Consider the following 140,633-nt stretch of genomic DNA (forward strand, 5'->3'; position numbering starts at 1 on the left):
AGTCTGCTGTCTGTCTGCTTTCAAGTCATTCCCCCACCTTGTCCTCTCTGGATCTCACTTTTTCCTTGTCCCATCTACTTTCCTTTAATTTCTTACCTCCCCTCTACTTAACTTCCCTCCCTTTATCCTTCTTCATTGTTTTCTTATTTGCCACCTCCTTTCTGTCCCTTGCCCCCCATCTCCTCCATGTTTCCCTTTGTCCACACCTCCTTTTCTCTTTACATCCCTTCTTCCCCTCCTCCCTTTGTCCCACTGTCCAGGTCAGGAGGTCCGTCAGACGTTTCCTGTGCAAGCTGCAGGTTCAGACCACACCTTGTGAAGGGGATTTCTGCAACTACTGTCAGTGACGCCCCGTAGAACCACGGAGACATGCACACTCCTGTCTGCAGCATGTATACATGGAGCTACTGTACATGGTGAAAATATATGGTTGTTTTTGGCAATAAGCTGTGTGCACTGTTGAACTTGCTGTCTACTGGATGAAAAGACACTTGTGGGAAACAGTTGAAAACGTCCAGCACAGAAAACGCAGTTGGTAGTTACACTATCAGTGCTCCATCTAAAGTAAGCAAAAACAAAAAAAAAAAGTTCAAGGTGTATTTTTACATATTCTGAATAAAACGGCAGTGTCTGAGAGCTGATAGCCGTCGACCTCCCTTATATAAGCCAAGCCCCTGTGTTTTTGTGCCCTGAAACAGCGCCCTGGGGTCACATCTCTGCTTCTGAGTATGAGAAAGCTGTCAAATCTTGCATTACTATTGGTCCCTGTAGAAATCAAGCACATGGCCGAGGTTAAAGACTCCGACCGCCTGATGTTTGTGGTAGAGCAAATTCAAATCACCAGTATTTCTAGTGTAGATTTCAAACAAATCATATGCATACTTCAACAAAATGACAAGCCCTTTGTGTTAACTTGTATAAAGCAGAAAATCCCTCACCTCATTATAGTCCAGCTTTGATCTTGGACCAATGTCCCGGTGGTACAGTACGTGAGTGCACGTGTGTGTGTGTGTGTGTGTGGGCACTGGCACAGTCCTCTAACGTTCCACAGGCGTAACGTGTCTTCAAACCGGCCTCTCATCTCCTTCTATTCAGGGTCATGAGTTAACGCGTGTGGATGCGGACGTGTGCCGGCAGCAATAACATACTTTGCTGTGCATCTCCGATATGACTCCTCTTAGCCTTCTTCCAGTCCAGGTCAGAGGCAGGAAGTTGAGCTGGGAGAAAAGGAGGAAGCAGAAGCAGCTCTCTCTGGCTGCAGGTAGCGACCCTGAGCCTTGACCTCCAACCTCAGCCTCCATCAGTCTGACAATACACACTCAGACAAAACACAGATGTGCAAACACGGTAGTGTTGCCTACAATTTGCCAATAACAAAAAAAAACTGCATCTGGCACCATGAAACCACAAATAGCTGCTCTTTCTTATGTTAGGAAGTGTTTAAAACTTTGAAACTTGCATCTAAGTTTTAATAAAGACATCAAAATCCAGCATTATAATTTATCTCTTTATTATTTGACAACAATAACAGCATGTTGCATTTGTTCACTCATTACATTTACATAAGTGGTCAGGAAAGAAATATGGATTCATTGACTTTGTTCACGCAATCATCCATCCTTCCTTCCTTTATCAAACTGTTTGACGGTGTTGGAGGTACAGTACAGCTGTTGGAGACACTGTCAGGACATGAGCTCTGTCCAAAATCAACTCTCAGACCTTAAAAGACACAGCAATGTGCCAAAACTAGCATCCTTAATGCTTGCGCCTGCACATGAGATTTAAACCCTTTTGAAGTATCACTGGTCACATGTTGTTGAGCTGGTTTTTGGACAGAGCCCATGGCTGTGGAGGGTGTCTGACTTTGTGGAGCCGCCTCACCAGCTCCAGAAGAATAACCTGCTGCCATGTTTGGAAGGCTCCAGTTTTCCCTCGATGGCCGGGTTGGGCTCTGGACGTGGTCTAGAGTGGTAGGGGTTCTCAGGGAGGGGCCGTGCGGTCGCCACTTTGGTCACCTATAACAGACAGGGAAGATGTGGGCATGGTAAATACAGTGAAAACACAGTGAAAAATGCTCAGTATTTGAAATTCAATGTTTTAAAAAGACAGATTCTTCTTCAATTCATCACACTTAACTTGAAACAAGAGTTATAACATGTCTATTAGATCAAACTCTGAACAGCCAGTCAGTCTGTTGCTGGAAATCTGGTAAGAAATGAGCATAAGAGTGGCTTTTTCTTGGATATCATGTACTATAAAAGGTTCATGCAGGTGGGTTCTCACACCTTTTCTTATAATGTCATGATTTACATCCTTTAAGGTCTCCTTGCAAGTCTTTCTCGATCACTCTCCCGTTACCGTCTTGCTGTTATCTTTCTCCAACACCAGAGATCTTCCCACCTGAAAAACTCACCCTCTTTCATCACGTCTCTTCCCAAATTTAGTTTCATTTTCCAAGAGTCTTTTCATTTGTTACATGGCTGAGAAACCGGAGAAACTCAGCCAAAACATGGACAGCCAACCTGCATATTTTTCATTTCAGCGATTCAGATTTCTGTTTTGTTTCCCTGCACGTGCACGGTTTGATTCCATGAACAATAGCTCTGCTTGGCAAGTGCAAAATGGCCAGAAAGTTGATTACAGCCATTCATAGCTTCCCAGGTTCGTGTCCTTGTCTTTTCAAAGACCACAGAAATAGATGCCCGAAGCATAGATCAGTCTTTGGTCTTACTGTGATTGCTGCCAATTAACACTTGCCAGTCAGTTATGCAAACCACCTTAAAAGATGGCAATTCAATGAAAAGTAAACCCTAAGCAGCAAAAAAGACATGATTTCTCTGCTCGGTGCTGTAGCTGAATGAGACCACTACGCAGATGCAATCAGAGGCTCTTCCACAGCCCATAATCGCCAAGAATAGAGCCATCAACCCAGCTGCTCACATTGTGAATGCGCAGTCAAGTCTCACCTTAGACAGGTCTCCCAGCTCAGGTCTCTGCCACCCCAGCTTGTCGAGGACGCAGCTGTCAAAGGTTTGCTGCTGCTTGCGGCAGTGACGCAGTTCTCCTAGGTTGGAATAATCCAGACAGGTCCAGTAGTCCGTGAAGGACTCGGCGCAGTTGCCCTTGATTTGCCTGCAAGAAATTGGTGTGGACATAGGCTTGAATCTGAGTTAAATATGCAACAGCAGGAATAAAACAGAATTTGCCTTGCATGAGCAATAACTCATCCCCAAAAATACTGAAGAGATATTTTAAAAGATATATCGATTCAGGGTGATGATAATTTGTTTGTTAAAGAGGACTGATTTAAACACAAACATATGCCATTGGTGGTGAGACCGATAAACAGTTCACATCCATCTTTGTTAGCTCAACCTGTCCAAATGCAGGATTTGACACCAAACCAATTCAGGTACTTTTATCAAGCTGTGATATATAGGACTAATCAGTCTCCACTGGTGAAATAATTCTGATTGCTTTGGGCAGGTTTCCCTCCTGGAGGTGGCTGGCAGTTGCCAGAAGCACCCAAGAATCAAACCAGGTCCCAAAGCAAATTACAGCTTTTCTCAAATCTTTCCTCATTATTATAATTACAGGCACTTCTCTTTCACAGCGACTCTCAGTTTATCTTTGGGGTTAGAGGGCCAGTTATTTGCTTTTGCCTTTGGATTAGAGGTCATGTGTTTTTTCTTTTTGTTTTGTTTTGTTTTTGAGAAACAGAAGCACAACTTGTTTGAGACACAAAAAGACTCTGAAGCACCATAGTCACTGCATGGGAATCAGGGTATAACCAAAGCTCTGTCTAAAACACAGACATAGTAGTTAAGAGTGAAAAACCCCAGACCACTTCCTCAAATAGCCCCCAGTGGCTGTTTTATAGACACAACAGGCTGTGTGGTTACTCTATAATATTAACATTCCTTTTTTCTACTGGTCATTTCATAAAGAAAGCAGCGTAAGCAGCGTAGTGAAAACGACAAAGATCAAACCCCTTGTTGATTTTTTCTTTGTGTTAAAGGTCACATCTTATTCTTGAGACAAAAAAAGGCAGAAAACCTGTTTGTTTTTAAGGAAATTATTGATGAATAATTAAATGGCTTTGCTGGAATAAAGACCGAGTTGTTTAAGTAATCCAGATGATGCAAAAGTACAAACAGCTGTGAGATTAGTACTGTGACAAAGTTCACTTACATAATGGAAAACATTTTTCAACCTTTTGGCAACAGTTTAGGAAAGTTGAACCGAAAGTTTGACCAAAAACCTGTTGTGACTATTTTTGCTTTCATGAAGTTGCCCCAGTGTTCAGGATTTTGCACTGGTGTTAATGTATATTTATTGATCCTTCTTGTTTAGCTTTCCTCTTGTATTCATATTTACAGCTAAAATTGTCTGCAAATAAATGTCATCCTTGGACACCTTCATATACACCGGAATATAAAAAGTAAAACATGTACCAAATATTTCCCACAATTTCTTAAATATTGGTCATAGTATATAGATAATAGAGATAGCTCCTGGACAACCTTCCCATCCAGCTACAAAACCTCACCACTCATTCAGTGTACTTAGTGGAAACAGATGGAATAAAGAGTTTATTAGCAGAGTAAGTCACAGAACAGGAAACCAGAAATCCCGGCTTTGAAATCTTCTTTCTGTGTAAACAGCTGTAACCTCTGCAAAATCAAGTGACCAACAGCAGTATTCACAACTTCAAAGCACCTATTCTGACCACATGTCCATTATGGAAGAAATGTTAAGACTCTGGACCACAAACCTCTTGACCACAGTTCCCATAGATTCTCACACTGTGAACTCAACTCTCCAGCTGAATGTGGAGTCTAGCTGACCACCAACACACTGACTGTACAGTTTCTGAGGTGATAGCAGAGTGGCAATCTTCTTTAAAAATATCCTAGCAAATCTCTCAAGTATCAAATACACTGCCATCTTACAGATTCTCCTTCAGGTATTCACATAGGTTACCCACATCTAATAGGTCAACAATTTTGTAATGAATCTATGGAAAAAACAAAACACACACATAGTGCATCTTATATCAGTAAGTATTTCCATGTATGAGTGTGTGTTACCTGAAGAAGTTGAGTGCACACTCGTTGACTTTCCTCCCTTCTTCTAGACATTTCCTGGGGTCCTTCTCCTCCCAACGACAGAGCATGAACTCCTTGTTGGGTTTGTCGCACTGGGAGCCATAATGGTGGGCAGCAGCCTTCAGCACCGCGGAGGACACATTCACCTGGCAGAGACGAGAAAAACAATGAACTTAGATATTCTAAAATATAAAGTCGTGTTTATACCCCTGTCAGACTTTGTAAAATATGATGTGATAACTAAAGTTACACAAATGACCTTCAATGTTATGTTGCACAGTGGATTTGGCTAAAACTGATGGCAAGATACATGCAGCATAACCAGAAAAGTAAATATTGGACAATAATTTGAATTCATCAGCCCAGAAAATGCACATGGGATACACTTGGAGTTTCCAGCACAACAATGATCTAAAACATAAGGCAGAGAGTCATCCCAGCAGTGGCTACAGCAGAAAAATGTCAAGGAGAGGTTGTCAGTCTTCATCCGTGAAATAACTGAACAATGGGGAAGGTGAGGTCTCTAACTTGGAGTTTATGCCCGCTCACACTCTAATGTTTATGGGACTTAGCGACCCTTTTCCAAGAAGACCTGGCCATTTTACCGCCAGAGAAATTACTTTATTAATATCTTAGACGGTAAATAAGATGTCACCTCCACACAAAGACAGCACACATACAACAAGGAAACATAAGACTCAGGCAGTACAAGATAAGTGCAAAACATCAACAACACAAAAACAATCCAAAACACTCAGCAGTCAACAACAATTTTCATTAAAACATTTTTTTTTAAATTCACTGCACCAGGTATAAAGGACCTTAAATCTTTCTGAGGAGCACCTCGGTATCACTAGTTGGGTACTAAATGAGTTCTTTATCTCACTAAAGAGTAAGACATTATGCAGTGGGTGGTCCTTATTTCCAGGATGCTCCTGAGTTTCTTTCCTACTCTCTTCTCCACCTCTAGTGAGTCAGGAGGCAAACCAGTGATGGATCTTGCCTTTTTTTGTTACTAAAGGGATATTCTACTATTCAGTTGTTCTGTGTTATTTAATATGACACTTGTTGCATTTTAAACCTGATTAATAGAGGAGAAGAAAGTATTTGAAGATTGTGTAGCCTATCAGTTTAACAAGTTTCCAGTCCAGAGAATATGTATAACATGTTTAAGTCAATTTACATGACCATTTTTATCTTGTTGAAAAACTTTTGTTTTGTATTGTAAGAGGCAAGTGTGAGGTCTTAGCTGTTATTACAATATTTTCAACTCCAGTGGTGCTACCAGGTGCATGAATTATGAAATTTATCACAGATCATCATCATGCTCAATTGTTATAATACTACATATCTCACAAATGTGATATATTACAAATGTATAAAGAGTTATTCTGTACTTAAAGTAAATTTTAATCACATACACTATATGTAAAATCCAAGATTTGTACAAAATTTGTCAGGCCCTGAACAACTGAAGATACAACAATATAATAGTGGTTATGGTATATGGTTAATGGTGAGGAACTGCGTCACTATTACAATGACATTTTTCAACAAACCAGTAGTATTACAACAATAAAGATGAACTACCTGCATGCATATCGTTCATTTGATGATTGGTTGCGTTTGGTATCTAAAAGATTCAAGCTGCTGCCAGCTACCACCTGACTTCCAAGGACAAGTTCACTGTGCCAAATAACACTGCTACTGACATACACCAGCCATTTGTTTGTTATGGGTCAACTACTGTGAAGTTACTGTGGTCACAGGGGTGAAATACGGACGTAATGCGCACTATCAAAAGAGAAATAGTAAAGCTGTAAATACAAAGTTTGACGATGGTCACCTGTCAGACGTCTCTCTGCATCGCCCTGGACACATATACTTATTCCTCTAATGCTACTTCATGTTGACATGGTGGCTATCACGAAGATGTCAGAATATTCACCAGCTCAAACTGTATTCAGAAATATTCACTACTGCATGTATTATACATTTGGACAGTCTCACTAACGCTGACTATTGTGAAGTCTGGTAACTCCAGCAGAAAAAGTTATTAGTTACTGACCAGATCCTGAAGCCTATGGCAGCTAGCGTTAGCAGCTAGTTAGTTAGCATCTTCTGTCTCTCTATGATCTTCATTCAAGCTCAACAATAACCGCTCCTCACCTCGTCCACCTTCAGCTCCTGCAGCGTCGGGGCTTCCACCGTTGTGGGCATGGCTGTACAACAAATCAAACTCGCAGAAAGTCAAACACCGCAAGTGAAAAACATTCAAGGTCCTCGTCGGGCTCCGGGACGAGCGACGAGGCGGTGGAGAAGGTCAGTCTGCTTTCCTCTGTTGCTTGCTGCTAGCCGGGAGGCGCGCTCTGATGACGTTTCAGGGAGCGCGACACAAGGCGGCCGCATGCGTAGTGGAAAAAATGGTTAAAACGAGAAGGTTTGATACATTTTGAGTTTAGTTTTGGCAAGTTTTACTTCGAAATTGTTTTTAAAAGACAGCGACAGCAGTCCACTTTTCTGTATCCCGGGCATTTTAACCAGGAACCTCAAAATGTTACCATCAATGCTGGACTGTTGAAGCGTTGCCATGGCAACGGCGTTCCCTATGTTGCTCATTTTTGCCAATACGACGGTATAGTAATGGAGTTTACTGGGAGTAGATACAAAGGAGGCACAAAAAATGGCAGGTAATATGAATATAAATGTTGCGTAACAATTGGAAAACAGCAGGGTTCACACACTGCCAAATTAGTCACTCAAGTGGTTCATAGTTACCTGAAAGTTGACCACCTCTGCTCTCTCTCAGGATGGAGGGAAAAGGAGAATATACCTTCCCCACAGAAACCAAGTATGAGGGAGAGATGAAAGACGGGATGTTCCATGGCAAAGGAGTGCTTCACTTTACAAATGGATGTAGATATGAGGCCACTTGGGAAAACGGCATAGCTAAACAGGTGAGGAGTTGTGAGCATGTGTGTATGTGTGTGTGTGTATCCCTGTATGTATGTCACACTATATGCATCCACTTGCAAGATTGTGTGTTTCACATTGGTTATAGTCAATATCACATCTGGTCCCTTTTAGCAATCACTCACCATTACTGTTGTACTTATTAGGTTTCTCTCCCCTTTTCCTGCATGAAGCTGTAGTCTCTCCTGGTCTGATGCAATCTTCCACGGGCTTTGCCACAACAGAGATCACTCCAATTATTATCATCAATGCAGTTGCGGTTCATCTGAAATGATAGCAGCTCTGAACCGTGACTAACCTTGGCCCAGACTTGCCTGCACCTGCATCCATGCCAGCCCAAGAAAACCTGCTTCCATTCAAAATAGCTAAACCATCCAATAAACTCAGAAATTTAAACTTTGGTAAATTATATTTGGTAGCTCATATCTCATTATGCAACTTGCACCTATTCCTTCAAATAATTCTACTCAGCCTGGGGGTTTTGGAGTCCACACAAGTATTTTTTCTTCTTTTTTTCATATTTTAGGATAGAAAAAACATACAGGTATTCCATGATTCAATAAAATACCACAACTACTGTGTTAAAGCTTTATCAAAAAGCACAGGAGATAAAAGGACTGCAACAAACAAAAAACAACCTGTCATGTTTAGTGCATATAGACCTTTTCTACCTCAGACATTTTAAAATGTCATAGCCTAAAACACAGGTGTAACTGATTACCTTAATCAAGGTCCATGATCTTGCTGCTGTGCATACTGATTCACTGACATGGCTTCAGTGGAGCTAAACCATCGTTATTGCCATTACTTACACCTGTACTTGTCCTGCCATGACAGGTCTGAATATCTACACAGGAAAAGGTTGTTAGATAAGACCAGGCTAAATCTATTACACTAGCTCATTCATTCATTTTCTATACCGCTTATCCTGCACTAGGGTCACAAGTGAGCTGGAGCCTATTACACTAGCTGAATTACAAATTCTCTTCTCTTCTCTTCTCTTCTCTTCTCTTCTCTTCTCTTCTCTTCTCTTCTCTTCTCTTCTCTTCTCTCCTCTTCAGTTGTATATTTGGTCTCTTACCAAATATGCACAATTAAAAAATCCACGTTATAAAATCAGATACATTTTTGGTGACTGCAAAGTATATTGTTGACACTAAATTTGAAAATGTTTTTGTTATGTGTCATAAACACAAAATTACCCAACATGTATGTTTATTTAAAAAGTCAGTTTTCATTGTCAAAACACACACACACACACACACACACACACACACACACACACACACACACACACACACACACACACACACACACACACACACACACACACACACATTGTGTCAGTTCACCCAACATACTAAAAGACATATTTTTCCACTTAACACTACTGGTACAATGCAGGCAGTTTTGGTTTCTTCTGCTGAGGTTTTCAGATATCCATCTCAAAGTTTTCGGCCTAAACCCAAAGACAAAGGAGGGAAATTTAGACTCTTTTGTGGTGCTTAATGTACTGAAAAGTGACATTTGAAAACCTCACCAGCAACTTATCTATCCAGAAAACATGTCTCGGGTACATAGGATAACCTCCAGACCTTGCTTTCAACAGTTTTCACTGGAAGTACTTTGTGCCAAAGAAACAATCCCAACAGAAAACTGTCAGCAGTAAGGTCTGCGAATTATCTCGAGTAACAGGGACATTGTTTCTGCTGTTGAGGTTTTCAGATATTTTTTTCATTGCTTTGAGGAAGACAAATGGAATTCTATTTGCTTCCATTGTACTGGGGTGGTTTCAAGATGCGGATGTTGCAAAATATTGGCTCATGACACTGAAACTATGCATGGCCAGACACCACTAGATGTAAGTAGGAATATTTTTTTCTTTTAGGTTCAAGTGTATGGAGGAATGATGTATTTTTCATTTTTCCTTTCTTACAAGGGATCTTATACCTTTGCTGATGGTCTGCAATACCAGGAACAAGACTGGGACTACTGCAATGGTTATGACAGACGTTTCTACAGTGAGAGGTGCAATGGACTCAGACCTGCAGGTTGGGATCAGTTTATTTGTTCTCATATTCACTCGTTCAGTGAAATAATAATTTATCCCACTTGGACAGAAACATCATCACATCTTTGATTTTCAAGAAAACACAGTTCGAGTAAGAGAAATAACTACCAAAACCAATTGTGAGGACTAAGGTTTGAACACAAAACCCAAAACAAACAAAAACTGAGACACTCCAGTTGATATTAGTAAACCATCATAAGAAAATAGTTCAGCGTGAAATATCTGCTCTTTCCATTCAGGAGAATCTCAGCTAACTGATCTGCATCCTCCACGTGTTATTCCTGATGGCTGTTATGATTGTGGAGATGGTTTCTATGACCCCAACATGAGAGTTGTCACATCCTACACAGGAAGATTCCTCAGGAATGCAGGTGAGATAAGGAATATCTTGTTATTATCACTGTTGTAACTTTGTGACACCAAATATGATTGGTATGCAGGAGATTTAGTGCACATGTAACCCCATACTTTTATTAATGCTAACAATTATCCCTCCAACCTAAACATAATGTGAACTATTATTATAATTGGGGTCACCTTAGCAATTATAATTTTAAGAAGAAAAAAAAAGGCATTACCTGACCAATACTACAATCTACATATGAAGCCGTCATTTTCATAACATCTCCATCATAATTAAATAAATACCTCTCTTTCTTACATTTCTTCAGTTCATGCACATTTTTCCATTAACCTGATGCCAGATTGGCTCAATCTCTGTGTGATGTACATTAATGTCCAGACATCTTGTGGTGCCAAAGTAAATCAGAACGATTAAAGTCAAGAGCAAAGACAAAATTACTTTTCAAATTAAGCACAGTTTTATATCCAATGAAACATCTTGTCTAGGCTAGATTGCAGTAGTTTAATATATATTGAAACATAATAAATCAGCACCACTTGTTTCTATAACTGGTCAAAACTAAGAATAACATTAATCCAGTAATAAAGTCACTGTTGATTTGGCCTACATTTTCCAATTTGCAATCTACAGTAGTACACACATGCGTCAGCCTGTTCACAAAAGGCATGAGATTAAACATACATAGTTAGTTATTTGCTATATATGCTCTTGCAGTTCCTTTGTGTAGAGGCCTAATGTGATTGGTTCAGTGGTTGGACTATAATTTTGTATTATTCAAGGGAGCAAATACCCACTGGCCTATAGTATACCTCAGGATAATCCCCTGTTAAAAGCCATGCACCCAGCTAAATTATTACTGAGGGAGTCATTGCCTCCTTGTCATACAAGATAGGTGCTCTGTATGTGCTTTTCAACAGCTCAACTTTTTTGAGAGAAGGCAATAGGCTTCACTGAAGCTACTTGTAAACATGGTGAAGTTCTTGAATTGAATTCGCTTCAGGCAAGATCCTCTGTCTATGCCCATTTTTCAATAACTGCAAGTCTGAAAGCGTATATTATGGCCATATGGGAAGGATTTGATAACGATGAACCTACGGAGTGATTTTAAATGGATTATCCCCTGATTCTCTGATGGAAGATTACTGCTACGAGCAATCTGATAAGCATGCCTCTATAGACTATTTTAGTCATTTCAAAAAGTTTTTTGTCGTTTTTCAAAAGTGGAAAATTCAAGACATGTTTTTCCATTGAATGAGTGCCCAGTTTTGGAAATCTTGACTTGAAGTGAACGCGGTTTGTCAGGTGTCCACAAAGCAATTCGCAATTTCTGATATCCTCTGCTCGTCATGTCTTCTTGTCATGCCTGTACATAATGTTGTGAATGATCAGGTTTTCATCATCAGCTTTTGAATCAGATTTTTTGTGTGTACCTGGGAGCGGGGATAATGCAGATCTACATGGCAGCAGCCTTGGAACAGTTTCTAAATGGCTTTTGGCTAAGAATGGGTTCAGTTTCATTGCTGTGTATCAGGGGTGTTTGACATTATTATTTCCAGTCATACTAACAATATGGTTAATGGACAGATTGCCATGAAAGTTTGTACAGGCATCAGAGGATGAATACTACTGCTTTTGGTTAACCCCTAACTTTTCAGGGCTGCCAGCATGGCTGCAGACTCACTTACTGTGGACATGTGCTGTGCAGTATCTTAACAAATTGCATCCAGGGTGTTTTTGCAAGGGGCTCTTGCTTGTAGTCGCATTTCTGGTATTCCTCAGTTGTTTAAGAAATAAGACAAGGTCCAACCTTAATGGCTGGATTTTCATCTTATGATCCCTGAATCTGTTTTATTTTGTGTGTGAATGGATTTGATGGTTTTTTACCTTACAAATGCCGACATGTGTCAAGACATGAGCCCTGGCAGAAGTCGAGGTATGACTCACAGGCTCCCTAAGGTAGAAATGTAATTTTGGGCAGAATATTTGTGTTCAGATGAGCTACTTGCAACATAATACAGATTAGTTCCACCAGCACACACAAATCTCATTTACATATGTGTAGAGACAGAAGGAAACAGAGGAAAGAGTCCACATCCTCACCAGATGTCATCAGCATGTGAGAGAAGACAAAAATATGTTTTGTGATTTTCCTTCCTTGATGCGGGTTGTTCATCATCATCATTATACTTCTGGTATTGATCAGTGGAATGATGGAGGGAGAGCGATAGGGAGGAAAAGAAGAAAAGAGGGGGATGACAGGGGAAGATTTTTGGGGGGAAGTTGAGATGAAAAAGAAGAGGAACCGAGCACTTTCCAACAATGCCCTGACTCTGTTTTGATTTAGATAAATATGGAGTCAAACAGGAACCATTTAATTGATGTGTGCCTTGTTTTTTCCACAGTGTTTATGTGTGTAGAGAAATGTCTGTGTAGCTTGTATATATATCTCATACACTGTGTGCTCTCCTTCTTGCCTTGGTATACAATTCTTGAGAAGAATGCTCCTGTATCCTGTATGAATTTATTTTTCAACCCTGGGAGGTGAAGGCACATTTGTCAGAGTGGGTGTGAAGAAAGAATTTATTGCCTCATGGCTTCCGCCCAGGATGAGGGCTGCAAGTATGATGGGACACAGGGAGGACCCACCCTCCCAGTGGGGACGTTTGCTGCTGCAAGGAAAGAGGAAGGAGCTCCACATGTAATGGTCACGACTGGTGGATGTAGGACAAGGGAGAAGTAAGCCAGTGAGGATGGTGGAGACAAAGCTTCATATCTAGGAAAGTTGCAAGTCAGATGCATATGGAACTGTTTTCAAATGCAGATGATTCAAGTTTCACCCTCTGGAACTAAATATCGTTGCTTGGAAATAACAGGCTAAACTCCACTCACTGGCCAAAGCTGACCTATTGCAAAGTCCTGCCCTCCTTAGTTACTGTTGCTAACTTGGACAAATAACTCTTCTTGGCAATGTGCCAAGCAACGAAACAATAGGATCTGTTGCTAATATTCCCCAAGAGGTATAGAGTATTTTTGGAATTGAACCGATTTCTTGTCATCAAGGAGCTGCTGATATGCCTTGCATGTACTGTATGAAGGGATTTGTTAAGAGAGCTGGAACACCATGTAGAAAATGGGAGGATATATGAAGGGGAGATGGAGAAAAGTGACAGTGTCAGTTTGAATTATGAAGTGGGAACCTCTGGTGTGCAAAAGGTTCAATAGTAAACTGTGACATAACTGGAACACAAACTCTCTCAACAGTAACCCAGAGTGTAGTGACTTTGTTTCTACATTATTTCCTTCAGCTCATTAGGCTAATAACTCATAATTTAAGTAGGGGCAGCTGTAGCTCAGCTGGTTGGACAGTTTGGTCACTGGTAACCTTGAGATAAACACTAAACCCCAAACTGCTCCCCTAGTACAGGTCACCTTGCATAAGAAATGATAATGGGAGGCCTGTTCAATGTACAATATCAGGCTTCTTGTAAGTGGTCCACTCAGCTAATAAAAAAAACATTTCCCCTTGACTCATTGGTTTAGGGAAATGATTTACATGGTTTTAGAAGAGCTGTTAAAGGGCGTTGTAAAGTGACTTTCCAAGCAAAAGGAGCAGCCTGTGGAGAGATGGCAAATCCTTAACTGACACATGAACCCACTCAGCTGACTTTGGTCATAGATTCCTGTCCTCTTGTTTAAAAGAAAATTGTTTTGAAAAGCTCTTCACTCCTAAATTGCCCATCAAATTGGTTTTCCGATTAAATTTGAGAAAAGAGAATGACATTCACTGACAGAATCGTGCTACAATGTCAATAGGTTTAACAACCCTTAAGATACAGTGTGAGTCACATCATCATTTGACAAAATTTCAGGGATTGATTTGGAGAATGGACTTCTCAGCAGTTATCAGTGGATTTCTGGATGTCTGTTGGAAGTCTTTGTCGGCCAAGAAGCACTGAGATAAGACTTTGGAAAAGCGGCTTTGATACAAAGTCACCACCTGAAATATACAGAAGATTAAAAAGAGAGAGGAATGTGTGAGTGAGTGTGTGTGTGTCTGTCTCTGCGATGGTACAATGAGTGATTACAAGTGGTGAAAGATGAACATTCAAGGCCCATCACAGACTTTGTTCCTTGATGATGTTACTTCACCATCATAGTAATGAGTCATTAACATGAAATACAGCAGTTACTCATCTCTTCAACCTCTCAGTTGGGATTTTAGATGAACTGGCAGACTAATCTATGATCCCAAGGGTTATTTGAATGTTTATGTTTTGTGGCTTACTAAATAGTCTAGCATTGTATAAACACATATTTAATAGGAAAAACGAAAACACATAATTATCATTTCTCCTTGGTGGCAGACAGCAGGTGTTTTCACCTCTGAATTAAGATAAAATTAAGGATGGTTTACAGGTGAGAAATTTGATTTAATTGTCTGTTGGTAATGGAGGGAAAGCTATTTAAAATAAGACAATTGAAATCTTGAGGATCTCTTATAGTATAAACACAAATAATTAATGTTTCATATCGTGTTACGCATTTGACAACACTGCTTGTTAAGCATCTAATGGAGTTTAGGGGTTTAGATTTGAGTCATTTTCAGATTTGAGTCATGATTTGATTTTGTTTTTCTGATTTTTTTTTTTTTATATTAACATTTTTATTGTGACATGGAAGCATTACGGCAAATGTTTCCACTTACTGCCACCTCACTCTGCCATAGTCCTTAAAAAAGAAACAACACAATGAAATGATTAAATGTTAAAGCTGAAACACAAACATTTAATCTGAGACACAAATCACATAATCAAACAACTAAATGCAAACAACTCAAAATGGATTTCCCCCAGACTTCAAGAGACACATAATTTAACTTCAGTTTTTAATTGCTGATGAAGATTGTTTCTTAAGTTTTGAGGTGCAATACAAAACATTTGCATTACTCTGCAAAACTGTAATCAAAGAACAATAAAGGGAAAGGATACATAGGCCACATCTGCACAATCAAATCTCCACCATTGGCTGATTGAGTCTGCTCTGTTATTACAAACAAACACACACACACACACACACACACGGTGAGTTATGTATATTCTTTTCTGGCAACAGGCAGCAGCACTCGGCAGCAGTGCAGGAGACTACAGCAGCTCCAGCAGGGGCCATGTGTTGCCATATTGTTTGTAGCACTTTCCTGTTTCTGGAATAACCGCTTCCCTTTGAAACTCCGCACAGAAAGAGCTCCACACTGAAAACATTCCAGTGCCAAGGAAAACACCTCTGGTGACCAAACCACGGCCCCTCCCTTTGTCCTCATCCAGCCGAGGTGTTTCACAGACAGATAAAAATCAGCCGAGGCCCATGGGGAGTGGAACAAATCCTCACGCTGCCTTTCCTGAAACTTTTTTTTTTTTCATACATTTGAGACTAAAATTCACCATATAACAAGATGGACAAGTCAATCCTGTGAGCTGTGACAGATGGATTAATTATTCGTAAAATCAGAATCTGGCCTTCAAAAGCAAGAAACCCCCCAAATTTGTGCTGTTTTCAGTGAGGTGATCAAGACACAAAACCGAGGGCTGCTCTGTTTGCAGTGAATTGGAGACAGATGACTTGTACTACATGTACGTCCGAGTGTTTGTTTGACTTTTACATTTAGGTAAGTTTGATTCACTGCACTGCCTCCAGTTGGAAACCACAAAATGTGTTTATATTAGCATATAATGACCATGCAGATTGCAACATGAGTATAAGTCCTTTAAGCTGAGCACCTTGTCACTACCAGTGGCTCAGGTCCAGTTTGTCTCTTGGTGACATCACAGTTGTACCTCTACTATTCACATGAACACTATACACTGTAGACCTCACCATCAAATCAGTAGATTGCAGGCATCTCTGATGCAAATCACTGTAGTACAAGAAAGCAGATTTGTGCTTTTGCTAATTAAGTCATGTGTTTCTCTCTTTGTGTGTATGTGTGCCTGTGTGTGAGTGTGTGTGTTAATTCACCACCATTAGGCTGGAAGGAAACACTTTTCCCTCAGAGTGTATTTTAAGGATTAAGATAAATAGACTTTAACAAGGTGCCATTATCGCTTCCCCACACTCTCTCTCCTTACATTGAACAGTCTATGCAGGTCGGTCCAGCCCAGATGAGTATCAACTCTTTTAATAAACAGTGCAGCAACTAATTTTAAAGTGATGATACAGGTAAAATCTTTTCCAAAAATCTGTCCCTGCCTGTCTCATTACTTAACCCAGAGAACCACAGACATAATGTGATTTTATTAATTTACTTGTGTAATATTTAGCATACAATTTACAAAAACTGGTAATTCCAAATCACAAAAAAGTGCTCCTGTCCTCAGATTGCAGGAAATTACCTAAATACACCAGCCACCTGTGCCCTCAAATAACTCAAGGTGCCAATTAAACATGACTTAAATCCTTAGATAAACGCTGCTATACAATCTCAAGAGGGCAGAATTACAGCAAATATGAAAATGCCCCCAATCTAATTATCGTTATGGCAGGTTGTGGTTCGTGTCTAAATGAGGTCAGTCGCATGGCAACATATAGGCCTCCATAATGACCTCTCTTCCACTGACACGTGCAACACAAAGACTGACGGGAATGTTTTCACGGCAGCTGCCCGCGTGTCCGATATGTTCAATTGACCTCCCGATCGGAGCAGGTAGAAAGAGAGTGAGACAGGCAGAGAAAGAGAGGAGGGCTGGTGTGTAGCTCAAGTGGCTGTTAGCGTCGACGCCCATTGCTGGCAATTACACACAATCAGTCCGGGAGCTCCAGACCTGCTCCTCTGTACAATGGAGCCCCGCGCGCAGTGGAACCTGGGGGTGAGGCCCGCGAGCCGCTCAAGTGCGTGCAGCTGCACGCGCTCCAGAGAAAGCTCACTTCCCCTGCAATTAGCTACTCATTTCAGTTTTAACAATGAAAAACTGGTTTATTATCAGCTCCTCTGGCAGTCGTTTCGGTTAAAAAAAAATTGGCGTCCATTTTTGGGGTTATTATTTATTGGTGTCTGAAGTGGCTCTGAGAAGTTATTTTCTCCTAATTGTCAGGGTTATCTTGATTTGACGAATTTACCCGAGACTTGAATGGCACTTCACGGCTGCAGCCTCGCGTGTAAAATGACCTACGGTTTAATTATGCCGGCTACTTGTTATTACAGATTTGATTTGAACGTTTAAAGTGAGTTGAACAGAGTGAATACTGAATGCAGATCCTTGCTGTGCTCTCTTTTCACTCCAGTGTCCAGTCTGTGGCCTCTTTCTGTTTCTTTCTTTAAACGCAGGTCAAACGTTTAGAAAAACAAGTGTGATCATTTGAACTCTGTTTCTAGTATCATTACCAACAAAACTTCTCAACAATTTCAAATTAAATCTTTCCACCAGATGACTCGGAACATGAGTGGATTGTGCGCACTTGTCGGAAAGCGTGGGATGAGCCTGCTGGCACTGATCCTGAAAAATCTACTGCAGTGAGACCTGAAGACACCAGCAATATTGAATAATACTTTTTTTCCTGAGCTCACATAATAACATTTTCTTTTTATTGATATTAAATCTATTGCAAACGTCTTGCCATGATCTTGTCTTTGATTTTGTGTGAGTGAAAATAAGTAATAGGTTCATTTTTATTATAGGTTGTTATTTATTTTCTTTTTCAGTGTGCGTGTTTGAGAGAAAGCAGGAGGATTTGAGAATTTTAGGAAAATGTGTGTATCCAGTTTTTCATCCAGTTTTATAGCTGTACCTCAGTTTGAAATGTGTATAATTGAGTTTATTCGTTTGAAGTAGAACCCATCCATGTCCACAAGCACATTAAAGCTTGTATACAACCGTTCTAAATTGTGTTTAGGTGAATTAAATATTGCTGCAGGGCAAAAGTCTAATAGAATTTGTCCATGAAAAAAGATCATGTTTTAACCTGATCAAAACAACCTGAATTGACTCTGATGGGATCGCAGCAAAAATAGTTATATACAACTCTAAATCAAAACATATTGGTTTGTATAACTAATACTTTTGATTTCTGCATGCATATTCAAAATCCTGACATTGTTCCCTCCTACAAAGATAATATTTAAAATAAAAATTATGAAAGGTATTAAATTATCTGAGTTTTTTAGGTGCATGAAGACACATGCTTGTTGCCCAATATGAAATCAAATTTCTAGGCTATTTGCCAATATGCAGGTTAAGATAAAAACACACAGGTCTGCAGGTGAGGATAAAAACCAAACGACTCTTTGATCAGCATGAACAGTTTTTAGTGGATGATCTGTTGTGTTATGATTAATTTTAAAGGGAGCAGGTCTTTGCACAAAGTGAATCATTCCTATCTTGCACACTGTAGCTTCATCACAAATACACACTACATACACAAATTACACACACTCAAACACACCAGGATGCACACAGTTATCCAGGAAGAAGGGCATTACATACACACATAAATACACATACACCCATAATCAAAGAACTAAACATGCGCCACACCATAATTACGATCACAGCATGTTAAAAAAAAACAAAAAACACAAACACATTGAAGATACATTTACTTTGAGACGTATTGGTTTTATTCATATTTTTGCCATTTAAAAAAATGCTTTTAATCATTGTACCCAACTTTCTGTGTTTTGTGCCATGTGTGTATGGTAAAGTTAAGATGAAATATTGTTTTTACAAATTCGTCTTCAGAAATGATTAAAAAAAAAAAAAACCCACAAAAATATCACATTCTATTTTATTGCAATTTAGTACACAAAACATTTATGATGCACAGTCTATCAAATAAACTTTTTTGTTTCATTTCATGTTTTTTTTTTTAACAAAACAAAAACATTTTCAGAGGAGGGGGAAAAGTGCTTTACAGGGATTTACCATCTCAATAAATACAAGGACATTGAGGTCTTGTTGAATCCTGTTCTTCACACATTGGCCATGGCACTAAAATACAGATGCACACTCTCTACCCCTGCCAATACACAAACATACGTACTCACACACACTCACACACACACATCTTACTATGTACAACCCAGTCTGTTTTATACTGTCCATTTTGTACCAATACTCAGTTTTCCTCTTTGTACAAAAGACTCATGTACACAGAGGCTGAACAAACAAGTTAAAATCATAAATTAGTGACAATGCACCTGTTGTATGACAATACGTAACTTAACGTGTCAGATTTTGTAGGAATGTGTTAGTGTGACTCCTCTCAGACTTCCCTCTGTTTCTGTGTCAGTTTGAAGAAATTTAACAAGACTGTGGCAACAAGCTGTTAGCCCCCCGCTTCTAATGTTACATCCATAATTTAACGTAAACCCAGACATTGTGCTTTGTGGATTTCCTTCATGTTGAGCAGTGAACATGCTACAATACAATGATGATCTTTTACAAATGGAAGATCCCAATGGAAATTCTTATAATTTACTCACTCAAATAGAAAAAAAAAATCCAAATCTTTGTTTAGTGATGAATTATGGGCTAGAATTTCACTGCTGTAAATGACTACTGTTGGTTTAATCATGGAAAAGATAAGGCACACAATATTTTCACCCTTTAACAAAAAAATCTAATTCTACACCCAGAATTTTTTTTTTTTAACCAAAAATGTAGCAGGGACATTTCTGTTGTCTTTCAGATGTCATAAAGTCACAATGCCATTCCTAAAGGAAATATTTCAACATACTTTGTTTACGTTTATGGTTACCTTTCCTTCATGGTTGATTAGAGAGAAAAGAGGGAGGAGTCTTACCTCTGCTGTGGTGTACTGTGTGAGCCTGGCCCATGGGCCACAGCGACAGCTTCTCTTTAAATGTCCCCCTTTTTGTTTATCTTCAGCTTTCTGACAGCACTCGAGAGGCTTCAGCCCTGCTTCCCTGATCAGTCTCATCCCTTTAAGACTCCCTCCACCTTCAGCTCAGAGGGTGGATGAGTAGAGTGGAGTGAGATGCTGTACACTTGAAGCAAAATGGGTCCTTTTGGTGGTGTAAAATATAGTCTGTGAGTTCCTGCTAATGATAATCGCTTTACGATCATTTTGCCAGACTGGATGCAGGTGAGATATTTATGTCCTCGGAGGGAAAAAAAAGAAAGAAAAAGAAACATGGCGTTCAGCTTTCTCCCATATTTTTTTCTGTTGTCCGAGTGGGCAGGGCTCCTGTACGATTAGTCTTTTTCTCCAGGCCGACTCCTGCTGATCTCCGGATCAGGTCGGTAGACATCACTGATGGGAGTTCAAGGGTTAGGGTCCGGAGTTTATGGGGTCATAAGGTTCATAGTGGAGTGCTAGCGGCTGAGGGGGAGCTGGGGCAGCGACATGGCCTGGTGGGGGAGGCTCTGAGAGGTCAGCACAGAGAAGGGGTGACCTGGGGAACACACAAGCAGCACAAAAAAAGATTAAAAAAATAAGCCTGTAATCTTAAAATAAATCCACCTATTCAGCACATAATAGAAAAGTGCGACTCACTGTCAATGTACCCGTGCAGGGCCACCATGCGCGCCCGCTCAGGACTGCCAAAGGGGGAGTAATGCAGCTCATCGGGCAGGGACGAGGGTATCCTGGACTGGGGGTGACCTTGTGGACCCCCACTGTGCTGGGGCGTGTGCTTTTTGTGTCTTGCTCTGCAGTTTTGAAACCACACCTATGAAGACGCAATGTAACCAGACATCATGTAGCTATATGTTTTAATAGAAAATCTTGATGTAGTTTGAGGGCATGTTTTTAATCATAAACAAAAATGACAAGCAAAACTCTGTAAATATATAAATATCATACGATATGTACATACCTGAAGATATTATTGTTGGAATATTGACAACTAACAAAACCTGACATTTTCTCACAGCTGAATTAAGTCGTTGGTCTTTGCATATGGCTGCATGAGTCTATTTCCATACATTCAGCTACATAGTATAACACACAGTGGCTTATGTGTGGGTATGTGAGCACTGACCTGTATAACTCTCCTGCTGAGGCCTGTCATATCGGCTAGTTTCTGTAACGTCTGGGCGTCTGGGTTGTTGTCCTGGGCAAACTGAGCCTGCATGATCTGCACATTGAGACAGAATAGTATAAAAATCAGATGCTGGTAAATGTGGCAAACAAGTTGCTACTTGTATCCGAAACAAGTCTCGTGTCTGACCTGTAGCTGTTCTGCAGTGAAGGACGTTCGTGCCCTTTTGGCCGGTTTGGGTTGACTGTCTTGCTCTGTGGGAACTGCTCCTTCTAACGTGATGCCATTACCTAAAAAAACACACGTGAACTTTAAATTAATTTTGAGCAGCAACAGACATCCTGGTTAACATATTTAAAACACAAGACACTGGATCATAAAGAGCCCTATTTTTTTTGGAATCAGGAATAAACAGACCAGCTATAATAGATACCAATAATATAAATAATATTTGAAGTTAATTCAAGAAATGAGACATTAAAGGCCTAAATAATATATGAATGTGCAAAATAAATTATTTGAAATATACTAAAATGCATAAATCCTGTTTCAGAAGGAGACATTTGAGCAAACATCTGGACAACCACTGAGAAGAATTGCAGTACATTTCTGCCAGAACCACTACCCACCACTCTCCGCCGCTCGTTTGAGGTTCTCCACCATGGTGTCGTAGTGAATCCTGCACAGGACCTTCTCCTCCACCAAGCCAAACTCCTCTCCCGTGGACAGCTGCCTCTTACACGAGTAACACGCAAAACATGCCAAGTGGTATGCGTTTCCCCTCGCGCGCCGCACCCAGTCACTGGCATATATCTGCCGCCCACAGCGGGCACACTTAGTACCAAACCTACTGTGAGAGAGAGAAAAAGACACAAGAGAGGCAACAGGGAGGAACAGAATGAGGAATTATTAGTTTGTGGACGTAGTAAAAGAAACGTTTCAGGGAGAGAAAAGTGCAGCATCTTTTTAATCTTATCTTAGGGCCATTTTCAGGCAGTACACTCACAGATTTAAACATGTGCAGACGTCCTTTTCTTTAAAAGAAAGCTATAGTTTTTAAACTTGACGTTTTGGCAGAACTCAAAGGGTTTAAGGAAGAAACCTTGGAGGAGGATGTGGCCTTCAGAAAAGACTCCTAACTGCGGCTGCAAGCTGAGCCTTGAATGCAAACAAACCAACACCTGCAATTTCCTGGCTGATGCATGAAGACCCTGACATGTACACATGCTCCCACACAAACACAGACAGACACACACGCACGCACACACGCCAGGGAACAAACCAACACACGTAAGCCGGGGTGGTTTTACACACAGTGGAAGATGAAGAAAGACTTGGATGACATCACTCTCGATTGCCTCGCTGTAACTGATAGCAACAGTGAGATCAGGCAGCATATAAACTAAAACCACCTGACCTACTGTTCTGGGTGGGTTGGGGGGTTGGGTGGGTGTAGTGGGTAGGGGGAGCATAGAGGGGGAGAAGATGAGAGATAAATGAACAGAAAAAAAGAGAGAGAGAAAGGCTAGGATATCAACTTGTTGGGTCAGCTGGAAACAAGATATTAATGTCTGAAATAAACATGCTCTGCTGGTTGGAAATATTTGAATAGCTGTAAATGTGACTGAGGACAGAATGAGACAAATACAAGGGTGAAAGAGCAGAAGGGCAGAGTGGAACTGAGGGCTGCCATGGATTTAATTACACTAACATTCACGTTGTGTCATTTTTCTTACTGTCCACTAAATCCATGAAAGGAACAAGCCCAGTAATGCACAGTACACCTCCCCCTATATGTTTTGACTTCTCTCTGCTCTCGTGGCACTCAGCCAAAAATCCTTTTTTTTTTAAAAACAAAACAAAACAAGCCATAAGTACTTTAATTTTTCTTAAAAAGGCTAAATAATTTCCTAAATCAGCAGTGGTTTCCATAGTCCTCAAACATGAAAAAACTCCACATTTGTTATGGACTATTTACAGCTGTGGATTAATACACACTTGGTGTTCCTGGGAAATATTTACATTAGCAGGACAGTGTATGCAGAATTGACTCCTAATAAACTACAGTGCCAATGTTCATCGTAATTAAACAACACATGCAACAGTGTGACTCACTAATGTCTATTGTCTCTATGTCAGAGAGGAATAAGCTATATCAGACTTTGGCTACATACTTTTTTATTTGGCTAGTGGCTACATACTATACTTTTTTATTTGGCTACATACTTTTTTTATTAAAGTTACTAATCACCCAACTAATCAATGTATCCATAAAACCTCCAAAACATCAAACAAATTTCCTGTTTTACATGAAAATCAAAAGTGAACAAAGTCCACTTCATCTAAAGAGCACATCATGAGTGTAATGAGTGTGTAACGTTTTCAGTTTGACGTGGTTACGGTCAGGCTAAGAGCCATTGTTGGGATCAGCAGCTGCCAATTCTGGTGAAAGAGGCAGGATTTGTAAGCAGTCTGAGAAAGTGCTGCCTCAGGGGTAAAACTGGGGGCAAGAAGCATAAACAAGCACATTGTGGCAAATTGTACAGCCAGAATTATATATATTTACATCTGGCTTTAGCTCAAATTGAAAACATTTTCATGAACAGGCACTGACCCAGAAATCAAGGCCTAATGGCTGACTCAATATGTCTGACAATTTTACTAATACACATAACAATTCCCTCTTAAAGCTGCAGAGAAAATAGAGATGAAAACAAACAACGCACACACAAACACACTCTCTCTCACACAAACACGAGCAATATATTCAGATGAGCAGCGGTTGAAAGCTATGGAGGAGGCAAAAGGACTGGTGAGGGCATGGATCAGGATGAGAGGGGGTAGACGAGGAGAGAGGGGGGTAAGTGGCCGAGGCAGAGAGTTGTAGTGCTGAGGGATGTAGCGGAGTAAAGAGCGTCGATGGCGGGGAGAGAGCAAGATGACGGGGGTGCAGGAGAGCACGACGGCTGCCAAGTGAGTGGGTTTGGCAGCGCATCAGTGCACTCAAATCCACTCGATCTGGAATGAAAGCATACTATAGCCCTGACATCTCACTAGCTCGTAGCCCTCCTCGTGTTTGTGGGCTTGTTGGCCAGAGGTTTCATTTTCATATGCGGGAGAGAATATTTTGTTGTTCATTATTAAACGCCAACTGTCTGAGGATCTGCCTTGCATCTTGTTTGATTCTGCATCTGTCTGTTTGCAGGGTTCAGTGAAATATCTTGAATTAGTGCAACAGTTTCCATTTAAAAAAAAACTGATTATCAAATTCAGTAAAACATTAAAGCAGAGGGACAAAAAAGTCTTTGTGGTGACCTTGAAATGAAATTGGCTGAAATGGCACTTACAGAGAGCTTAAGTTGTCACAATTTAACCAACAAAAAAAAAAGCTCCTATAACCCCGTTAAAGCCACTTCGGAGACAAATGGACTCCATGGCTTTCCTGCACTGTATAATGTATGTATCGTTTGAGATTGTTATGGAGAATTCTTCCTCCGTTTCTACAGTAAAGAGGGAAAATATTGTGGAACATTGCGGCTAATCTAGCATGACAGCTTGTCAGTTTTGTGCTCCGAGACACAACCCAGAAAAGCTGCAAATCATCCCTTGTTTTAACCCCCTCCACCTCCATCTTCCTCTCCTCGGCCCGGGCCCCTCCCTCCTCCTCCTACTATGTCTTTTTTTAAATCTCATTTTGTCTTAGTACCAAAAACCTGGTGTTTATTTTGTAGCGCTGTCAATCCTCACGACCCCAGTATCACTCACAAGAGGGAAAATCCTACACCACAAAACTCCCTTTTGCCCCCAGACCTCTCTCTCCTATTTGCTCCCCATCTTTCGTCTAATCTTTACCCTCTTTTTTTTTTTTTAACAGTAATTCACCTGCTGCTGAGAGAGGGGCTTGAGGAGGTACACGTTTTTTGGATTATTCCTGATGTGCTGTGAGAATACACTAATCTCTATTAGATTTGTCCTGAGAGAGTTCTTGTTCGACAGTGCGGTTTAAAGGCACAAGGTTCACGTTAGGCCTATAGTATGGAAATATAAGACGGGAATGTGATCTAAATACTTTACAGACAACTTCTTGTAGCAGATTTAACCTATTATCAGGCTTTAAAATATTAACCCTGACTGAAAGAGACCTTTACATTTCTATTCTCTGCTCCTTGAGCTGGTAAAAATCCACTGCAGTAACTGAGAATACAGGCAATTTCCATTCAAACAAATAATCTATTTAAATACTTTGCCTGAGCTTTTCATTGAAATGTGTAGCATTGTGTGTCAGATGTGTGATTATAACCGTAATCGATTCAGTTCTTGATAAAAACTTAGGCTCTCTCTGCACTCGTCTTTGTTGCTATGGAAACCTAATCAGCTAAGCAGTGGTAGGTTGATGAATAATTACTATTACGATGAACACACACACACTCGCACTCATAAAAAGGTGCACACGTGCACACATCTCACCCACAAGGTTCCCTACATACATGGACTCTGGTTACAGTGTCAGTATCCCATGGTGCCCCTGATTAGTGCAGCAATGCTACTTCCTGTGTGGCCTGCAGCTCACGGCCAAGGATGAGTTTTTCTACGCAGCCGTCTGGGGGGGGGGGGGGGGTCAGGGGAGGAGGCTGATAAAGACATGGTTTGCATGTGTGTGTGTGTGTGTATGAAAGCAAGCCCCTGAGGCCTGACATGGGTTTAAGAGGCACAGCATGGGCTCTGTCCTGTGCCCCCTATCCTGAAATACTCCAACCCCCCACCTCCCAAACACACACACATGCACGCACGCACACACACACACACACACACACACACATATGTATATGGAGGGAAACCCGCTCTGATTTCCTGCTATTACGCCCCATTAAAGCAGCTGTCAGTCCAAAGCCAGATGATAGGCTGACACAGATGAGGAAATATCTCCAGAGGTTTGAAACCAGCCCAGAGGATCTGGACTCGCGCTGGTGTTTAACTTAGTTTGAATCTGGCTCTAAAGCCAGATTACAGTTTATATTTACAGAAGTAACCATTGTACGGGCCTCGGCCCTGCAGCAAAGACTCACCGTTACTGCAACATTTTTTAAATCACTTCTCATTTTCCAGAGTGACTTCCAAGGAGGTCTAATCTAAACCTACAAATATTATTATGCAAATGAGGAGCTTTGTCCACAGATTGGTACCATACTGAGAAGGAGAGGCAATATTTGAATTGAAAAACTGTCTCTATTAGTATCCAGACTGTCAGATCAAATGTATCATCACTTCCTTTGTCGTAGTCATTTTACAAGGCAGTTACAGTTGTTCCACTGAAAGGATGATTAAAGTTTCAGTGTATGAAAATCAACTGAAGTTCATACCATTGATATAATTACTGAATACTGAACAATAAGCAGCTAAGTATGAAGCTATATTGAGAGAGCAGGAACAGCACTCTCTATATCCATTTACACCAGTGACTCCACAGATTTAAATGTCCCATTTAACTGGTGTTATGTTTTGTCCTCCATTATAATTCTGTTTAATAAAAAAACTAATTTACTAAGTAGCTGGGGCATCAAAATTGATGCAACAGATAAAATTACAAAAACACTCACAAGGAACAGGTAAGAAAGTCAGAGTTAAATTAGCTTTAGCTGAGGCTTTCTGTGGCTGGCCAGCTAGCTTTAGTTAGCTGGATTTGTTTTGATTCTGTTTTATAGCAAATATTACATGTAATTTAAAAAAAAAATCGTCATTAAAAAAAACCTCAGTAGAAAGTTTTGCATGAACCTATGAAATCTGTAGTTTGTCTTTCATACAGAGCATTAGTTTAGAATTTGATGGTGAAAGTGCAAATCCTTATACTGATGAGTCAACATGAGCAGACATACATAACGCTTCCATTTTCAGACACGCTTTTAAATCACAATTACTGTATTTCATGTAATTACAGTGTAACTTCCCTGATGAGAATATAATATGTGACCCACTGACAGCTACGGCCTAACCACTCATTACCATTTTTGGAGCCCTAATGCCCTGACATATTTAAAGTGCACTCTGCATGTTAAATAACGGCTCACAGTCCACAGAGCAGAGTGAGTGAGGGCGGAAGGAACTTTGAAATGGAGACGGGTCAGGTAAAATATTATCCTGATCTGGCAGAGCAAAAACAAAAATCTCTTTTTGTGAAGAAATGTACAAAATGATTGACAGCTGCTGGACATAAATAAATAAACACACTTCTCGGTGTATGTGTGTGTGTATATGCAGGTTTTAAAATCTCTAAATGGAGGCAATGTGTACATGATATTTTTGCTAATATGTAAATGCTCCATATTCATGTTTTCATATTTAGGTATGTGCAACCATGTTTGTGCACATATCTGTCATAGTGGGAGTTTTTAAAAAAAAACTTTGGATAGGAGTCACATTCAGATCAGAAACATGCTGACCAGGCACTCGGGGCGATCTAATTGCTGGTCTGGAGGCCTGAGGGTCTGGGGTGGGGGACAACTAATTGCTGGTGATTATAAACCTCAGAGCGACGGCTTGGTGTCAGGTTTCCATCAGAGAAACACCAACGCTTACTCACAGTTAGAAGCACGTACTATACATGCATGCACACACACACACACACACACACACACACACACACACACACAAATAAGCACAAACGGGCATGTGTCCATACAATATTCACACACCAGCTCCAGGCTACTGAACAAAATGTTTAAATGCCGTTGCTGGTGTGTGAACCCCATTTAACCTCAGATACCACACACACACACACACACACACATATATTTTCATATCTTCTATGGACTTCTGTGGATGCAGTATGCACGTAAATGGGTCAAAAAACTGGAAAAAATACTAAAGCTATAACTAAATCTTTTGCAGCATCCAAACACAAGCAAAGTACAAGTGATGGTACATTCATTCTTTTACATAGAGTAATGCAACACAATCTCTCTCTCTCTCTCTCTCTCTCTCTCTCTCTCTCTCTCTCTCTCTCTCTAATGTAACACACCCGGGTATTTCTAAGGAAGACAACAACAGAACATTGCATTCCTCCCTATTGTGTGTGTGTGTGTGTGTGTGTGTATGTGTGTGAGTGCATGTGTGGATCTCTGTCCCCCTTTCTGTCTATACAACATAATATACATTTAGCCCTAAATCTGATGGCCTTTGCAGCAGCCTGTATCATCATTGTTACTGAAAATATTTATAGCCTAGATAGATTTAACTAGAGTATGAAGATAAAATATATATTGTATTGTTATTACTTTGTTTGATTTTGTTTCTTTTGAGTCTCTAAAAATGAACATGGATGCAACATTTTGAGTATTATAGGCTACATTATATTATTGTGAGAGCCCTCTATTGTCAGTGTTAACATGACGTAGGTCCATACTAGCCTATCCATAAAAAAGAGCAGAGTAGGGAGAAGGCATGACTTTGTTCTTGCACTGAACAGTGTGTTTATGTAAATGGTTGGACGCTAAATTGAGACAGCCACACACTCAAACGGGCATTTCCGGTGATTTCCGTTTGTTTCACGTGCCCCTCTGGAGGTGATCAGACGAGCACTGCACGCTTCGTGGCACGTGCGAGTGTGTGACGAGATTGTGAGCGAGCGCACACCGCAGTTTCTTAAGCGCACAGACATTTAGGAAAACTGTGATCATGCAGCGGAGGACAAATAAATAAAAGCCCAGATCACGAACACGAACCCAAGTATTGAAATAACGCTGCTTCAAATCTGATGTAAGGATAGGATAAAACATTCTGTGTGTGTGTGTGTGTGTGTGTGTGTGTGTGTGTGTGTGTGTGTGTGTGTGTGTGTGTGTGTGTGTGTGTGTGTGTGTGTTTTGGCTATAGCCATAATAAAGCTGTGGATCTTTCAGCTTGTTCGCTGTAGGTAGAGGCTTTTATTTTGTTACAGACTTTCAGTTTTTTGAAAAGCTCTTTCAAGAACGCATGAGGCAACCCGCATCCATCTCAAAGGGTGTGTGTTCAGTGTGTGGGAGAGAGAGAGGGAGAGAGAGAGAGAGGGTGGTGTGGAGAGGTGAGAGAGCCCTGTGTGTTGGCAGAGTGGTTGAAAACACGGTCATAAACTTACCCTACCTGAAATAATCCATTTTACAGAAGATCTCTTTGTTTTTGATGTAGCAGCTGCTGTGCTGACGTAGCGACGTCCTGCACACCGAGCACTCCAGACAGCGCACGTGCCAGATCAGGTTGTTCACCTGCGGAGAGACACCGAGCGTGTCAGACACACACAGAGACACACACACACACACACACAGATGAGGACTCACGCCGGTGCTGCTGAGTGACGACTTCTTGTCACTGTGAATCTTTCATATTAAAGTGTTAAGCCAATAAAAAACGCTCTGACGCTCATATTATGACCTCATATTAAATTTCCAGGTGATTCACATTTTTTTTCTCTTTTTATTTGACCTAATCATATTTTTTTAATGTATTATTACAAACAACATATTTTATATATTTATATTTTTTTTATAACGGACGCCCTAGGAGTTAACAATCATTAAGAGCTTCCTCCAATTCAACGTATCATTAATAGCCTATTTAATTTATATTAGAGACTTTGTTGTCTCTCTTCTCATAATTAGCATCTATATCATTAACATCATATTTCTCTAATCTCTCAAAGATATCATTTATTTTGTTTCAGAAGTGATTACTGCGGTTAATTTATCTTAAATAATATATTGTGTTTCTATTGAAAGGCACGTAGCTATTGTTATAGCCTATTGATAAGCTCTTAAACAAAGCATTTCAATTAGGCCTTAACCAACGTTTTCTGGTACCGAGTAAAATAATATTCATTTCTAATATTTTAGCATAAATAATAAAAAATAATAATATCCAACAGTAAATAATTGTGAGCGATGTGTTGGAAAACAGGAGATTCGTGAAGAAATGGCTGACATCAGTGTGGGGTTGTACCCAATATATATTTTTATGAAAACTAAAATAAGGTTAATAATATAAAGCCATGAATAATTGGGTCGTCTTCAAGATCAGTTACACAGTTATAAAAGGTCTAGACAGCGTAAAACAAATTACGTAACACGCATTCTTTTAGTCTTAGAATATGATTTTGTTAAAAATGTAACTTTTGACCATTGTGCTGCTAAATGAGCTGCTGATGGATGCATGCTAATTCATATAATAATAATCATTTCAATTTTTCTACCAAAGCGGAATTCATTGTGACCTCAATGTTTGTTTGTTTTTCAGTTTTGTAAGAAGTGATCACCTGCATATATATATTTAGGACTAGACTAAATTTATTTACAACATTAACCGGCGTGATACATCCACGCAGAAAAATAGGGCTAATTAATTTACCAGTAAGGATAACAAAAATAATAGGTAAGTGTTACACACTAAACATTCCCATGTAGAATATGATGTAAGATTACATGTCGTCAATCGTTTATTTAGTTATTTACAGTTTGTAAAAAAACAAACAAAAAAAAAACAACAACTAATAATTCCTTAGTTGTATCTAAAAAGCTGTAAGGATATATGCAAATAATCCTAATAGATTATATCGAAATACGCCTTTAACCTTTAAAAAACTAATTATTTTCAGTGTTATTAGGGCTAATTTAATCTTAAAAATCATTTTCTATTTACGTAAGATGAATGTTTATTTTACCCACAATTATCTTAAATACTAGAATAAAAACGATCGTCTCGACCATTAACCTCCCTGTTCTCCTCCGTCCTGCAGGCTGAGGGTCTGAGGGTCTGATAATGGACTAATGATCCTCTCACTTCCTGACAAACACACCTTGGCCTATCTGCGCGCGAGCAGAGACTGATAAGCACGCGAGCGCACGCGACAAGACGGGGCAGATTGAAACTGAGGCAGAAACACTAAAAACCCAAACATCCCTGTTGTGTCTGCGGTCTCTGCTGAAGCCTCTCTGCCGCTTTACTGAGTTTCCCTTTTTTTTTTTTTTTTACAACGGCGACAACACCAGCTAAATTTAGACACTGGTTCTCTAAAGGCTCCAGTGTTTTGTTTTTATTCATCTGACAGCCATAAAATAATTATATAACATAAATCGTGGCTGGATTATAAAATATAGAATCTCTTTTTACACTGGCTGCGTTTTGTTGATATTATAGACACTGATATGTTTGGAGAAATTCTCTCCTCTTCAGTTTTGCAGTTTTATTTATTCTCACGGTCCAACAGTCAGATTTTAATGTAGTCCAGGTTTTTCTCTCCAGTCCTGTAAATGAGCGTAAAAGCACAACAGGCCCGTCCAAACCAAAACAGGAGCAGGATCGACCCGGTTCCCTCCCTATCGCCCTATAGCTCGCTCCTGCGCGTCTCACTGTCTGGTCAGATCAGCGCCAACGTTAAAAACACAGTCAACAAAACAGGCTACGCGGAGGAAAATCTTTCTGCCTGATCAGTCTCTCATCGGCCTCTCACCTTCAGCAGGTATCTGTCCAGGATCTCCAGACCGCAGCTGGCGCACATGTTCTTCCCGGTGGACGGCACCGAGCTGGTGGTGGAGGTGGGCGAGCACACGGAGGGGGTGGACGGGGTGCTGGGGGACGAGCGAGTGTCCTCCCGCTCCATGTTGGACCGCTGCGACTCTCCGTCCGAGTGAGACTGCAAGAGGGGGGGGGGGGGACACATCAGCAGTTAACACACACACACACCACACACACACTCAGAGAAACCAGAACCTCATCCACACACAGCACCAGTGTGCACATGTCGCCATTTTTCACCATTTTATTCACACTTGAAATGATATCTTAATAACTCCGTATCCATACGCGCCATGGATGCGCACCGGGGGGTCACACTGCTGGTTCCATGTTGCGCGTAAATAATCCATCAAATATTATAAAGCATAAATAAGCATTAAAAGCTTCTCACCATTGTCGTGTGTTTCGAGTCCACACTGCAGCGCGAGGCTCCCGGTGTGCTCTGATGCTCCGTAGAGATCACCTACAAGACAGCGGTCAGTGAACGGCAAGTCTTCATCACTGCTCCCGTCTCATCTAAATCCTCGGGAGACATTTGAAGACAGGCTCTCGAAGGCTACCCCTATATAAAGTAGTCCTGACAATAAAGCCCCGGCTAAAACTGTTAAATGGGGCCCCCGCAACAAAAGGCACATTTTAATGAAGCTATTTCAATTTGGATTGATTTTTCCCTGCCCTTAACCCATGCCTCTCAGAATAATAGTATTTTCCTCGCAATCCAGGACACGAGAGTGGAGGAGGAGGAGGAGGGGAGGGGGAGAGAGGGGGGAGAGAAAAAACTACCTGTAATTACAAATAGCTTGAAACGCAGTGGATAAGAGGGACGCGGAGTGTCAATTTCAACTGTCAATCAGAAAAAGGCAACGGGTCACCCAAAGAATTGCAAATTTGATTTTTAATGGCTGTAATTAAAATCTAATTCTTCTCGGGGCGAATTGGCAGCGCTCGAGAGGCTCGCGGACCGCAAATCACGCTATTCATAACAGAGAGGCGCGCGTGCCTCTTCACGGCGGCTGGCGCGTGCAGCTGATCCCAGTACACAAGCAAGTGATTCTTGTGACATCACGGGGAGGACAAAAACAAAACTCTCACACACACACACTCACTCCCCCCCACACACACATACACGTACACGTATACACACACAATCACGCTTTAAACTGCAGCAACAGCGAGCTGCGTTGAAAAGAAACAGGACAAACCAAATGTTACTGGATGGAAAAGACACATTGACGCGGCAGCCACTTATTGCATCGTTACAACACAAAATGCTAGAGGATATCACACACACAAGAAAAAGCCAATTCAGTCCTATAACTAAAACAGCAAAGGCCCAAACAGCGCGTAAACACGCTACGTTTCCATTTGGAAGTTTTTACGCACAGAGCTGCAGCAGCTTATGACAAGTGTTTCCAAAGTGTCAGTCAGTACCTGCTTCGTGGGAATTCCGTCGGACAGAATCTTATTTCCCTCTGAGAGAGGGGACAAAACTTCATTTTTCCAGTACATGAACCCCTCTCTGCGGTCTCACAGCAGCGTACAGTGTCTCCAAACTCGGTGCGTGGAATCAGGGGAAGCAGAGTCGGCGATGGGCGTCAGAACTTGTACCATCCGTACCATTCATGGATTCTGGTGCAGCCTGCAAAATGAAAAGCGTACGGGCTCTATGTTTTTTTTGTTGCTTTTTTCGTTTTTTTTTAAAACACACACTGCTCTGTGTGCGCGTGTGTGTGTGTGCGCGCGCGATGCGTCTGACTACTTCCACTCTCACACACAACACTAGAAAAAGTTTGGAAGCTCTGTAGAGACGAGGAGTCGCTCGCTGCTCCTCAGAGAGCCTTATTTAGAACAGAAAGATTTCTTCCTTTCCCCGTTCCTTTCGCCCCCCTCCTCCTCTCCCTCCTCCTCCTCCTCCTCCTCCTCCTCTTCTCTCTCTCCCTCCCTCTCCACTTTTGGGAAGGAGTCTGACTACAGGAAGTGAATCAAATTGAGGGGCTGGCAGCTTTTACTCCGAGGCTTCATAGGTGCAGCGGGAGGCTGCAGGAGGCTGCAAAAGGACGACGAGAGCGCAGCAGAAAGAGAAGCAGGAGCAGCGTGTCCGCGCGGAGCTGCAGTGAAAGTTTGCGCGGCTCTCGGGGGCCTGGCTTCTAAAAAGTTAAAGGAGGAGGGGGAGGGAGGGGGGGCGAGGGAAGAGTTTCATATGCGTGAGAAGGGTGGACATAGTTTGGACAGAAACTTAGCTCAGACTCTTGGCTGGTGTATGTTTGATATCTCAGGCATGTGCAGCGGCTGCCAGAAGGAGGAGGGGGGGGGGGCGATTGGAGTTTATTTGCTACTAGAAATATACAACTGGTGCTGAGTGTGGAAGCAATAATTAACATAGATACTCACGAACAAATAGACCTTCAGTTTCATTACCAAGAGTTAGATTTAGTGCAGCAGCTGGAAGAGAAAATAAAGATCATTGAAAATACAACAGAGAAACAATCATCTTAGATTTATACAAATTTAATTGGGTAAAATAAAATGAAATGAAATAAAATAAGTCAGTTTTCATGGTGTAATCATTTGCTATCTTATTTCAGTTCCATGTAGCCTATCATAATAATTTTGGTTCTATTTTGCAGAATTAAAAAGCTAATTGTTTTTCTTTCGTTTTTAGACTCAAGTCAAATATACTGAAATTCTGCAAACACATCATGTGTAGGCTACATCCGCATATTTACACCGTGCAAGGCAGAGCAACAACAATTATACAAAAATATAGCATATTGTTTTATTATATTATTCGATGTATAAATTCAAATTTCAAATTTTCGATGTATATCTTTTGACACCATTGTGAAATGTTTTTTTTAGTAATGTATGCAAACGGTTAGGCCTGGTGGAGCAAATGCAGATGAAACAGAAAGTCTCGGGGTCGTTTGACCAAAGGGAAGCCGGGTAATTACAGGATGTGTATGAGCCCACACACCGGTTTGGATCGATGTGTCAATCATTAGGGTTTTCCACCAGGATTCCCTGAAAATCTAGAGTTCAGAAAGCATCCTATCAAAAATAAAGCATGACCGACAAAAAACAATAAACGTCATTATTCTAGAGAAATGAGTAAAATATATTTTTTTTTAACGAATAGGCTTTTTATTAAAAAACAGATAAATACATACATGGAGGAGAGACCATTCTGCTGACATGAGGAATATTTGGGGGGTGATTTCACAACAACAAAGAAATAATAATTTAAAAAAGGGTGATGTCGAGAGGTAGGATTTGATTTCTTCAGTGCGATCGAAATTCTGCTTTTTCACCTGATCCAGCGATTCTACTAAACTCTGTCCCTGTTGTGACGTGGTCTGCACTAATATACGAGTTCAATATTCTCTGTAAACACTGGCTCTGCAGAGCTTTGGTTCTTCACGCCAACAAATTCACTCTTCACTTCTCCAAAATATTCTGCCTCTTTTATGCCTTGAAAATGTTGTTGTTGTTTTTTGATACAGCTTCACACAAGTCAGATCGTATTGAAGAGCACTGACAACACAGAAATCAAGAACAACTTTACATTTTAAAAATGTTTTTCCACATTGACCTCATATACAAAAAGCCCGACAGAATATCCAAATTATTCACAAAAAAATAATTAAAAAAATTCAATATTCAATATATTTTGGGGTTAAAAAGTAAAAAGTGGGATTATCAGTTTGTACAGGAAATATTGTGGTGTTTCTCTGTGGTTCTTTACGTCCTTTTTTTTTTTATCCCTGCATTATTGTTATTATCCTAATGAATCATCTGCCATTAATGAAATGCAGCTGTTTTACCTTTCCTAACAACCACTTCCATGTTGTTAACAACTTCTATGAAAGCATTGTATAAAATGTCATAAAACCACACATTGCAGATGAGATATTTAATTACTTTTAATTGAAAAATGAAAATAAAGACAGTGTGGCAAGATAAATAGCACACTCTGCGCACACCACACCAAAGTCAGTCAAAAGAATTTGACCACAGTCGTATAAAAATTGGATCCAGGGGAAAAAAGGAAGCAAACTTCTAGGAAAATAACAAGGAACTTCAAACAAAATCCTGAAGCTTACACTGAGTGTCGCTGAGTGGCTTGTGACTTATCTTTTCAACTCCATTCATACAAACCTGTTATAGATCTTTTTATTTCTCCCTCTTCATTGGCATCTTGAATAAAGACAAATACTGAAAACTAAAGGCCCACAAAAAAAAATTCTCTCTCTCTTTTAAATAGCATGATCTGAAAGTAAAAACACATGTCAAACACAATAAGAACCTCTGCATTTAGACTCTTTAAGAACATTTCTCTGCCCTTATGGCAACCGAACATCACATGACTCACCTCTGTGTGATTCACCTGCATTAAATATCTTGCAGAGGTGAGGGAGCAGACTGACGTGGGACACAACCTGCACAGGAGTTTGGTATGGGCCAGTTTTCAGACTAAACAATACAAAATGATACTGTAGCCCCCCAAAAAAATGACTACACCACTTTCAGTCCTTGTCCATACGTGGTTGATGTGATCAATCCCAAAAGTGTCTTGAAAAGTATCTTTGAATGACTTCAAAAAAATCTTTTACTCCCAGATAAAGTCTGTATAGAATCTAGTATAGAGTCTGTTTGTGTGTAGGTGGGGGCTGAGGTGTGGTAAATGGCAGAGGGGGGTTGTGGGGGATCTCCAGATTGAGCAGGAGGATGGGGTCATCTCCTAAACTTGCGGAAGGGCCTGCTCTGGTTATTGTGGTGTGATTTAGAGTAGGGCTCCCAGCGTTTCCTCTCTGGCGGTTTGTTGTAAACGTAGGCCGACGGACCCGAGTAGTTATCATCTGGATTCTCCTCCATCATCTGGAGCTTGGCCTCGATGGCGCGGATTTTTGCACTCGTACTAGAGGGGGGAAAAATACGGAGAGAGAGGAGATGTGAGGAGGGAAAAATACCAGTGTCTGTGCCGACGGTGAGAGAAGGACCGAGTGATGGACAGATCTCAGCTCGGGCTGAAGGGGAAAAGAAGAGGAGTTAGAAGTGCTCTTAGTATTAGTAGAGATAAATGAAGGGAAAAAAAGAAACGAGTACGAGCAAAAAAGATTACCCGTTGTGCTTCGTGAAAAACAGTGGAAAATCTGTATTTAAATAGTGGAACAGAAGTTGAAGGAGCGAGTGAGAGGAGGCTGCGAGGAAAATGACGGTGCAAGCTGAGAGGAAGAGCGGCGAACGAGGGAGCGAGTGAATGTGTGTGAGTGAGGGGAAAGGGAACATCTAGAGGTGGCATCAGGGAAAAGCAGGAAGCGAGTGTTTATATTTCCTCTCTTGTGCTGTGTGGAGCGAGTGATTTTCAAGTTTACACTAGAATCCAAGTGTGCAGTCTGTTCCTGCAGAAGAACCCCCGTCAGCCCCGCGGTTTGCTCCGCGCACTGGATTGTTACGGCCAGAGTTGACACTGGGAGCACAAGAGGCCCTTTACTGACTGAACAGTGCTCCCATTCGACTGATGCACTTACTGGTGTGCATATGCGAATGTTAGGGGGTTTGCAAAGTGTAGCCACAATAATGGAACGTGTGATCATTTTTTTGCTATGACAGAACTTCAACACTTCCACCCAGACGTCTCCAGGAACGAAGTGTTGGTCAAAGATGAACTCGGCTTGAACTGAGGTTTGTGGTGAAAGCGACAAACCCACAAGCTTCTCCTGTAATAATTCCAGGACCGAGCTTGAGTGGGGACGGAGAAAAGTGTGACAGGTTAATTAAGGTGTCAGGATGCTCAAGAGGAGCTTGTTTGTGCTTCAGTGCCCGTGGCTGGTCAGAGGATACAATAATTGCTCTCATGGGAATAAGGGTACAGGCTTTTAGGCAGTGTTCCCTGAAAGGCATTTATGGCTCATGAAAAATACAAACTTCAGAGGAAAAGTTCAAACCCCCATGAACTTTCTCACATTCGTGCACCTGGTAAAATTGCTGCGTAATCTGAATTTGAATGTTGAATTGTCAGTTTTATAAACTTACAATCATGAAGGTTTTGCGTGAGGGGCTTTCAGATGCTGTTTGACGATCAAACACAGCTTTATTTTCTTTAACGCCTCTGACCACATCTGTGAGCGTCAGTGGCACAGGCGGTAGAGCGGGTCGACCAATAGTCAGAGAGTTGGCGGTTCTAATCCCGCTCTGTCCCAGTCTCCTTGGGCAAGACACCTTACCCACCTTGCCTCATTTTAATGCGTATGACCACCACCGGTGTGAATGTTTATGAACGAATAATGGTTTCCTAAAAGTGCTTTGGGTGTTGGGAAAAAGCGCTATATAAATGTAAGCCATTATTATTATTATTATTATTACATCTGAGCAATCTTAGCTGACAGTTTTAAGTTCCCACTACAATGTGATGCTGTCATATTCAGATTTACTCACTGTGAAGATTGTTTTACAGTAGGTTTTGGGTGTAAAAGCTACAGGCTCAAATGTGGCTGTTTTAAGGTGGAGAGGAGGGAAAATACTGAAGGTGCAACACGTAGTTTAATGCTTCATTGGAGGTATGATGCTGTGTGTGTGTTTTGTACCAACCTGAGGTGATTGGCTGTTACGGGTCCTTCCTCTGCTGCACCGCTGCACGACGGCTCCAGGCTCGGAGGCATCGTCTTGTCGTTTCGGAAACCTTCAAACCTCTACAGGTGATACACATGGGCCAAAACCAAAAAATAAAAACAATGATCCACACAAAGAGTGGTGGACAGACAGATGACACAGAGAGAGACAGACAAAGGGGTAAAATAAGAGATACAACAGAGACAAGTGGATAGTAACAGGGTAAACAGAAGCAGAGAGCCACTGGGACATCGACCTCTGACTTATTCACATCTAGTATCTTGTATCCAGATATTATAGAACAAAAACATGGGCATCGCTTATATTTCTGAGCCAGGGCTTGTGTCTGTCGTAAATACACTGTCAAGAAGGTTCTGTGTGACATCTGTATTTAGTTGCAACTAAACACAGGTTTAGCGCCAAGTTTAAATAAGACCAATCGCAGCAGAGAAAGAAGCAGACAAAGTATACGAAAGCATCAAGAACATCAGGCCTCATAATAAATACTGACAGCAGCTCTCTGGAGAGCCAACTCCAGCTTCTTCCCACAAAGTTGAACATTATTAAACTGTAGCATTGATTTTGTTTGTGTCTGGTCAAACAGACAGAAACCAAACAGGGCCGTGCCTCCAGCTCACGTTCACACCCTAAGGCATGAGGGAGGATAAAAGTGGGAGCAGCTGAAGAGCAACAACCAGCGTCTGCACTCATTCTTTTCACAACCACCTTCCAAACATCTCCACCAGCCAACACTGAATTCTTGAAACCTGTGGAGAAAGAAAAAACAAAGACAAAAAACAAAAAAAACGGTCACATGATGGGTATGAGAGAGAGAGAGAAAGAGAGAGGGAGAGACCCCAGCGTCTGGTGCAGCAGCAGCCATTGGCAGGAGTGTGATGCTAAGAAACCATCTGACAGTGTTGCAGCTGGTGGACGTGACACTGAACCAAATGAAGTTGCATAGAGTTACGTACATATATGTACAGAAGCACACACACCATCTTGCATTGTGTACCAAGAAATAAATAACATGTATAGCCATTAGCCAAGAATAGGTTGAAAACAATGACCATTCCACCAGCCAGGACCCTTCCCTTCCACCTATTTCTACAGGCATGTAGCTGGAATGTAGAAAAATGACCCAACTGCTGCACTTCAGATTTTAAATAGCCTGCACTACAAAACTATACGTCTTTAACATGAAAGAGGGTTGTGGGCTAAATTATGAATACTGCCACAGGAATGTTTGGCTTAAAGCCCAATGTGACTAGCACTGCAAAAAAAAGATTGACTATTCTGCTCATTATTTATTCCAATGAATCAATTCATCTTTTGTTCTTTGGAGTGTCAGAAAATTGTGAGAATTTTCCCAAATCCAATTTTGGCTGATTTAGATTACTTGGTTTATCTGATCAAAAATGTACAATTACTATACTTATTTACTTTACTTTTGTAGTACTTCTACTTAAATCATAGTTTTTGTCTAATTATCTTAAAAAATGCTTAAACTATTAATGGATTAACAAAAATAATGAATGTTCTGTCAAATGACTAATCAAGCGATCAACTATTTACTTCATCTCTAATTGTGACATACACAATTGGTTAAACTCCGTAATGATAAATATAAAACAATACTGTAATGAGTTGAGACACAATTGTTAAAGTGTTGAAATGGTAGATTTGGAAATCTATGGATGTTTGTAAAAAGTTGGACCAAACACTTCAATATTTAAACGTTCATCAGTGCGATTTCCTCCCTTTCAAAGCGATGTAATAAAGTCAAGATGTACGCCTGGAAATCCGACAACCAGCTCCGCGCCAACTGTCTCTGACTCACTTATCCCGACATGTCACTTCTCTCTCACTGAGAGTCAGTGAGGACAGGCGCGCTGAGAATTAAAATATCACATTCAGCTGAACATGGGCTGGCCCCACTGGTGGAAAATTGTTCAGATCTTACTGGTATAATAATAATACAGATTACACTGTAAAAAAAAAAACTACTACATAGTATCTCCATCATCAGGAGCATCAGGACAGCAGCACATCCAGCTACAAGGCTCTGTTGTAATAGTAACCCTATTTCATTGGGTACCTTCTACAGGAAGAGGTTTTGGAAAATACAGCAAGTTGTTTAACTGTCAGTCTAAGCTTTACATCCTTTGATACTTAACAATGACACAATAGATTCTGATGCATCTCGCCCTTCATCTCTGTCCAAGAAACGACACCTGACTGATGCACTTCTGTCACATCAGCCTGTGCATGATGCTGTTGTGCCCCAGTAGACAGCAGCTCTTACAAGTGAGTCACTTTGCCTAAGACTGAGATGTTGATAGGCTGCTACAAATGTTATGCATACTTGCCTTATGTCACACACTTGGAAAGATGCATTTTTTAATAAAACATGCAAGATGCATCAAAAGAAAGCCTAGGAAAACTGAATTCATACTAGAAATGAGATGAGGTCATTGGCAAGTGTGAGGGAACAACATGAGGAAGGTGCTGACACTGAATTAACAAGTGAAAACTCATTTTTTGTATTTAAGCCACGGAGTGATGTAGAGAGACTGGTATTAATGGAACATTTGGGGATATAAACAGCTAAGATTGAAGTTTATAACAGCATCAGTAACCAGAGAAACTATTTTTGGTCGGGCTGATTGACTGAATCCAGCTCCAATGAATCTGCTAGCAGATTTATCCTACAACGTGTTGCCTGAGAGGCGGCAGCATTGACCTTGACCTCACTCTACTATGTGTTTGTGTGTATGTGTGTGTGTAGGGCGTGATTCGTCTCTATACAGGATATCCCTTCACCCATTGCCAGTAGGCTGTCCATTGTTAAGAGACAGGCATAAGCTGTGCTGGGATCCCACTGCCCTGCGTGTACTGACTACTGCAGTAGTAATGTGAAAATGAAAACCAACAGATGCTTTTCATAGTTTACCAGTGGGACCAGTGCCAGCACGGTTTATCTCAAGAATATTGATTATTTTTATCTACAAGTTTTATTCGAGTTTCTTCCAGTGACTACAGAGACTACTACTTGACTTTTCTTTTTAAATCTCTCAAAGTCAATTTCATTATTTTTCTTATGCACAGATATAATATATATATTTAGTTAGATAGCGGACACACCATACACTGCAGCTGCAATCAGTGTCATTAACACATTTCTATGTTCTTTAATCCACTGAACAATGAGGATTATTAAATACAATATAATTATTATTATATAATGGAACAGGCTTTTGATACTCACCCTCACCTGTGCATGCGCCCAGCGCACGACCAGCTTCTTGGACAGAGCTAGTTTCCCATTTAAACACTGGATTGCCCTTTCTGCCTCCTGCCGACATTCACAGAGAGGAAAAGACAAACAGATTTTTTTTTTTTACAGTTATGATTAAAATCAGGCTTGGTGATTACACTCCAGTCATTAAATCATTAGTCTTCACAACAGAGCGGTGGCAGAAACAATAATAGATGATGATGGACCTCACTCAGCCTGACGTGCATGCATGTGCGTCGTTTTATCTCATCAAATGAGCAAGTGGCTTTGATGCTAAATTACATTAATGAAGTACTTCTATCTGTGTGTGTGAGAGTCTAAGTGTGTGCGAGTGTGTAAGATAAACACACACTTCCTCTGTAAAGTCCTTTTGGGAGGGCTTCATATCCCACTGATGGACACTAGCTGTGAAACTAGATGTTTATCATGATCCCCAGGCTCACTCCAAAACAAATACTGCCCGCTGAACCTGTGCAGCTCAGCGGACTCCTTTGAAGTCCTATTTTTTTTTTTAAATATAGTTCACTTCAAAAAGACAAACAATCCAGTCCTGACTGCTGCATGACTTCTCATAAAGTTTGTAGGGCCAGTGTAGTACAGGAGGCAGTACTTCTTCTCAATGAAGCTACAGTACTTGATTTGATAGAATCAATGTCGTCATACAACAGTGCATGAATGCAAAATTTGTATTGGTCTTATATTAATAATAATATTCCCAACAATGCTTGACAGTTTGTAGAATTTGAATTTTTTTATTAAAATTACAATTATTGTTGACAAAAGTTAAACTTTTTTTATTTGTACTAAATGTGTTGTTTTGTATTTAAAAAGTGCGTCATCTTGCATGTACCTCTCTGGTGCAGAAGTTGACAAAGCAGTAGCCGCGCGGCTGTCCCTCTAAAGGCCCAGACTTATGGAACAGGAAGTCAAACTGTTTCACTTTGCCAAACTTCTCCAACAACTTCACCAGGTGATATCTGCAGAGGGAGAAGTCATGTGACAGAAAGCAAAAAGTAATCTAAGATTAGGACAGAAAACAGACAAATAATGAGACAAATGTAGGCTGAGCTTTTTAATATAATGTATAGCTCCATTATTATGATAAACAACATATACTCGGCCGCATAGATCTGTTCCACACTGTATTTGCTGCCCAACGGTCTGCGAATGTGTCAAGTGGGGCTAATGAGAATGACAGCCTTTTCTCCCTGACACCTTTTTAGCAGCAGGCCAGCTGGTGAGGCAGGCCAGTGATAGTAAATCTCTTATTGAGACAATGCTGAGGATACAGTAGCAGGACAATGAGGGAATAAAACAGAGGAAGCCTCAAATCCCCCCTGAGTGTCGAGCTCTGCACAAACAACCTCCACTGGCTGTGTGGACCTGCCTGGGACTGTTAGAGTGCAAATGAACATAGATATGTGGTCACCCAACAGATATGCAGTGTGTGTGTTCGTGTGAGTCTGTGTGTGCGTGCGCGTGTGTGTGTACGCGTAACTGACCGTTAGCTGCCATGGGAAAAAAAACATTTCTTGTGATGGTGTGAGTTGAGCAATGAGTTCAGATCAGAGTCGTGTGTGCAGACTATATTTGCTGTATTACTATGTTGCTGCTGGTTTATGTAAATAACCAGGTGCTGGTGGCATGTTTCCAACACATGTGGAGCAGCAGGTGCTTCACTCTCAAAGTTATTGTGCATGAAATGATAACAATATGCAATGTATGTATGTATAAATATTCAACTTTAACTGTGTGTGTGTGTGTGTGTGTGTGTGTGTGTGTGTGTGTGTAACCAGGACACTGAACCTGAAGCAGCTAAATCAGTGTTTTTCAACCTTGGGGTCGGGACCCCATGTGGAGTCGCCTGGAATTCAAATGGGGTCGCCTGAAATCTTGAGTAATTGATAAAAATTACTGATAAAAATATATTTTTTAACCAATTACTATTCTTTTTAAAATTATGATTAAAAACATCATACCCAATCTTAAACAACTGTATTCTATACTTTCACTTACTCGAATATAAATCAAGTTCAAATAAAATGCAGCATATACAAATATCTGATATTATATCCGACGCACACAGGAGGTTGGAGCCATGTATGGCATTCATGCAATTGTGTCTACTAGTTCTTTGGCATTTTCAGTTGTTTTGTTTTTTCTCACTACAGCCATTTTTTTTTTTTAAACTCGGTAACACTTTACTTGAATACGGGTTCATAAAATTGACATAACACTGTCATAACCATGACATAACACCTGTCATAAACATCACTGAATACTTATGACAGTTGTTGTTAAGTGTCATTCGGTAAGTTATGTCACTTTTGATGCAAAGTTGACATTGTTTGCGATGTACTTGTTATGAGAACTTGACATGATTAAAACATTTTGGCAATTAGGTCTGCTATGATAGGTTATGTCGTCTTTATGTCAAGTTGTCAGAACAAAAACATCTCAAACAATGTCAACTTTGCATCAAAAGTGACATAACTTACCGAATGACACTTAACGACAGCTGTCATAAGTATTCAATGATGTTTATGACAGGTGTTATGTCATGGTTATGACAGTATTATGTCCATCTTATGAACCCGTATTCAAGTAAAGTGTTACCAAAAACTCAATAAATAACTATTTGAAATAAAAATATCTCAGCTGGCGCACCTTGATTGACAAGTCTATGGCAACCTCGCGATCACATGACTGCACGTGATTGCGGGGTCGCCAGAAATTTGTGATGTCAAAATGGGGTCACGAGCCAAAAAAGGTTGGGAACCACTGAGCTAAATGTAATATTTTGGAATTTATTTATTTACACCTGTGCCTTTCCTGCAGTGAAATATCAAAATATCATGTTGAAAATTGAAACTGCACCAAAAAAACAAACAAAACAAACAAGCATTTTCCTGTGTTGTTGTTTGTGTGACTGTTCAGGCCCCAGAATGACGCCAGGTGTTTTGTATAACTGTCCAAGAGGAATTAATAATTGTGCCCTTATATTGTTCAGCTGATTGTTATTTAGAATCCTGTAGTGGTGTGTGTGTGTCTCGCCACAAAGTAAAGTGAATGACGTTAATGTGCAAGCGTGCACTCCTATGTGTGAATGGGACGCTGAGGGTGACGTGTGGGTTTAAGCTACAGGTTGTACTAATGTCTTCCACCCCTCTACGACTCCCTGGAGGATTTTAGGCCGAGGAGAATTTCTGCTTTTCCCAGACAACACCCTAAAGTCCCCTATGTGAAGGTGGTCTTTTCCTGCACTGAGCTGATTTCAAACAGGAAAGCTTGTGCTAAAATAAAGTTTACCATATTACTTATAGAAACTCTCTGCACTACTGTACTCAAATAATTTGCCTTTACATTTTGTGCACCCATGAACTTTCAAAAGGCATTCATCTAAGCCAAATACAACTAAGATGCTTTTTTAAAAGAATTAACCCTTTTAATACTATGATATATGCAAATAAATATATACATATATAAATGGAAGAGCGATTCGGTGCCAAACGCTCTAAGAACATTTTTGGACGCCGGTGGACTGGGCTACAATGGGCCGCTCCTCCTGGGGGCTGTAAAATCCACCGGAGGAAGAGGAGGAGAAGGGGGGGGGGGGGGTAAGGAAAGGGAGGGAAAGGTTGGGGAGAGGGAGGGTAAAGTTCAGAGAGGGGATGTTGACGGCAAGGTGAAAGGTGGAGGAAGGGGGGGGTGCAAAAGAAGAGAGGAGGTGAGAAGCCAGGTAGGAGAGATACATGAGCTAGGAAGCACAGAAGAGGAAGGAAGGAAAAGGGAGAAGGGCCAAAAGATTTGGTCCAGAAAAGTGCAGGTCAGAGGGGAAGAAGAGACAGAAGGAAGGGACGTGGTCGTGGGTGGGGGGTGCTCTAACTAACTGAACCTTTACATCTTCTATGTAAAGCAAAGCCTCCGCTCTGAGTCTGATGACGGTTACAAGTGCTTTCATAAAAAATTCTGACAACTTCCAGATACAACACAAGTTAAAATGTAGCAAGAGGGCCGGAGAGAGAGAGAACAAAGAGGAAGGAGGTGATGGATCACCACTAATGAGAAATTCCCTCTTTGAGCAGCCAAAGGCACAAAAGCATGAATAAGTGGTGAAAACTGGGGTTTCACCTGCTCTGTGAGAACAGGGATGTCTGTCTCAGCTGTGTGAGGAGATGGAGAGAAGAGTTACAAACTAGTGACTGATCTCTGGTCCTTTGACAGCTTTACATCAGTTGCTGAAGGGGATGAAAAGTCTTCTCAGGAGAGAGTTGCACAGAGAAAACAAAAGGAAGATGAAGGAACAAAGATTTTTTTCCAAAATCAAGGGCTTGGAATACATTTTCTCCAGGTCGAACCCAGCCTGTCATCTGGAACCAGGATGCTCCGTGGATGGAGATCTGATACTGCTAGTGACTGGCTGAAAACAAATGTAATGTACTGTAATGTGAGCTGCAATTCTCTCTTTGTTAAACAGGATATTATGAAAATGTGTATTGGATTTTTGTTAAATTAATGATCAGTATCAAAGTGAAGTCTGACCAGAGAACAGCAAAAATGAAAATGAAAGTGCTGCCTCTTTATCGCATCACATCCTAATTGATCTAATGCTTCACCAATTGCTTGACCAACCTCCTTTGCTAACACTGCCTTATACTACTGCTACCACCACTATGTTATTCCAAATAACTGCATATATAAAAGCAATATCAATATTTCTCTTAGGAAAAAACTCACTGTTGACACACGTAAAAATCCATCAGTCATATTAATCAACTCTTCATACTAATTTGTTTTGCACAAAATCTATCTTGCACAATAAACAATATTTACTATTCACTTAATATATTTATTTTGAAAGCAGTGTGTGTTGTGCAACGTATTTGCGTCATGTATTCATAATGTCCTCCTTGACTTTAAGGTCCACATTCCTCCGTTGCACTGAGCTTTGGTTTGGTGTACCGGGACAAACAGAGGGAGTACTGCGTATGCTATCCAGGAGCTAATTAATCTTCCCAATCAGCATCAGGGGCCACGGGCATTTCTCTTGTTTTCCCTCCATACTGTGCAGCAGCGGCCTATTTAAGGAGAGGTAGAGCAGAGCTGGGAAAGGGGAAGGAAACGCCTGTCTAGACTCCCACCTTAGCTCCAGTCCATACATTCTCCAGCAGCCCCCACAGGCACACAAACACACCCCTCACCCCGAAAAAAAAACTACCTCCTCCACCTCACATTGTGCATAACGGTGCCCTCCACTCTGTGTGCGAGTTTGACACACAAATGTAACAACTGGAGGACGTTTGCTTGTATATACGATGTCGTGTCTAGCGAGAGTCACTAATGATCAACACAGACACCTCAGTGTGTTGAAGCCTGCACCTCTACCAGCTGCCACCCAAACATCAACTGTGTACTTAAACATGCTTACATACACACACACACTCTCAGACACACACACAATCAGCCCCAGACTGACACAGAGAGAGTAAACAGGGCAGGTGAGTGAGGAATGATGGCTGCTCCTTAGCACAGCAGGTCTCCACGCCTCGCTGCCTCTCTTTCACACACCCAGCCCTGTCTGCTCAGTCTCAGTCTCAACACACACACACACACACTATGCATACAGTTAATCAATCATATGTGCACACACAATGTGTTGCCTCTCCAGGGCAGGTTAAAAAGCACTGCTTCAGGTTCATGCCATGGACGGCCTACCAGTCTCTTCAGATCGAACACTTGTAGCTGCTAAAATCAAACACTAACTTTGTTGTTCATTCAGCTGCCTGGATGTTTAATTTGTATAATAATTAAAATATAGCAATATTTACAGTTATTTATGCATTACTTATTTATTCTCCTTATAACCATGTTCCCCTGCTAGGCCCATGCATGGGACCTGTATGTATCCACTGTTTGCACTTTTTCAGTGAATTGATTGATTGTGATGATCTAAATAACTAAATAATAAATTAACTAAATAACAGTGGATTTACTTACTCTGTGATTTTGGGATCAATGTTGCCTATCCACAAGCGATTTCCATCATGAGCCACACTCTCTGAAATGATGGAGGCATTCTCCACCGAATCTGCTGCTGCAGACGACATGAGTACTCTGTTGGACACAGAAATATGTGTTTATAGAGAGAAAGCATATGTTTGTATTTATGTCAGTGTGTAACTGTAACTATTAGGATTGATAAGAGCATGATGGAAGTAACACTGCAATAAGCAGAAAAAAAAGAAACAATAAGAAAGGGAAAGTGTAAGCAGGCAACTCATGAAGCTAGGAAGGTGAAATACTGACTTAAAGAGGATTTAGCTCTATAGATCATATAGTCAAACATACAAACAATGGTAGATTTATAAATCAGGTGAAAGTGAATAGTGCTGGCATCAGTGGTGAGACAAAATCATGGAACCTGTTTACACACACAAAAAAGTGAGACTATTTCTACCCTGTTCTAACTCAACACAATACATTTTAAAGGTTTAAGACGTGGTACCATCAATGGGCTTCTCTCCACCATTACAGTTATTTACAGTGGGCGCGTTGTTTGTAATGTTTAACATAAATGTCAAAGAGCACATGTGTTTCATGCATGTTTAAATCAATATTGGGGCTGTCAAAAAGAGGTTTAGACGTTAAACGAGTATGGGCGGAAGTGGGAAAGTTATTGTTACTAACAGCTTCATGAGAAGCAATTCATTTCTGCAAAGATAAAAAATAAAAACAAGTTATTCTCAACAAGTTATCTGATTGACTGGCCACCAGCTAATGTTAGCTTAGCCAAACGTAAGCTACTAAACCGACCACTGTCCGCTCCTTGTTGTTGTTAGCTGGCTGAGACGGACCCGGGTGTGTGCGGTGACACTAATCTCAATCTTCCAGGGAGTGAAATGTTTAGTTGTGATCATCTAAAACGATCCACTAAACAGTTAACAGACCGTTTTAGATTAACAGTGCTAGCAGCGAGCTAGCTTAGACGCTGTTAGCTTTACCTGCTCGTTCTTCAAACTTTACTACAGCGACTGACTTCTTCGACTCAATCTACTACTGATCCCACTTTCGGGATGATTCTGCCGCGTCAAAACGTAGTACTAGTCATTTCGATAATGTTTCTCCTTTACGTTTTCCTCATGTAAAAAACGAGCCAGTTTAGCTTTAGCACGAATGATGAACAGTCGCAGTCTGACAACAAAGGCGCGGACTGATGACGTAGTTTGTTTAGCCGTATGTAACGTCTAGAGGGGGCGCTCGGTTTATGGTTTGGATTTTCCCGGTCCCGTTGTGTCTCCACGGTGGCCGGGTCTCTCCCTTCACACAGGAACCCCGCCCCCTCGGTGTAAGCCCCTGTATGATTCAAACACCAACCCGGACGAAACCAAACGCCGTCGCGTAACGATGACAGCAGATACGTCAAATGTGGCTTTACCCTGATGTCTCTGCAGCTAACACGCCTTTTTAAAGACTTTAAACCTTAAAGTAAGTGCACCTTTGTGATTATTTACAGTTTAATGACAGAAATGAACGGAATTACTATGTTTAGCGGCCACGTGTAAGTGATTTATGTCCGTTTTTGCCCACGACATGTGCTCACCGACCTTCACACTCACATTAGCTAACTAACTTACTTACATAAAATGTAAGGACCAGCTAGTTAACTAGAGTCATGTCTGTCAACCTTGCCACTTACAGGATATTATCTGTCTGTTTCCATGGATATGTCTAACTCTTACGCTTTGAATCAGCCTGGTGCCACATAAGGGACAGAAGAACATAAAAAAGACCAATAATGATAAACCAAACACTTTCCCTAATGGATATAGCCTGTCTCTACATATCTGTTTACTGAGCTATATCCTACAGTCTATGGCTATATCGCATGTGATATTTTCCAATTAACATCCCTCAGTGGCTATATCATGATACCAACATTAAACTGAGGTGTCGTTATCAGTTTTCACTGAGGTGTTTTTTTTTTTTTTTTTTTTTTTGTAAAAGTCAGAACCATTTCATCCTTATTGGTCACTCAAACCAGTTTCCTATTACTCAAATAGAGCACTGTTTTTATAGTGGCAGAAAATATTAGTCTTTGAGCAAGAAGATGTCAGATGTTAGTGCAAGCCTCCCAAGGATTTTTTTTAGTAGCACTGTCATGATTGTATGTAAACTGGCCACTATATTGAGCACAGAGGCCTAAAATGCAATCAGAAGGTGTCACCTTGCACCCTAGGAAGCATTTCTTACATCTCATAGTTTAAACAATTAATTGATTAATTAATTAATTAAAAAGACAGAGGTTGAGACACTGTTAGATATTTGTAATGATCAATAATTGCTGCCCCAGGAGTGAACAGTTCATTTGATGAGGCAGAGCATTGTCCGATACGCTGCTGCATTATATTCTGCTCCAGCTGTGAAGTGTACAGAGGAGAAATCATGCGGGCTCACCAGCTGGCTTCTTCCACTGGAAGAAGCAGAGGTGTGTCTGCAGCTGCTGCTGTGTGTGAAATCTACAGGATATGAGGCTACAGTATCCCACTGAACACCTGTGCTTCACTTTTTCTGCTTGACTTCCCCTCTAAAGAGATCTGTCACTGTCCCACATCTCGGCATATCTGCTCAGCCGTAGTGCACTGTATCATATCAGCATGACAGGAAACCTGCCAGCCGTGGATGCCTGTTAGTGTTATGGGTTTGTGTTGTAGGTGGTGGTCCGCGCCGCGGACTCGCCTAAATATTGCCATTGGAATATGTTCAGATGTCGGTGAATTATCTTGAACTAACATCAGGGACTGGAGCTGCTGTTGAGGACACCCAGATCAGTTTAGTACTGTTTACAATCCACACATGACGCATGATGGGTTTTTTGAGGCTAATTCTGAACCTTGTAATATAAAGTGATGCAATACTACATAGATTTTCTTTATTTTTTAGTTAGGTTTCATAGGGAGAGTTTGAACCTATGATTGAGATGAGAATTATTTACAAAGCAATAAAACTAGTCATATTGCGTCAATTGAACATGAAAACATTGATAACTTGAACTGCAGAAAAAAAACAAAATGGTCAGATCCAAAAAAAAAAAAGTTTTGCTATTTTTTGGGCTGCGTGTTGAAAATGACTCATAATCTTCATCATTTCCCTGGAAGAGAAAGTGTGTCAGAAATATGATGCATTCAGGAAAACTCCTCTCATGTGTGACCAAATAGTTTTTACTGCAGCAGTATGGTTTGTTTCCCCTCACAGCTTTGAGTTTACAGTTACAAATACACACCAGACAATGGGAGATGTCAGTCAGGCTGCAGTGCACCGCGAGCTGTTCACAGCCACTGACTGTGAAAGACCGGCTTTAGTGTGTGTTTGTGTCTGTGGGCTTCGATATCTCAGAGTTTGCCTGTGCATGTGTGTGTCGCTGAGGTTCAGTGACACAGTTCACACCCGAGAGCCAGTTTTCGAGGTGGGAGGTGGTTGGTCCATAGAAAAAGATGTGGCTGGTCTCATGGTGTTGTGTGTGTGTGTTTTTGAATGGGAGGTTCCCCTGCAGGAATGCCCAAACAACTGAGTGTGGACTTAGTTTTTATCCCACAGATTTGTCTGTGTGTAAGAGGAAGATGAAGAGAAAAAAGCATGGTGACTTTAATGCAGCTGCATGCAGTGTAGCCTGTGGAGTTGAGTGCAGAAAGTTCAACATTGGATATATACCGTCAGCAATCATCTGTGCTCTGTATCGTCAAATTCTGCAGTTTTGTGAAAAATCCTAATTTTTTTCATTCATCCATCTGTTCTTTTTTGTTCTAAAATGCCAAGCGTTTCTCAATTGCTATTTTTGTTCATCTAATATAGGCTAATATCTAACATTTTTAAGTGTTGGAGTTCTTCACCATTTATAGGCTAAATGATTGATTGATTCATTAAGAAAGTTACAGGTTTTTTCATGGCAGACATGTTGGATTATTATAGCAGTACACGCACCACACCATCTGCAAAGATATTGTGATAAATTACTGGAAAATTACACTAATAATAGGACATTTGATAAATTCCATAAATAGCATTAATGGATTTTTATTCACATTCACAAATGCAAGAAATACTCAATTTAATCTGTAGGTCATCTTTGAGTAATTGTATGTTTTATGTGGTCAAAAAAATCGATCATACATCCCTTAAGTGAGAAGTTACTCCTTATTGATTCTGATCAGAAAGCAGTGTTGTAAAGTATTATCCTCAGATAGTTGTGAAGGGAAAAGAGATTATTTCTGTGTACAAGATGTAGGCCTACCTCCTACTGGCTGATGTGAGTTATTGCCTCATTTGGCTTCATAAACGGTACAGCTGATTTGCAGTGATCTGTGAATAACCTGTGTTTCTATGACATTTTTAAGTACTTTAAGTCACGCCAACTTCAGTAGCACTGTGCGTCTGTTTTTCCTCTAACAACATCTTTATTGTGTGTTCTCACTTAGTTATGGCTCTGAATCATCTGAGCCTGCTGCGACCTCTGCTGTGTCGGTCCCTGGTGCGACAGGTCCGCTCTCCCCTCGTGGCCTCATCCAGAGTCAGTGCACCAGCCCTGTGTCCCAGCGCCACCCATTACCCCGCTGCGTGCACCAGGCTCTATGCCACCAAGAAGGCCAAAGGTCAGCGCTGTGATTACAAACACTGCAGTTCACATTTGATCTAAATCTGGATGTGGGTTACTTGATTGGACATAATTTGTCTTACATATGAGTCTCCGTTGCTCAATCCTTCTTTCCCTCTCTTCATCTTCCAAGCTAAGGCAAAAGGCCAGTCGGCGAAGGTGAATATCAATTCAGCTCTGGTGGAGGACATCATCAGTCTGGATGAAGTGAAGGAGGACATGACGGCTATTTTCAATGCGCTCAAAGATGACTTCACACGCAACCTCAGCATCCGAACCTCAGCAGGTATTCTGCTTAACCTTCCCTCCTACGTTTTCTCTCTTCTCTCTTTTGCTTCTAGACTCTGAAGTACTCAACTGAGCTGTTACCAAAATGGCAAAACCTGCACAAACACATTGACTAACACACGTAAAATTGAAATCGCCTTATAGAAGTTAACTGAAATAGCTGTGCTTTGTAGTCCTTTCCTGTGACACTAAGTGAAAATAACTGGCAGAACAATAAAAGCGGTGACTCTACTTAAATATATACGTAGGTTCATATAAATGTAAAGCCCTCACCTTGTTGCTCGGCTAATCAGTCCCTATTGTTAATACATTGTTAAAGAAGAAAAACATCCAAGAGCAATAAACAGATCCAGTAGGTGCCTGAGGTTATGTCCTCACTGATATGTTTTCATTTTTAAAAGCAATCTCCGTCCAGACAACATTTTTGGCTCTGTGTCAGAAACAATATCCTACCATAGTAACACACCTGTATACACATATAACATGACAATTCATATAGACTGCTGGTGTAAACAGGAAGCAGATTGTCCTCTCTACCGTTAGAAAAGACCATAAACGCAAAAGAGCAAAGGCACTCATTGCATTCAAGTACAGATTTGAACATTGTAAAGACAATAAGATTGGAAATGCTATTAATTTATTATCCATGTTGTATTTACCCTGTTGTAGACCTAATCAGAACAGACCGTGTGTCCGTGTTACAGTTTTCTAAATCTCCCTCTTCCTGCCCCTTCCAGTGTAACCCTGGAGTCTTTTAATTAAAACTGTATCAGTGTTTCCAAACGTTTCAGTTTAAGGATTAAGTGGATGCCAAATCTGAATGTAAACTGAATGAAAACTTTAACAAATTAATCTTGAATTAATTTGAATATCATACCACATTCAAGTGCATACTGTCGGTGCGATGGCACCTTCATCTTCGCCTCAGCCCACACAGCTCACTTGTGCCAGCCTTATAAATAAATCAGTCACAATCATTATTTTCTATATATTCTCCATCCTCATCTTAATAGGTATATACCTGCTCTCCTGGGTGTCTGCAATTCCAGTGTTTCCCAGTATTGTTTTTTTCTATTGCGTTCCTACAGACACCCCCCTTTACTTCTATCGTTACAGGCATTTATTGTATCCTTTGCCTAACATTTCATCATTGTATGAAAAATAAAATCAGACACCACAAGGTTTACATTCATGAATTATGCATTGACTCAATTTCCCGTGTAGTGAAGTGTAGCTTGGAAAGTGCAGTTGTATTTGACATGTGCATATGTGTACTACTGTACATGAGCCTTTGCTTATTAACACCACACCACATTTACCTGACAAATCGCCCCTGGGCTGAGAGCAAGGAGAGCCTCATATGACCTCACCTTGACCCCAGTTTGACCTCTGTTTCCCCAACTACATCCAGGTCATGACCCCTTGCCTCTGGGTTCTAACAAATGGGGGCCCGGCTCGGGGGTGTTAGAGGTGGGGTGTATAATAGAAGCTCCCGTGGGAGGAGGCAGCGGCTGGAGTCAGACTTCAAACCTGAAAGTGTCTTGAGTTTCTCCTGCTTTCCTTCCTCTGCTGAGGTTCGGACTCTCTCGCATCTGATTTTCTTGCTGTGCAGTTGTTTTTTTTCTTTTACACAACATGTGCATGCAGTCCAAAGGAGCACAAACGCTGAGTTTTATGATTAAACTCTCGCTGTCTTCGCTTGTAGTCGTGATCCAACTGCTTCCTTGTTATTTATCTGACCGGTTTTCATTTTATTCTCAGTCCACTATTCATCCTTCAACAGTTTTTTGCTCTGAGTCATTTTCTATCTTCAGCCCCTCCCTTTAACCTTCTCTTACTTACTCTCCTCTTGTTTTTTCCAATAATTCCCAGCTTTATATTTTGGCTTCTGCTCCTGATACTTTCAAACTCTGCCTCATACCTCTTCATTAAGGTTTTGTCATTGATCCGTACGGAAACTTTTGCCCTGTGAACACAAGTTCAAGAATTTTAAGAGTTCCCTGCTTTGCTCCTTCCGTATCTTCTCTGCCTCTCGCCATTCTTGCCCGTATCCCTCCATCCTGTCATCCTCCCTGTCTTCTCCCTCCATCTGCGTATCCCTCGCTGCTCTCCTCCACTCCGTCCATCCCCCTCTCTTCTGTCCAGCTGCACAGTAATCCAGGGAGGCAGCAGGACTTAGAGTTGACAGGAGAGATGAGATGGTGGAATGAAATGACGTCAGTTGTCTGAATGTGTGTGTGTGTGTGTGCTTCTGGTCCGAGTGTGTGTGTTTGTTTCATGAGCTTCTCATCTGGGTCTCATTAAGCTTATGAGTGTGTGTGTGTGTGAGTGAGTATGGGGGTATGACTGTATGCACTGTTGTGCGTTGCCATGAATGCATACTGTACGTGTGCATGTGCTTGTTTGCGTGTGGCATGAAGCAGAAAGTCACAGATAGATGCAGAGAGAGAGGATCAGTGTTGTGACCGCCATATTGTTCTTGGTCACATATGGGTAATCTGGCCTGAAAACTAGCAGTTCAAGTGGCTTGAGACTTTGAGCAGCAACAACAGCACAGGAAAAAAAAGTTTTTAAATACGTCTAAACTGCACCTACAGATCTCCACAGTTGCGATAAGAGCTTTTGGAGCCTCTTATTCATCACGTTATTTATAGCTCTGGCAGAAAAGACCGGAAAATCAGCGGTCAAGTTAAGTGGAAGAATAACAGCAGCATAGCACCCCAGTGTGGATAAGACGTCCAACCTCAGGATGCAAACAAGCTGAACCTCACACCGTTTACATGCCGGTGTTGAGGAGCTAGTTAGCGTGCTAAATCCCTAAAATAAAACACCTTAGTGTCATCACAAAGCACCGAGCCGCTGCAAAGACTGTCTCCCCTCAGTTCTGATATACTGCAACTGTCACAAAGCCTTACGGGTTCATCACAGCACGTTAAGGTCGTGTTCACACTTAATCCGGTTGGCACAGTTTAACCGGTACCGGACATGCTCGCTCATTCATCCAGTTGAGCACGGTGTCATTCGAGCTGCAGTGCGAACAGACCAAACAGCTGCACGGAGAGCACCTGATACGAATGGTCTATATTTTATAGTAAACCTTGGCAGGTTCCCGTGTGTGTGTTTTTTGGGCATTTTGCCTGTAATCCAAGGTGGACAAGTAAGAAGTGACAGGAAATGAGGGGAGAGACGAGGGGGGAGCTGAGGAGGAATTGAACCAAGGATGTTTTAACAACAGTACAGGATCCATCCTTAGAAATATGTAGTTTAGAAATATTAATGTTTAAAAGTAGACAAATGTAATATTTGGATAAGTAACATTTGTTTCATATATCTGATCCGACGCTACAACCATCCTCTGGCAATCTCTCAACCCCCCGTTCCCCCTCCTCAACCTCCATCTTTGCAGTCAAAGAACCGACTGACTGTCCGTCTGCCCTCCTAAAGTGCTTACAGATGTGTAGGTGCTCATTGTCAAGGCACAGGTAACAAACATGGACAGGCAGAAGGTCACAGATATGGACATGAGCGGGCTGCATTTACACTGTAAGGTGGACAATTTGTACAGGAGGGATTAAACCCACACAAGGGAGGGGGAGGCAGAATATTTGGCAGGTAGATAGACAGTGTGTCAGTGAGTCAGCCGGGGTGGGGTCTTTATATAATGGGGATTCATTTCATCAGATCATAGCAGCCTTTTATTTTTCTATTTCTTCTCCCGCATCTAATCCCTGACCACTACATCTATGTTATTTTTAACCCCATATGATAAATTGATCATAGAGAGAAAATTACACCATTGGCCCACTCCCCCCCCCCCCCTTCTTGACACACGAGTGCACACCACCACCACCACCAGCACAACCCCCACTGGGTAAGCAGGGAGCGAGTGATGTAAGGCAGAGTTGGAGAAGAAGGAAACAACTGCGTCTGAGGTTAGCCAGATGGAGGAGGGGGAAACGGGCGGATGGGTGGAGTGAGGGAGGAAGAGAAGAGACGAAGCGAGTGATGGAGGGAGGGGGCTCATGCTCAAACTTACCTTTGCTTCTCCCGGTGTTGACAGCGCAGAGAGACAATAGATCATGGAAACTCTGAACAGTTTGACACTGGTCTTTTTTACGCACTCAGGGGATATATGCAGTTTGTGGCTCCTGCCGCACATTCATCTGTTTCTGTCAATTTATTTTTTTAATATATAAGTCAGCCTGAATGATTGACTGTACATTTTCCTGTATGTTATTATTTACACAATATTAAATAAATAATAATAATAAAACAAGCAAAATAATTTAAAAAAAACAATAAACATGTAGTGCAGGTGAGATTTTAAAAATCCCGAAAGGTTTATAAAGGGAATCTCACCTCAGTAGGTATGAAGAACAACGGTCCACAGCACACATAGAAACATAAAATCAAAATGTAAGATAATTTAAAAAATCATACATAGAGCACAACTAAACTTGTGAGCGAGAGCACAAGCGTACGTGTGTGCGATTGTTCCAAAGCAGACTTCTGTTGTGTTTACTTTGCATGGAAACCGTGTCATCAAATGAGAAAACCAAAAACCACATTTCCCAGTGCCTGAGTGATACTGAATCTTTATGGTCGAGAGTAAAACAAATTTGATAACAATATATTAATTTCATTTTTCACCACATAAACAGATACAATTAATGAGAATTTGGTTATGAAATACATCTGAATAAAGAAAGAAAGTATAAAGCAAAAAACCTTTTTTCAATGATGTTAGAAACTGGTAATAAAAAAGTAGAAGTTATTTGAAAAAAAATAAAAATAAACATATCTACAAAACTATATTATACTTGAATGTAGAAAAATAAAATAAATATAGATGCAGCCTATAAAATTCTATTGCTACCCTTTACAAATGCTGATATGTTCAATATTGGAGGGTAAAACTAAAATGTATACATGCACACTGTGCCTTTAATTGTCAATGTGGATAAATAAAGTAAATAAACAATTCCATTTATCTGTATTTGTTTAGGAGCTCTGGATCACATTGTGGTGACGACTCAAGATGGAAAGTTTCCTCTCAAGCAGCTGGGTCAGATCTCCATGAAATCACCTCAGCTCATTATGGTCAACATGAGCAGCTTCCCCGAGGTAAGACGATCACACACACACACATTCACACACACAAAGAGCCAACGAGCACAAAAACCTACAACGGTGCAGATTCTCTCTAACAGTATTTGTTTGCCCCATACAGACAAGAACACAGTAACTAAAAGCTTTATAAAAATAATCCAAAGCACAGACAGATAGACGGTCCTCACTGAAGGAAAAGTGAGCCAGACCAGAATCCCACATCAGTCTGTGGAAATGAAACCTGACCTGCCTCTCTCCCTCCCACTGTGTCTCAGATGCTAATTGATTGATGACTCGAGGAGCTCTTTGTTCTGGGGTGAAAGATAGCAACAAGAGCCTCAACTCTGTGTGCACGCACTGAGATGTGGTTATGCCTGTGTGTGAGTTGTCACAGAATAGGAAATGACCTCATTTTACCCCCAGGTTAGGAAGGAATAGATTATTTTTCTTTTTTTTTCACTCCTTCTTTCCCTCTTTTGCTTTGTAGATGATACAACGCTGTACTAATCAAAGTTCCAGAAACAAATTTTGCACATGGGGACGAAGCAATGTTTTTGTGACAAGACTTTCTGGTGGTCTGGAAAATCTAAACGTCCTTTTTAAGCAGTTAACACAACATTATGCAATCATGTATCGGCAGACTGTCAGGACCCGTGATTTGGTTCTCTTTAGGTACTCTCTAGGTGTTTTGTGTAAATGACAAAAAAGGAGTTGCAGTAGTATGTAAAATTAATATAAAACGCAGAGTTGATAGATATGTTCCACCCAGTAAACATACATTAGGTTTATATGCACAGTATGGTAAAAGGGTGGCAGATTCTGGCAAACGCAGGCTTAGTTAGTACATAGTAATGTTTACATTTTATTTTCCGTATGTATTTGCATGCTAACATATATAAATAATTACCAATAAGCATAATGCACAACTGAGGTTGATGGGGTTTGTTTGGTATCTGTTCATAAATTACAGTGTCGGACAAATTCATATTTTGTGGTAGCTGAAAAGTCGGGAGATTGCCAACGTTGCAAATCTCGTGGCTATCCATCCAATAGCTGTTGACATTTCAGCCAGAACCACACATTTAAAGCTCATAGTGGTGCTAGTGGGATTGTCAAGATCACTGGAATTCATATTTTGGAGACCATGAATTTTTTTTCTTGCCAAACCATCCTGTCGATGTTGACACGATGAATGTCTGAATAGAATTTAATGGCAGTCCGTCACGCAGTTAAAGGCATGTCTTGGTTGACCAATGGGCCGACAGTGCCATCCCCAGAGTCACATCATGAAAACTGACCAAAAATAGGCTCAATAAAGAGGAGGGAATAAAAAAAACACATTAAGATCTTATGGACAAGCAATCAGCCGCTCTATTTCACAACTCTGCAGTCATTTTTCAAGAATTCAAACATATTAACCAGTGTTTTCAAGCCTAAATGACACTGAAAGGCAGTTTGTTCATGTGGAGAACCACCTGCCCGTTACAATAAAGAAAACCGCTTCTGCAAATATCTTCCTCCACCCTCTGTTTCTCTACCAGTCACTGATATTGACACTGAGAGCTGTGGTTTCACCGCTTTGTTCCCTTTTGTACCAATATCACAAAACAAGTATTTATCAGCATCTCAAATCTGGAAACCAGCCTTCAACCTGAATCGGGCTGAATGGTCCACTGGTGAGTCTGTTTCCTTCCCCGAAGCTCCGACCACAGACCCCACACATGGCAACAGACACACTCATGTACACACACGCTACCTTGCCGTGCCCTACGTTGCCCAATGTCCCACGCAGGGGTGAGTCCTCAGTACCCAGACCTAATAGGCTTATAATGATGTCTATCCATTACCCAGCACTCCAGAGGCCCTACCATTGTTTTCCATTCATTCATTAGGGGCAGGCTGGGAAGACACAGTGGAACTAACAACGGCTTAAATCAGGAGGCAATTTGGTGCATGTGCGTGTATTCTAGGATATGTGTGTGTGTTTAAGTAACCCATCACTTTGTTCGTAAAGCAAAACTTTGTTTTCTTCAAAAATCCCTTTTTATACACGCACATACACACACGCACACACAAACTCTCACACACATTCCCCTGCACTCGCCTCTTTGCTTTGAACCAGGTCGTCAGCGTTTGATGTGAAACTTCAGTGTAATTTCTCTTCCTCTCCAACATATTAACCAGAACCTGCCCGGCCTTTCCAGAGAAATTCCGCTCGGTTTTCCGTAACCACCGGAGTGAACGTTTGAGAGGGGGAAACGGTGATGAATTTGATGCTGAGAACAATCAAACATAGGTATGGGCTGAATCTATCACCCCACACTCAAAGAGAGCGACCAGAGGCCTGCACTCCGGATGATTTTAAGAAACTTCATGAATTAATTTAATGCACACAAATAAATTCCTTTAATCTCTCTGCCATTTCTTTTCCCCTCGGCGGAAGAGGCCAGAGGGAGCTGTCGAGAAAGGGGAGTAGGGTAGAAAGGGGTTAAAAAAAAAAAAAACGAGGAGGAAATGATACACTCTTATCCTTGCATTGCTCATTTGCACACTTTGTAAAGCTCAGCTAAGGGAATTGTCATGTGGTTGCAGAATTGGTTTGAGGAGTGCGACTTTGTTTTCAGCGATTCAAAGGATTTGGCTTCCTCTCCCTTGTGTGTGTGTGTGTGTGTGTGTGCGTGTGTGTGCTGTTGAATTGCAGCTCCCTGGTTCTAATGTAGTGTTTGCTTGTGTAGTATATGATGGATAATGTCTTTATATTTCACATATGTGAAAGCTGTTTTGATATTTACCACCGAGTTTCATGCAGGCTTCTTTTTCTGCCTGCCTGCTCAGTCTCCCAAACAAATAGAAATACGCTTTTTAAATAAAATGACAAAAAGCTCAACGTTTACTAATGTTATCAAAGTGTTTTCTGACTGTAACAAAAACTCAATGTCTTTGTCCGAGCATTTACAGCACAGCTGCCTCTCCAGCCAGTGTCCACACTTGTTTCCTCACAAAACACACTATGCTCTTCTTTTCATTCCCCTCTGATTATCTCCATTCTTTATTAAGATGACAGATGGTGTTTTGGAAATATTGGCTTTATTCTTTTTTATAAGAATTTCATGAAGACTACAGCTGACAAGAATGCAATTTTGTGCAGATGTTTTCATCTCTTGTAATAGCTCAGACCAAATTGACAGAAGGCTGCAGTTATTCTTGATTAGAGCGACGCTGACATCGGCTCATATGCATACAGTGAGCTGCATATGATGCATATGAAGAACAGAATTGCAAAAGTAGGTTTGATACTGTAATTTTGATTCATTTTAATGAAGAGACACTTTGTTTGTCCACCAGAGAGCAGGTTGATATTTTAACTGTAAAATGTCCTTCTCTATATGTCCTCATCACAATTATTTAAAAATACAGCCACATACATACATATGGTATCCGTATCAAGATTGCTTAAGTTATGTGTTTATGTTAAAAATTAACTACCATCTATCAATCAATATCAGTATCTGTCCGAAAAATCCTGTTTTGGTTGATTCTTGCTCCAATTACAGTGGAACTCATGTGTAACTAATCATGGAAATCACTTTTGGTGATCGGTCCATTACTGTGACAAGACACAAAGATACACACAAAGATTTTTGTGCAGTGACACCACAAACAATGTTGGACATGTTGATTCCAGATTTGATGTTGTCTTTGGCCGGTACGAGTCTGATCGTGACCGAATCACCTTTTTTAGTAAAAACATCGGATTTGCAGACTTTGTAGTGTTTGATCAATCTGTGTCAACATCGGATCCACATAACACACCCCGGAGCACAGACGGAGTGTATGTGTTTGTGTGTGCATGTGTGAGTATCCATGTATCATACACAAGCACAAGCAGACTCTCCTGTGAGGTCACCAGGGGTCAGTGCCCTGCCCTGCAACCCCTCAGTCCTGTCCCACAGGGCTGAACGCTGACAGTGGCCCCAGGCACTTCCACACTGCATGGGCTTTCCCTGAGACACACACACACACACACACACACACACACACACACACACACACACACACCACACACACACACAGAGAGACTACATGCACAATATAACACCTTAATTACTGCCAGCTGGAGCTGGGCCACTACCTGCAGTTGTACAGCTTTTCAGTTCACTTCAGTGCTTATAGCGATGTACATATTCAAGCGTATGTGTCTGTCTCTGTCTGTGTGTGTGTGTGTGTGTGTGTGTGTGTGTGTGTGTGTGTCTCTGTCTGTCTGTATGTGTATGTGTGTGTGTGTGTGTGTGTGTGTGTGTGTGTGTGTCTGTGTCTCCAGGCTACAGCGGCTGCCACCCGTGCCCTAAGAGAGAGTAGCATGAACCTAAACCCAGAGGTGGACGGGACAATCATCAAGGTGCCCGTTCCCAAGTGAGTCACTCACTCACGCACGCACGCACGCACACACACACACACACATATTTTTCTTCTTTTTGATGTTTCTCTTTCACTTAAGTTTATCCTATATCATCCCTCTATTTTCAACTGCCTCTATTTGATGTTAAACACGTATTTTAGCTAACTAACTTGTTGTGAAACATGGATTATCAGTTGCAGATTTCTCAGTTGTTGAATTGACAAATATTAATTGCATTTTTTTTAATGTTTCCTAGTAAATATAATTAATGTTTTTCTTTTTTACTGTTATCAAAGCAAAACTGAAAATGACATGAATACATCTCCTAACCCGTGGCAGACGTTTCTCATTATTTGTTGAATTACATCAAATGATTGAGACAAAAGTCAATGAAATAATTACAAGTACATCATGTAAATTGTCACAGCTAATCCTCCACAGTAAGACTCACCAATGTTTTTGTATTTCACTCAATTAATAAAACATTTGGTCGCTAACACTGAACTGTAACTGACCGATTTATTGACTTTTGCTTGTAGAGGTATGGAGACCCTCAGTGTCTCTTCCCTTTTTACTTTCTCTATATAGTCAAACAACTTCACACAAAACAATCCATCACTCACTCACTAAACTACAATATGTTTTTTACATACACACATGTGCAAGTAAGTCAGCATGTATAAATGCTGCCCTGCATTTATGTGTATGTATGTTTTTGTGCACGCGCCTTGAGCAGCAGGTGTTAGTCTGGCAGAGGAGGGACACAAGAGTCAGACTGCTTTCCCCCTGCAATCAGTCTCGGCACGCTCTGAGCCTCCATTTGCATTTCCAAAGAGAAGGCGCTTCTTGATTGGCCCTGGAATCAGTAATTAGGCTGTATTGTTTGCGGTAAATAGACGCTGCACTTGGATTGTTTGCAAATAGTGCCCAAGGCAAAAAACAACGAAAAAAAAAAGCCAATTAAGGACAAAGAGTCAGAGTGAAATGGAAAGTATGTTTTTTTTTGAGTGATTAACAAATGCAAAGTTGTTGGGGATGACGGATGTTTCAGCTCTCGTCGAAGACCTCGGGAAGTGATTGTTGTTACATGGCTGCTACGAATCAAACTGAAATGATTAGACTTCATGCCTACGAGCACTTAGCGTACCCTTTTGTATAAGCGAGAACATTATTTCTTCATCAATTTCTTTTGCCACATTTATGTGTTTTGATATTTTCTGTACATACCGGCACACAGGGACATGAAAAGAGAATGGATGTGTGTGAATATGTGTGTGTATATACAATCTATTTGCTCGTCTCACAGCGATGGTTACCGTCTGTTTTCTCTGTCTTGCAGAATAACACGGGAACACAGAGAGAACTTGGCCAAAATGGCCAAACAGTTGAGCAACAAGGCTAAAGACTCTTTGAGGAGAACGCGATCAAACTCTGTCGCACAGGTCAAAAAGGCGAAGGAGGGACACTCCGAAGACACCATACGCCTCGTAGAGAAACAGGTGCGAGTGCCATTACACGGTGATTGTTGAGGCTGTTACAGGGAAGTTAGCAGGAAGGTGGCCAAGTGTGAGGGCTGAGTCACTAAACTGATGAGACTTAAGGAGGTGAATGACAATTAGAGCTGAGACAGTCGAAGCATCAGCACAAACCACCTAATGGTGCAGCTTTTCCTCAAGTGACATGATAGCTGGAGCAAAAAGTCAGGGTGCAATAATGAATTTATTATAATAATGAATTCATCATCAGTCCGGTCACATTCTGTCACATCGCAGCTACGTAATGTCGAGCTCTGCCAGACGGAGGTGAAAAAAAAAGGGCAACCACAAGGTGCATTCACGATGGTTTAATAATTTTTTCATCCTCGTCTTCACAGATTCAGCAGATGGCCGACAACATTGCTGCGGACATTGACAAACAGCTTGCAGCCAAGACCAAGGAGCTGTTAGGATGATGGTGACGGTAACAAAACAACAACACACAGACTATTATTTTTGATTTGAACCCTACAAATGGACACACACAAACAACAAGTCAGCAACACGTCAGCGGTAGGACCCTGACAATAGACAGCGACCGGATCAGACCGAGGAGGTAACTTTCGAAACCCGCAGACAAACAAGTCGTGGATCCTGTAGAACGTGTTTGGGTTCTCCCTGGCAGACACTGGGCTTCGGTTCCTGCCCACATCACTGGCAAAAGATCCTCTTTTTGCTGCTGGATGATATCAGTGTTTAAACCGTCAGCACATAAACAGAAATTGGCACGGAAACAACAACAACGACAGACTGCCAGTCACCTCCCTCCTCCCTTGTTACTCTTCCTGTCTTCAAACAAACTCCCACCGAGGGACGAATGGACTTTTAATGGGATTTGCGGGCCTCCTCCTAATCAAACCCTTTGCCACAAGGGCTGTCTGTTTATATAAAACAAGCGCACCCGTCTGAATGTAAACTGGCTGCGGGTTTGTCTTGGTGGCAAAGAGCGGGAGAGAAGGGGAGAGAGGGTTTGTTCCAGAGACGCAGGAGCCAACTGAACAGATATCATTAGCGTGTTGCCAAACATTTGTTTCACATTGATTCGAAGTCTGTTAAAAAATGCACTCGAGAAAAAAAAAAAGAAAGCTCTTTAATTTCTGCCCATGTCTAGGATTGATAATATGGCTACTCGCGTTTAAACACAATAAAGTCGGGAAAGTAACATTATTGATGGACTCCATTAAAGAAACACTGCTTTGTACCATGTGCGTCATCTTTCTCTCCCTTGTTTTCTTTTCTTTTTTCCCCACTTTTGGTTTGAAGTTGCTCCCTCCTCCATTAGTTAGAGTGATAATGGAGTTTTCCTGTGTACAGACCTCGAGGCCCTGGCGCTGGCACCACAATTGTCCATTAGGAAAAGAGGCTTTTAATGTTCTGCACTTGGCCCTTCTTTGTCTTTAAATAGCTGCGCTTTTAAAGCCACAGTCAGGAATTGTGGTGCGAGCAGTTGTTCAAACCAGATCAGTCACAAGAAACGTTAGAACGAGAACACACACACTCAGGCACACACACGCACGGCTCCGCTTTCATGTATCCTCTGTTTACACCCGCTACAGGCTCTCCGTACTATTATGTGGTTGATGTCATCATCTTTATCATGATTTGTTTTGCTTCCTCCGCTACTGGTCGCAGGCAGCCAACGTTTGCCCACACACTTTGTCTTATAGCCACCCAGTGATTTAATGATCACACTCCTAATTATATCTTTATCAGAAAACCTCCCGACTCCTTCGAAATAGAGAAATTGCACCGAGGAGTAGCGACGATGCAGATTTCATGGTGGTTTTTTGTCATCTTCCGTGCTACATGGTAGCAGTGCTAAATTGCACACTACAGATTGTGGCTTTATTACATTTGCCTTGGCCCTCTCTCGCTCCCTCAATGGCTTCGCTTTAATGGCCTAAACAGACCAGAGTCGTTGGATAAACAAGAGTTTAGCAGAAGAGTGGCTGGGTCGGGACAGGGGAGAGGCGGGGTGGAAATGGCAGGTTTTTGTGGTGATTCTAGGTCCATATGTCAGCAATTTGAGGGCATTGTGTACCTTGGCCTAAAACAGAGGCTTCATGATCGATGGAGGGGTGAAAATCTCCCAAGTCCCTGGCGCAGAACACAGACAAGCACAAGGAAATTGCTTTCAGCTGATAGCTTCATTTTGGTTGACATTTATCAAGTGAATTACCCGTTCCTTTCAAATGTTTACTACTACTAGCACCGCCTTTTGACGTACGTGTGTGTGCATGCGTGCATCAGTGTGTGCGCGTGTGTGACTACGTTTGTGTGCAAGTGAGAGAGCAATAAAGGTTTGTCTATGGAAGTTCTGGTGTGTCCTTTGGTGATTCCTCACAAAAATATACAAGTGTAAATTAGTTCAGTAAACGTTTGATTTGATAGTGCAGCCTTTCATCCGCTCCTGCTGCCTTTAGGGAAAGATTTAAAGTGCCGCTTTGAACTCACAACAAGCTGTTTTTAAAACTGCATTTTTTTTAATTTTTTTTTTTACTCCAAAGCATCAATGTCTGGTGCTTGCACAATAGATTTTCAAATGTACCGTTTAAATCAAAACAGTTTCTTTTTCTAATTAGCTATGAAGGTGGAGTTTTGAAACAGTGAATGTAATCATAAGTATGAAAATGTAATGTTTCAGTTGTGCAAGTAGAAAAGAGCCAGTGAAGTGCATGTGTAGTGGTCATTACACAAGTCGTCATTGGAGTCATTTGATTGGACTAGAGGCGTTCAGCAAATTTTACTACACCTAAAGCGGAGGGATATGTTTATGTGTTGATCTAACTGTTAATTAGCGTTACATTAATAGTTATTATGGTATCTATCTTAGGTTGTAACAACATCATACATATACAGAAATAGCATTTGAATAAAATGATGTGTGTAGGGTCATTTAGCTCCGTGGGTAGAGCAGAGGCTATTAGTCCCAGTTTGATTCCACCGGTGGCCCTTTGCTGCATGTCATTCCCCCTCTCTGTCCCCCCATTTCCTGTCTATCTACAACCCCCAAAAGATTATGTGTTATTTTTTATTGTGAGAGGAGGAAGAAAGGAAGGACAGAAGCCTGGATAGTTCAGGGCACACCTGAGCTAACGTGTAGACAAAGTAGCATCATGCTAGTGTGCAGCTTAGCAACATGTCTGTGTGTCGTGGTGGTAACAGCCCAGAGCCAGTCCGGACTGGTTGCAAACTATTTGCGTTGTTGTAAATAATAACCTGTTGTTATGGATGGTCGTCACTGTGCTGCTACATCACTGTGGTATTGTTTGAAATATCTAGCTAAAGTTGGCTAACATACCAGACCAAGTGAGGTGATGCAGCAAAACCGCTGAGTGTATTAAACTGACGAGTGCCATTCAGTGTTTATGGACTCAAGCTTTCATTTGTAATAGGAATTTTCTATTTCTCCTTTGGAAACTTACATAGTCTCGCTTTTGATACTTGAAGTGGGATTTGTTGTAGGCTAAGTGTGCTTGTTGCAGCGTGCTTACTGAATGTAATTGAATCCAAATATCCAATACAGCCGTGGAAAGAGCACAACTCACACTTGTACCACAGAAGAAAAATCTTGAGTGTTGTTCTCTATCTTCTTCTTCATTCTGCCTCATATTTCTACTTTTCATGTTGAGTTGTGTATTACATTATTCATAACTGTTGAGAGAAGCTTGTGACAATGGTCTAATACTAGTTTGGCGAGAGGAAGAAAAAAAAAAAGACCCACATTATATTGTATGGCCACTGTGTCTGAAAGAAGAGAGAGAATTTATAAATGATGCCGCTCTGCTCGCACTCTTCCCTTTGTGATTACACCCTGAACATCAAGCCGCTCCGCTGCTGCTGCAGGAGGCCTGGTAGCCGGGCAGTGTCAGAGCAGGCCACTTCAGTGCAGACAGAATTGGATTGATCTCACACACACGCACACACACACACTTCTCATTCCCTCCACTCTCCCCCTCTCTCTCCCTCTCCTCATCACCTCTGGAGTGTAAAGAGCGTCAGAGTGCGAGAAGCCACCCTGAAGATCTCATCAAGGATCCAATCAGCGCGTGAATACGAAATGCACTCTCCTCTTGCGATGTGATGATGGGGTGGGGGGGAAAAGACATATTGAGAGAGCCTGTCTGGAGCGAGAATCTCTACATATGCAAAGTGAACTTAAATTTTAAATGGATTTGATGTTCACAAGAGTATCTCTGACCCTTTTGGGGCGTCGTAGTAACCGGTCTTGGAGGAAAAGAATATGTGCAGATTAGCCTATTAATATTTATAGATGTAATTGGTGGCGTTGTGTGGCACGGTGCTTTGTTGCGCCTGGTGTAATGCAGGCCACGTTTGGGCCTAATCCAGGTGGGCGCTCTTACCGCCTCTAACAGGGAAATGGCCGGCCATTTCAGGAGGAAGCTGGATATCCTAATAATCAGGTAAACTAATACCGGGCGGTGAGAGTGTTTCCTTCCGGAGCTCTTGGCACGTCAGTCATTCACAGAATTGCTCCTGTCTGGTCTGTGAGCCATTTTAACTCAATGGAACGTGTGCCTCCACCCCACCCCACCCCACCACCCCCATCCCCACACGTGCATTTAAGGAGGACCACACGGGCCCCTTTGGATATCCACGAGGAGGCTACCAACCATCATAAAGGTCCGACCAGACGCTCCAACACACACACACACACACCTCCTGCTTCTCAAATCCGAACAAAGCGTTCCTCAGTCTAAAGTGGTTAAACTGTCATTTCAAATCGTCTGGACATCATGATTACCGGCATGGGAGGAATTATATATTTAGCTTTATGTCCGTCGCCATTTCCTCCCCCCGCCCTGATCTGAAGTGACTAGCCAGTAGTGCCCTCGATATTACTATCTCTGAGGAGTTTAAACCTTCCCCCAGGAGACAAGTGTAATCAAGGGCTGCCAGCAGGAGAGAGGGAGAAGGAGGGAGGGAGGGAGGAGGATGAGAGGTGTGGGGTGGGTGGTGTTGGAGACCTGCAGTGATGGGATCCTGGAGGGAATGACAATGGACCCAATTTTACGTCTTGGCGTATAAATCCTTGAAAAGCACAAAAGCGCTAGGCCTAAAATAATAAAAACATGGAGAGAAGAAAGAAACTCACTCTGCTTTTTGGGATATTTAACATGTTTTAATAGATTTTATCAATATCTGCACAGTATTTTTAGAAAACAATATCCTGCCCTCAAAATATAATGGACATTTGTCTGTGAACAAACACTAACCAGTATCATTGTTTCAACAGTTTTCTATGTTAAATTTCTACCATTGCTGAAGGATTACTCAACATCACATCTGAATTAGTTTATTGAAACAAAAGGCAGATGGCTGCACTATTATGAGGAAAAATGATGCCATTCTTGCATCAAATTAATTTTTACTCCCCACGCTGGCAACAGTTTTACAGTTGCTTTAAGAAAATCTGATTTCAGGGCTCAGTGACAGATTAGGAGATTTGCAGTGCAGTGCCACCGACAGGAAAACTAAGCCCCCGTGTGCCGTAGTTGTTGAACGTAAGGAAAAGCATGTATTTACAAATAGACATAACACTCTTGTGGACTGAGTCATTGTTCAGAGCCCCACCACCACACCCTGAGGAGCTTCCAGCCTGCAGCATCTCATCCATCCTGAAGAGAGTCATTCATCCCCAATAACGTCACCACTTGCTCATAAATAAAAGTGACCGTTAGGAAAGCAGATGAACGCAGCCAACGGATTGGACAGGAAGCCTGTTAATCTGCAATCCAATCCGGTCCGAGTCTAGTGAAACCCAGCTCAGCTTGGCTGACCCAGGCCTGGGAGGAAGGAAGTGAAGGACTCAGGAAACAGTGTTCAGAGCTTTCACCAGTCATATCCATCACGGTGCATGGTGATGGAAGCATGTGTGCATTTGTGCGTGTGTGTGTATGTGTGAGTCCCTGTTTCACCAGTCATATCCATCACAGGGCTCTGCCTCCACGCCTGGGCAAAAGAACTGGAGAGTCATTAGAGGGGCTGGGCTGCAGGCTGCAGCTCTGCACTTTAACTAAACATCTTTTCTATAAAATAAATGCTTCCAGGTTACTGTGGGTCCCAGAGAACCCAGGTCGCCTCGCTTTTGCTGCCACTCATCTGATCCCAATTACCAAACAGACTGGGTCAGAGCCAGAGGAGAGTACAGATACAGATTGGAGATGTGCCTTAAAACACTGGTGTGGAGCAGAATGGACCCCACAAGCCAAGTGTGCCATCATTTTGGTTTAAATCAACACATCGTCACCCAACGTTACCCACCTCACACCACCCTCTCTCCATGCTCATGCAGTAAAGAAATAGTCTCTAATTAGATACGAGCCTAAGATGCATATTTTTAGCTTCACCCAAAGTCTAATGGTTTCGTATGAATGAGTGTGGGCAGTTATGTGAAGGTTGTGCTGATCAAACCTGTGATAGATCTGCATCGGCAATGTAACCGCAGAGCCACTTTGCAATTTATTTAGCTCCCAAGTGGGAGAATAGACAAATGACCTTGGGGTCTATGGGCTTGTTTAACCCATTTCGCTGTGTTTCTGCACACACTACAACTTTTGTCACGCTGCCAACATACAACCTAGTTAAGGGAAGTTTATTTGTAAAGCACCTTTCAACAACAAGGCAATTCAAACTGAATCAGTATAAATCACTTGATTTTATTTCATTTTCTTATTGATCATCGCTCCAAAAACTCTAGAGGGCTCTCAGTAGCTGTGTAAGTGGCTTGTTGTTGATGAAACAAAATCACACCATACTGGGTCTTTACATCCTCATTTGTGTTTCATTCCCACCATGGCAGTAGATTGTGTGTGTGTGTGTGTGTGTGCGTGTGTGCGTGTGTGCGTGTGTGCGTGTGTGCGTGCGTGCGTGCGTGCGTGCGTGTGTGTACATATCCGTTACCCCTTCTGTTGGCTGGATACATGGTTTTAGCATCAGCTTCTTAATTCCCTTTGTTTAATGAAGTCTAATACAGAAACACATTGACATATCAGACTATTATCTCCTACTATTATCAGCCATGGTGCATCAGTCTGTGGTAAAGTGGCCCCATGATTAACCTTTACCACTGAATTAGAACATAAGTTATACTACACAAAAACAGTTAAGTTCAGTAGTTTCATAACATGTTATAGTATGAAATGTAGGGAAAAATATTGTGTGTGTGCATGTGTGTGTGGACTTAGTGTGCATCTACATTCATGCCTTATTGAATAATTGTTTCCTGATGCTTCCCTCTTCCCTGGAATATTAATTACCAAATGATGAAACCGCCTCTTTGGTCTGGGAGGTTGAGGTTGAGGCTGAGGCCGTGCGCATGCCGGAGGTCATCCTTTTTGATGGGGGTTAACTCTCATTTTGGGTGTTGTGTGTGTGTGTGTGTGTGTATTAGCTATGTTAGGGAGTTTGGTTTCAGGGGAAGCCTTTTCTCTTATAGAATGGATGATGAGGATGTTTATGGGAAGCTGGATGAAGTCGTCATTAATAAGTGGAATAATATATTTTTTGATTTTTTTTTTCATTCTCAAAGAAAATGATCTTCAAGGAGAAGAAAAAGCCATACTCTAATGTGCCTTGTCAAACTTTACTGGGAGTAAGAAATCACTGTTGCTCAAATCACAGAGCTGACAAATTTTGGAGATAAGACGTAAGAAGCAATGAAATATACATCTTAGATTACCATAATAAGATCACATAGCATACACAGTGGAGAAAAGGAGATATATAGAACAGTTTCCTCATAGGAGGCTTCCCATTCAACAAACAGAAACTGACGAGAAAAATGACTTTTGCATGTTGTTACGTCTAAATCATTTTACCCATGACCCTTTGATTCCAAGATTACCTTTATATGTAAACATCATGTCATGGATTTTGTCTTCCAGCTACTATCAGAAGCCTTGTGCAGCGCTCACACTGAGCCTGCATGAGAAGGAGGATGGCACCATCTAGTGAAACTGTGGTGTAGTCAGGGAGAGAAAACACACCATTCCCTTTGTGAGTGATATGATAGATGAAGGACAATACTGATAGATTTACATAGTTTCATGGTGGGGGAAGTGTGGATACTTGTCAGACTGGTCTTGCATTATAAACCACTTCTTCTTTGTCGATCAGTGTTCTCCAGGATGTCGTCTTTTCCAAAATATCGCAACGCATTTGGTATTTCCATTGTTTCTCATTTCTTACAGTAATCCTCAATTCACTTCTAATTCTCTCAGAGTTGTGGTCAATATATTTTCTGTGAATGAAACCAGCCCAAGGATTTACAATAATATTACGGTTGCTATGATTGTAGTGTGTGCAACATGTTGGTGTAATAATGAGAAGTTAGGGTTTTTAGGTGACATTTAGATGACGTAGGTGAAATTTGATGAAACATATTGTATGCGTTAGTCGTGACTCGTTAAACACTGCTGCAGTTCACCAGAATATTAATCACAAAAGACACTCTGTTGTTCCTCTCTATATAATGCTTACTGATAAAAGTCTTTCTAAGGTAGACAGTGATACAGTAAAACTTCCCACCACAACCACCAAACCAGAATGACAGATGGTTTGCTCACCACAGCTGTGACTGCAGACCAAAACACACATTCATCATCTTGCTGAGCAAAGCAGAAAATCCCAGTGATGGAGGTGAGAGAGTATTAGAGATCAGGTATAAGGAGGAGGAAGTCATTCAATATTTATTTCCAAGAAACAGTGGATGATTGAGCAAAGCAATAAAACATGTTCATCTATGACTGCGATATGATATCAGTGGGTGGTTTTGATCATTGTCCTTAAACAGTAACAGCACAGGAGCTCTGCACAATCCTTCTTGAATATGTAGTCTTTCATTTACTATCTGAACAATATGCCTGTATAAATGAATAATATTTATTCTTATAATGATGATCGTGTATAATCCAGGCCTGTCACTTGGTCTCTTAACTCTTATCAGGGACGTTATTGGAATACTAGAATACTAAAATGTTATTAAATACCACATAATACTCTTATATGAAACAGACAAATATTTTAAAAGAAACTGGAGTATATTAGCAGCTAAGGCTGTCACCTTCTAATAGCACATGGTTTAACTACAGTAAAGTTAAGCTGCACTATGATAATGGGGTAAAATAACTGACCAGGGGGCAGAACATAGCTCGATATAAAGGTGTTATGGTGAACATGCATTCACTAGGAATAGGACAGAGGATGTTGCTACGATGCCATGTAAAGCCCTTTGAGACAAACTGTTTGTAAAAACGGGCTATACAAATAAAATTGCCTTGCCTTGCCTTGCCACTAGCAAGCATGTGCCTATTTGAGCATCTCACGGAACGGAGCAACAATGCTCAGCAGCTAATGGTTAAGTGAGGTGAAGGACGCTAAAATGCTCAGGACCAAGAGGAAGTGATAGATGACTATTCTCTGTGGATTCATCACTGCAAAACAAACTTTAACAATACACATAATACTTTTATGCAGCTCCATCAAAAAGTTTATTAGTGCAGCTTTTAATTATCCAGTTAAAGTTGGTATTGTGCTTATTGTTGTTATTGTGCCTCTTGTTATCCTGCATCATCATCATCTTCTTCTTTCTTCTTCCGAGGAAATTCTACTTCCCATGCGCAAAAAATCACCAAACTTTGCAAGGTCCAGTCCTATGCCAGATTTACTCAACTCCAAGGACATGTCAACATGTCAACTGGAAACACAAGACAGTCGTCCTGATGGTGGCACTACAGCAAGCCTCTAAATTTCAAAACTTTGAAAATTCATAACAAATCAACCACGTTCAAATTGCCAAATTTTGCCTAAAATTGCCCGGCCCGACCATTGCTGTGCAGCAGCTACTGTATGGTTAAGTTAATTTCTTAACTGGTATGCCCACACTCAGTTACTGGCAGCTGCTCTCGCACCTAAAGGTCTAATGTGGTACTTTGTCACCACTCAGTGCACAGTTAACCTTCTGAGAAGTCAATAAGATTATTTTTAAACACATTCTTGTTAAAGCGTAGCAACAGAAGTTCCTGTAGCCCGGAACTGTTAATGTAACAACATGAAAATCACATGTTTCAATGCTGCACCCAGACCCCATGACTTTTTCAGCAGACATTTTACCAACTGGTCTATACTCAATAATCCATAAGGAAAAAGTGAAAACTTTTTTGTAGATTTATTAAAAAACAATAAATGAAATATATCTTATTTACATGTCATATTTTACATGACAAAACCGAGGTCCAGGCAAGAACCCAGGAAATCTAAATCCAACTTTTCAGTTGGAGGTCCTTGAAGTAAACCTGCTCCAGAGAGCATGCAGCCTGAGACTGGGGTGATGCTTCCCTTTTTGGCAATACAATGACTTCAAGTATACAGGCAAGACAACAATGGAGTGGTTTTGGCAGAAGTCTCTGACTGTCAAAAGCCCTGTTTTAAACAATATCTGTGGAGAGATCTTAATGCAATATGAATGGAGGATCTGTCAGGAGGAATGGACTAAACTATGCAAAGTTTGTAGACATTCTCATTTATGCGTCTGAATACTTAATTGATTTTTGATAAACTTGCAAAACTTTCTGAAAATGTATTTCAACTTTGTCACCATATCTATGGGTTACCCATTTACAATTTAATAACACAATGGAGCATGCAAAGAGTTTAGGGATCTAAACTACTTTCTGAACCCACTGTGCATCAACCACAGTACAGATCTGCATGCCAGTCTCTCCTCATTTAGTATTCACCTTTTCAATTTAGATGGTCAGTTCAATTCCTTTATGAGAGATTTTGAAGAGAAAGAAAATGGACTTAACAACATGCTGACCATAAACAGACTGCAGTGTATTTGAGCTCACACACCGTCAGCAGCTGCAGTGCACAAGCAAACAGTCAGGCATTTAGTTACAGTTCCCTTCTGACCTATCTGAAGGTTCACGTTGCAGTTGTTGGAATTCTGCAGAATAGACAAAAATATGCTCAGTGAGTAAGGATGCTGACGGAACAAAAAGCTGAATTACTCACAAATCCAGTAAGATATAAGATGTAGTTACCAGGGAATAAAAACTATATTGTAAAAAAACAAGAAGTTTTTTTTTAAAACTAAATATTACTGGAATCAGCGAGGTCTCTTGCCAGGAATACTGATAGTTAGTTCCGTTTTCAACTAATAGCAATACTAGAACTTTGAGATAGTAGTTTCTGCTTTGCTTGCAGTCTAGCAAGTAACCCTAATAATGAGCTTTCTTTTTTTCCTGAACTGACTCAGAACAGAAACAGAAACAAATGTGTCCACAGTATTTGAACTACCATATCTAATGAAAACAGAGTTTGTGGTGCAGCTGAAATCGGGGGTTTAGTGAAGCGTGCAAAAAGAGTTAATGCAGATTACTGATCTGACTGCAGAGGTTCACAGTGAGGGTACATCAAAAAGGAACAGGCCAAATGATGGACGTTCCTTTTTTTAAGACGCGTGTAAGGACATAACTGTTCAATTAAAGAAAATATTCAAATTTATTTTATCACATATGCAAACTGTACATTACTTTGGATTCATCACATTTTGCAGCATATTTGGGCAGATAAAAAGTTGACAATCAGTCCTACAAAACATTTAAAAAAAAGTCTGTGCAATATAAGTAGCTGTGAAATATGCAAGTGCTTAATGTATTCATTGATCACAAACATTTGCACCTCTAACACTTTGCAGTTTGTGTTTGGAGCTTCATCACCCCTCGTCTCCCAACTGTCTCCTGAAGCATGGGGCAGTGTCCTGGGCAGGCCGTGACCAGCACCCTGCATCCCCTTCGTTCATTGACGAAGCTCTTTAGGGATTCATCCAAATATTGGTTCCCTTCTCTGTACCCGTCCAACACCAGCAGAGCCTCTCTAGACCCAGTTAAGAAAGTCCTCAACTGCTGTGTTGATATATTTTCCGTAAGAGAGAGTTGAGTCACTATTTCCTGAAACAAGTCACCCTTGACTTCGCTGCAGTCAACATAGAACAGAAGTCGAAGGTTGCCGAGATCAACGAGGTTGGTGAGGGCGTGTGAGGACCCTTCAGCCCAAGAGGAGACCAGGACGTAGGCTGCAGTTGTCTTCCCGCTTCCTGGGAGTCCCTCAAGAAGAACTGTATCTCCAGCCTCTGGGAGTAAAGCTTGAAGGTTCATGGCCTGGCCCTCACTGAAAAAGAAATAAGCAGAGATTGTAATCTTTACAGGCCCATGCAAAATACAAAAGAAAATGTAGATGTCAGCTGTCCACATACAAAGTTTCAGTTCCTTTAATCCTGTATTCAATGGTAAATCTAAAGAAATCACCTAACTGTAAAAACTGACCGATATGAGGAAAACGCTGACTTTTTAATTCCAAATTAGAGGAAGTTACAGTCCATTAGCTGTGCTGCACCGTCCACCGTTTGACATACAGGTACAAGATAATCCATGAAAAAGCAATGCTTTGTACACAGCTGTGATGTTTACAACACAGTGAACAAGCTTGCTAACTGAGTTGAATCAGCACAGTGCAGAGAACAACCATTGTGGTTGAGCATGCCAGTCGTCACCTTGCAGTCCCTCACAAACTAGCTCATGTAACACCACTTATTTTGCACAGATGCATTTTGCTCGCTATGCAAATGTCTGGGGTGACTAAGTCATTACACATGCCTCTGTGATAGATGTAGTTTCTGTGAACACTGTTTTACTACAGCTTTTCAATAAAACTCCAACGCAACAATTATTCAGCTCACTTTTAGTGCAGTTCACTTTTAGTGAGCTGAATAATGAGTGAGTGTAAGTAGCGTATTGTGGGTGTTTCTGTCAACCAGCTCACAATATGTGCACCACAGTACAGCAGTACAGTCACAGAAAGGTATCTTCTGTATACAAATGGAATACATCAGTATTTAATGCCATTAAGGAGTTGTAGGCAACTGTAGATTAAAAAAAAAACCCTAAAAAGACAGGGCTAAGTATTGATCCCTGAGTCACCCTCCACAGAATTAGACAAGAGCAAACATGTATCTTTCTTCTTTGAATTCTTTTATTTTGAACCCCATCATAACTTTTATCTATCACTCCTACAATCGTTGTGCCTGCTGTTTATACTGGAATTTCACTGTGACAGATTTAGCAAGAGACATAGGCTAAGCGATAAGTTCAAAATGGATCAAGATGAACAGGAATTTAACAAAAAGGAGTCTGGCATCCAAAGTGAAGTGGGGATGTCTAATGTTCTCAAACGTTTTAAATTAAAAAGTAAAGATTTTTCTTTAAATTAGATGAAAGAAACAGGCAAGTCTGGCATGCTTACAATCAGTTTTGGAAAAAATTGCTATCTACGACTCACTTGTTTTGGAGCCTATGAGGCAGCTCGTCCACATTGCAAGCTTCCAGGACGCGTCTCACCTCTGTGCTGAAGTTGACGTCAGAATAGTAGGTTTTCAGAACCGCCCCCAGATTTTCCTCCGTGCAAGCTGAAAACAACAAAAAGCGTGAAAAAAAAATCATGATCATAAATGAGTGCAACTCTGCAGTTTATTGCTCTTGAAAAAAACCCACAGATTTCTGGAAGAAGTAACTGAAAAACAGAAATCATGTAAACAATAGTCCCTTACCATCATTAAAACCAGATCTCTCTTCCTCATTTGCTTCATCTGGGCCTTAAAAGAAAAGAAAGCAACATTATAAAACACAGTGGATGTTTATACAAACACTAATCAGTCACCATTGCTGTTGTAATTTGCTGTACATTGAATAACTGATCACATGAAAATGCTGAGGATGGGAATGATATCCACAACATGATGAGTCAATTTTGCTAAAGAGAATCGCACACAGCCAGGCCACCGAGGAATATATGAGATACGTGAAATAGTGAAATGGATGATCATCATGGAAGAGAAAATTGTGTCCCGAGATGCCCCTAAGTGTATGAACGCAACCTTTTAAAGTCTTTCATGAGGTGTAGCTTTGGTTGTTCTGTTGCCATCATCGCGGCTGTAGTAAACTGTGAAAATGTTGTTTTTAATAGCGGTAACATTAAGTATATAAAAAGGTTGTGTATGTGCAGAAAAAAAATGTTTGTAGGCTGAGTGTGAAAGCAGAGCTATTCTTGATCTGTTGGGGTGTGTTGTTAACGCATGTATCATCAGCAGCACCACGTTCAAACCCTGAGTGTCTTATGTAACGGTGTTGTCGCTACATATGTTCATTTGCCGTAAAGAACAGACATGATACAGCAGATTCATTGTATTGAATAGCAAATTTTTAGTTGATAAAGTCATTTGCATCTCATCCTTTAGAAAAGAGCATTGAACAGTGAATTCACAATCCCCTAATACATCGTCGCTCCTTTCTTTCTATCAAAGACTGAGGGATACCTAACATACAAATGAGGAATGCGAGAAAGTATCATAATTTGAGGTTATGCAAGAATTATTGTGAGTTAAGTACCACAAAATTGTTATGGTAATAGTGACATTTCAAGGGCCTTGAAAGACTCACAAGACTGACACTTATGAGTAAAAAAAAAAGTACAAGGAAAAGCTCTGTTTAGACTCACGGATAGTAATGAGAACAGGTTTATCCCGGCTATCGACCAGAGTGTTGAATCCTATCAAGAGAAACAATGCCATTAATCAAGTGTGTGTGTGTGTGTGTGTGTGCGTGTGTGCGCGTGTGTGTGTGTGTGTGTGTGTGTGTGTGTGTGTGTGTGTGTGTCTGTCTGTCTGTCTGTCTGTCTGTCTGTCTGTCTGTCTGTCTGTCTGTCTGTCTGTCTGTCTGTCTGTCTGTCTGTCTGTCTGTAAGCAAGGGTAATGCAAAAGTGAAAGTCTTGCTGTGTTTGTGTGTGTTTGACACTACACAGTGTACAGATCCTAATTTTGAAATTAAAAATCTATTTTACAAGAGTTTTACATTAATTTATCTTTTTTCTTCTCTATTTTTGATATTAGATTATTACTTCTGCTTCTGATTATTATTCACGTTTTTGTTTATTCAGTTTTGCTTGTTATAATGCTTTCTCTTTCAATCTTATATTTAACATGATATGCTCGGTTTAGTACAATGGTTGTTTTATCGTTTTCTTTATCGAAAAGGTTACTGTTTTGCTCACTTTTCCAAGCAACTTTCCCCTATTCATTCTTTCCTGAGGGCACCCACAGATTTTGTGACTAAGGCTGTGAGGTCAGACTTCTTATAATGTTGATACATTCATTTGTAGAGAAACGTGCGATAAACCTTCTATTGAAATGATGTAGGTGTCCGGGGATTAAACATGTGCTATACTGAAAAACCACCCATGCATTCACAAATAGCATCAAATTCCCCTGTCACACAAACCAAGATTGACTGGGTGTTTCCAGTTGTTGTGGTTATGTCGTTGTTAGTACATGTAAGTTCCAGGGGAGCTATGTCATGCTCTCATGAAAACAGACAGGGAGTCACATGCTGATAAAATTCCCTCAAAAGCCAAATGACAAACAAATCTAACGGTGCCAAATTGGGAAATAAAAATATCATACCGTTTCAGTGATACTTCCTCTTTTCATTGGCAAATGAAATGACTTTAGTCAACATGTATTAAGACTATTCGGGAGCTGGCGTTGTCTTTCCTGTTAAAGTGACTCATATCTGTTCACTGAGAGGATACAAAATTTCTCAGCACACTTGCCAAATATTTAAAAAAAAGTTCATGACCGCCACCGTTTTGATATGAAAGATGCAGTTTCAATGCTGACTAATGAATTCAGCCCTACAATAAGTTGTTTGAGGGTGAAACTTGAGACAACTTTTCAGTTTTGGTTGTGGTTTTATTTTATTCAGAGCTCTACTCTCTCCTAACTCACTGCAGTATCTTGTATGTCTTTTTTTTAATGGTTTGTGTGTTTGACAGTGAACAGAGTGTGAATACTTACAATGAGGAAATAACACGCTTAAAACCTTTGCACTTGGCCTGCCACCAAACAACTGACTTGACTCTTATTTCCTCCAAATATTCTCTCACTGTAGGCTAAACACTTGAGGGAATTCCAGCTCCGTGAGATCCCAAACCACAATCTGCCTTCAGCTCCTATCAGATCCTGCATTCAAATGTCCCAGTGGCCAAAATGATTGTCATATAATTTTGATAATTTGTTGCATATGTATGTGTTGCTGTGAAATACCTACAGTTTATTGCTACCATTAGTCACTGTGTCACTTTAATGTTCCACCGTAACTGTTTGTGGAATTATGATGCATTATCATGTTTGTTTTTTTATCTGATTGCTTTTTTTAATTTTGTTGGATGTCAGAGTATCTGATTTTCACATGTTTCTGCGCTGTACACGTACCTTTTCTTCGACGAAAAATGAGGACTGCAATGGTAATGACAACCATTACCACTCCTATGCACAATACACTGATGACAGCATCGTTCTTTTCTGGTGGTACAGGTATTTCATCTGTGAAAAGAATGTGTAAGTATTAAAATGTGCCTCAGAGCTTTCAGTATCACATTTATACTGTGATTGTGCAATGAGAGCTCCAGGACAAGTATCAGCATGTCACAATTCACACTAACGCTTTTAATATCATCTGTCAAGTCTGGCCATTCTGGAAATATCCAGTAGTGGTACAAGTGCTCAGATCCTCAACTGAAGTGAAAGTACCAATACAGCGGTGTAGAAATATGACACCACAAGTAAAAGTCCAGCATGAAACCTCCTAATTCAGCGAAAAGTACAAGTAATATGTGTATCAGCAGCAGAATATGGTTAACATATTAAAGTTAGAAGCAGTGCCTTAGTCTCTCTAAATGATAAATGACCATAAATGACGCACTGAAGATTCATTCAGAGGAGCTCAGATCTGAAACACAGTCAACACACTGATTTGTGTCAGACAGGTTGGGAACCACTGGGTTAATGTTTATAGATGTGATGTATTGTACTTCAAAAGTTTGTTATATCAGCCATCGTTATTGCAGAAGTAACCTTTGACTAAAGCTGTCAAATTATTGTTGTGAAGTAGAAAGTACACCATGTCCTTCTGATATGTAGAGGAGTGCAAGTTTAAAATACATTATGAAATGTGTGGACTTGTATTTAAGTACAGTACTTAAGTAAAAGTACTTTGTTACTTCCCACCACTGGAAATAACCAAATATACCAAAGACAACCATCCCAGACTTCCCCTCCCTGGTTAAGTGTTATTAAATGTAGCGGTTAAAGTGACTTATGCTTGTGTAATAGCATTTTTAACGAGCCATGCAAACTCACTGGTCTTCTTTTAGTTTTGTACTTTTTGTTGTTGTATTTACAGTTCATTTCCCTCCATTCAGCATCAAAATAAAAAACTATGCTTTCAGGTGCAGTAATTCCCTGAAATGCAATGTTAGTACTTCAACCGTACCAGTCAAACCCAGATATCCAAATCAGCAAATCCTCTTTGAGACACCTACGTGCGAAAACAGCCCACATGTTTTCAACTATGATAAAACATCCTATAACAACACACCTACATGTTGCTACATCCGTCAGAGTTCAAACACCACCTACATCTTAACACATCTATCAAATGAAAATCTGGAGTTAACAGGAAACAGTGGTACGGTGTGATAAGTAGGTTGAGCTATTTCCTGTAAAATTTCGCATAACTTTTTACTGACAGTCGCTCTTTTTGTGTCAGCCTACGGGTTCACATCAGGATAATGCTGTTTCAGTTTTACTTTTATTCAAAGAAAACAGCAAGGAGTTTAATGTCTGTTCCCTACAGGAAACTGGAAATATCAACATAGCAGCACAAAGGAAGAGGGGTGTGTAGGTAGTTTTGGGCAGAAGAGAGCAGACAGGAAGCAAGAGACAGCTGATAACAACATGCAACAAAATTTCCACATTGGACTGACTTGATCTGAAGATGTTGCAGTTACATGGTCATAGAGCCATGGAGGAAATAGATTTTTTTTATGTACCTGGGACAAGAAATGTTGCAGAGTGGCCACGTTTTGTGAAGTCACATGTGTAGTTATTTTTGCCCGAAGAGCTGACACGAATCTGACTGGTGATTCTGAGGAGTTGGTCTGGTGTTGAAACAGCAGTGGTGTTGGATGTGAGTTTTTGTTGGTGTCCATCCTGCCACACGACAGGCGACTCCGGGTATCCCTCCGACTGGCACGTCAGCAACACTTCATCCCCCTCTGCAGCCTTCTCAATGCGCTTAGTCACTGCTTTGTAAGGTGCTAGAGATAAGAATATACATATATAACTGTCTTTACGTGAACTGTGATAGAATTTTAAGTTGTGGTCATGACATCTTGCACAATATCCATAAGGGGAAGTTCATCTGCCAGTAAACTAATGGCATTCTTAACCAAAATGAGTAGTGCTGGTGTTAGTTTCATTTTCACGATGACTGTTGGTCTAACTACCCAGAAATGACCAGTAGCGGTGGTCATTATGCAACAGCATTCCTTAAACAAAGCCCCTGAGATCCTCTCCTAAAATCTGTTACACTCTCATAGACTCAGTGCTTACCTACAACAGACAATGATATTGTTTTATAATCAGCTTCTTCTATTGTCTGCACCATACACTGATAGGTCCCGGAGTCACTGATCCTGAGGCGGGAAACCTGAAAAGTGAAAAAAGAAGAAGGGTCCCTCAGTGCATGGACGAATGACAGTATGCTCTCATTAATGAAACAAACATTTTTCTCTTTTCTCCTCTTCTCCCTTTCCCCTCTTTCTTTGCTATATCTTATACAGTAGCTTGCTTATCAATTAAACTCTCATGAAGTGCAGTTATTTTTTGCACCATCTCAAACTCCAAAGGTATGATGGGGGTGCAGATGTTGAATGGTGACTACTTGATACTTACATGAGCAAGGAGTCAGATAATGTTTCTAGGGGTTCACTATAGAGGATTTTTTGGGGCCAGAGATGCTGACTGATATTACTTCTGATTCTACTTCCAATTCGTTGAGGCTTATCTCCATTACAGCAGAAGATAGGGAGGAAACAACAATTAGTTGGTTATGAGGATACTCACTAACCACTATGACCAACTCAACATTTGAAAACCTTCAGACCTGCCTTTAAGCCTATAGTCTGTTCTGTCCTAGAGTTGCAAGTGAATAAAAAACTAATTCCAGATGAAGGCTGTGAGCTGAGGGTGAGACAAAATAAAAGATATAGCCCCTATAGCTCACTTCACACAGCTTCATCACAGCCATCAAGGTTATAAAAGCAACATATCGTTGTAGGTGGTCCAGCTACTAGGATGTGACCTCGTCTTGTTTTACAAGAAATAACCCCCCACTTTCCAACAAATGTCTGAACACATCACTGCCAGTACTAACCTCTAACTTGGCCCAGCCGTCCTGTAGTTCCTCAGTGAGAAGCCTCACCCGTCCTTGATACTCTGGAGATGCCGAATGGCCTTTCCCGTTAACCATCTGGTAGACTTCCTGAGCAGCACCAGAGGTCATCCGGTGCCAGGTCACCTTCAAGTCAGCAGCAGGATTTGCTGGTTTAGGCTGAAAACTGCAGCCCATCACGACATCTCCCCCAAAGTCTGATACATACGAGGTTTGCTCAGCCTCAACAGTGAATAAGACTGCAGGGAAATGATACAAATATATTATTATGGTCATGAGATGATTTTACACAGCAGCTTTACAGTAATAGGTTTCACAGCAGTTGTTGTCCTGTTTGTGATCTAGTCTACTCTACTCAATGTTGTACATACCTGCTAATGATGGCTGTAATATGACTTGCAAAATTACAAAAATGGTCCAGTCCATTGAGACCTGTGGAGGAAACAAAGGGGAGTTTAACAGATGTTGAAATCTCTTCATCATGTCTGACTCCATGTTATATGTTACTAATTCCATGAGTCATTGTACTGCAGAAGGCTGGATGTGGCTTCTCTTCACTCTGCTAAAAACTAAAATGTCAACACCATGTGATGGTGATGGTTAACACAACATCATGTGATGCTGAGCCTACCCACTGTTATTTAAAATCAAGCATGACTCTGCAATTAGTGTTACTTCCCTGTTGATTCTAGATAAAGCCACAAATATAGCACAAGCTCTGTTTGTTTGTGACTGCGCGCACACACACACACACACACACACACACACACACACACACACACACACACACACACACACACACACACACACACAAACAGCTGTATCAGCTGTAACAGTGTCTTCTCCCCAGCAGTCTGTCTGACTTCAGCTTAGTCAGGCAGACTAAAGGATGCATCACATCAACAAAACAGCAGACAGCCAGTCCATGTCCTGTCCTGCAGACTTTCAGTTTGACACCCCTGAATCACATGTTTACTCATTTTCTGTGCTATTTTCCTGTGAAATCAGGGCCATTGTGGGAGAAAGGTGATGATAATTCTAGGGGCCCAGAGCCCGGTACCCCAGTAGTCTAATCTTTGAATGACTGAATTATTCTGCATAAGACCCTGAACTAGTAATGTTGCATTAGCATCAAAACAAAGTAGGATAAATTACAATGGTAATACATACAGAGTCTAAGAAAAAAAGTGTAAAAGTCAGGGGGTAGGGGCCCACTTTAGTATTCTTTCAGGGGGCCCAGAATTCCTAGCAACGGCCCTGTGTGAAATATATAAACATTTCTCCAGAACATTTCATCCCTTTGCACAAGCTGTCACTGACAATTTAGCTCTGACCAATGTCACTATAAAAACAAACAATACAGTAGTAGTATTTGGTGCATAAGTTGTTAGAAAAAGTTGGTTGTGAACATGTTAACAAAGCTGAATGAGATAACTGTATTTCTCTTCAGGATAGTGAGCAAGACTCAAATAGCCTACTGATAAATTAGTGATGATGATGATTTAAATTGACATGCCCGAAATAAACAAATAAATAAATGGCAAAGCTGATAAACTGTATTTATGTCTTCTCAGAAATATAGTTGATTTACTAATACAGGTGTAAAAAATTATTATAATAATGATGATGATAACAATAATATATTATAATAATGATGATGATAATAAACACTAATAATAACCTACTACTGCTAATAATAATAATCATAATAAACGTTGCGTTTATCATTTTCATGTATTGTATTCTGTCTTACCTGGTTATGAAACAGCAGTTAGTATTGTCATGTGTTGTTGCTGTATTTCCTTCAACTGAGAGTGACGCCGGGGAGTCCGGGGAGGTTTTTATAAGGGAGGTTCCGCTGACGGATCAGTGAGGCCCCGCCCACCACCGCTCACCACTTCTCATCACCGAATTGCCCCGGCCAGCCGAAACCCCGAGGTCAACATACGGGCATAAAATTCAACAGTTTACATCACGAGAACCGGCGTTTTGTCTGAGGAACAACCTGAGTAGCTACAGTTACGTCACTGACACAGACCCAGCACAAAGCCCGACAGGGAGAAGACTGAAGCAGATCTGATCTCAAGTCAGTTAGTTACAGAGTCATGACTAATAGCTTGTTGTTTCCACGGAGAAGGAAGTCGACTTCCTTTTACTGTAAGGAAAAGAAAGGTGAGGATATCTAATGTTGGTTGCTGTCCATAAAACATGTCATAAAGCTGATAGGACGGGCAGTCATTACAATCCCTTATCTTTCCCAGATTCCCCGTGTCCTGAAAACTTTTACTGGCATATAGGTTTGTTTGTTCTGTTGCTGTCCAACCAGCTCAAGAACATATTATTATTATTATTATTATTATTATAACATATAGACATGGAGGCACATGGTGGTCAGATCCAGTCGAATAACTCAGTCCACGAAACTGTAGCTGGTTTTCCCCCCTTCTCTGTTTCTGTCTCAAAATATTTACTATGACATCAGGTAGGTGGCTAGAGTAAAGTTTTACCGCAGCCATTCATGACTCACTGTTTACCGCTTCACGAGACCTATTGTTGCGGTACATTTGACCTACATTTGATGGTAGGTATTACTTGCATTAACAACAACAATAGCAATGATGAAAATGATAACGATATAAGAACAGTGTAGAGAGTAGGTATTCATAAGTAGCTAATACTGATGGAACAACAATTCAAAATGCTTCCTCTGTCACAATTTAAAGTTCCTTTGTTGAAATTCTTACTTGGGAGGAATTACACATGTATTGTCATCAAAATGTACCAAGGAATCAGAACTGAAAGTAGGCTAGACCTACTCATTATGGAGCAGAATGGCCCAATATAAGGGGGTTATTGGGAAATTGTGGAAGTATTTAACTGTAGCTCATTTTAACCACTATACTATGGCAGTTTAATTTGTGTGAAATTGTTTCATATTTCATCAACTTTTAACGCACTTTGTAATGAATTTTAATCCGCAAAGTAATGTAAGTAGCAAAAAATGGTGTTACTCAATTATCCAAGCTTTAAAATATACTTTCCAATTTAGGGTCTTCATCTCCTTTATGGGCTCTTTCAATCACATTTCACCATCTTCATCACTTCATCAACAGATGAGGAGCTGCAGTTTTAAGAGCCAAGAAGGAACATTTATGCTTTAAAATATCATCAGTAAATCATGATCATGAAATAGCCTACAGTGCCAACCAAAACAACAACAATATTTCCAAACCTTCCGCACAGGTATTTACACCTGTACAAGTCAACACACGTCATTTGGGAGAGATGGAAATTTGAATGGAAGAGATTCCGACAGTTTCCGCCATAAAGTTACATGTCAGGTGGAAATACCACATTCAAGGGACACATTTATCCAATAATTCCACGAGCTGTGCCGGCTGTGTCTCATCTACGGTGTATGACTCTATGAAACCTTTTATGGGTTTTCCACCTTTTCACTATCTGGCACTCAAGTTCTGTGCATGATTAAACATGACTTTATTTTTGTGAAATGGGAATACAAGAGCAGTACATGTTTGATCTTATCGCAGATATGTTTGCCAAGCTTAGAAATGGATAACCTCCACTTTATCCTTTGGAAACCCCTCAGAAAGCCTCTTGTATAGACTACTTTACAATCCAAATCACGCAAAGTTTAAATCTGATTGAACCTAGATAAAGTTTATGACGCAGATCATAGGTAAACACGTTGTTGTGTTCAGTCCATAGTGTTTAGTGCTAAAACTGTCAGTAGGCCTTTGTGCTTGCTGACCAGGATGTAAAAACATTACCAAAAATGTAAATCAAGTATCATATCCCTATCTCTATGTTTTAGCTCTATTCTCTTTTATTGTCTGTGTTGTGTGTCTGTTGTTGTGTTATGTCTTACTATGGACCCTGAGTCCGAAATAAAGATAGCCTATTTGAAATCAAAAAAGACATGAACACACTGGATGACATGTGTTCTTAGTGACAGTTATTAACACAAATAGGCTACTCAATATGATATTGTGTGATATGTTGAAGGTGTAGCCTACTTGGCGTTTGATAAATGTTAGAAAACGCTGTTGTGATGATTTGATGAAAAAAGATAGCGTGCCTTGATATAGTTCACTGAAGCATGAAGATATCAAATGAGTCCAAAGCATTTTCACTTTAACTAGGCTAATTGAGCAGAACTTAAATAAATTGAATGTTTACTTTCCCACAAAGGTACAATAGCCTATAGCCCCACCTGCACGTTAAGGTGCAAAGTTCATTCAGCTATACCTACAATATAAGTAGGCTACTGCTCGTCTACAAAGCCAACAACATTTCTTCATCTCTACATGTAGGTGTAGACTTTTCACTCGGTTCCACTTAATATTTCATAAAAAATATACTTTCTGCTTGAATTAATGTAAGTTACAATAAAGATAATGGAAATTGATAATATTGTTGTCACTTGAACAAGGTAGCACTTCAGTCTGTAGCATTACAGATCAGCTAGATCAGCAGATAAACCTATGTTTGTATAGCCTAGAAAAAATCTATACTGAAAATGGTTCTTATAATTTCATATCCAGTTTCACACAAATGCAAAACAATTAACTAGTCTATTTTCTCAGTCCTCTGAGGTCTGAGACCCACACTGACCAACAGAGAGCGCCATTTCTCAACCAACCAGCCTGGGATCATGGTGTGTAAGTCACTCTACCTCTGTATCACCACCACTGCACTGAGAAGACGTGTGTTTCTTAATTCTCACTTTGAACATAGGCCAGCCTACCTGTTCATAATTTGGTGACTTCTGTTAATTTGTGATTTCCTGTTAATCACATGTGATTTCGCAAATGGTACCCATTTGTTTTACAATGAGTTTACAATGAATTATAGCCTACAATTTTACTAACTCTACTATCAATGCCTCTGCCATTAGTTTTGGACATTTGTAAAGAATCATCTCTTAATGATTGCTATGGTAGCCTATATTTTCCGTTTTATTTTGAAAGTCTGACCGGATGTGAGGTGTTTTATTTGTTCCGGTCCGGGCCACATGATACTTGACAGAGTGGAGGGGAAGTTAGCTGCTGTTCCGTACACAAGTTTTGACAGAGCCATGCCCTTGAATCCACAGTAGCGCTGCTTTTGTTGCCACCACTACAATATTACACAGCTTAACCTTCTCTAAAGTGTGTTGTTAGGTATGTCAAGTTTTTTTCATTTTCATTGAGGGAAGCGACCTGTCACGACGAAAAACCACCGAAGCTTAATATATCATGTGAAATATTAGGAAGCTACTTCATTAATGAATATTAGCACATATTGTTAGCCAAAGCACAGAGCCGTGTATGAGGTTTAGCCTCAGTGCTGTTAGCACCTATCTAGCTAAACGTGCATTAGCAGTGGAGCACAGACACATGCTGTATAGTGACTGTGTTGTGTTACACTACAGTGACACATTGGCAGTGTATAAACGCATTGTTAAACCTCTCTTGCCTTTAAATGCATATACTCACGTGTGTGTATGTTTGGTGTGTCACCTCATGTTGTTGTGGCTGCAGTGTGATTTTGTGTGTTTTGTGTCCTCAGGTGAGCACCAACCCCCACCATGGGGTTTCTACTGTCTAAATCCATGGATGCAAACTTGAAAAAGCAGCAGGAATTCATGCTCCACAATGCACGGCTGCAGGTGAGTGAAAAGTCTTTTTTCTTTTTGCAATTTACCTGTGTCTCATTGTGATACCTGCACATGCTTGAAGGCTTTTTTTTTTTAAAGAAAGACTTATCTTTGTAATTTAACAGTTTTTAAAGTGACATAATTCTTTTAAAATTGTAATATCTTATGTCATTATCATTCTTATTGTTCAGTTTATGGTATGTGTCCCTCTGTCATATTTTTTTTTCATTCATCATTGTTATTTTTCCACCTTATTTAATTTGCATTTGATTTTAGTTGTGTGTTTGTACCTCAGGACACTGTCTTTCAGGGTTTTAAATGAATTATAAATGAACTAATGAATAAGGTAATATTCCTAAAATGATCTGTTTAATTAAATGACCAGACAATGTGTCGGGCTATGTAATATTCCAGAGTAAGCCAACTCAGGCCACATGTACTAGGGGAATTTTTTATTGTATTTTTTATTTTTTATTTGAAAACAGGCCATCATATTGTTCTGTTCTCTTTCTGTCTTTTTCAACCCTTTCTTTTCTTTTCCTGAATCACATGGCGTCAAAACCAGCCATACATGTTCTAGTTTGAATGTCAGCATTTCCATTTAGAGACCACAGGTTTTATTGCACTCATATTATTATTTTTTCCTCTAAATGAGAGATTGTGTTTTTTCCTCTCCTTTTGGGGGCCAATTTGTTGTGATTTATTTGTGCCTGCAAGCTGCTGAGCAGCAGGTGGGATGTGTGACTGTCATAACACCAATGACATTATATCCGACTTACACCCAGGAGGATTGTTGTGTTGTCTGCTCCTTAATTTTCTGATGCCCTCGCCGCCGTAAATGTGGTAGATGATGACGAATATTATTCAGTGATGGCAAATGTTTGGCAATTGAGTTTCAGAGCACCCTCATTTGGGTCGTGGCAATGACTCACAGGTGAATATTAGGTACATGTTTAAACATTGCCATTGTATGTCCACATTGTTTCATTGGCTCAACTTCATACAGATACTTTCATATTTGTTATTCACAGCTGTGAATATTCTTTCTGTGCAGATTAATAAGACATTTCTCATTTAAAAATGGTCAGTCTCTTTCCTTAAATTATATTGGTAATTTGATTTATTAAACTTCATCTTTCATCTTGAATAATACAAATATATATTCATAGATTAATTATTAAGAATAAAAAAAAATCCTCAGTGTCATTAAGGGTGGAGTGCTGCTTATAGCAGAAAATAAATTCTCAGCTTTTTCACATTCAACATTGTTGAAAATTGTATTTTGACATCACCAAATCTAAAAAGGAAGATTGACCCCAGCAATTTAAGAATATCTACGAAACATCACTGTTGCCTCCCACTGCATTAAAATGTCAAAGATGATTGCTTGCCAGTGTTTTCAATGCACATCAGTCATAGCTAATTGATCCTTGCCACGTTCTCGCCTTGTGGACCTTTAAGTAAAAGTCACTGGGCATTGTCTCTGAATCACAGACCTATCTTAAACATTTCTTGAAAATCCACTGGATATGGTTTTTTTCTTGTATGACTCATGTCTTGAGGATAAGTGGCAGCTCTAAAATGACATGAATGATGTTTTTCTTCTTGATTGATAATCACAGGGTTGTGCTTTTTATTCACAGTCTCTTTGCTTAAGTGGGTTTGAGTGTAAGGCAGGTGAGCTCCTTTTCACAAGGTTTTTCAGCAGATTTAATGTCATTTATTGGTTTTTCAGTACTGTGATCACCTCTACAACTAACACAAACACTAGATTACACAATAAATGAAAGTTGTATTTATGGCAGTTTGGCACAAAAACTAACTCATCAAAAAAAAGCTTAAAAATAATGATGACGAAAATGCCAGTTCAAAACGTCATCATCATATTTTCTGATATTTGGTAATATTTCCTGTTGTTTTGTACAGTTGGGACAAAAAAAAAAGTTCTAGGGAAAACACTGTCACCCTGAGGAACCCCCACAATTAATCGAATGTTGGGAAATGATTTTTCTTTTTTCATTTTTCAACTTAAAAACATCCAGTATTATTTAAATTGGTGATTCAAAATACAACATGCCCTCTCTTTCCCTCTCTCCTTTCGGTAAAAGATTTGTGTACAGCAGTCTTCCAAATAACGTACCGCTCCGTGTAGCTCGCAGCCTTTAGAAAATGTCAGTGCATTTCCCGCTCGTGTGTCAGCTCTGTTCTTACCTCGTCACCTTCGGAGCGGACTCATCGTGGCTCATTTCTTTCTTTCACTTTTTCTTCACCGCTTTTTCAAGTCACTGTCTCGCAGTCATCCGCTGCTTGGTCATCCCTCGTGATTTCACCAGGAGACATGATGTTGTCCACTTATGAATCGCACATGGTTAAAGGTCAACAGATTGTTGCCATGTCACCTTGGTGAATAAAACTGTCAGTCATACAGAACCTCATAAAAACAAACCTGGATGGAATATAAAAATGTGATTTTGATACCAATGGCAATGTGTTCACAGGATCAAGTATATAGGAGACAATGGATTAATAGCCCCAATTACTTAATATTTTATCAGATAATTCCAGGTTAAATTCAATTAAATCAAGATTTTTGCCATTTTTAGACAATTTTATATTGGCAATTTTCTTATATGGCTGCTTTTTTGACAACATTTAGTTGTTATTTGGCTTCCCCTTGAATGAATAAAAAGGGATTTTATGTAGAAATATGGTTCATATCGTTTTACTATTTATATCATGTGTGTTAGAGCTAGGGAGAGGAAATTCTGAAATACCCAAATTTCAGTCATGCTGAATCTGTGATTCTGTCCAAATGAGCAGCATTCATGTTCACATCTGTGGGGTTGGAAGTGGATTAGTAAATGTGTGTGTTTGTGGTTTTGATGAGTTTGTTCCTGTTGGTAACAACTGTGTGTGGTGAAGTAGCAGATGGAGCAAATAGATGAGGACCGGCTCTTTGATGCTTTGATAGTAGGAGAGCGTAGGTGGGGCCCACCAGAGAGGGTGTTGAGTTTCCGGATGGAGAGGAGATTCTGCTGGCACAGCTTATGATAAGAAAATAAAACAGTCTTCAGTCTTTTATCAGTCAATTCAATGCTCATGTTTATAGATACATTTGTAATTTAACCCAGGAAATATGAAGAATATTGGTTTATAGCTGTCACAAGCTAACCAGAGACCAGCCTCACCACGTGTTGGTAGAAGCCTCTGACATGTAAGTCAGCGTTACAGTTTTGTGTGCTGTTCACTTACAATGGGGAAAATAAATATTTGATCCACTGCTGATATTTATTAACTAATTTATAACCTATATGATTATATTTCTATTACCATCCATTTCTTTGTGGGGGAGCAAACTCACAAAATCAGCGAATACTTATTTTCCCCACTGTATGTGCAGTTTAAAGCACCTGCACTGGAGTCAGTTTTTACCTAGTTGCCATCTGCAGTTAGAAGTACAGATAAGCATTGAAGGACAATTCCAGGCAAATTCAACCTGGAGCCATAGTTTCCGAATATTTTAGGTCTAAAAGAATGAATCTGAAAATGTTTCTTTTTAATGTCTCCTGTTTTGCAGTAGTTCTGTCTGTCCCCGCATCACAGTGAGGGTGACTTTGTGGTCCTCTCACTTGTCGAGTAATAAAAAAGAGAAAAAGAAATGTCCATCCAATCCTGAGAGGACATCAAGAGCAAAGAGAGCTGCCACACACACACACACACACACACACACACACACACACACAGGCAGGCAGCTTAGCGAGGCCTAACAGTCTTGAAACAAAGATGTGATTGGTCAGAAAGCATTTTCTCGGATGCGAAAAACACAGAAAATCAAACCTGTTCCGGAAAAATTAATGACGGATGAAAGTTTCGGAGTTGGTGTATAAACATGATCGACACAACATTAGGTTGAATTTATTTTTTAATGTGTGGAAATTTCGGACCAAAAAAATCCTTTGTTGATAAAACAAACGGGAGAGCTTCAGAAGACCTGTAAACATAGTTAGCCGTCAACTTGACTCTCGCGACACTTCGCGTGACTTTGTATTACAGCTCCGTTTACAAACATGTCTGCTTAAAGGACAATTCCAGGCGAATTCAACTCGGGGGTGTATATTCATATCATTTTAGGTCTAAAAGAAGGAATCTGAAGATTTTCAGTTTAATTGCTCCTGTTTTGTGGTAGTTGTGTCTGTCCCCGCATCGCCACGGCAGCAATGAATGGGAGTGGATGTAAGTTCCGCTGCTTAGGCTGTTTCCAGCCCTCAAAGCCGCAATTTTTTTCCACAGACAGCGTCAGATGGAGACTCAAACATGCACCGAGAAGTTTATTTACTTCAAGCAAGCCGGCATGTTTGTAAAACTAGATCTAATTCAAAGTCTCCCGGAGTCTCGTGCGAGCCCGAAGTTGCAGTGCTGGTGTATTCAGGCGCAGTAGGAGCTACCGCTTGTGTCGTAAACACAGGAATATCAACTCTTTACTTGCTTCAAGTGTACATTTTTTTCCACAGACAGCGTCAGGTGGCTACTCAAACATGCGGCGAGAATTTTTTTTTACTTGAAGGAAGTAAAGAGTTGATATTCCTGTGTTTATGACACAAACGGTAGCTTTTCCCACTGCATGTGAACACACCGAGCACGGCAACTGGGTCTCGTGCGAGACTCCGGGAGACTTTGAATTAGATCTAGTTTTACAAACATGTCGGCTTGCTTGAAGTAAATAAACTTCTCGGTGCATGTTTGAGTAGCCATCTGACGCTGTCTGTGGAAAAAAATTGCGGCTTTGAGGGCTATAAACAGCCTAAACAGCGGAACTTACATCCACTCCCATTCATTGCTGCCATGGCGATGCGGGGACAGACACAGCTACCGCAAAACAGGAGCGATTAAACAGAAAATCTTCAGATTCCTTCTTTTAGACCTAAAATGATAGGAAAATACACCCCCGAGTTGAATTCGCCTGGAATTGTCCTTTAATTGAAGTAAACAAACCCCTCGGTGTATGTTTGAATAGCCATCTGATTTCGAGAGATGTACAGCAAAGAGCCTAAACGGTGTAAGATCTGTCCGCTCCCATTCATTCCTGCTGTGTCGATGCGGGGACAGGCAGAACTACTGCAAAACAGGAGACATTAAAAAGAAAATCTTCAGATTCCTTCTTTTAGACCTAAAATATTAGAGAGCTATAGCCCCAGGTTGAATTTGAGTTGTCCTTTAACTAGCTAAGCCGGAGACAGTAGAGAAAGGAGACTTTTTTGGTTAATAATATTGTTATTGTTTAAATGTTTTTGGTTAAAAGTAGCAGCAAAATTCATACTGCATCCACTGTTTTGTTTTCACATGAATTAGCAATAATGACAATTATATGCCATTTCTTTATACTGCAAGACAGAAGCAAATTTCTGAATGGCTAAGGGTTTTGTTTTTTCTTTTGTTTTCCAATCGCAGTTTATCTAAATATCTTATTATAACTTATTATACAAAATAGTTCCTGGGATCTCCACTGGGATGTTTTATCCCCTCTTTATAAGAAATTTTATTAGCAGGGGACTCAAAAAGATGAGATAATGGCACTGGCAGGAACTGGGTAGTTTCCAGATAGTTTGTTAAGTTTGAACGTCCAGTATCTCTTCACTGTTTCCTTTTTTCTGACCTAGATGAGGCAGAGAAGAGATGACTTCACAAAAGGTGAGGTCTCTGTCACTGTCACCAGAAACCCTTTCTTACACATTTCTCTCTCGTCAGGACCATAGTAGCCCTGGGAATAGACCTGTAAGTTCCCCTTGCTGCCTATGGGAAACAGTCCAAATCGAAACATAATTAATCTTGTCACTCACCTCACTGCTGCTGCATTTGGTTTCCCTTTCAGTTTAGTGTAACTTAAAGGAGGCATCATTATGTCAAGGAGGATGAACTCTGTTATTTTAACATCTTGTCCTTTCAAACTCTACTCCCCTCAGACTTATCTATATTGAATAATGAACATGTCTCCCCGTTGATAGCACCCTGCTTCCTGGAGATTGAGAGTTACAGCAGTGGTTTCCAAGTAGCAGCACATTTCACGATGATCAAAAGCATCAAAAATGTTAATAGAAACTTCTTCACAAAGATTTTTGTTGCTGGGCCATGATGGGATGTCCATGAAAATTTGATATTTAATTCTAAAAGTGTTATTACTCTTATTGTAAGTTATAAGTAGGGGTGTAACTAAAGATTTTAATTTCCCCATAATGTGACAGTTATATTTTTATGTTACCTGCTACCCTCAGATTTTAGCCACCTGTATGAAATGCAGTGGATAAATTGAGGTTTTGCTTTATTGTTCACATTTGAGCCCTCGTACACCAGGCTTATCTATCTACAGCAACTGGAAATAAACATACTGTGCCAACTGCTGGGCTCAGCAAGTATTACACAACTGTCTCAGTGCTGACATTTGTAACAGATGAACAGCGGGTTAACAGATAAAGACGGGAGTATCACAACTCATCATCCAACTGCAAAGCTGATGTGTAGACGGTCAGGAAGTTGTGACATTTATCTCACTCGGTAAACGGAGAAGTATCAGTTCTGCTAAATAACCAGTTTCAGGAGAAAGTTTGTGAACGTGTCATTCTGCAGCAACAGCTGCCGTAGATACACTGTGTGTTATGTGTTACTCATTGTATTTGAATAATGTTGATTGACCTCTCCATAATCAGTCTAACAGGATACTTAAAAATTGCACTGGATTTAAGCGTTGATTGTGTATCATTATCACAACTGGCTTTTACTGTACCTTGACCTGCCTGTGACGTCTCGGCCTCATTACAGCTCAACCCTCCTGAGCTGTTTCCCTCATTTTAGGCCTTTCCTACTCGTGTGACTGACATTTATTAGAGGCCAAGTACTTAAAGTCAGCAAATTACCCAACGTGATATTCTTCATATGGTCACAACAGGGGTACAAATTACACCATGTATTAATCACTGAAGGTATTTGATTAGTTAATTAGATTTGCCCAATGATAGTGGTAGAAAATACTGTATGTAAAACTAATATATCCCAAGTATTATATTTTTCTTCAGTCTGAGAGACGGGACTCAACATTTGCCTGTGTTGACACAGTATGAGTCTGTTTCTAAGTGGATAAATCAAACAATGACATACTGTGGCTGTTGCCTTTGGCTGTTCATAGTTGCATGAAGTCAAATAAAGTCTGTAACTTAAAAGACTGACACCAATACTAGGACAACAATGAAAGAACAGTGAAAAGCTCAAACATGGAGGTCAAGAAGTGTCAGCAAAAAAGACAGCAACTCCAAAAGCAGTGAAATGGATGAAATACAGTACTATATCAAACTAGACTAAATATTTGAACAGTCTTGAGGGCAATGAAAAATATGTTTTATATGGAATACGGTATGTTGCGTCATTCTTTATCTTTTTTTTTTTAAATCCCAGAACTGGGAACCATTACCCCTCCGGCTGTGTAACTGATCAGCCTTTTACTGTCAACACTCACTGTAGCTCCCCATGGTAATACTCACCATTATTCATCCTGCCTGACAAGTTAAACACATTTGGTGCTGGGTGTTGGTCAGTGTGAGGCCAACTCCCTTATAAAACCTGCTAAATGATCTCTGTTGTTCTTCATCTTCATCCATCATCTTCCACTTTGTTCATTTCGCTTTTCTCTTAAAACTTTACAGTAACTTTATCATTATCGTAATGCTCCATGAACATATTTACTTATGTCAGTTGCTTGCTATAATGTAAGTGGCATATTAAATGTGAAAGTGTTTTTTTTTTTAATTTATTCATTTACTGGACTTTTTCATCAGTTTCTTTTCTATAGAAACCTCAAACCCAGACACTTGAAGAGGGTCCATTAGTCTCTGTTTAACAGGCTCCACCTATTTAATTTCATTCACTTTGGCTTCAGTGCCAAGTCATGTTCTGCCATTAACACAAATATCCAGAACTGATCATGAACGTGGGCAAAAAAAAAAAAAAAAGTCAGAAATCAAAATGCGGAATCTCTGACATGCTGTAATTTACGTCATTATCTTATGTCATCAACTCATTTGAATGGCTTTTTTTTGTCTCTTTTCTTTTTCAACCTTCAGCATCATCAGTCAGTTGCTGGTGTCACTGTCTCCTCAAGTGAAAACAAAGGCTCATCTTTGACACGTTCACTTTTTGAGAAGAAAGGCTTTTTAAATGAGAATGTCACTCAGTCGGCTCAATAGCAGTTGCTACGCAGGAAGCTGAGACTTGTGTGCACGTACATGTGAGTTTGTGTTAAACAGGAAACGGCAGACAAAAGACTCATCTGACTGAAGTGCTGCAGCATGGACACAATGTGTCTGAGCCCATTTCTTTGTCTCTGATACCTCCTGTGTCTCTACCAATGACCTCGCATCTTTTCTGGGGTTTTGTTTGTTTGTTTTAATTTGATGTATTGCAAGTTCTAATCTCTAGACTTCTGCATTGTCCTCTCTATTAACATAAATGAAAAATATTAGTATTTTGAAGATTGCATAATGTGAAAATGATGCATCAGTCACTATTCTTTCTTTGTAAAGAAACACATGCATGATTTAAATGAATGCATTAAAGAAATGTGACCATGATGTACTGAGTAACAGTTTGCACTCTTCATCTCTGTCGGACAAACTATGTATAGAAGATACTGGTTCTTAAACATGTTGGCATTGCTGCTGGCAGTAAATGCCAATTAGTACCAGAAATGCCAATTACTGTTTGGGGAATTTAATTTATTAATTTGTTTGTGGAATCAAATTTTTTTTTTTCTCTGATCATAAATATTTCATGTTATAAAGCTCCACATTGAGAGTCACAAGGTCTTCTCTGTCCTCTATCCTGTGTGTGTGTGTCTGTGTGTGTGCAGATGGAGCGCCAGATCCTGATGCAGAACCAGATGAGGGAGAGACAGATGGCAATGCAGATCGCCTGGTCCAGAGAGTTTCTCAAATACTTTGGTACCTTCTTCTCAGTGGCTGCGGTGGGACTCACCGTCGGGTGAGTTTAGTAACGGCTCCTCTTTTGTCACGTCTTTTGTTTTCAGATAAGATTCACTCGCCGTGACCTGGTTCTAGTGTTTAGTCATAACACACAGTGAGAGAACAACCCTGTGCCGGCCCATGTGCGACAGCTGCGAAGTGCGATCCTCACTCAACTGACTCTTCACAGCTCCGATACTTAAGCAATCACACGTTGTAGCCCAGTGGCCTTTTCTGCTGTGGCCCTGTGTGTGACGTCTGTTAGACACAGGAGTCACATCAAGTTAAGCTACATTGAACTTCAGTGGCGCTATAATAGTCCAGTCATTTTATGAAAAAAAGGTTGAACAAATTGCAACAGAAGCAAACTCAACTGATTTTGTATCCTCAACATGTCCTGAGTGAGGGAAAAAAAAGCCCTGAAGAATCCCATTAGAGGAAAGTTTCGAAAAAAGACCAAAATATAGCCCATTCATACACCTATTAATTTTTTTTCTCACATGAATAGGGTAAAATGTTTAACCTTTAGATATCTCCATAAAAATTACAGAGTTGATTACTTACATTAAAGCAGAAGTAAGCGGAATGTTTGTGTTAATATAAGTCTTAAATAGTTATATCTTCCGACGGCAATCACTTACTATTGGTCTGAAACACGGGTCTGTCAGTCACTCTGCTCTGCTGTAAGCCGAGGAGAAAACTTTCCTTGTATCTACAACCTTTATCCAATGAGGAGAGAGAACGGCATAAAGGGGCGGTCCTCTCTGTGTGTGCAGCCAAGGGATACGCGTGAATGTGGTGACGTAGGGACGAGGGCGGGGACTGCTAACTCCATCGGCTGACAAGAAGTTAGCCAAAACCACCGGATCGCTTACTTCTGCTTTAAGACAAACAAAAAGGTTTTTTGAAATACTTTGTTAACGTGAGCGAATTTGCAGAAATTTGCAGAAATTCCACCATTTTAACGGCACATGTGTATATATAAAGGTGCTGTGGTGGTACCAGCATGGAAATTGGAATGAGTTGACTCCATCGGTCAACCGACAAGAAACCATTTTAAATTTCAAGAAAACTGCAATTTTTCAAGACAGCCACATCCTTAGTAGAGCAGGTATGACATGCTCCGCCTCCTATCTTAAGGAGAAGGACTCTTATCTTTTGATGGTTGTTTTGATTGAACAGTTCTTTAAAAAAAATACTTGGCATTTTCACTTTTAATGATAGATAGAGAGATATATGTGAAAGGGGGGTGGAGAGATGGCAGCAAAGGACGTGGACTGGATTTGAATCCGTCGCTGCGGAAGCACTCGTTTTACATGGTAGCCTAAGCGCCCTAGCTCATTAAAGCTACAGTTGGTAAGTTGACAAAAGTGAAAGTAAACTCTGTGACTTGGTCCGAAATTTCAAGACAATACACAGGTCCCTTTATGAACCTCTGGAGTCAACTCATTCCAATTTTCAGGCTGCCGTCAAAACGGTGGAATTTATGCAAATTTGCTCATGTTAACAAAGAATTTCAAAAAACTTGTAATACATTTTTTGTTTGTCTTAATGTAAGTAATCAACTCAGTAATTTTCATGGAGATATCTAAAGGTTTAAAATGTTACCTTATTCAGGTGAGAAAAATAATGAATGGGTCTTTTTTGAAACTTTCCCCTAATGGGATTCTCTGGGACTTTTTTTCCCCTCACTCAGGACATGTTGAGGATACAAAATCAGTTGAGTTTGCTTCTGTTGCAATTTGTTCAGTGTTACCCCTTTTTTGTATTACTGTACTATACTATAAGCCAAAAGCAACCCATAGGTGGTGCTATGGCAACATAACACATATTAGTGGCTGTTTTATGAGTTTGGCTTCAAATATTTGTGTCTTTTTGCCAATTTCAAAGTGTTTTTATGTGTTACTGTGCACATTTTAATACGGAACACAGGTTGACTCTTCTGACATCACATGTTGACAGTGGAAAATGATTGATGTTTACTCGTCTTTGTGTCTTCAGGGCTGTTAAAAGAAAGAAACCAGCCATGTTGGCTCCCATCATTCCTCTTGGCTTCATATTTGCCTACCAGATGGACAGCGCCTACGGGACACTTATTTATCGTATGAGAGGTAAACCACACGGTCACCATTGGTACCCGCAAACAAACTGCTGACTAGAAATCTTGTCTGCTTGTGTCAGATTTTCTATGCATGTTTATGTGTAACATCACTTAGTTTTGGTGACCCACACTTTGAAATCCTGTTTCTGAGCAATACAACATCTTTTTAAAACATGACAGGCGTTGCACTGATATCCACAATTATGAAAAAAAGATTATCAAACAGAAATATCCTTATTATAAAAGCTAGTTCTGCTGTAGATTTCGACTAACATTGGTCATGCACTTAGAGTGCATATGTAACATTTAAATCTCTGTGTGTTCACACAATGGACACATACAAGCTGAAAATAGTAGTTTGACAAACATCTGTTTGCCACATCACAACACACTGTATTTGTTCTTCTGTTCGTCCTTCAGGGGAGGCTGAGACTATCATGGCCTCTGAACATGACCGTCTGGACTTGCCACTGGGGACTCCAACCTTTGACAGCATAGAGAAGGCCCGCCGGGCTAAAAGCAGCCTTGCCTCCTTCTTGGAGAAGTGACATGTTTGTTATTTGAGAGGAAATCAGAAAAAAAAGTCCGGTCAGTGCATTCACCCATACTGCTTTCACAAAGAAACAGTCACATACCATCTGCCTTTACTTTATACAACTACTGAGTCCATGGTTTGCACTAATTCTCTCTCATGGATCTCACATCAAATTAGCCTCAGTGTCAATAATTATAGAAATAATGTGGGTTGCTGTTTTTGTGCATGTTTTTGTTGTTGAAAGTGCATCAGCAGCCAAACTACTGTATGACTGAGATAGATTCAGCAGATGAGCTGATCAGAGCACCAGTCCAAACCATGAAACACATCTGTTCGATGAATATTTGTATCTGTCACTGTGTGCTCCAACATTTTGATACGATTCCCTCAGATAACATTGTACACGTCATTATTCTTATATTTGTTCTTCTGAAGCTGCATCAAGTAATTTATGACAACTAGAGGGCACAGGAGTATCACACTCAAAACATCTGATACAGCTCATAGTCATCATGCCTGTCCGATGTGAGCAGATGATTATTATAACCTTTTTTGAGTACACACTAGCATTAGTTAAGCATGAATTAATACTGAATTTCTTATTTATAAGGCATGAGTATTAATGTGTTATAAATTATGAATTCCATATTTAATGCTTAACTAATGCTTAATATACCCCCTTTTTCCCTTTCATTTATTTATCTCACAAATTACAATCTAATCATGGTTTATATGTTTATCATGTGAATATAAAGTAAGCAAACTATTGCCATTGCCAATTCCATTTCCTATTGAAGTAACATAAACTGTGCTGTGGCGCTCTCCTGCTCCAAACCTGATCTGAATGGTCAGTACGCTCCATTCATGACAATAATTAGACAGTAAAAGTCCTAAAACGTGAGCAGAGCAGGAAGGGGAGGGTGGGAGAACTCGCTGACGCATACACACAGGAAACGTATATATATATTTTTCATGTTCTGATGTATGAAGACCCAAAATGAAAATGTTAGCAAATAATTTAAACAGCATTTGCAGAAGAAGAAGCAGCTAATCACCGTGTTATATTATGGTTAATATTTCCAGGGCTATTAACTGATTCACTCAGTGATCAAAATGATTTTTTAAAATACAAAATATTACGTAATGGAGCTTAAATTGCAAAGATTCTCAAGGCAGCAGAGATACACCAAACTACATTTCGAAAACGTTTGGTCATAATACCTAAAAACAAACGCTTTAACTTGCCAATATTGAGCCTCATGACAAAGCTCCAGGTAGCACCTGTATGTAACGTTAATCTGTATCATCATGTTGGTATTAAATGGATGTAAAATATTCCAAGGTGCTGATATTTATGCAATGTGTATTCAGAAATGATTTTACTCATGTTTGACCTCATTGAAACTTTATTTGTGAATTCAATAAAAAAAAAAGAAATATTACAAAGAAAAATCATCCTGTCACATTGGTGTTGCTTTGATGCCAAACCAAACCCAAACTTTTGCCTTTACAGAGCTTCACGCTGTGTTAATAGAAGCTTATGATTCTTCACAGTTGTTTCTGAGTTGAGATAAGTTAGTATGTGTAAATTGATATAAAACTATTCCCCTAATGTTACCTCAGCAAAGAAATAACCCCAAGTACGTCACTCTCATCAATCTGAATGACGTGTGTGTGAGGACGAAGGAAGGAGGGAGGCAGAGAGAGAGGGGTGGTGGGGGTGAGAGTATAGGTGAGTGAACTAGTGACTTGGACTATAAAAGCCTGTGTCCACTGACCAAGAAGAGGAAACCAAAGTCGGCTCTGCAGCACCAGACGAGACAAACTGAAGCATCTTTTACAAGTGGAGCAGAGTCAACAGGCTGTAGCAGAAACAACACAGCTGAAGAAAACCATCAAGGAAAGAGAAGGAAGGATTTGAAAATCAGATCTGAGGTCGGAGAGAGAGCAGCTGACCCACCGGTGCAGCTCAAGACACGAGACGCAGCTCCTCCTGTTGAGTTTCAGGACGAGTGAGGAGAAAAACACAAAGATGCTGTGGAGATTGACTCTTGCCGTGGCTGTGGTGTGCGTCGGTGGCATATGCAACTGTGTGAAGGCTGATGTAATGAGCAGACTGATCGTACCGAGGGACTACGGGGTGAAACTGTGCGGGAGAGAGTTCATCAGAGCGGTCATTTTTACCTGCGGAGGCTCCAGGTGGAGACGATCCACGGACGGGGACTCAGGTGGGTCGAGATCACTGCAAGTTCCTTTAATTGTTTAATATGTGCACACTTACACCCAAAAGTCTGATGTAGCTCAGAAATATTGTGAGGAAATACATTTTTGAGTGACACTAAAGTGGATTGAATAGTAGAAGAACTATAATGAATCATTTTCATATTTTTTTTTTTATATTTGTGTGATTGAAAAGTACATGGTGTGTTATTACACATCAGAAGGTTACACGTTTCCGTTTGACAGCTGATGAGCAGAGCCTCATATTTCAGCACCATGGTCAGCTCATGTAATTGAATATGACCATTATATTTCCATTTGTCCCGTTTGTCCTTGTCGTAATCATTCATCATTTTTCCTTCCTCCAGACCCTTTCCACTGGAGTCCTCGCAGCGACGTCACAGTTGAGGACAACCAGCACACCTGGCAAAGCGGGGCAGAGCTCACGGAGAGTCGCTCTCCTCTCCACGTCGCCCCCTCCTCCTACTCCCTGGCGGACCTCCTGGCTCTTTACGGGGCCATAGGAGAGAGGCCGGCCCTGCTGGAGAAGCCGCAGCCGGCCTTAGTTTTAGGTGACCAAGACAGCAGTGCGGCGGCGGCGGTGGCGGCGGCCGAGTGGCCCATAGCAAGTAAGAAGAAGAGGAACTTTTCTCTGGGTGTGGCGGGGATGTGCTGCAACCAGGGCTGTACCAAGAATGATATTGGACGATTGTGCTGAGGAGGAGGAGGAGGAGGAGGAGGAGGAGGAGGGTGGGTGGGTGATGGCAGTGGGGTCGTGACATGAAGGTGGTTTGATGGACAGTAATAGACAGCTGAGGAAAGGATGTAGGTGGTAAAGAGGAAGGAGAGCGAGTTCCCGTCTGCTGGTTAATAGGCTGTAGTCAGCTCTTCATGTCTAATTGCACACATCACTCAAACTTAATGTCTCATGTCTTATTTATTCTTCTTTCATATTTTGTTTTAAAAAAAAGAAGAAAAAGATCCTGTTCTGTGTGTACGTTGTCCCCCTTCAGCATCCTTGACAATAAATTTTAAATACTGTGTTAATATGAAAAGTTGAGCCTATCATTTATTATCTAAAACACGTGTTTACATACTGTACTGTAGGTGGGAAGGATTTGGAGCAATTTCCATATTCTTGCCTGCAGAAAGTCTGACTAAAGTACGTTCATACTAATGTTGCACATAAATGTCATTTAGGCTGTGGTGAAAACATTGTTGCCCTCTGTTCACAACATTACACTTGCCTGATCATTTTCTGTCAACACCCTGGAGGCAGCACTGCAAACGAGTTTCTCTCTTCTCTTACCCACTCACACATATCTGACCCATAACCAAACCCACAATACTTAATGTGACTTAAATGTAAATGGGCACAATGTGATGAAGCCAAAAGTGCAATTTAAACAGTCGATAGTACTGCAGAATGTTTAGTTTAATAAAAAGTAAATATATACACATATAAATGTATCAAAGGCAGCTGCATGTTGCCACCACATGAGAAAACCAGGTTTCATTTCATTTCGTTCACACAGCAACAATCTAAATTTGAAATAAATGAAAAATGACCAGTTTTATCTCATTTGGATGACTTTGACTTTGGATAAAAACTATTTACACATTTCACAAATACTCATATTTGATGTTGCACAGCAATGCACATACTGTATATCACTTTAATAGATGTATGAGTAAAAAATGATTAAACAAAAAAATAAACAAACTTGGAATCTTAGTCAAAGCAAACACAAAATTGTATTCACAACAGACTGAAACAAACAAATGAGACATTTTGTGTGTGTGTGTGTGTGTGTGTGTGTGTGTGTGTGTGTGAATTGCCTTTTATGGCATGAAAAAACCTCTGATGTTTTTCTTCCTTCATTCTTTTTTCTCTTTTCTTTCTTTAAGTCAGGAAAAAAAACAAAGATGCCCCTCCACAACTTTGAGTTTCCTCTCACCAGTTGGTCTCAACACAGGTCACAGTCACACACAATAACATTTGGCTTGTAAAGTTGTAAACATTAAAAAAAATAAAACGCCAAAAAAAGAGAGAAGAAAATCCCTCTTATTAGCACTGACAAATTTACGATAAAGAATATAATGCAAATCGTAACACAAACTCTTTGACATTTTAAAATTGATAAGAAAATAATGACTTGAACAAAAAGTATGTTTTAAATAAAACCTTGAGTTTCCCACCTCGCTTCATTACTTTCATCTGGCGCTTTTTTTACATTAGCTATCTACAGACAGATAGTAAAGCCTTTTAACGTTAAAAACATCAAACTGTATTTATAAAATATATATTTACCCATTTGTAATTAATCACGTGGGCAATATCATCATTTCCCAACACAGCCTGTATCCTTCAAAAACTAGAAGGGCACTGTGTGAGTCTGCGATATGACACTGTACTGTCCACTCAGCTCTTGAAGAGCTTCATGAGTAGTTATTGCTATCTCTCTGATATATTGTATTGTTTCCATGTTGTAAACAAAGAACACACAGTTTGTGTAAAGTATCACCTCGTTGTAGATGGATGGTGTATTTGTAGCAAACCACTGAAAGGCTCTTTGTCCTGTTTCATCGACTCCGAAAAATACAGAATCCTGTTTAATGTGCAATGAATATCTATAAAACACACGTCCACTGTAACAGCAAACATCTGACTCCACCACACGTAAAGATCTTCATAGTGAGTCTCCTCCTGATAGAAGTACAGCTGCCTTTCATCTTTAAAAAGTATCAAGCATGAGTCTGTCTGGGCGTCGGAAGGAGGAAACCTGTGCAGTCCCACTCCGGGTTCAGATACAGTCAGATGGTAAACAGTCTGTTTAGAATCCCATGGTCTCTTTGGTTTAAGAAAATAAGTTGGTGCTCATAAAAGTACAAAACATGAAGAAAATGCTGCTTGTTGTTTTATCTCTACATTTGTGGCACTGACATTAAGGCTTCAACATTAAACGCAAGAACTTTAAGATACAGAAAATCTTGAATTACTCCTTTCTCCAGTCAATGACTGAAGAAATACCAATATGTAGAACACAGCATGCCCCATATGACACAGAGATGATGATGATTAATCCCATCATGAAATGTTCTTGAAGGCATCAGTCAGGTGTAGTGTAGTAATCAGTCTGATCTTTTGTATACTTCGTGGCCACAGAAAGCAGTGAGTCATCTGTGCCAAGTAAGTGGATATTGCCGCCACTCCAGTGTCTTAATTTACGCAAACGTTAATTAGGCTGGCAGGCAGGGCTGAGCACCGAGAGGGGAAAAAAACACACAAGTACACCTCAGGCCGGGGACTGCGTTGCTGCCGTAAACCCACGACATCGCAGAGACGGCGGTTGTTCCGTTCAGATCTGTGAGGACGGACTCGCCTGGAGTCGACACCTACGGTTCAAAGGTTCAGGTTCGTGAAGGCCGCTCATCCGTCCTTGATGTCTCGTACTGTCTCCACACTGTGGATTAATGTCTTGAAAGTAGGCCTCAGTTTCGGGTCACCGCTCCAGCACTCAGTCATCATCTTGTGAATCTGAGGGGAAACGTCAGAGGAGCAAAGAATAGAAAATGACGACAGGTAGAATTAATGCACAAAGGCAGGTTTGCAGTTTCTGAAGGGGACAGAGTCTTTTTTTAGGCTCGGATGAATTGCCATGAGATTTGATGAATGCTATCGACTTCAGTTGATCCCCTGACTTTTCCTCTAGCACCACCATGAGGTTCAAATGGTGGTGTGAAATGTGAATAAATCACTCTGGTGATCCCTTAAACCTCCCCATCTCTTTTGACTTTTCCCATCAACCGGTCAAAATTTTGATTTGTCCGGACATTTGGTTACAAAATACCAGCAAAAATGAATTCCCATCAGCCTCAGCTGTACTTTGTGTTTAGTGGTAATTAGCAAATATTAGCAAACATGATCAACTTTACACCTGCTTAGCTTTGCTGTATTAGTAATGTCACTGTGAGTATGTTAGCATACTGACAATCACTTTCCTGCTGGACCTGATTTGGTGCAATTTCTGAAACAACAATTTTAACTTCACATACAAGCTGGGTGTTTAGATTTGCCTTGAATTTATTTGTGAATAATGGACATTTCATTTTAACATTAATTGAGGCACTCAATAACTGATGTCACTAACCTCCTTTGGGCAATTATCAGGAGCCGGTAACCTGTATCCTTGTTTGAGCAGGTCAATCAAATGATAGACGATCATCTGACCCTGCTTCTCGTTTCCCATCTTGTCCATAAACACCTGGAACAGAATTTTAAATCAAAGCACCTTTAGTGAAACTATTGAAAAATTAAAACTGAAATCCTTAAGTACATCACTGTGCAACAAAGAAGAGTGCTCAATCAAGTGATTTCCTCAACACTGTAGTACAAACTAATTACAGGTCCATTGTTTCATAGCTTAATTACATTCGTCAGTCAGGTGAAAAGTTGAATTGTAAAAGTAAACTGATAAAGTGTGGTACCGCTGGTGGGCTGCAGTTCTTGTCACTGTAGGTGAAGAGTTCGTAGAGGACAACGCCGAAACTCCAAACATCTGATGCCACAGAGAACTTGCTCTCCGTCAGTGACTCTGGAGCATACCTGGATTCAATATTACAGTAATTAAATATATATATATAAACAAGCAGGCAGATATGAATGCATGAAATGAAAAGATGCTCAAAAAACAGTAAGATTTTCTGCATTTTTAAATCATCAAATCTTGTCTGGTTAGATAGGTAAGGTATGTAAAAACAGCAACTAAGAGACAAATCTTCATGCTCATAAATTTCAACCAACAAGAATATGATTTTGAATTGCTAACACATTGCTTCATATTTATTCTAGATTGGTATTTTAGATTTGCAGATTGTTTTATTGTTTTTTAAATGTTTACTGTCTTCCTGTCTATTTACTGTCTGCGAGAAACACAATTTTGATTCTCTTATTTCCCGTACACTGTACATATTGTGGAATTGACAATAAAGCTGACTTTGACTTTGACTTTGACTAACAGACGTGTGCATGTGTCATCCTCACCAAAAGATGGGACTTTCTCCAGGCTCTCTGACAGTGTAGTATTCTTTATCTTGTGGCAGAACCTTGGTCAGGCCGAAATCACCGATCTTCACCCGCATCTCACTCTCCACCAGAATGTTCCTGGTGGCCAGGTCTCTGTGGATGTACCGCTTCATGGCAAGGTAGTCCATACCCTGGATAAGGATAGTTAATCCATGTCATTATTGTGTATTTAGGATTTATGAATATAAAGCACATTTTGTTAGTTCTAGACTAGTTTGAACATCAGACACTTTGTTTTTACAGGCTGGTTAGAGTGGAGTCCAGCTCCAGGAACACTGTTTCAAATGCTCAGTGAACCAGTATGTATGCATTACTGTACAGGGTGGGATGATGAAGAGGTACGTAACATTATGCGCTGAGTCACCTTGCAAATCTGTGATGCATAGTGCAGCAGTTTCATGGAATCAAAGTGGTCTTTGTGTTTCATGAGATAATCTCTCAAGCTGCCATAGGGCAGGTACTCCATGATCAGCCGTAGGTTCCTTCGTCCTGTAGAGAGAAAAAAAGCGTGAGACTTGAGAGAAAAAAACACATTTAAGGGAAAATCGAGATTTATTTGTTTCTTGGACAAATTCACAGAAGCCTGAGGCGGCGAATGTGGAAACTATTATGTATTACAAAACATGCAAGCGTGGTAATATTAAATCAAGACTAGGCTAAAGGAGCTGGTCAGTAAAGATTGCTCTTTCACTTGCTCTACCTGTGTTACTGCATGTCAACCGATCGGGTGAGGAGGTCAAGATTCGTGCTGCTTAAATTACAGTGTTTCGTCATATTGTGCCACAACTTCAAGTTTCCTTATAGGTCATGTATTGAGTCAGTTTTTACAGGTGCAGCAGTAGTTGACTGACAACTGACAAGACGACAGGACAGGACTTATAATCACACCCTTGATTTTTCTGACCAATTGACCCTTTGTTGGCCTTCTGATTGGTTGCTGATCCACCAATCAGAGCGCTTCTCCCCATGTCACATGTTGCACAACATTCTAAGGTTGGACGACCCTGGAATGAAACCCTATGAAACAAGATAGGTAGACAGCAAGTTTTTCGGCAAAAACTACTTTATAATTTTTCAATATAGTTAAAATGTGCCTGGGGTTCCTGCAGTAGCAACTCACGATATCTGGAACGTATTCATGGAGTCATTTTTATCCCATTCCCCAAACCTAAGACATCAATAAACATGTAGGCTACTGTATACATATTACTTTAACCTTCTGTTATGTATTTAGTTGAGCTTAATAATAGGGTTTGGGGTGGTCTACTAGGGGGAGCTGTAGACATAGGTCAGGGGTTAACTGCAAAGTTTTGTTTGTTGTTGTGTGCAGTCCTCATGAGAAGTGAGCCTGTTTTTCCCTGGCTGTATTACTGAAGTGCTATTGAAGCTCATTCATTCTCCAGTCCACTCTCTGGTCGTGTTCATAAACAGAGAAGATCTAATACCTTCAAAGTTATCTAGCAAACGTAACATTACCGCTACTAATGTCTTTTGAACTTTGTGAAGTTTTCATACCTGTCAAGTTTTGGATTTGAAAATAAGGGAAATTTTCCGGCACCCGCCGCAAACAGTGCTGCCACCCCAACCAAGCTCCAGTAGGCTATCTCTTACATTTTAAGACAAGAAAGCTAAAATCACTGGCTTTATGCACAGCTGCACTACTTCCTGATCTTCAGCCAGCCCGTCTGCCATTATTGGACAAACTGATTAATCCAGGTGTGCCTGACCTCAATAGTCACAACAACAATAATGTTTTTTTTTGTTATTTTTCTAACACATAAATGAGGCATTCTGGTGTACTCTGAGGAGAAACAGAGGGAAAAGACAACATTGCTTCATTTTTTTTTCTCTTTTAAAGCAGATTCAGTACTGACTGAGGTTCCTATCATTGTAACTGCAAGAATGGCTTAAGTGTATTAAAGTGAACTCAGAACTGGTTTAGTGTGGAGCTGTGGCTGGTGGGCAAAAACAAAACTCATTTTTAAAAATTGGCCTGGACCAGCCTTTCAAGGCCCCTTTTCCTCTGCTTCACCATGAAGCTCTTTCAGGCCACACTGTCTTCTTCCACAACTTCTGCCCTATTCTCATCTGTATTTTGATAGCTGGAGCTACTGTCAGATCTATATGACAGAAGGCCCACACATGCTTTAGCTTTACTGCTGAATAATTTGAGCAGATATGTCCAGGGATTTTCAGCCTTCTATGATTATAGAATTACCCTGTCTTTTACAGCAGGTAGGCTACAGACACAGACACACACACCTGTTACTCTGCTGTCCCTCTCTGTTGCTCTCTGGACTGGGCTGCCTAGCTGTTCTTTTGGGCATGGACGACACAACTCGACCGGTTTTTTTTACAGTCTATGGTGTGGACGCGCTGGTTCGAGGAGAATACGAGTCTTTTTTTTTTTTTTTTTTTCAACAACCGCGGGTCGACCCGTTACAAGCTTGATGAGCAGGACCTCAGTCAGTGCCGCGGTGATGTAGCCTAGGCTTTGGGCTGTGTGCTCGCACATAGTGACGACGAGCACGCTCATCGTCGCTAACCAAGATAGGATTAGGCTAATAGAGAGTTGGCCACTCCGAGGTAAAAAACAAAACCCAAACGAAATAGCAGCGTCCAGTCCGGGATGCCGCCGGGACTGGCCCGGGGTATTATTATTTTTTAATAACGCGGGTTAAAATACGGGAGATTTACGGGAAAATACTAATACGGGAGGACGGCGGGAAAGAGGGGTAAAATACGGGACTTTCCCGGCCAAAACGGGATACTTGACAGGTATGGAAGTTTTACGAGGAAAAACGGGAGATCGGCGGAGATTAGCTTGTAGCTAACGTTAGCTAGCGTCGTTAGCTACTAGCTAGTGAGTGACCAAAACAATGATTTTACCCCATTTTTCGGAAAAGTCAGGTAATGCCCGTTCAATCGCTATTGAGCCACGTCTGTCCTCTATCATGGACACAATTTTTCTGATGTATAAGTTAATTCAAATTTTCCTTACAAGCAATTTAAATCTGCCTAATTTTCAATGGTTTCCAATGGGAGTTAACCCTTCCGTGACCATTGTTTGTCCAACCTAGCAACAGTAACCGTGGGGGGCGGGGCCTTGACAAAGGGTCAATTCATAGAAGATGTACAGACTTGTCATGAGACGTGTGCGCATACCTGCACTGTAGCAGACGCCTTTGTATTTGACGATGTTTTCATGCTGGAGAGATTTGAGGATTTCAATTTCCCGCTCAAAGTCCCTGAGGTGCTCGGCCGTGCTGTGCTGTAGTTTCTTCACAGCCACCACCTCCCCCGTGCTGTCCTGCAGAGGGTCATACCTGCACATCTCCACACTGCCAAAGTTTCCCTGCAGCAGGGGGGTCAGAGGGAGAAGACACTGTCACATACACAACGATTATGACCTCACCTAGTAGGTAACAATAACAAATTCCTTTTGCAAAACACAAAATATGATGGATTCACAGGTAGAACAATAAATACTGGGAACATTTTTTGTGAATTTATACCTCAGCCAAGAAGTTTTTAGTTTAATCTTTGTGTGTCTTTATCAGGACGGTTACGCAAAAGCACAGAACCAATTTGCGCCAAACTTATAAGAGCGATAGGACATGAGCCAGAAGTACATGATAAAGTCATTTATTATGAATTTCATTCCCTGCTCTTAATTCTGGTGTGTTGTTTGAAAATGGCCTGATGACTCAAGTGTTGTACGTCCACGGTGTGTGTAGCACAGTATCCATGGCTCACTTTGCCCAGCTGCTTGAGAAAGATGAGGTGTCTCTCTTCAAACTGGGCGGGTTCCTGGTTTTCAGAGGCCCACGGGAACCCAAAGCCTCTGGTCCTATTGGGCACCATGTCGCTCTCCACCAGCAGCTCGTAGTCTGCAACACAAAAAGATGCATGAGGCCATTTCCTACATGATCTGTCTGCCAGATGTGAAGAGGATGTCTTGACCTGTATAAGGAGAAAGTCCTGTTTTCTTTTTTTTTCTCCCTCAAACTATCTCTTACCTGGTGTGAAGAGGCTGTTGAGATCTCTGATAACTGCTCTGAAGGACGGCCGGTGCGACGGCTCGTAGTCCATACAGCTGTTTATCAGATTCGCCAGCTCTGTCCATTTGGGAGCTGGGAGCTGGTGCCTGTCCTCGTAGAACAGGTTCTTCTGCAGAGGAAATGTAGCAAAAGTCTTTACGTACATAACCAAGAACATTTTTTTAAAGAACCACCTGCAAAAAGATATGAAGCAACAGCCAGTTTGCTTAACTTAGCACAGTCAGCACATCAGATAAAGCTTTATAATTAAAATGCCACATGTTATTTTTTATATTGGCACAAAAATCCAACGAGTAAATCTGTATTTAATGGTTTTACTCTGGATTATTGGTTTGAGCCATTTCTCAGCTGAGAGCAGTGCCCTTGGCAAACTCCTTTTTCCGCGTACTTTCTTATTTCCTTAAAATGTTGAACTAGTCCCAGTAAAATAATGCTTTCAATACATCCTTTGTATTTAAGACCTTGGAACAATCCAGCGTGCTGAGTGGCTTATCTCCTCCACTGCAGATCTCCCAAAGCGTGGTCCCGAAGCCCCACTTGTCCGTGGCTAAACTCAGGTTTTGGGGGTTTTCAATGCACTCGGGGGGCACCCATGGGATACGCTCCACCAGCACTGATGAACGAACATGTGAAGAAAAAGGAAGAGAAACATGAATGACTGAGTCTGACTGAACAGTTCACATCACTGTTGTTATGTTTGGCCTATGTGCTGCTAACTTCTCTTTTAACCTTTGTCTGTTGCCTGAGAGGTCAGTTTTGTGTGGCTTGGATGGATGCATGGAATAGTTGCTTATATTTTATATATGTCTATATGTCTTTTAGCAAGATCAATATACTGATTATGACATTTTATTTATTCAGTATTGTTTATTCTCTCATATTTGTAAATTGTCGAAATCGGTGTGTTGCGTCTTCATGCTGCTTGCATGGTGATATGTATTTAGGCTACTGTTGTTACAGTATTACTGTCCAAATGTGCTCCTGCTTCTATCTGCTTTGTCTGGCCCGTGTTCATGTTTTGATAATTTTCATTATTGTTGTTGCCTCCTTCTGTGGCGCCGGGTTGATGGCTCTTAAAGGGTCTGGCCTGTGGACTGCAGTTGAAAACCAGCCAGTGGGATAAATACGAGATTAACAGGGGAATTGTTGAACAAAGACTGGCTGGGTGGTTTACATCATAGAGCTGATAGCACTGTGCCTCAGTTCTTAAAAAGTACTTATGGGGGATTTTATTCTTTTATTTTGATAGGACAGCTGGAGAGAGACAGGAAAAGGGGAGAGAGAGGGGGGAAATGAGACTCAGCAAAGGGTCGCCAGGCCGCTGCAGCGAGGACTACAGCCTCTTTATGGGGCACCATAAAAACCAAAGTGACGCCCCAAAAAATAACTTAACAAAAAAATAAATAAAGGAAGGCTGACTGAACCATGTCCCTATCAGCAACTGATACAGGAAAGGAAGGAAAACAAAGGACCAAAAGAACAATATTGGTGAACACTATTCCAACACATTTCTTTTAGGCCAGTACATGACGTTATAGTATATCTCACCTTCTCTGGGCAGGACAGTGATGCTGATACCAGGGTCACTCAGCTTGATAAAGGGCAGGCTGCCTGTCTTCCGATCCTCCTCTCTGATCAATAGAACATTTTTGGCGCAGACATTTCCATGAATGAGGTTCTTGTCCTCCTGTGTGCAGATATGACAGAGACAAAAAATGCATACATTTCATTTCCTGTTTGACATGTGATTCAGCATGTTTGTTGTGTGTCAGTAGTCTTACCAGGTAGTGCATAGCCCAGGCCAGCTGCTTGGCCACCTCTAACTTCCACGTAATGTTGACACAGCCTTTATTCTTTTTCAGGTAGGTGTCCAGAGAACCAAATTTACCATACTCCTGCACCATCATGTCTGTCAGGCAGATGAGTGAGACAGTTTTATTACTCAAACCACTGTATTCAAGATCACAGTTCTTCTATCATCCAGCATAATTTGTGGATGATCTTTTTCTGCTCGTTGTCTGACTTTTTAACCTTGAACCGATCGGTCTTCTCATTCGTTGTGTGTGCTGAACTTTCAGCCATTTCTTCATTTCCAGACAGAGCAGCGTATGCTCATATATTTTCCAGACATTTCACAGGCGAAGCATCTTTTATTCTCTTTTCTGGCACACTTGCCAAGGTTTAGTGCATTGGCATTGCTGACTCCCACTGGTATACTCAAATCATGGGCACTTCTCGGGCAAGGTTTAGTCAAAGTCCAAATCATGGTGTAAATTCAGACATGCATACTCGTTCAGTTTATACCATCCACTGTAATGAGGGCTAAACAAAAACTAGGCCCTATCGATTTGTGTCTTCCATCTTTTATTTCCTTCCTGCTACTTCCCTGACTTCAGTCATGTGGATAGTAAAGGTGTCCTTTGAGGCAGAGGCCCACTAATGAATTATGTTGAACATAAGGGTTTAAAGCCAGTCTGAGTGGAAGGTCAGGGCAGAGTGCAAAGCAAGTCCGCAGGTCAGACACCTTATTTCCTCTCTGTTTGATTCTTTTTATTGATTCCTCAGCGGTGTTTGACTGCCCACACATTGTGCTTTGTCTTGTTCTCTGCACTTCCACACAATTTAAAACATTCGTTTTTAACAGCCACAGGTTGGGATAACCTAAACAGTGTGTGCACATGTGCATAGTGTATGTGTGAACTTACTTTCATCGCCACAAACACACACTCCATAGTTGAGCAGTAAGTGCTTGTAGGAGAGCTGGCTCATCATGCTGGCAGCTTCAAAGAATGACTGATGGAGAAAATCAGAAACAAGAAGAGAAGAGAATTTGATTTGAAATCTTTAGTTGATCAGATCCACTCACCCACTCATTCCCCTGGTTGACAAACCAACCTCTGAAAAATTGCGGTGCGACTTCTCCAGGATCTTGATCACGACGTCTATCTGATGCACCTCTCCGTAGTCTCCCAGCTCTTTTCTCACACCACAGAAGATCTTGGTGAAAGTTCCTTGTCCAAGGCTCTCATTCTAAAAGACAGTTTTAACAGAAGGTTAAAAATCTGCTTTGGAAATGGGGTTGAGTGCATTTTCCAAGTCATAGAGGTTCCTCCCTAATCACTGCTTTCAACCCAAGAGCTTTATACAATGATGGATTACAAAGCAAAGGCAGTGGCCTTGATGACCGCATTTCTTAGTTTAGGATTTCAAAATGAAAATAAAAACTGACAGTCAAGTGCTGCGGCTTGGAGACATATGTCTCGGAAGTGAAACACCCCCTGACATGTGTAAGGAATAACTTACTCATCCATTAACACTTCCTTGTCAGACCAGAAACCAAACTCAATAACGCCTACTTGTGATTCTTCTGAGTCAGAATCTGCCAGAAGCAATTTACAGAGAGCCAACAAAATAAATTAAATAGTAAATTTAATGCCCCAAGCTCTGAAATAATTACAGGATACAACTGAACCCAATCAGGAAGAATCTGCAAAGAAATGAGTGAGGTGACAATATGGCAACAAAGGAAATACCCCCGACTTTAATTGAATGTGTGGTTTTCCTGTGACAAACCTGTCGCAAAAACCTAAAGTGCTCGAACAACAGAAAATATAGTAAGACGGAAATGGACCCAGTTACTGAAGTGAAAACACAACTGACACACTTTCATATGCACACATAATGCACACTGAACTCACAGCCATACACAGGGCCCTCCTATTAATTATGCTGTGCTATAGTCAGGCCATGAACTGAAGAAGTCTCTTTGTTAACATCAACCTCATTAACCCTGCAGGCGTTAGGCTGTTTCCTGTTACTTTTCTACAAAAACAACACATTTGTATATCTTGGCTTTACATTTGATGTTCTTTCACGCCATCATTTCACTAAATATATGTACTACTTAACTATGTGTACATATTATATTTACTTTGTAACTATCCTATAAATCCTAGCCTAGTAACAAGCCGGTGCATATTCTCATTTGCCCAGGTCATAGTATTTCAAAGGAGGTTAAATCGAAAGCAACTGGACTTAGTTATTTGTCTAGGAAAAGCCTAGCAACGTGTTTTTTTGCTGACAGAAAAAGCAAAGTAAGAAGTCAAAGAGGTTTATCTTACGATGACGAGGTCCTCTTTTCGTATCTTGTGGAAGACCATCTGGCTGATGTGTTTGTGGAGGGAAGGGGACAAAGGAACCTCGGTCCCTTGGTTATTTCTACACACCAGCAGGTTGGATTTATCTGCAGAGGTTAACAGTGGACAGGGATTAGGACCCATTACTCACACACACCACATCTGATTAACACTGCAGCAGGTTTACTGCTTTTCCATCTAGCACTTTAAAGATTTGATTAAACATGCAACAGCTGCCAATTCTAAACTTAGGTTGCTTAGGAGTCTTGCCAGTTGGAAACCTTGTGAAGTAACCATTAAATCATTAGTAGTCATTAGCAATCTATGAACACCCCACAGAGACATAATAGTCAGGCTGTGCTTTGCAGTAAAAACCTGCCTTTCTGGCTGTTAAAGGATAAGACTGGTCCTGCTGCAGCATATCATGCAGAGACGTTAACAACAGACTCATCCGTGATTAAACATTTCTCCTAGTCTAGATTTCTCAGGAAGTGGCTTCACCTAAATTCATATGGTGGCAAGATATGAAGATATGTATGCCTTTGGGCGAAAAGGAGATAATGGGAGCATGTGAACGGTAAATAATAAGAGTGAGCTCTGAAAGACCCTTCTTACAGAAGTCAGAGAGCAGCGTGTTAAAGATTAAGAGCTAATGTGCTGAATAAATGTAGTGCTGCGCCCTGTTTCTCAGATTATAACTGTATGCTCTATGCTGTCAGAAGTTGTACTGTAATGTAATCCAGTTTATCAATTACCATGCTGCATCAGTTGGCTTGGTTTGGTTCAATGAACCCCTCTTGTGAATATATATGAACACATCAGCGTTCATGTATATGGTATCGGTCTGTGTACATGACAATAAGCTTAACTAACAGGTGTGGCTGTGAGCTCTGACCTTTGGAGCCGGGTGGGCAACACTTGGTCAGTTGAAATGTGTATCCATCTGTGCGCAGCGCTTCCTTTTGATAGCAGTGCAGAAGTTCCCTCAGCGAGCCGAAGCTCCTCTTCGCTCCACTCAGAATGTACTCTCCTGACTCCGTCTTCATGATCTGACAGTGCTTGTAATCCACCATAGTTTCATACTAAAAATTAGGGGGAAAATGATAAATCATAAGAAAATGATTAGAGACAAGTTATGTTAAAATGGTCTTGAATAACAACAATATTTTAATAACAGAAGGAAAGAGACAATCCTTGTATGAGTCAGTTAGTGTATTCTAAACCTCTTAAAGTATCTTGAGGTCAAACTTGTTTCATTTGTAGTGTAATTTTGTTTTTATAAAAGGAAGACCTGTTTTATATCAGCTCCATAATCAAATTTTATTTCTCCCTCCAGTGCCTAAAAATATGGGCAATAGTTTAGAGTTTCTAGTGTGCACTAAGACAACCTGTGTTTTAGCAAATCAGTAGACAGACATTCTACGGTAATTATATTCTAATTTAATGGCCCTTGTTGTTGTATTGTGTGTTGTATTAGCCAATAAGGGGATAATCTGGTCCGACAATCTAGTCTGCTGTGCAACATGTGGTCATGACTGAAGAAATGAGTCCATAACAAGTCAATTGGCAAAGACTGTGATCAAAGAGCCCATCAATTTGTGCAGTCACATGATAAATACGGAGCTCCATGCTGATGATGACCCAATATGAACTGCTTACCCCCACAACAAAGGACATGAAGTATTTGTCGTAGTCCCTTGGGCTGCAGCGAAGGATGTATAGGCCTTGGTGGTTACCACAGCGACGCAGCTTACCAATAGTGAACTCCATCCTGTGATCAAAGAGTCAGAATGTGTGTTTATGTGTGCGTTTGGTCATGGGTGCACAAGAACATGTGTGATGTATGTGACACTCACGACACAGGGCCATGGTAGTAGTTCTGAATGCACTCCAGAAGTCTTGGTGGTGCCACCTCTTTACACAGGTAATGATGGGCGTCAGCGACCAGTCTGTAATACCCATCAACTAATGATACGAATGACAGAGCCTCTGCTAGGGAATGAAACTCCAGTTCCTTTGTGGTCAGACACAGACACAGGAAGACAGAAAAAAAATTGGTCAATATCTTAGATTTGAATATGTATATCTATACATCTGTGATAGTGATGCTCAACAAACAGAAATGCATTTCTTTATATACTGAAACTTGCTGGTCAAGACTGTCTTTTTGTTTTGGCATTTGACATTTGACATTTTCCTAATGCTTAGGTTAGAATAAAATAAAACAAAGTTAACGAATTAGAATGTAAAGTAGAGTGTGTTATACCAGGATCTGGCTGTCCTGTCTGTTGAGGGTAACGATGCGACATTCTGCAGAGCCTTCCTTATTGCCCTGCTTGATGCTGATGTCGATCACGTCTGTGAAGTCACAGTAGGTCTTTAGCTCCTGGAGACACAAAAAGAATAGTTATGGTAGTTTGCATTTCTATAAGATGAAGAAGCACACACACACACACACACACACACACACACACACACACACACACACACACACACACACACACACACACACACACACACACACACACACACACACACACACACACACAAAAGCACTCTCGTTGTTTCTGGCGTCTTAACCAATGCCTGTAGCTCCATCTATTGGTAACAAAGCCATCACAGCATCCTACTGTGGCTGACTGGCAAAATGCATTACCATGGCAACATGAACCCATCCTCTGGTCCTTACCTCCTCTGCGCCTTCCTCCTCTTTCCCTTCTGACCACTGGATGCCCTTGTTGCCCATGACGACGATGGTAACCTCGCGTGCCGAGAGGTCGGTGACTTGGAAGCGCTCGGAGTAGAGGGAGGGAAGCAGCATCTCCAGGCTCATCAGGTATTTGAGTTTGAGGTTACACACTGTGGCCTTGCATTCGCTGAACTGCTGGATGAACCTCCTGAAGCGATAGCGGATCCTTTTCCGGGTCAAGATGTTATATTCCTGGATGCGGCTCTGCACGCATTTTGGCAGGAAGGATTTGTAGCTGATAGGGAGGGAGGGGTTGGGTGCAGATAGAGTTGATAGTAATAGAGAAAAATACAAAGAAAGATATAGAGAGAAGGGAAGGACAAGTGAAACAGGAAACATATTGTTGATACTTTCTATGAGTCAGCTTGCGATACTGAGTCCACCTCAGGAGAATCAGTAAATAGTCGTCACACAACATCATGTTAGTGTTGTGTCGAATAGTGATGAAATTGGATTAGAAAGGAATTATGGGGGAAAAAAAATCACATTTCAAGAGTGTACACAGTGTATCGGTGTAGTGTATAAATCACATGTTACAGCATCATTTCCAACTTAAATATCATCTCACATAGAGATAATTCATTCAACTGCATGCACATACATAATGAAACTATCTTGATGCTCCATGTGTCCTGAGGAGCCTGTCACACGGCTTTGAAACCATTATTCATAAACTGTACCATATGTACTCCAGCATAACAGTGGACTTTTGATATTATTTAGCTTGTAAAGAGTTAAATGTTTTACTTTACTTGACTTAAAGTCTGTTTTGTGTTTTTTTTTTTAACTTGTTGGACTTCATATCCACATTTCTTTTTCTCTGAGATCCTTTTACCCTCTTTTAGTTTAGATGAAATACTATATAAAAGGATCAAACAATGTCACATTGTTTTAGCGTCTGGAGCTAGTGCAACTCACCTGGTGTCATTGTAGATGTCAACAGGTGATTGGCCTTTCTCTTTAGCAAGCCTCATCATGTCCAACACTGCCATGCCCAGACACTCCTCCTGGGACTCGTGGTTCACGGGGATTTGAACCCAGCCATTGAGAAAGTCACTGCGCCACTGAGCCAGGGGGGGAAAAAAACAACACAACATGAGAAAAAATAGATGAATAAATCAAATCATTAGAGTCATTAAAGATGAGCACAGAATAAAGTAAGAGAAGTGATTGTATGAAAAGGGGGAGCAGAGTAAATAGATACCAATGGTCTTAGCAAGGAGTAACTCATTTTGAGTTTGTTTTGTGATGTGGTTTTCAGACTGGGGACATCCATCTTCAAATTTAATTAATCCAATATTTATTTTTACAGTCATATCAACATCAACAGATTATGAATATGAACTTTTTACAGCACATTAAAAATCGTGTCATCATCAACAATGATCAACAGTCTCTTTAATGGTTAAGTTATTGGGACTATACAACGAACGGTGAAACTAACAGTTGTAGCAGACATTCTGTAGGTCAGTGTCAGTGCAGATCAAAATAAAACTGAGCAGAAATACCTAAATTGCACAAGCTCCAAGGAAAGATAAAAAAAAGCAGAAACTATTTACACATGCACACACATACAGTATGTGTAAATTGTTCCTTGTTCCCCATTTGTACTTCTCAAACATTCTTACTATTCCAGGTCCTGTTTTCAAATGATGGGAGTTGACACGACAGACAGAAGACAGACAGAAGACAGACAGACTGACTGGCAATAAGTCAGAGAAACAGGGAAGCAAGCAAACCAACATCTCTTTTTTTTTTTTTTTTAATGGTGAGATGGAGATTTACTAGGGGTGGATTAGTCATGACAACACAGTCCTTTGTGTTACACCCAAAAACAGACTTAGAACATGAAGCACAAGAACAAAAGCTGCACAATATGCAGGGGAAAAAAACAAATCTGTTCTGCAGATACAGATCATATTGGCTCGATGCGTGATTACAGTTGGAGTAGTAGTTTCACATCATTTATACTGAAATAAATTAAGAAATTATGATGTGATTTTTTGTTGGCGCCTGTACCGAACAACATGTTAAAGAATTCTGATACAACAGGATTTGTAGGTCATCGTGTCTCTGTAGCACCACAATGTTTACAAAAAAGTCCAACTCGTGATTCATTTTGGTTAATCATGCAGCCCTAACAAAGACACAGTGCAAATATAAAATGCCAACATGTTCAGTAACCTATACGGAAGAAAATAACTGACCTAATGTTGAGGTCTATGTGATGAAAACTCACCTGAAAAAACTGGTATGCCATTACACAGTCATCCATCACAGGGGTCTCCATCCCCTTAGACACACCATAGCGATGGGCATAGAATGAGCTGCTGTTGTTATACCAGCCAGGAAAATAATACCTGGACAGTGGAGGAGACATGAGAAGTAAGAAAAAAGAAGCCAAGCAAAAAACAACAAAAAAAGATTCAGCAAATTAAAAAACGTCACTGCCTACCTGATCCTGAAGTGCAGGTTCTCACTCTTTGACTGGCTGAGTTTAAAGATGTGATTGGGAGGGAACCAAATCCGGTCACTTTCTCTCATCAGGCCAAACAAGTTGCAATACACTGGAGCAATCCCTGAAGACAAAGAAAAAAAAATTGTTTGTCTTTACTCACTTTCTCATTGCACTTATTAATGGACCGCTTACACTAATAGCATAAGGTTTTCCTACTATACTGAAGCTTTAATGATGTCCCTCACAAGTAAATGGATTTGGATAAAAGCTTCAGCCAAATGAGCTAATGTAAATCTAAATGTATACACACAGAGACACATCATGTGGTAGTACCAAGGGGGCAGTTGTCGGTCTGAGAAGTGAAGCTCACTTCCGCGTTCAAAAAACTGCAATCCCCTCGGATTCCTCTGGGGGCTGGTGTCAGAAGGGAGCATTCCCCATAGACCCCCATGTTAAAATCGCCGACTTTACATCCTCAGTAAACATGTTAAAAGCCTGGTGTCAGAACGTTTTTTCGTCTCAATCGATAGTTTCTACCCCCGCACACACTCTGAGGGGGGTGAATTTTTTTTTAACTCTACAGTTTTACTGTTATTAGGTTAAAACTCTGGCCAATCAGGGCGCGGAAACGTTGAGTGACAGGTCCGAGCAGCTCCGTGGACAGCTGCTTCGAGGCCAGTGGGCGGGTTCTCGGCCGGCCAATCCAACATGGCGCTGTCCAGGCCGCCATATTTGAGTCACAAAAACGACTCCCCAAAACCAATGGGTGACGTCACGGACGCTACGTCCATTCTTTTTACAGTCTATGGGTAGTACTTAAGACTGCAAACAACAGTGATTTGACACTGACACAAACAGTAGCTGTCAGCTACTTTAGTTGTGTTGACACAAAGTACTTATTGCTAACAACAGAAAATAAATGTAAGTGAAAACCCAGTAGATAACTGGACTGTTGATGATTTGAGGTTGTAGTTGAAAACTGTTGTGGAGCTCCTGGAAACAACTGCTTCCAATGGAGAGAAGCTAAAGCCTGCTTGGAAAAGTCACTATATCTCATTAGATAATATGCTAATTAGCATAATAACGTAAATTTGTCTTATTTGCATTCTGTCTAGTGTCAGTCAGTTTCAGCCCTTTATCTGCTTGCTTCTACTCTGTACTCACATACAGTTTTAATTTCAATACATAGCTACATCTTAATTCCCACTAAATATGTTCTGAATTTACATGTTTTTCTGTTCCCTGTCATACAATAGAACCATTATTAAAAAGTCTCTGAAACACAGCCCATTAAAACTACATGTCACCAACAGTCACTTCCAAGCCACTGCTAAAGTCTGGACAGTGTCGTCATCTGACAAAGCAAATATCAACAGTTACTCAGCTGGAATTTCAGCTGCAGGCTTTTGTAGGATTGACCACTCATACAGAATATATTTCTCTTATTTTGTCCCTCACACAGAGCGGAGCCTCCGTCTGGTTAACAAACTGCTGCTTCACCTCGCTGCCTCTCACTGAGCAGAGTATATTCAGAGAGTTGTGGGCCTCTCACTCACTGGGTAGAACTGGCGGCTCTCTTCTGTGGAAAGTACCTCAGTTTGTTAACAAGCTTTTGGGGGGGGGGGAATGTTGCTAAAGGGGTCTTAAAATGAAAGCTAATCCATTCTAAACGCCCCCTGACAATGTAACAGAATTCATTTTGAAACAGAAACAGCCAATGGTTTAACTTCATCACTCAGTCACTCACTTGGCGGATATTCAGGAAAATATAAATGATACATTCCCTGATCCCACTTGTTTTGATAAAATTAGCCATCTTAGTGCTCAAACAAACATGAAGCAATCTTGGAACACATACGTCTGTGTTCTTGCCTCAGACCCTCCCCACAACTCCTCATTTTACCTTCACAACCATAGGACAGCTAGTTGTACTGTAAGGTGTTTAATCAGCTGAGCCAAGTGGTTCACTCACAGACAGAAAATGTCATGATACAACAGGAAGCACTCACAAGAGTGAAGCAATGGTAAGGGGATGGAAGCCCTGCGTAAGAGGATGTATGCTCAACCACAAGAGGGGAAGTCATGTCAAAGAATTAACATGGTTGATCTGTAAGCTATCCCTACCTTGTATTAATAATAATAAAGAAAGAGGTGCGCCACGACATGAAAGACTATTTCCACAATTTTGGAGCTGAGATTCATTGTATTTTTGTTACACAGCTTAACAACATGCTTTAATTTATTGTAATTAGTTCATTCTGCTGATGTCGCAACATCTAACTATCCTCCTTATTCACCAAATGTGATCTCAATTATTCAATTGGTTTGGTTCGTCTGTTGACCTGTATCCTAATCCCAAACCACATGAAAAAAGTGTCAGAGACAGTCATGTAGATAGAATAATAGAATAATAGAAATGCCTTGTGATTATTATTTAACAGTGGTTCAACCATTAAAGGGAGTATGGGAGAGTAAGACAGGTGGAAAGTTGTTAGATATAAAGAAAAATAGACAAAGAACAGAGAGGCAAAATATAGAAAATGGCAAAAAAAAAGAAAGAAAAACAAGAGGATATAGAAAATGCGGAAGATAAAAAGGAGAGAGGGGTTTGTTTCTTATCAGTTGAAGAGGCAATGGAGCAAGACTGCGTGGCATAAACAGATAGAGTTAAGGCGGAGAGGAAAACAGACACAACAGTCGACGACTTCCTGATTTGGGTTTGCTAGAAAACTGAAGACTAAAAAGCTTGGCTGAGCGGTTCTGTTTACACAAAATAAACACTGGATTCGCTTTGATATTCAAAACAACTTTCTTTCCTGTCCTTACCACATTCAGTTAATAAATACATTTTTGACCTAAAAAAAAAATAAAAATAAAGTTTTTCCTATATGATTTGTGATGGGACGTTGGTCCTCATTTACATCACAAAAATTCACATGAAACTGACTCATCCAAGGGATTAGCATGACAGGGATTAATATTTATCATCCCACCTTTGTTATAACAGAACAGGGCATGTAAATAATCTTAACAACAACCAGTCTCTTTGTTTATTTACTTTCTCACTAGACCCACGGCTACAGGTTTTCTCTAGTTATATGGGTGGGAAGCAAAAAAAAAAGCATATAATTTCCTAATAAGGTATAGTGCAAGCTGCCAAACAAGTTTAATACTACAATGAAAGAATAAACAACATTCTTACAAAAATAAATGTCCTTATTTGGTATGGGAGGACTGTACACAATCGAGACATTTTTCAATAAGAAGTTAAAAGGTCAGAAAAGCTCATATCTTCTCATGTGGGTCTTGGGCATGAAATGTGGTGTGGGATTGCTTGATTGAAAGGTATTTCAGATTGTCACAGCTTGGTATGGTGCTCGATGCTTGCCTGCACATGAAACTCAAACACAAGTTTCAGCAGCTACAGGCAGTGTGTCCATTTATGACCCACTCTATGATCTTCACAGACAAAGACATCAGTGCAAGAAGCAACATTGTGTGCCGTCTCACATGGTGCATGATGCCTTTCTCGCTGCCTTTGTGTGAAGGATTCGGTTTAATAACTTACACTAGCGTCATCACATCGATACAGCAGAAAAGTCTGTGTCTGTGAATGTGTCCTCCATTTCCAATTTCTGTAACAAAAACTAAACTGTTTATAGGTGTAATATTTGACACTTTTCAATCAAACAATATATTTGACTTAACATATTTAGAGTTCTCACATACACCACAACAAATTATAGCTGCTGCGCAGCGATGGGTCGGGTCCGGGCTACTTTTGGGCAAATTTTGGCAATTCTGAGCAACAAACAGGAGAATAGGAAGACAAGACAGTTGTCCTTATAATGTCCAATTTGGACCAGTTGAGGGTTGAACCCACAACCTCGGGAACCAAAGACCGTTGCCTATCGCACTGAGCTAATTGACAAGTGGGAGTGCAATAGTGGCTTCACAAATTGAGTAAGCCATTCACTGTCGTGTAGGCAGATTTGAAACCACAGTAAAAAGAAAAATCAGTTTTTGAGGTAATGATATGTATTTGTTAAACATCTACTGTGACTCTAAGATGTTAGGAGCCTTCGCACATGGTCCAGTCCAAGCTATTTGGATTTTTAAAATTAGAAGCTTGCTGTGATGCCACCATTAGGACAATTGTCTTGTGTTTCATGTTGAGGACAACTGACATTTTGATCTGTCATCATCATCATCATCATCACCCTTGCTGGGACTCGAACCCACAGCCTCTGACACCAAGAACCAGCTCCTAACTCACTGAGCTAATTGGCTGGTAGTGAGACCTGCTGTGTAGCTTCATTTATCCACTCAGGTGGGCCAGTGCCCGGGCAGCTGTTGTAAAGGCAGATTTCAAAAATGGTCATAAAGTCAGAAATTATGTTATCTAAACAAAAATCTGTTAACACATAAATTGCATTTAGACAGCAAAACAGCTTGAGGACATGTGACATTTTGATCTGTCATCATCATCATCATCATCATCATCATCACCCTTGCTGGGTCTCGAACCCACAACCTCTGACACCAAGAACCAGCTCCTAACTCGCTGAGCTAATTGGCTGGTAGTGAGACCTGCTGTGTAGCTTCATTTATCCACTCAGGTGAGCCAGTGCCCGGGCAGCTGTTGTGATGAAATGGTCAAAATTTCAGAAATTCAGTCATCTAAACAAAAATCTGATAATACATAAATTGCATCTTGACAGCATGGAAATGTTGGTGATTTGTTTTTAATGATAAGTGTTTTGCTTCATAAGAGAAAATCTGATGTTTAAAAATTCCACACTCACATTGATTGCAGTTGTTCCCATGAGAGCAGAATTCAAAATGTTCTCAAAAATTCAGTTTTTGAATTAAAATTCTGATATTTGCCAAACTTCATTAACCATGACTCCAGAATATTCTCATTTTTTTTCAGGAAGTTTGAAAATGTATTTAGCAAGAATTTGATGGTATATGTTTACAGTAGTGTTTACAGTCAAACGTTTTCATGCACTGTAGGCTCAATTTTTGCTTAATCAAAAATCCGAGAAACAAGTTTTGTGGAGGACAGTCTGGAGATGCTCTGTAGCAAGTTTGGTGACAATTGAGCAAAAATTGTGGGAGGAGATACATTTTAAAAGTTTTACAGTTATTGAAAAAAAACAGAGTGATGGACTTCATAATTTGTAATAAGTTTAAGTGGACAAAAGTTTCAGCAGTATTGAGGCGACATTGTGGTGAAGTTTCAACACTGTAGCATCTACCGTTGGTTTGGTAGGAATTTTTAAAGTTTTTAAATTTAAACGCTTATTGTGCCCCCCCTAGGAGGGGGGGGCACATGTCCTTGGAGTTGAGTGAATCTGGCATGGGGTCGGATGTTTCTGTGAAGTTTGGTGAGTTTTCGCCCATGGGAAGTATGACTTCCTTGGAAGAAGAAAGAAAGAAAGAAAGAAAGAAGAAGAATTCCTAGGAATACAATAGTGTCCCGGCAGCTTAGCTGCCCGGACCCTAACTAGGGGTTGCATGACTTCAGATTTTTTAAAGTGGACTCTAATGTTATGAAAGTTGAGTCAACTTGTCTGTGCAACCCCTACAACGTGTGATGATAAAAACAATGAGATCATTCATTCAATGGGCTCTCCATTGTCATAAATACACTCGATATATACTACAGACTATAGTCTTTGATTTCCGGTTTGTCTGTAACCTGTTTGATGCATCCTCTAAAGCCAACATTTAACAGATGTTGCTCAACAATGACACAACTATATTTTGTTTGTGTGTGTGGGCAGACATCAGAACTGAAATCCTCTTGTGACTCACCACAAGCTTTTGCTGCAGCGATGCACAGTTCCTCCACCACATACTCCCCAGGTGGAAACGTGAGTGCGCTTTCTGAACCTTTGGCCCTTCCCTCTCCTCTGTCCTTCCCCAGGTAGTAAAGGTGGACAGTGAGGCAGGTGACGTCAATGTCCTGTTTGGGGTTGCATCCCGAAACTGCATCAAGGTCCGGGCAGATGCCATTGGGATGCGGTGTAGGACCAGAGGCAGGTGGGTTCATGTCTGTCAGCAGAATACAGGCCATGTGTTGCTTAAAACATTCACCTGTCAGGACAGGACAGAGAAAAACAGAAAGGTTGGAAATTAGTTTGAGCACTTTATTTTCGACTAACTCTAGCACTGTTTTGCACCAACATCCTGACAGACCATTTCATAAAGCTCCTGGGTCACATGGCAATTACATTTTTGATATTTTATTATGTTGTTAATTTAGATACTGTCAAACAGGAAACCTTCAATGTTACAGAGCTTGGAAGTAGAGAAATGAGTTACATGACTGAAACTGAGGTTACATGACACATCTGGAATACATAGGAGACTTGCCAGGAGATGTAATGGGTGATGGTGAGCAGCCAATAATTCCTTATGCTCAAATTAAGTCAATATTTCCAGCTATAGGAGCAAAAATAATTTGTTATATAGTAATAACTACTTTGTATTGAAATTAGAAAAGAATCCAGAGTCAAACTTGAAGACGGCACAGAACAGCGCAGTTATGCCTGGTCTTAATTTGCATTTGATCAAATTCCTGTCTGTTATCATCATGTAAACAGCAAAGCTCCACATCAGCACAGTGATGGAGAGTACAGCCCATTGGAGCAGTGGCTGATCAGATGCCTGAGATTGTTTCTCTCTATGTAACCATAATGATATTACTTATCATCAATTATGATTATGGTTACTCATCAGTGCACATAATTCCTTATCACAAGACTGCAGTGAATCAGGTTTACTGGACTTCACTGGGCTACCGTCAGGGATTCTGGTCTTCAAGCTATGCAAATTGAAAATGTAAATTCTTTGCACATGGAGCGTTTGGTACTGTCTCAAATTCAAATGACCCTGTCGACAGTTAAACGTACCAAGCACACCAACATGCAGCCCTTGTTGTGTCCTATTTCAAAACAGCTGATGTTTGTAATGATTTTGTAGTTTCCCCTGCAATATCCAAATTACTACTGGATGGAGATCATGAGGTTTTATACACAGTCAAGTACCTCTCAGGACGAGATTTGCTGCAAGATGTTCTTCCGTGTTTACATCATACTGTACATCCAATGGTTTACAACATGCGCACAAACATCAACAGAGCCACTGGGGGTTACGACTACAACAAGGCTAAAAACAGAGATCAGATTAATTTTTTCCGAACAACTTATTCATGTCGTGGCTTCAGGACACTTTGGTCAGTACGGACAAGCAGTATGGAGGTATTTGGATGTCTTTTGGACGATTCAAAAGTGAGCACTATCTGCCGCCATTATATGAAAATCCGTTGCCAGCCGGACCCCCCCTGGAACTCCAAAAGCGTTTTGATGACTCAGAAAGTTCTCCAAACCCTTCCTTCTTGGCATGACGGTGAGTAGAAAATTGGTGAATTATTGATTTTGGGTGAAGTATCCCTTTAAGTTCTGTCAGCAGGACATTCTTTTACATTGTTCTGCTAGGAATGTGTGTGTGCTTTGTTTATGTTATGTTTGTGTTCATACTGTTGCATTTCCTCTTTATGGTTTTTAACACTTATCAGCTGCCTGTAACACTTTTATCTGGTTGTGCTACATCATCAAGAGGGTGTGATGCTCTGAGCTTTACATTGTTTCGTTTTACTGTGCTATTGCTCTGCATGGTAGTCAAGACTGTGGCATGACTGTCAATACCACACCACTGTGGTACCACTATGTAGGCCAATTACATATTGTTCAATAACCGACTTCAAAAACAGACAGAACAGATGGCATGTTTTCCAGTCTCAATGTAATCAAAAGCAGATGCACAGTGCAGAGAAGGAGTGAGTCTGCTTCAGTGCAAGAATTCAAAACAGTATTGTTCTTATTTGGGCAGCGGAACTTCAGTAAGGTTTGTCAGATGTGAGCTGACTGGTCACAGCAGGATTGCTGCTGAAACACTGATGGCATGTGCAAAGCCAAAACCACCACCAACAACAACCAAAAACAGCTACGGTATGTGGCAATTGACACTTTCTCTCATCACAGCAGACAAGTGATTTCAGCATTACCCTTAAAAAACTCTGTTACGGCTCTGAAACCATGTGGATCTTGGATCCTCTTCGAAAAATTGCTCAAGTCCAGTCATGTTCTCTCAAGTAACATGGAAAGGTGTTTCCCACAGCACGATGCCGCCACTGGCTCTATGTTTGGGATGGTTTTCTGTCACGTTAACAAACTTACTGCTTCCCGTTGCAGTAACATTCACATGCATACTGTACCTTCTTAGATACTGTCTTTTAGTTTCATGTAATGATTATTTTCTGAATTACTAAAAACCACTCAACTAAAACATAGAAAATAATGAAATTTCAAGAGCCAAAACCAGGCATCACTCAAATCAATAAATAACTTCAATTCGTTGCAGATTCAGGTCTAATAGACTGAGCATGGTGTTGTAATTTCAGCATCCATTTTCTCTACACTTATCATGTTTACACTAAGCAGTTTGTGATGTAACAGCCAAGTGTGGAAAAAAAAGTTTTTTTTTTTTTTTTTAGAAACACAGGACATCTGGATTTACAGATGGATTTCCATCCCTGTATTCTTTTGCAGATGGACAGTTGGGATTTAACAATCAAGCAAATTTCCTGTTTGAAGAGGGTCCATTGTTTGATCATACGTTTGTGGTCTAACCAAGGCCACTCTGCTCTGGAGCACATGGCTGTTTGACTGTTCATTGTCCATTACAGCTCCATAATAATTTCAACAACAACAAGACTAATAACTAGTAATAATTAAAGTGATACAGTAAATGTAGTAATGGCTGAAGGATACTGCGCTGATGTGTTTCAACTTTAATTTTAATTTTAGGGTTGGTCATTTATAACATTGTAGTATTTGGCCTTGCTTCAAATGTTTTAGTAGAATTTAGTGTTTTTGATATGTTTTAGCATGTTTACTCCGTGCAAATATAAGATCATTTATCAAAGTCAAATTTTCTTTGATTCAACTGACTGAGGCCCTTAAGTATTTTGCAATGAACAGTACGGTAGATGAGTCAGGACTACCAGGATATTTGCAGGTTACAGAAACCACAAATGCTTAAACCTGAGATGAAACAACAAACACTCAAAACACGCAACCACAGATCCTGAAGAAGGCTCACAACCAGCTTCTGCACGTCAGGCGACGCTGTAGGGAAGTTATGCCGCCGTCGACCTGATGCAGGAGCATAAATCAGGCAGCAACTGAAACTCTTTCATGCCAATGGCAACAGGAGACAGACATGGAAACTCCAAACCTCACCGACACACGCCTCCAACACCAGGAGAACAAACAAGGAGCTAGGTCTGGGGAAACACCTGAAACTCATTCTAGGCTCGGTGTACAGCTGCAGATGACTGCCTCCAGGTGCTTAGTTAAGTTTGGGGTCTTTCCTCTTTTCATTAGAAATGATCTTGGACACCATTTGCATACTGGCCTTTAGTCATCTGGACAGACATCAAATACAAATGATATAGCAGTCTTAGTGTGTAGCTAGCAGCATGATAGACCTGTAGTTGGCATTCATACCTCCTCCTGCCATTCCATGTGTTGCTGTCTTCTCTTCAAGTTTGTTGTTAGATTTGGACACAGGGTTACTGAACTGCCACCATTAGACAAAGAAGAATCAATCTCCAGTACCTATTAGTTCTTGTGACAGTCCTAAAAAAGGATAAGAATTACTCCCCAAAGGAAAATTAATTCCTAGAATTGAATATAAGAGACAAGAGGATCTTCAACAAGGTCTGCGTTCCCATGTTTTTTTTAAATGCAACAACACATTGAGAAAGAAACTCTATCTGATATATTCAATACACCAAAGCACAGGTTTAGTCTAGTGTATTCAGGCCCAAGCAGTGAGGAACGAACAAAACTTAACAACCTCTAACAAACAGCAGGAAAAACTCTTCACTTGAATACTTAACAGTTTAGATTCACCTAAAGAATATGCGGCACTGCTTCCAGGACGAGTTTCATACATCAAATAGGAAACCCATCCTTTAACAGGGGAGAACTAGACCTTCTCCCCCGATAAACTATTTTACCCACTCACAATGCTGCCCTTTAAACCTTTTCAAGGAGATGTGAGAACCATTAACATCAACATATGACTCCAGCAACTCTGACAAATGTCTTTACAACAGCAAGGAGCAGTAGCTAATATAGAGATTAGAATAACAAAGTCAATAAAATGGCTGAATTACTGAAAAGTGATGTTCCCAGACATGACAGTCCAGTTAGTGAGTAAATAGTTGTGCTCCCAGCAGGACATTTTTACTGCAGACTTGTCTTGGAGTAGATTTAAAACTTGCTTTAACTGTGACCATTGGGATTTTCCGGATCTACTTAAGCAGATGAAAAGTATTCATCTGTCAGGAGAGAGACTTAAAGTTTTTTATGATGGACTGTTGTTAGTTCAACTGTAGTAACCCAATAAATGCAAAGTCAGCAATATTCTACAGTGGGGTTTATTTCAGGACCATATTCTGCCTAAACATCATCACCATAGAAACAAAAACACACAATCAGCGAAATAAGAATAAAGGGCAACACTGCTCTCTGTCACCAGTTTCTCAGTGTGTTTACACACCCAAAACGTTTATCATGAAGCAGGCAGTCAGAGAGTTAGACCAGTTCCTTGCTGGGTCTTATCAGGGCCTTGGTGCTAGTTGAGGTCAGAGCTATCAGCTCAGCCACATTTTGCCCTCTATGGCTGCTGTGCTCCACTGCTGGGTGCTCTTTAATTGGTCCCTTAACATTTTTCACTTATCTATCAACTGCTGGGCTTCCTCCCTAAGTTTGATGTAGGGCAAAGAATAATCAACGGCCCTTAAATAATTTTGCAGAAGCTGAAATCTACTGTTACTGACTGTTGAAAAATTCCATATCATGTCGAGTATGATCTGAAAAATCATTTCACAGTGCATTAATGGTTGCAAACTTCTCACTCAGCTCCAGCTCACTGACAGACTTTGTTTTGCGATCAATGAAACACTGTATTAGAGTGACACCAATTTTGGAGAAATTCCCACTGAATCAAACACAAAATCAACTTAGTTGCAGTTAAAAAAAAAGGCCTGTCCACACAATTCTTTCAACTAACTAGACTTTAATAAATGTTATTAGGGGCGGTGCGTGGCGCAGTGGTTAAAGCGGCCACCCCATGTAGAGGCTACAGGGGCGCCGAAAAGGGGGGGTAAAGGAGACGGATTCTAGGGGCCCATGATGGAGGGGGGCCCAAAGAGGCCCCTAATGATGATGACATGATAATACAGAAAAAATAATATGACGCTAAGTTATTAACTAACATATAATCACAAATATTTTATTTTTAATGTCCTGGTAACAATAACTTTATTTGTTTTGGAAACATCAACGCCTGCAGGGCCCCCCCTTTCCCCCCTCTATTTCTGTAAAATGGTTCAGTCCGCCTGGATCAGCTGCAGGTAGCGCACCGGCGCTTTGTCACAGACAGCGCCACAGCAGCAAGGAGGCAGAGAGGCAGTAGGCCTATGCCTCAAAAATCAGGCAGCCAAAAACTAAAAGAAAAGAAATTAAGAGAGAAGGAGTTGAAGGGTCAACAATATGTCACCCAGTATTCCCCCCAAAAAATGTGGGTTTGTTAGTTGTTGTGGATAGTTATGGAATATTAACTGTGTCCCTGTCTGTGGTCTATAAGCTAGCTCACTTTTCTCACCATGTTAGCTCAAGAAAACTCTGGATTTTTACATTTCACTGTTATTTTAGTTAAATAATCAATCCAGTCAAACATTTATCAAGCTGTTCTTATTCAATTAGTTGACCTCCCCTCTGTCAAAATGATGCCTCATTCTGAACAGAGTCAAGTGCACCAGCAGCTGCTGTCTGTCAGCCCACAACTTCCCCTGCCCCAGAACCAGCCCCAGTGCCCCCACATGAGAAAGGAGGTTAGCAGCTGTGTGTGTTGAAATAATAATAATAATAATAATAATAATAATAATAATAATAATACATTTTACTACAGTCTGTAAACAATACAAAGCTGAATCTGTTATGGGAAAGATTAATTAAAATGAATGAAATAAAAATAATTTTGAACAATTTTAATGGTTCAAAAAGCATAAGCCCTTCTAAAAAATTAAATAGAACACGTGCAGTAAGAACAGAGGAGAAAATCTGTGGTGTGTGCAGCAGACTGGGGTGACTGCTCAGTCCAATCTGAGAAGTTCACATGTTGGTGACTATGCTATTAATTATATTATAGGAAATACTATATAATTGTATGTAATGTATGTCATGTACACTCTACAGAGCCAGGTCCAGGACCCTCTTCTGGTTTGTCAGGGAGGAATGTGGAGGAAGAGATGGAAGAGGGTACAGATGAAAGAGAGAGCGCAGAAACACAGACGACAGAGAGTGAGGACGAAGATGTTGAAAGTAATTCAGAGGAGGATGGACTGAATGAGTGTACAGAAAGAGTCAGGAAGACAACAGAGAGGCAGGAAGAAAAACAAACTGATGTTGAGGTATTTGAAAGGGAAGAAGATAATCTGACTGGTGACCCTGATTTCTGGCCAGCAGATTTTACTGATCCTTGTTTATTTCCTATTTAAGAATCAGTGTTGCAGCAAATAAATTAATCAAAAATGAATTCTATACATGTCAACTGTCATGTTGTTCTTCTTTCACAAATATGGTAATGATAAAAATACCATTAAAATGCATAATTGTATGTAAAATAGCATCAAAAAATGTTGTTGCTGTGTTGGGGGCCCTGTAAAGATTCTTTTCATGGGGCCCCAAATCCCTAGTGGCGCCCCTGAGAGGCTACAGTCCTCAATGCAGGCGTCCCCGGTTTCGAATCCCGCGTCGGGCAGACCTTTCCTGCGTGTCATTCCCCCTCTCTCTGCCTCCCCCTTTCCTGTCTATCTCACTGTGCTATCAAAATAAAAGGCAAAAAGCTAAAAAAAAATAAAAAATAAAAATAAATGTTATCAGATTTAGTGGCAAATGTGGCACTGTACTGTATAAACATACTATGCAACATAACGCTCAAAAAAGTTCTTTATTTTCTACTGTGTAGTCTCAACTGAGGTAATTTAAGATAAGTGAAATCAGGTTAAGAAGCACTGCCAAATATTATGACTGCCAAATATTATGACCCACGCTTGAAATTATCAAAGCTACTGACAGAAAACTCCCCTCATATCATAGGTAGATTTATCACTGAGGCAAAGGGAGCAGGGGGTCTACGCAGGATGTACAATGAATAAATTAAGAATATACAACCACATTCTGTTTTTGCTTCAGAAGATCTAGAGTCAGACCTCAAGAAATCATCAATCAACCACTTCAAAAAGGAGTAAAATGCTTGAATATTTTATCCCACTGAAATCAACACAAATAATGAACAGATAACGCTGTTGCACTCCCTTGCAGCACAGCACCAGAAGGAAGGAGTGGAAATATAACTCTAATGTCCCATATACAAAGATGTATCTGTATCTACTTAGCAGTCACAGAATAAAAGCTTTGACTGCTACACAAAGGAGAACCTTTGGAAACCTGGCACATCGGCAGAAACGCAACATCTCAAACACAGAGCATTTCCTGTCCAACAGTCAGGACAGGTCAGATTCTGTCCCCTATGGTTTTCGAGGGGTGCAGCTGTAACAACAGGAGAGCTGCTCGTGCTCTCTTCAGGAATAGCTCCGCTGCCATCAGGGCAGAGCTGCTGACATTGATGCTAATGTCACCAGATTGCATGCATTTAAAAAAAACACTTGACATTCCGCTGTTTTTGATCGATATCACTGGATTTCACAGGATTTATAACTAAAGCAGAAATAAGCGGAATGTTTGTGTTAATATAAGTCTTAAATAGTTCTATCTTCCGACAGCAATCACTTACATAGAGTGTTTGGTCCGAAACACGGGTCTGTCGTGTCTGAGGAGAAATCTTTCCTTGTATCCTACAACCTTTATCCAATGAGGAGAGAGAACGGCATAAAGGGGCGGTCCTCTCTGTGTGTGCAGCCAAGGGATGCGCGTGAATGTGGTGACGTAGGGACGAGGACAGGGACTGCTAACTCCATCGGCTGACAGGAAGTTAGCCAAAACGCTTACTTCTGCTTTAACTTGTATACTTTATTATTAATAATTATTCATATTTATATTTTATTATTTCTAACAGAAAGGCTAGTCCCATCACTAATCAGCAATTACATATGTTGGACAGGAAATCCAAGGTGTGTGTCCTTATGTATTGAGCATAGCCATTCAATCGAACATTTAAAAGATGTGGCCTAAATAAACAAGCGCTGTTAGGCTTGAGCCTAAACTACCTCATTTATGCCTATTTGTAAATGTCTGTCTTCTGCGTAATGTGTTGGTGTTTTGCAGAAAGTAAATAGAGTTAAATAAATGTCATAAATTAGCTCGAAATTTTCTCTTTTTAATCTGCCAAGTTTGCCAACATCATCCCATTTTTTGTACCTCCGACTACGGTCAGCTCTCCGTGCCTATATGGTGTGCAGACGAACTCTTAAGCTACAGACACATCCTGTTGTAGACTGGCTATCCACAACGAACACTAGAGGACTCGTATCAGTTGTGTATTCACGACTTCAAACACATACACAGAAAGAGCTACCCTTGGCCAAGGCTTGGTCCAGAGACTTGGCTGTTGTAGAGGAGGACATAAACTGGGAAAGTGTCTGGAAGAACACACTTCACTCGTCCAAGAACCCTATAATCACCAGCTGATTCATTATAAGCTGTGTCAGAAAGCCTATCTGACGCCACTTGTGAGAGTTCATATGAAGCTGTCAACCAGCCCAAACTGTGGCCTGTGCTCCTTGAACACACCAGGAACATTTAAACATATGGTATGGGACTGCCCAGAGGTCTATGGCTTTTGGAGGAAGGCAACAGTGACTTTAATATGATTGATAAACCTCCACCTCTGGAGCCGACTATCCTTTTGCTCAATGATGATTCATAGTTGGGGCTGAATGAGAAATAACGCAAAGTTTGGTTGGCTGGCTTGACGGCTGCCAAAAAGCTAATAGTACAACGTTGGCTACCCCCTCACAACCTACACGCTAGGAAATGGCTGGAATACTTTCAGGATATGGTCATGTTAGAACTTTCTACAGCACGGGTGAACAAAGCTAAAAGCTCTACACTGGACTCATGGAAGAGAGCTGCTTCGGCTGTAACGGACCTGCTCAGGTCAGATTAAAGTAGAAGGGGAGGGTTATGTTAAAATGTTTGTACTGTTGATAATATTTGACCTTGATATATGAAAATTATGCCAATAAAAACAGTTGTTAAAAAAAAAAAAATTAGCTCGAAATTTATATTTTAGCTCAAAAGTCATTTTAATCTGTGTCATGTCCAGTCAGGGTTGGTCAGAGTTAACCACAACCTCCTCTATTTAAAGGAGAATTCCAGTCATTTTTTACCCCTAAATCGTTGTCCTGATGGTCACCCAGTGTTGGGGGGAGCAAAAAACGCAGCTAAAATTGATGCAGGCAAATCGGGGTTACACCATGGCTAGACGGCGCTAAACTATGAGGGCAAAAATAAACGGTCGAGCAGTGCAGTGGTAATGTCCAAAATATCTCTGACCGTTTATTTTTGCAAAAAAATCATCACAACAAGGAAAAAGTGTTTGTTTCTGTGGCGGGGAGAAGGCGCTCTGCGATCGGTTAGTTATGTCTTTCCAGGATGTTTCAGAGTTAGACTGTCTGAGGTGATGCAAAAACACAAAGTTTATACTGTTTATGCTGTACACTATATGAGTTCAGTGGTGTGTCATAGGGATTCAAGTCATGTACCATAGATATTTGATTGTTTTTTGAGTGTTTGTTGTGGTTGAAAAAATTGCCCCCATACTTTAGTGTTGGTGCTATCGCTAGCGCCGTCTAGCCATGGTGTAACTCCGGTTTGCCTGCATCAATTTTTGTCACATTTTTTGCTCCCCCCAACACTGGGTGACCATCAGGACAACGATTTAGGGGTCAAAAATAACCGGAATTCTCCTTTAAGTAAACTACATAGTTTACATGCTAAAAATGAAATCAATTAAAACCGGCCAGAAGCAGTCTGGAAAAGCTCATCAAAAGCATTGCTTTGCTGTGGGATGTAATCTTTAGTCACTGAGCAAACACTGTGTGTGTCTAAAGTTCATACCCCTTAGTGTTACTGCTCATCCACTTCCCACTACACTGATGCAACGCTGTGGTTGTTTCAGTGTGTTTAGACTTCCCAAAAAGTGTGTACAAAACTAAGCCAAGCAATACACATTCTTTGTGTAGTGGGGATTTGAACATTATAATGAACATTTCATTGTCTTTTGGCCTGACTGAGGAAGGGTAATCACTCATTTCTTATCCTGTATGCTGAGTGTGCTCTGTGGTCTTTAAAGAGACAACACACGACTCTTTCACAGTGTTCGTTCATGAAACTTCCTTTGACAAAACCACTTTTTTACAAAGAGGGGACATTGTTCCCACAAGACAAAAAAAATTGAGGTGTGACATCACATTACAGGCAGCTTTGTCTGAGGAGCTTCCTATAAAGAGGCCACAGACAGTACAGTGACGAGTTATTCACACCTGGGATGCCAGTAGTTAACAATATGTTATGCAAGAGGGGCATGAGCACTATTTTACATTGTAGCAGCCTTGTGTTGAAAATAAATCTTCACACCATGTTAGTCACATAAATGTACAGACCACAGATAAATGTGATTCAAGTGAGATGCTGAACACAGAGGTATTTCCTTTCCCTCATACAAAGTATTATGTGTGTACATGGACACAGAGACGCTGTGTTTAAAAGCCATCTGAAAAAGCTTCACCACGGAAAACATTTTCATTAAAGGGATTCTCTTCTGAAATCCCACTGAAACCATGCACAGTGGCTACAGTAATGGGAAAATGCTCGAGGTAAACACTCGTCTCAAGATTTTCAGTCACCGATGACAAAGTCAGTGAAGATGCCTACAGCAGCATGCTTCAAAAGATAAATCAATAAAGTCTCCAGGAAACACACGGCTATTTCCCATTTTTACCTTAGTGTGGGATGTTTTCATTCTCTTGAGTTACAAATTTCTCTCAAGGACCCATTATTCTGAAAACTAAACCAGATTTTATTCTTGCAAAAACATGACATGGAAAAATGAGTAGCTGTAGTTTTGCTGTTACATCTTGTTCCAATTTAAACAAAACAACTCTTTTTCCCCCCATTAAAGGTGACAGTGCTGTTATTTTTTTCTGTGACCTGAATAAAACTCACAGAAAGCTACACATGACTCTTGATGCAAGAATAATGTACTTTCCCCATAACTGTCTGCACATCTGTGTCATGCATTATGTTCTTCCAGTAAAGACCATACAACTCCTCAATGTGCTTTGACAACTAACTTAACAAATCCACACTACCTACATTTAATTAAAACACCCAAAAATTGATCCTTCTCAGTAGCCTGTGTACTGTCAATTTAAGAATCCACAGTAGTATCATTGGTTAGGGATGACTAAAATATGCTCCCTTTCTCAACACTAGAAAACAGGGGCTACAGCTCAGCAATAAGTCCTACACAAAGTCCATGATGTCCACACTTTGTTTTACAAAATGGAAATCAACTCCTCTACAAATACAAAGCTTCAACTATTAGGCTACAAGGTCACCCAGACCTCATCACCTTTCTCAGTGGTGTAGTCTAATTTGGTGTAGTAGTGGGTATAGGCTACTGCCCTACATTATCTGTTCACCTGTTGAACCTGATAGTTTTGTTGTAGTTGGTACTGAAATAGCATTTTCACTACTGTACCTGAGTATTACACTAGCCTACTGACCTTTCTATCAGTGGTATACAACAGCTTTCAGGATAATAATGCTCACATAACAAAACATTAAAGCTCATACATTTAGGGATGTAGCCTACAGTAGGCCTAACCATGCAACTCATCCTGTTGTCAATAAAAAGTCATGAACTGCTGGGAAAACCCAATCTTTACTTTGTCATCACATTTGTCACAGAAAAGCATCAGATCCTGACATTTAAGAAGCTGAATAGACTATACTTGACTGATTAACTGATTAGCAAGGGAAAAAAAGGTTATAATCGATATGAGAACCTCTTGGACAAAAGGGAAATATCATCACACATGTCACTGCAGCAATGACAGGCTGTAGCCTATTCAACTTAGTCATTTAGGCTGTCATTAGTAATTATGTAATTTTCCAACATTGATTAAATTGCCAACCACACAAACCAAAAGCACCACGTAACTTGTGACGCTGACTGACAAACTAATGTTTTTGGGGTTTTTTTTAATTTTTTATTCGCCCTGTCTGTGGGTGCTGCTATGCTAACTGTAACCGCTGTCAGTTGGTATCAGCAGGCATGCTCACTGCTCAGGACGAGACACACACAGACACTGACGGTTCCCATTCCCACCGTCAACACGCACACACACACAAAGAAACACACGCACACACACACACAAAGAGAGAGAAACACACGCACACAACTTACTCTAGTCTGTGTTATCCTTTGCTGTGCCGCGGCTTCACTTCTCGGTTGTTGTGGGTCCACGCAGTCCACCGCCCGGGGGTCAGGGCTCACCGTAAGCTGTCAACAGAAGTAGGTACTAGTCCCTGGTGGTGGTGTGTTTGCCATTCCGTCGGTCTAAACATCTTTTTCTTTTAACTGTTTTCCAGTTGACGTCTCACCTCGACCGCCGTGGAACTAGTTAAACGAGGTCACCGGTTTGTGCTCGACATGTTTGTCACTTTAGGTTCACCGTTACCCGACCGCCGCTCGCCTGTCTGTCGCCCTTCTCACCTCCCTGTTGACTCCACGTATGCGAGCAGCACTAACCCGCTGTCGGATGATGATGATGATGATAGTGGTGGTGGTGGTGGTGGGGTGGTGAGGGCGGAGCAGGATGCCTAACTAACTGTTCAGCTCAGCCGACTCTCTGTTCACACGGACTCGAGGGTTTTGCTTCTTCCGTGTTTGTGACACGGAAGGAAGAGTGTTTTCTTGTTGTGCAGAGGAATCCGACTCCGCTGCTCCCGCACGTTCTCCACAGTAATCGAGTAGTCTGCAGATACTCGAGTAGGCCTACTACTGTGCGATCTAAAGGTGTTTGCACTTTGTTTCAGTAGACCTGCCTCCGTGTCGTGCTACATCATGGGTTGCGTCGTGTGCACAGAGTGCGAAATCATCCCCCTGATAGAGAGAGAAGAGGGGTCAGTCACTGAATGACTTCAGTGCTA

At 40.6% G+C, this 140,633-nt stretch overlaps 9 protein-coding genes across 16 annotated transcripts; 4 read left to right on the plus strand and 5 right to left on the minus strand.

Moving 5' to 3' along the window:
• Positions 1–1,493: 1,493 nt before the first annotated feature.
• On the minus strand, positions 1,494–7,445 carry ndufa8 (NADH:ubiquinone oxidoreductase subunit A8). The gene is made up of 4 exons (XM_085793712.1): positions 7,278–7,445; positions 5,091–5,254; positions 2,967–3,132; positions 1,494–2,015 (listed from the first exon to the last, which is right to left on the minus strand). Exons 1-4 carry the CDS (start codon positions 7,326–7,328, stop codon positions 1,878–1,880), a joined length of 519 nt encoding a protein of 172 aa, XP_085649838.1. The 5' UTR covers positions 7,329–7,445; the 3' UTR covers positions 1,494–1,877.
• An 88-nt stretch (positions 7,446–7,533) lies between these two features.
• Positions 7,534–25,595, plus strand: morn5 (MORN repeat containing 5). 2 transcript variants are annotated; one of them, XM_085793714.1, is made up of 5 exons: positions 7,534–7,798; positions 7,918–8,065; positions 10,021–10,132; positions 10,392–10,523; positions 17,935–18,116. In XM_085793714.1, the coding sequence occupies exons 1-5, from the start codon at positions 7,752–7,754 to the stop codon at positions 18,051–18,053; spliced, it is 558 nt and encodes a 185-aa protein (XP_085649840.1). In that variant the 5' UTR covers positions 7,534–7,751; the 3' UTR covers positions 18,054–18,116. The 2 variants fall into 2 exon arrangements, with proteins under 2 accessions (XP_085649840.1, XP_085649839.1); XM_085793713.1 differs by lacking the exon at positions 17,935–18,116 and adding an exon at positions 25,384–25,595 and having other exon boundaries at positions 7,679–7,798.
• lhx6a (LIM homeobox 6a) lies at positions 19,278–33,984 on the minus strand. 3 transcript variants are annotated; one of them, XR_015037284.1, is made up of 9 exons: positions 33,477–33,862; positions 32,437–32,508; positions 31,981–32,163; positions 29,622–29,743; positions 22,139–22,359; positions 21,699–21,799; positions 21,510–21,605; positions 21,023–21,177; positions 19,278–20,921 (listed from the first exon to the last, which is right to left on the minus strand). XR_015037284.1 is itself a non-coding variant. In XM_085793707.1 (9 exons), the coding sequence occupies exons 1-9, from the start codon at positions 33,552–33,554 to the stop codon at positions 20,842–20,844; spliced, it is 1,125 nt and encodes a 374-aa protein (XP_085649833.1). In that variant the 5' UTR covers positions 33,555–33,984; the 3' UTR covers positions 19,278–20,841. The 3 variants fall into 3 exon arrangements, 2 of the variants coding, with proteins under 2 accessions (XP_085649833.1, XP_085649832.1); XM_085793707.1 differs by having other exon boundaries at positions 21,023–21,197; positions 22,139–22,356; positions 33,477–33,984; XM_085793706.1 differs by having other exon boundaries at positions 21,023–21,197; positions 33,477–33,895.
• Positions 33,985–35,947: 1,963 nt separating this feature from the next.
• rbm18 (RNA binding motif protein 18) lies at positions 35,948–49,151 on the minus strand. Of its 3 annotated transcripts, none has more exons than XM_085793711.1 (6): positions 48,954–49,151; positions 47,950–48,066; positions 42,803–42,929; positions 41,929–42,009; positions 38,634–38,734; positions 35,948–36,960 (listed from the first exon to the last, which is right to left on the minus strand). In XM_085793711.1, the coding sequence occupies exons 2-6, from the start codon at positions 48,057–48,059 to the stop codon at positions 36,777–36,779; spliced, it is 603 nt and encodes a 200-aa protein (XP_085649837.1). In that variant the 5' UTR covers positions 48,060–48,066; positions 48,954–49,151; the 3' UTR covers positions 35,948–36,776. The 3 variants fall into 3 exon arrangements, with proteins under 3 accessions (XP_085649837.1, XP_085649835.1, XP_085649836.1); XM_085793709.1 differs by having other exon boundaries at positions 41,923–42,009; XM_085793710.1 differs by having other exon boundaries at positions 41,923–42,009; positions 47,950–48,069.
• A 194-nt stretch (positions 49,152–49,345) lies between these two features.
• Positions 49,346–65,133, plus strand: mrrf (mitochondrial ribosome recycling factor). Its single transcript, XM_085793708.1, has 7 exons — positions 49,346–49,437; positions 52,425–52,598; positions 52,734–52,886; positions 57,894–58,012; positions 62,319–62,410; positions 63,736–63,895; positions 64,270–65,133. The coding sequence occupies exons 2-7, from the start codon at positions 52,427–52,429 to the stop codon at positions 64,345–64,347; spliced, it is 774 nt and encodes a 257-aa protein (XP_085649834.1). The 5' UTR covers positions 49,346–49,437; positions 52,425–52,426; the 3' UTR covers positions 64,348–65,133.
• Positions 65,134–75,047: 9,914 nt separating this feature from the next.
• On the minus strand, positions 75,048–85,133 carry LOC146977456 (programmed cell death 1 ligand 1-like). 3 transcript variants are annotated; one of them, XM_085793716.1, is made up of 10 exons: positions 85,055–85,132; positions 83,673–83,733; positions 83,284–83,540; positions 82,461–82,557; positions 81,899–82,165; positions 80,280–80,390; positions 78,509–78,559; positions 77,562–77,600; positions 77,294–77,420; positions 75,048–76,126 (listed from the first exon to the last, which is right to left on the minus strand). In XM_085793716.1, the coding sequence occupies exons 2-10, from the start codon at positions 83,725–83,727 to the stop codon at positions 75,640–75,642; spliced, it is 1,491 nt and encodes a 496-aa protein (XP_085649842.1). In that variant the 5' UTR covers positions 83,728–83,733; positions 85,055–85,132; the 3' UTR covers positions 75,048–75,639. The 3 variants fall into 3 exon arrangements, with proteins under 3 accessions (XP_085649842.1, XP_085649841.1, XP_085649843.1); XM_085793715.1 differs by having other exon boundaries at positions 75,485–76,126; positions 77,562–77,606; XM_085793717.1 differs by having other exon boundaries at positions 75,995–76,126; positions 77,353–77,420; positions 77,562–77,606; positions 85,055–85,133.
• Positions 85,134–88,329: 3,196 nt separating this feature from the next.
• Positions 88,330–100,907, plus strand: plgrkt (plasminogen receptor, C-terminal lysine transmembrane protein). The gene is made up of 5 exons (XM_085793720.1): positions 88,330–88,484; positions 88,873–88,972; positions 97,854–97,984; positions 99,967–100,076; positions 100,487–100,907. The coding sequence occupies exons 2-5, from the start codon at positions 88,892–88,894 to the stop codon at positions 100,612–100,614; spliced, it is 450 nt and encodes a 149-aa protein (XP_085649846.1). The 5' UTR covers positions 88,330–88,484; positions 88,873–88,891; the 3' UTR covers positions 100,615–100,907.
• A 1,472-nt stretch (positions 100,908–102,379) lies between these two features.
• On the plus strand, positions 102,380–103,866 carry rln1 (relaxin 1). The gene is made up of 2 exons (XM_085793719.1): positions 102,380–102,829; positions 103,190–103,866. Exons 1-2 carry the CDS (start codon positions 102,634–102,636, stop codon positions 103,537–103,539), a joined length of 546 nt encoding a protein of 181 aa, XP_085649845.1. The 5' UTR covers positions 102,380–102,633; the 3' UTR covers positions 103,540–103,866.
• A 372-nt stretch (positions 103,867–104,238) lies between these two features.
• On the minus strand, positions 104,239–140,400 carry jak2a (Janus kinase 2a). The gene is made up of 24 exons (XM_085793718.1): positions 139,888–140,400; positions 127,132–127,413; positions 121,309–121,432; positions 121,093–121,213; positions 119,772–119,917; positions 118,794–119,088; positions 118,371–118,490; positions 117,961–118,118; positions 117,764–117,875; positions 117,000–117,186; positions 116,090–116,211; positions 114,864–114,998; positions 114,674–114,761; positions 113,750–113,877; positions 113,517–113,655; positions 112,430–112,581; positions 111,927–112,077; positions 111,664–111,797; positions 111,073–111,262; positions 108,272–108,396; positions 107,866–108,038; positions 107,310–107,427; positions 106,973–107,086; positions 104,239–106,359 (listed from the first exon to the last, which is right to left on the minus strand). Exons 2-24 carry the CDS (start codon positions 127,391–127,393, stop codon positions 106,252–106,254), a joined length of 3,402 nt encoding a protein of 1,133 aa, XP_085649844.1. The 5' UTR covers positions 127,394–127,413; positions 139,888–140,400; the 3' UTR covers positions 104,239–106,251.
• Between the last annotated feature and the right edge of the window lie 233 nt (positions 140,401–140,633).

The sequence above is a fragment of the Trachurus japonicus genome, chromosome 12 (genome assembly GCF_045865225.1).
Source record: "Trachurus japonicus isolate A0001 chromosome 12, Traja_1.0".
Taxonomy (NCBI): Eukaryota; Metazoa; Chordata; class Actinopteri; order Carangiformes; family Carangidae; genus Trachurus; species Trachurus japonicus.

Coding starts and splice junctions, on each gene's coding strand:
- rln1 (XM_085793719.1), top strand. CDS start 102,634: ATGCTGTGGAGATTGACTCTTGCCGTGGCTGTGGTGTGCGTCGGTGGC. Junction 102,830..103,189: donor ATCCACGGACGGGGACTCAG/GTGGGTCGAGAT, acceptor TCCTTCCTCCAG/ACCCTTTCCACTGGAGTCCT.
- morn5 (XM_085793714.1), top strand. CDS start 7,752: ATGGAGTTTACTGGGAGTAGATACAAAGGAGGCACAAAAAATGGCAG. Junction 7,799..7,917: donor GGAGGCACAAAAAATGGCAG/GTAATATGAATA, acceptor GCTCTCTCTCAG/GATGGAGGGAAAAGGAGAAT. Junction 10,524..17,934: donor AAGATTCCTCAGGAATGCAG/GTGAGATAAGGA, acceptor TCTTTCCACCAG/ATGACTCGGAACATGAGTGG.
- rbm18 (XM_085793709.1), bottom strand. CDS start 48,059: ATGTCGTCTGCAGCAGCAGATTCGGTGGAGAATGCCTCCATCATTTCA. Junction 42,930..47,949: donor ATTGATCCCAAAATCACAGA/GTAAGTAAATCC, acceptor CTCCCTCTGCAG/ATATCACCTGGTGAAGTTGT. Junction 38,735..41,922: donor GGGCGCATGCACAGGTGAGG/GTGAGTATCAAA, acceptor TATCACCTGTAG/AGGTTTGAAGGTTTCCGAAA.
- mrrf (XM_085793708.1), top strand. CDS start 52,427: ATGGCTCTGAATCATCTGAGCCTGCTGCGACCTCTGCTGTGTCGGTCC. Junction 52,599..52,733: donor TGCCACCAAGAAGGCCAAAG/GTCAGCGCTGTG, acceptor TCATCTTCCAAG/CTAAGGCAAAAGGCCAGTCG. Junction 62,411..63,735: donor ATCAAGGTGCCCGTTCCCAA/GTGAGTCACTCA, acceptor TCTGTCTTGCAG/AATAACACGGGAACACAGAG.
- LOC146977456 (XM_085793715.1), bottom strand. CDS start 83,727: ATGGACTGGACCATTTTTGTAATTTTGCAAGTCATATTACAGCCATCA. Junction 80,391..81,898: donor TGCAACATTTCTTGTCCCAG/GTACATAAAAAA, acceptor TTCTTTTCACAG/ATGAAATACCTGTACCACCA. Junction 77,607..78,508: donor ACCTGTTCTCATTACTATCC/GTGAGTCTAAAC, acceptor TTTTCTTTTAAG/GCCCAGATGAAGCAAATGAG.
- ndufa8 (XM_085793712.1), bottom strand. CDS start 7,328: ATGCCCACAACGGTGGAAGCCCCGACGCTGCAGGAGCTGAAGGTGGAC. Junction 5,255..7,277: donor AGGAGCTGAAGGTGGACGAG/GTGAGGAGCGGT, acceptor CGTCTCTGCCAG/GTGAATGTGTCCTCCGCGGT. Junction 3,133..5,090: donor TGTGCACTCAACTTCTTCAG/GTAACACACACT, acceptor AATTTCTTGCAG/GCAAATCAAGGGCAACTGCG.
- plgrkt (XM_085793720.1), top strand. CDS start 88,892: ATGGGGTTTCTACTGTCTAAATCCATGGATGCAAACTTGAAAAAGCAG. Junction 97,985..99,966: donor GCGGTGGGACTCACCGTCGG/GTGAGTTTAGTA, acceptor TTGTGTCTTCAG/GGCTGTTAAAAGAAAGAAAC. Junction 100,077..100,486: donor ACTTATTTATCGTATGAGAG/GTAAACCACACG, acceptor TTCGTCCTTCAG/GGGAGGCTGAGACTATCATG.
- lhx6a (XM_085793706.1), bottom strand. CDS start 33,554: ATGTACTGGAAAAATGAAGTTTTGTCCCCTCTCTCAGAGGGAAATAAG. Junction 21,606..21,698: donor TCACTGCAGAACAGCTACAG/GTCAGACACGAG, acceptor CTCAATGTGCAG/ATCATGCAGGCTCAGTTTGC. Junction 20,922..21,022: donor CCTGCACGGGTACATTGACA/GTGAGTCGCACT, acceptor TGTGTTCCCCAG/GTCACCCCTTCTCTGTGCTG.
- jak2a (XM_085793718.1), bottom strand. CDS start 127,393: ATGGCCTGTATTCTGCTGACAGACATGAACCCACCTGCCTCTGGTCCT. Junction 119,089..119,771: donor GACATCTACAATGACACCAG/GTGAGTTGCACT, acceptor CCTCCCTATCAG/CTACAAATCCTTCCTGCCAA. Junction 107,428..107,865: donor GGAGAAAGTCCCATCTTTTG/GTGAGGATGACA, acceptor TATTGAATCCAG/GTATGCTCCAGAGTCACTGA.